The sequence below is a fragment of the Sus scrofa genome, chromosome 4 (assembly GCF_000003025.6).
Source record: "Sus scrofa isolate TJ Tabasco breed Duroc chromosome 4, Sscrofa11.1, whole genome shotgun sequence".
Lineage (NCBI taxonomy): Eukaryota > Metazoa > Chordata > Mammalia > Artiodactyla > Suidae > Sus > Sus scrofa.
The window spans coordinates 7805456-7947185 of NC_010446.5; the positions used below are offsets into that span (position 1 = coordinate 7805456).

Genomic DNA, 141730 nt, shown 5'->3' on the forward strand with positions numbered 1-141730 from the left:
GATAATCAGTCACTGATTCTGTCCTATCTTCAGTATCCAGCCCAGGGCCCAGCCTATGGCAAATATTCGTGAAATGGATCAAAGCCGAAGGGAGATCCAGCATGGAAACCCGCAGGTCCGGTACAGCACAGTGGGAGAATTTTGCTTTAACTCAGTCTCCCAATTGTGTGGATGAGAAAACCAATGTCAGAAGAAGGAAACTCTTGGAAGTCAAGTGGCTACAAAGTAGCAGAGCCAGGATTGGAACCAGGACGTCTTACCAAAAAGACTCTGTCCATGGCCCCACTGGGATCTAAGGCTGACTGGCTGAGGATTGTAGTGTCCACTCCTGCCCTGTAGCCATATTATAGATGGAAGTTATTTTAGTTATTTTATTTTATCTTTGTTTTTTAATAGTAAGAGTTTAATATGGCAGCTAGTAAGGTAGAGAGACAAAAATAACTACATTTCAGTACATCGGCAAAAATAGAAGACAAAATTTATAAAACATGTAAATTGAAGAAATACTGTAAAGTACCTAGGATAGACCTAACAAAAGATATGTAAAGATTTTTTTTTCTCACTTTTTAGGGCCGCTTCGGTGGCATGTGGAGATTCCCAGGCTAGGAGATTCCCACCAGCCTACCCCACAGCCACAGCAATGCCAGATCCAAGCTGCATCTGCGACCTACACCACAGCTCACAGCAACACCGGATCCTTAACCCACTGAGCGAGGCCAGGGATCGAACCCGAAACCTCATCATTCCTAGTCGGATTCATTTCCGCTGTACCACAACAGGAACTCCAAAGATGTGTAAAGCTTTGATGAAGAAAAATGATCAATCTTATTGACAATAATTAGAGAAGATCCAAATTAATATACAGAAATACCATGAAGATGGTTTGGAAGGCTTAATATCAAAATGGTATGAATTCTCCCCAAATAGCTTTGCCTAAGCTATTTTGCAGCCAAAATAATAATAATAATAATAACAAGCTCTTATTTTCTAGAGAAGTTTTAGGTGCACAGTAAAATTGAGAGGAAGTTACAGAGATTTCCTGTATATCCCCTGCCCCACCTCGTGTAGTGCCTCCACCGTTATCAACATCCGGATGGAAGTTATTTTAAAAGGCGGATTCCTGGCCCCTACCGCGGGTCTGCTGAACTCCACACCTGTGGGAATGGAACCTGGAAGAGCAAGTTTGGAACAAGCCTCCCGGAGTCACCCTTGGGTGCACTGAAGACCAAGGAGCAGATCCCCAGGTTCCTTGTTTGACTCCAGGAGGCAAGTGGAGGCTTAGCTAACAGCTGTTCTTCTCCTGCCTGGGGCCGGACTGAAGACCTGCCCACCTGGAGGTTGCCTACCCAGAGGCCCGCACCTGACCGAGTTACTCATCCCCTAATCATTTACCGACAACCACTGTGTCTTCAGGGCTCCGTCCTTGTCCTTCTTTTTATTATCCACCTTGTCCCCAAGTGACCTCGTCCACACCTGGTCTCCACCACCCCCTGTGAACCTGGAGACACCCCGATCCTGCACCCCAGTCCTGAAAACTCACCTGCCCGAGGCCGTGTGGCTTTCCAAAGCCAGTCACCAGAAATAAAGTGTTGAAGGCGCTCGTCGAGAGGACATTGACCCGTGAGCTGGAACCAGGCAGTCAGAGACCCCTGTCCCCTCCCCCACCCGTGGAAGGTACGTTCGGTCCAATGTTCCACAACTGCGGCTGTTTTCAAGGACACAGTCTTGAGAGAGCATGTGAGGCCATCTGGATGCGTGCGTCACCAAACCCCTTTAAGGCCTCTCCATCAACTCTTAAGAGTCTGGCGGGTGCATGCAGAGATCTACTTGTCTGCTGCCCAGAACAAACTTCGTGAGTATACGTCCTTGCTTACTAAACTTGCACCTGCCGGTCCCAAGTGGTGCCTCTTTTTTTTTATTTTTTTTATTTTTTTTGTCCTTTTAGGGCCCCACCTACCACGGCATATGGAAGTTCCCAGGCCAGGGGATTGAATCCTGCAAACCCTGCAACCTACACCGCAGCTCAAGACAATGCCCGATCCTTAACCCACTGAGCGAGGCCAGGGATGGAACTCGTGTCCTCATGGATCCTAGTCGGGTTCCTTACTGCTGAGCCACGACAGGAACTCCCAAGGGTGCCTCTTTCTTTGGTTTCGCCTTGCCCTCCATGTATGGGACTGGTTTCAGATTTCACACCAAAAGCTCCTGAGGTTGCAAAACCAACAAGCTATAAGTGACCTCACTACCCCCACCTGTCAGCCTGTCACTGCACAGTCCAAATATGGTGAAATAACTGACCATCACCTGTCCCCTGCAAAGGGTGGGCTCCCGGAGGACAAGAACTGTGTCACGGCCACCTCCTCGTCCCCAGCACTTAGCACAGTATCTGACACATAGTAGGTGCTTGATAAATTTGTGTTGAAGAGAGAGCCCTCTAGGGCCCCAGTAGGCCATATGCAGAGCCTCCAGGTGGGTTTTGCAGAAGGTCTGGTATGAGAGGCATAGCAGGGCACCCTGTTTAAATATGTGTGTGTCAGTGTCTCTATTTAGATTGTCATTGTAAAGTTTACTTTTCAGGGTCTTTCATGGAAAAATAGATATAAGTGATTCATGCCTAAGATAGGATTTCTCTTATTATCTTAGAGGCAGCAACAATGAAAACCGTGAGTTCACATACACACTAGCAATAAAGGCATAGCCTGTAGTAATTTGAGAGCTGAATTATGTAATATATATATATGTATACACACACATATAATTTTTTTTAGGGTGGCACCCTGGGCATATGGAAGTTTCCAGGCTAGGGGTCGAATCTAAGCTACAGCTGCAAGCCTACACCACAGCCACAGCAATGCCAGATCCAAGCCTCGTCCGCCACCTGCACCACAGCTCACGGCAACACCAATCCTTAACCCACTGAGGGAGGCCAGGGATTGAACCTGGATCCTTATGGATACTAGTCGGTTTTGTTACCACTGAGCCACAATGGGAACTCTGAATAATATTTCATTTTCAAATCATGTCAATATAAATAAGGATACTACTGAAAAGAATTATACCTGTCAAACCTCTCTCCCCTGGATAAGGTGAGCCACACTAATAAATAATTTTTCTAAGTGTTTTAACTTTGGATTATTCTCTATTAATATTCCGATTTAAAGGAATATCAGAAAAGAGTCATTGACAAGGCTGTATCTACTATGAATTCTCTGATATTTGCATATATTTTATTACATAATTTTCTACACTTTTTACATCATTAAAAGTTCTTTCCAGCAATAAATAACTAAATAAGTAAATTTGTGATTTTCGTCCCCTATATGTCCCCATTTCGAGCCAGGCCTTGGATGTCTCCTTGCCTCAAAGACTTTAGCCAAAGGGACAGTTGTAAGTTGGGATTCTTTGAAATTGGTTCAATCCATTTACATAAGAAAAGGAGCGGCGTGTCCTCCTGGAGGACACTAGATAGGAAAGTGGCCAAAAGGATTTCTAAGGCTGGAAGTCAGCTGGAGCCCTGGAGAAGGCTTTAGAGGGGTGAGCAGGGACCTCAAGTGTCCCTGGTATCTAGTGGATTGAATTGTGTCCCCTCCAAATTCATGCTCCCCCGGGGAACCTCAGAATGTGATCTTCTCAACATGTCTTATCTTTGTACTGTTATTAGTTATATAAATTAAGATGAGATTAAACTGGATCAGGGAGGGGCCCCTAAATCTTGGTGTTCTAAGAGGAGAAAACACACACACACACACACACACACACACACACACGGTGCCAGGTGAAGACAGAGGCAGAGAGCAAAAGGATGCCTCTAGAAGCCAAGGCCAAGGATTGCCAGAAGCCACCAGAAGCTGGGAAAGAGGCAGGAGACAGTTTCCAAAAGGAACCTCTCCTGCTGACACCTTGATTTCAGACTTCTGGCCTCCTGAACCGTGAGAAAAGAAATTTCTGCTGTTTTTGGCCATCCTGTTTGTGGTCATTTGTTTTGGCAGCCCTAGGAAATGAACACATCCAGGAAGGCTGGACCACATGACAAGGGCGTTTAGGAGCCACGGTCCTCTATGGGTTACACAGCCTAGGACAGCGAGTGGCTCTGCCTGTTCATTGCACATGCTGCTAAGTAGCAGAGTTCCCTTGTCCCCGGCCCTGCGTGCATCAGACCTCTGGATCTTTGCATTTCTTGGGGGTCAAAGAGCCCCTTCCTGGATGTTAGGGAATCTTCAGCAGCCCGGCCACACGGACAGCTATGCTGAGTTCAAGGACACAACAACCTGTAATTTAACCAGAGCTTCTGGGCTGAGTCATGTCTGCTATGCCAGGTTCATAAAGAGGACGAGGGGAAAGAAATCCGTGAGAAAGGTACACTGGAATCACACCCAGCAGGACCTTAATAGAAGTCTGGATTTCCTTCTCTAGGCAATGGGAGCCTCTGAAATTTTAAGGGTTTTCAGCTTGAGAATGACTTGGGAGAATAACTTTCCTGAAGGGGGACTTCAGGAAAATAACTCTGGCTGTGGTTGTGTATAGGTTATCAAGAGTCTGGCTGCAAGTAACAGAACCATGACCTAAAGTGGCTGAAACAAAATAATCATATTGACTCATACAAAAGAAAGGCTAGAATGTAGGCTTCAGGTATGGTGTGATCTGGGCTCTGGATTTATTTTTTTTTAAGATTTTTTTATTATAGTTGATTTATCTGGATCTACTTAACTTCAATTCGGCTTCCCTTTGGGGCACTAGATATCTTCCAGAGAAACCCAGTTAAAAATACTTTTGTGTTCATGGCCAGTTAGAAATAAAGAGAGGCCTCACTTTTAAGAACTTCTTTCCTATAAGTTCCAAGTATATTTCTATCTTGTTGATCCAAATGGAGATTAATTCTATTTATTCCCTGAGCCAAATTCTGGCAAAGAGATTAGGGTAGTCATGATTGGACAAGACTAATCGGCTGCCTTAGCTGTTGGATCTAATATGTGTGAGTAGCGTATCGTGTTTCTGCAGACTGGAATGCCTTGGGATTTTTCAGGGTTGGAAGTGGAATTAAGGGTCATGGATCCTACATTCCTCGAGATGCAAAATCTCCAGCACAGCTCTCCTTCCACATTTTTGCCCTGCAGGTGGGTACATGCTGCCTGGGGAGTCAGTTCACCGCTGGGTTGCTGACCTATAGCAGGGTGAGGGCTGCCAATTGGACTCCTCACCCAGAAAACCTGAAACCCAGGCTGGATGAACAGAGGGAATTCAAGCTGATAGGATGATGCTGACAGTTGCTGAGATGTGGAGGGGCTGGGGCCACAAATATGTAGACAACTTTTAGGACTGACTTCAGGGCTTAACAGAGAAAGCCTATGGGTGGGGAGAGGAGAGAGCCAGAGAGCCAGGATAACCAGTTTCAGTGTCAGTCTGTCCCTCCCTACATAACTTCCTTTTTCTTTGTTTTTCCTTCGGGTAGCATCGGCAGCATACATAGCAGTTCTCGGGCTAGAGGTCGAATCAGGGCAACACTGGATCCAAACCCCATCTGCAACTTATGCTGCTGCGCGGAGCAACACCGGATCCGTAACCAAGGAGAGGGATTGAATCTGCATCCTCAGGGAGGCAACATGGGTCCTTAATCCACTGAGCCACAACGGGAACTCCTATATCACTTCTTTTACCTAAGGCAAATTGGGCCAGGTCCTCACAGCCCCAAAAACTTGAAGTAAAACGCCACCCCAAACAAAGCAAGTCCCAGCAGCTCCGAGCTTCCCTTTGACAAGCAAGGCAGCTCTTTCCTGCACAATCACTCAGATGGCATCGGAACCCGTTAGGATCTTTCCACTCTGATGTGCCAAGAAAGGGGACGGGGAAAGGATGAAATCAATTTCCTTAACCATGATTGCTGAGAGCTTTGCTGCTGCTCTGAAAACACGGTGGGGGTGGGGCGGGGTGACAGCCAGCATTAAATCAATGTCAGGGCTCCTGGGGGAACTCATTGTGCAAACATGCCAGCCATGACTGCTGCCAGTTGCTCTCTCCAGGCCATGTTGGGAGATACAGTCAGGGTCAGGGTCAGGGTCAGGGTCAGGAGAAGGAATATTCTTCCACACTCCTCTCTGACACACAGCCACAGATCTGGGCTCCTGGAAACAGGCCAGGGCATCAGAAGTGCTTTCATAAAAGGGCACAACTCTAGAAAAACAGGGAGAGGGAGAGAGGCTCTCTCTGCTACCTGCTAAGGAATATATTGTGAAAAGAAGGTTAACCACCCGAGAGTGGAAAAAGATGTCTGATGTACCTCTTTCTCCATCGATAAGGTGATAATTAATGCATGTTTCACCAGAGTCACTTAATAAAAATTTCCATCTCACTGCAGAGTCATGTAGGGGAACTGCCAAGAACCCAGGGCTGAAACTGAGAGCCGACTTTGATTCTTGGCTGCAACGCAGAATAGCTGGATGATCTGGGGCCATTTGCTTGCCCAACCTGATCCTCTCTCCTACTAGGATAGAACCGTCGTCAGGACTGTAGCGTTTTCTATTCTGCAAAGTGCTTTTCCGTATACGATATCATTTGATCCTTGTAATAAACAACAAGTCTTTATTCATCCATCCAGGATCTCTTTATTGAGCATCTAGCATGTAACTGGCGGGAGATGCGCGCTGTGTAGGGAGCAGAACACAACACACTCTCTGTCCACAGCCAGCTGAATCGAATCAGAAGGCAAACGCTACCAATTACATCATCATGAAAATTGACAGGATGCTGCAGGCAGTTGTCCCTGAGGACAGCAAGGTGACCACTCTTGTACCTCAGATGACGACTGGCAGCAGGATGACGGCCAAGCCATCCCCCCTGGTGCTGAGTCTGAGAAGTTCAAGTCCAGCAGGGCCCCTTGGCTGGGAGATGCGATTGCTGCGGAGAACAGTAGTTGATGCTCCTAGGAAGCCTCGCTGCCCTCCTCGTCCCGAACACGAAAGCATTTGAGGGAATGCCAAGGGCAGCGGACACCCTGACTCACATCCCAGAGGAGCAAAGCCCACAAGATGCTTCCAGGCAGCCAGAAGGTGAGGAAGGCTCACCTCCACCCGCCTCTAGATTCGAATCGAAAACCAATGACATCAGACAAGAGGTCTCAGAATGGGTCACGAAGCACCGAACACCTTTCTCACTGAGGGCAGAAGCTCAGCCAGGCAGTAGGACCTCAGGGCAGGTTGGCAGGGCTCCTGGAAGAATTCTTGCAGATCCATGTGCTTTAAATTTTGCCCCCCTCCACCCCCGCCGCTGCTCTTGCTCTTTGCACAGCTGGATGCCTCCTTTCCTTCCCTTCTCTTGGTGAATTTTCTTTCTCCCCTGCCCCTTTTAATCACTGTCACTTCTCCTTCTCTGAATATCTCTCCTTTTCTCCCTCAAGTCCCAGGAATCTCCAATACCGCCACCCTACGCTCCAGGTCAGGCTTCCCCCAGCTGTGGGCAGGGACCTGGTATTGGAGAAGTCCATTATTGGCACAACTCACTTTTTTTCTTTTGGTCTCTCTAGGGTTGCACCCACGGCATATGGAGTTTCCCAGGCTAGGGGTTGAATTGGAGCCTCAGCTGCTAGCCACAGCCACAACCACAGCAACACGGGATCTGAGCAGCATCTGCAACCTACACCACAGCTACACCAGATCCTTAACCCACTGAGCAAGGCCAGGGACAGAACCCGCATTCTCATGGTTCCTAGTCAGGTTCGTTAACCACTAAGCCATGAAGGGACGTTCCAGCCTAACTCACTTTTAATGAGCAGTTGCTATATACTAAGTGCAGGCTTTAGGGCTGGACATATGTGAGGTCACTTAATCATGACAGCAACTTTGTGGGACGGAGAGGATTAAGCCCATTTTCACAGACGAAGAAGCCGAGGCCCAGAGCTAGTAAGGGATTCAGAAACTAGCCTACAATCACACATCTGGGGAGTGGCAGTGCAGACTGTGAATCAAGAAGTCTGGTCCAGCTGGTCCTAGTTGAAAGCGCATACTACACATCCCTCTGATGACTGGCCAAGGAGCTCTGTCCCCTTCCATTGCATAAGGCTGACCTCTCCCACTGGGACAAGCGTGGCTGGAAGTATTAGATGACCCCTAGGCCAAGCTGTGCCTCTTTCCTCGTAGCATTCCTCAGAAAAGTTGTGAAAGAGGGAAGTCCCAATAAGGCGGTAAGAGCTGTAAAACCAGATTTTTTGTTAATGCCTCTTGAATCCTGTGTACAGCACTTAGCCTCTAGGACTGGCATTCTGTCATTGAGTAAGATATCCCTACTGCCCCCACTTCCCCATTAAGGAGGAAGGGCAAAAACTCCACAGACTTGACCTCGAAAGGGGGCCGGGAGCCCAAAGCCCCGGCCCCCCCGATGATGCCTAGAGCTTGTCCTGCTCTGGATCACGTTGCAGCCTCCGCATCTGGAAGGAAGGAAAAAACCGCGGCAGGCAGGCGGGTCCGGGTAGCGGCCGGGCCTCCGGGGCCGCTCAGCCGCTCTGATCTGGGCCCCGACCAGGGCCTCACCAGCGTCGCCCCGGGCTCGCTCCTCCCCTCCCTCTTCCTAAAGCCCACCGCCAAGTCCCATGTCCTTAGAGAAGTCGGGGGCTTTGCCCAGCCGCCAGCAGGGGGATCGGCCCGTTCTCGCTATCGTGCACCCGGCTCGGGCTCTTCGGAGCTCTGCCACGTCCTCTCAGAGGGCGCCCTTCACCTCCTCCGCGGGGCTGATCCCCCGGGCCCCCGGCCCCCAGGCCGCTCTTCCCTAGCCTTGCCAGCTTGAAGGCGGCGGCTTCGGCACGAAGGGTCGCCAAACCATCTCCGCAGAGGCCCTCTCGGGGCGCGATCCGGACCCCGCGCCGCCTCCAGCGTCTCCCCAGCCGGGCCTCCGCCGAGCCGGTGTGGGTCCACGTGGCTCGGAGCTCTAGATTCGGCTCGCAGGCAGCCCCCAGCGAGCGGAAAGACGAGCGGAGTCCGGCAGGGAGCGGGGCCGGGGCGGGGGCGGGGGCGAGGGCGGCGCGGGGCCGCGAGGGGCGGGCGCTGGGCGGAGGAAGGGGCGGGCCGCGCGCAGCTGAGGCGCCCGCCCGGCTCCGGCGCGGCCCGGCTCGCGGCCCCGCGCCGCCCCTCCTCGGCCGGCCCGCCTCCCCCTCCCGTTACACCCGGGGGAAGGTGTTCCCGAGACCGCTCCCATCCTCACCCCGCCTCCCGGCTTTCCCGGCTCCAGCCTCCGCCGGCGGAGCTTCTGTGCCAGACAGTTTCGACACTTTGCAAAGACAAAGACCAGAGGGAGGAGGAAAAGGAGGACGAGGAGGAAGAGAGAGAAGGAAGGGGCGATGTGAGCTGGGGAAGGGGTGCGTGTTCGGGACACCCCCCGCTTATTCTCCCCCTCAGCCCCTCTTCCCCTCAAAGCCCCAGAAACTTCCGCGTGGCTCCCACGGCGGGCGGTGAGTGAGCGCGCGGAGCCGGGGGTGCACGGGGGGCTGCGTCCTCCGGAGTTGGGGCTCCGGCAGTTGCGTGTGTGCTCTCCCAGCGCAGGGGTGATTGTCCGGAGCCGGGACTCAAGTGGTGGGGAAGGATCCCGCAGGGTGTGACAGGAGGGTGGAAGTGGATTAAAAACCCCAGGCGCCCAGAGGGAGTCGGGCACACGTAAGGAGACCCCTTCCTTAGTGGAGGCGCCGCCGGGGTCTTTAGAAGAGGGAGGAGGTCGGGGAGGAGGGTCGGACATAGGGGTCTTCAGCCATTTCCAGAAGAGCTGCTGGGAGCCCAACGGGGAGCCTACACCGGTTCTGGGGCAGCGGTGCCCGGGGTGGCCCCAGTGACATTGCACTCGGCGCCGGGCTGGCGTCTCCCGGGTCGGCGGAAAGGTGGAGTGGCCAGTGGCGCCGCAGTGGGATGAGACCCCCACGGGGCGGCGGGGCTCCCGCCCTTTAGAGCGGAACCCAGGACTGCGGGGGCGCGCAGAGGCCGCCCAGTGATCCGGTCGAGCGGCCGCGGGATGGTATCCGATCGAGCTTCCAAATCCGCTGCGAGCAGGCGCAGATCGGGGAGGTGGCTCTAGTCCCCGGGGACACCGCCGGCCCACGTTACTCCGGATACTGTGGAGAGGTTGGGACAGCTGGACGTGGCGTGGTGGGCAGCCGAGGGGTGGGCGAAATGGAGGGTGGCGGGGGTGGTGTTGGTGGCAACTCGAAACTCTGAGTCCGCCCCAGTCCCGTTAGGCGCCGCCGCTGCCGCGAAATAATCTCACAAAAGTTCGCAACTTGTCTGCGTCTCGGGTGTGTGACCTGCGCGGGGCAGGGGCCGCTCCTGGGGCGAGCGGAGGGTCCGGGAGCAGTGCCACAGGGCAGAGCGCCCGGATGGGATAGAGCCTGATTTGGAATCGGGACAGTGGCGCAACTTTCAGCTCCTGGTTTCGCCAGGCGTGAGTGTTTGAGCTTGACCTTGCGGGAGCAAGCACGGCGGAACTTGAGATGGGGATTGAGGCTGCGCCCCAACTGGGCACAGTTGCGCCCCAACTGGGCACAGTTATGCCCCAGGGCGCCATCGCCTTATCCCTCGGCCAGGTCTCCTGGGAAAGGTATTGGGATCGTCCTGGCTCTGCTCGTCCACTGGAGATCTGAGTGTTTCCTCCCTCTAACTCGAGGGTCCCAACCAGCGCCTACCACGCGCGGGGTCTGGTGGGGCGCTGGGAGAGCGGACATGTGCGCGCTCAGAAGTGTGCGAATACCGATGGGGGCTGGGCGGGTCACTCCGTCTCTGGGGCTCTGCATGCCCTGTAGAAGGAGACAGCCTTGACCCTGAGGGCAGTGACCTCCTCGCTGCGTGGCTGCATCAGGCATCCGCCTAGGCTTTCTCATGGCCCCCCTCGGGGGACGTGTTGCCTCCTCGAGCTCATCCCCCTCGCGGGTCCCACTCCACTCGGATTTGTGCCGAGGTGATTCCTTAGGGAGACAGTGAGTACCCACCCCCGCTCTGCGGCTGTGTGTGTGTTTGTGTGTGTTGGGAGGGCCGGTACTCGCCAGCGGGAAAATAAGGTAGGCGGGGGAATGAGATTTAGCCCGGCACACAGTAGGTACGCAGGCCTTGTGAAAAGGCCTCTTTAAGGGAAGGCGCTGGCAGGGGCCCCATGTCCCTTCCCTCTATTTCTCCACGTTTACTATGAATTCGAATTCATCTACCCAGTCAAGCACCTTGGGCTTCTGCATGTGCCTGGTGCACCTACTATGTGCGAGGCACAAAGCTATGCTGTTCCTAGAAGCTGCGGGCGGAGCCGCCAGGTTTTCTTTCCCCCTGCTGCGGGAGAGCAGTCGGGAAGTTCTGAAAAGGCAAGGTGCACTGCCCCCTGCTGGCGGATCTGGAAACTGCCGCTTGGCTCTGAGGCTGCCCAGGGACGAGGGCGGTAGGGTGCCTGGGTTCCCGCGCGCTCCCTGCATCTTTTTGCACCTCTGGTTCCTACCCCCAAATGCCATGGCCCGGCCTTTATCTGAAATCCTGCAGGTAGCTGCAAAGACAGACCCGCGTTCACCATAACATGCCCGGATCTGGGCTCGAGTGCGGGCCCTTCTAGTCTCTCATCATCTCTCTCTGACTTTGGCTTCCAGACTTAATCTCTCAAAGTCTCAGTTTCCGTATTTGTAAGATGGGGTCATTACTATTGCCTTACAAAGTAAACATTATATGTAGTTGTGTGAATGTGTGTGTAAATATGTACACTTGTTCACACACTATACATAGTATGTATGTGTGCCTGTGCCTTGACTTCAAGTGTAGGGAAAGGGATTTCCTCCTACCAAAGTTTTATTTTGCTGAATATATGACAGAATAAGTAGGGGGCCCCTTCCGCCACTTTTGAACGCTCCCCCGAGCCAGGGAGCTTGCTGTGCCTGTGTTTGGCTGGGCCCACATTGCACTGGCCATCGGGGTCTATGGTTGGGAGGGAGGGCCAGGGCCCAGGCCTGAGCAGAGCCTTCGCTTCAGTCCTTGGCGGGGCAGCACCCCCCTGCAGCGCTGGGCTCAGAGAAAACCAGGAAGTGTTGCCAGAAGTGAAGGGAGAGGGATTTCTTGGGGGGTTCCAGATTCTGCTGGAAGCTCTTCTCAGCAGGGGAAGCTTCTTGTAGCAAAGCAGCCTCTTGCTGCCCTCAGGTCTGTTTCCACTTGGAAGCCCACTAACTCCCCTCCTGAAGTCAAGAGCCGCCCAGAACTTGCCTTCAGGAGCCTTTGGTGCCCCAGCTCTGGGGGGCAGGGTCCATCATCAGTGATCAGTGGGCCTGGCAGTGAGGGTCCCCGAAGGTCCTGGAGCCTCGGGGGGGGGGGCCTTTGTGCTGGTGGTGCTCTGTCTCCTCTCCACGAACAGCCCCGAGAATCTCACCTGGAGGCAAGCTGTCTGAAGTCCCCTAGGAAAGGACCTCTCTCTCTTTCTCTTTTTTTTTTTTTTTTTTTTTTTTCAATTTTGGACACCTTGGGGCGTATGGGATCAGATCCAAGCCTCAGTCTCAACCCAAGCCGAAGCGGTGGCAACGCTGGATCCTTAACCCACGGTGCCAGGCTGGGGATCGAACTTGCATCTCAGTGCTCCCAAGATGCCTCAGTCCTGTTTTGCCACAGCAGGAACTCCAGGAAAGGGCCTCCCTCAGTCTTCTGGTCAGTTGACCTTGCCTGAGTCTGTTGCTGACTCAAAGGAATTATATTTGGACAAGGCTTTGCTTTGTAGGATCTAAACCTGAACCCTCTCCCAGGTCCCCTCCCACACCACAAAAAGCAGCCAAGAGAGTGAAAAATAAAATCCGCCAGTCATCTTGTCCTTACATTGCTTCCCAGTGGGTCCACCGTGTGGATCCGCACGCACACCACACAGGCCACTGGGAGAGCTGGCCCGGTCACAAAGAATTATTCTAGAATAAGGCTTGCCTGCCCTTAGTTCCATTCTGGAACCTTATGGGATGTCCGGCACCTCCTCCTTGCAGAGTGGAGGGTCTGGGTACGCTCCTGCTCTCATTTGGTGCCAGGAGCCCAGCCTGGGACCCCAGCAAGAGCCTGTGTTCTATGCTTAATAGATGCAAACTATTGCCTTTGGGATGGATCAGCCCTGGGAACGATATCTAGTCACTTGTGATGGAGCAGGATGGAGGATAATGTGAGAAAAAGAATGGAATGTGTATATATGTACGTACATGTGTGTGACTGGGTCACTTTGCTGTACAGTAGAAAATTGACAGAACACTGTAAACCAACTAAAATAGAAAAGATAAAAATCATTTAAAAAAAAAAAAAGGAGTTCCGGTTGTGGTGCAGCGGAAATGAATCCTACTAGGAACCATGAGGTTGCAGGTTCGATCCCTGGCCTTGCTCAGTGGGTTAAGGATCCGGCTGTGGTGTAGGTCACAGATGTGGCTCGGATCCCGAGTTGCAGTGGCTGTGGTGTAGGCCAGCAGCTATAGCTCTGAATCGCCTCCCAGCCAGGGAACTCCCATGTGCCTCGGGTGTGGCCCTAAAAAGCAAAAAAAAAAAAAAAAAAAAAAAAGCTGTGTGGGTGTCACCTTGGGGCCACTAGAGCCTTTCTTTGTGAAGCCAGCACCCCCTGCCCATTTGCCTTTGCCTCCAGCTCTGTCCTGGGTACCTTCCCCACATCCCTGGTGTCATAGGCAGTCCTAGCCAACCCTGCACCCAGGGGGCTCCCACCTCATCTGGTCTCGGGGGCCCACCATCACGCGGCAATGCCGAGCCCCAGCGGTTCTCAGCATTGGCTGTGGAGACGGGGCCTGGAAGTTTCAGATTCTGGGGTGACATCAGGGGAGATACCCAGATGATGCCTGCTGCAGCCAGGAACCACAGCGGCCTCTCCAGGACCTGGTCTGTTCCCACTGTAAGAGCTGAGAAAATGGTCTTAGAAATGATTTTGTTCAACTTTCATTTTATGCAAACATCCCGAGGCCCCTTGGGAAGGTCACAGGGACCTGCAGTGACAGAGCTGATCTCGAATACTGGCTGGTCTCAAACTTTACCTAGATTAGCCCTCTGGGCTCCGCCTTCCCCAAGCCCACTCTTTTCCATACACTTAGCATCTCCGTTTCCTTAGGAGACCAATACATCCTTGGAAATGGCTGTTGTTGGTTGGATTGTGTTGATTTCCATTGAACCAACATTTATTAGGAACTTAGTGTGTTCCAGGCACCCTACAAGGTGCTGGAAATACAGAGATGGGAGGACTTGTGCTTGGTTCTTGTCCTCCCCACCCCCCATCCTGCCAGATGTCATGGTGTCGTGTGCATGAAGAGTTACTGCTGCAGTGTGGTTTGCACTAGAGCAGAAAGATGCACCGGCTGAGACAGGGTTGGGACAGTGGGAGACAGGATTCCTTTGCCTTTTGGGGAATGGGAGGGGGGGCACAGAAGGATCCATTGAGGCAACAGTCCCAGGTTAACTTGAGGAACTCTTATAGTCATCAATCAGACTGCAAGAGAGCAATGGTATTTTCCTGAATCTGCAGAACTGGTTTCTAATCAAAGTGGCGCATGCCCTGTGTGCTTGAGAAAAAGAAAGGAAAATGACAGATGGACCATAGGTCTGTTGTGCGTGGTTCCGCAGAGGTGAGGGAACTGGAGGTTGTAGGGGTTCAGTGCTTTGGACCTTGGTTCCTGCACTGTGCCCTGATCTACGGTCGAGTTCGGTTCCTGTGGCCGGTGCTCCTCAGCCAGAGCTAACTGTGCCGCCCTCCAAGGGCTCCGGGCTTCAGAGAAGCTTGTGAGAAGGCCGGTGGCTGCTTTGCTTGGGCTTTTTGAAAAAATAAAATGCGATGCGTCATCCTTAATACCGTCCTCATACACTTGCTCAGATTGAATGAGCCGATTTGGGAGAGTGCGAGGAAGTGGCAGGGCAGGCAGTGGAGGCAGCCAGGTGATCAGCATCCTGCTGCCGCAGTCCAGCTGTGTGAGTTTGGATCCTGCTGCTTGCGGTCCAGCTGTGTGCAGCCCCCTGGGCCAGATTTGAGATGCCGGTGGGTGGTTATCCCCCTGGGACACAGACCCTGGTGTAAAGGAAAGAGGTCCTGCTGAGAGGGTATTGCGAAGGGGGCGGGGCTCCCAGAGCCTCCCGGGGATCCCAGTTCTAGAGGAATCGAGAGAGTCTGGTCCTAGAGGAAGAGCTGCTGGCTGCAGATGCTGCCTCCGGACAGAACGGGTGGAAATGCAGGAGGTGACCAGAGATGGAAAGTTGTGGAAAACTCACGGAAAAGCACGCGAAACCCAAGGCTGGCTTTCCTGTTAAATGGCTTAACATTAACAGAATGGCCCGTTGGTTGGGAGATGAGCATTCTTTTCTCCTTCCTGCAGGTTGTATCAACTTTTTAAAGTTTCTTTTTCCCTGGGGCTAGACCTGGAGAGTTACCAGGAACAGGGACACCTGGGGAGGGGGTGGGGAGAGCCGCTCTGTTCCCTGAGCCTGTCTCCATTTGGTTTGCTGGTCAGCAGGGGACATGACATGTGTCCAAGTGGAAGGCACCTGGAGTGGACTCTGTAGCGGGTCAGACCTGGACAAATCAGAGAGAAGCCTCTGGTGTCAGGATATTTCCTCCAGGCGGGGAGGGGGGGATCCTGGGTCCTGATCCCGTTCCCCCTGCTCCTGCCCAGCGATCTTGGGCACACTCTTGTGGATTGCAAAAATGCATAGTCCAAAATCTGAGCATTAGGAGTTCCTGTTGTGGCTCATCGGAAACGAATCTGACTAGTATCCATGAGGACCCAGGTTCGTCCCTGGTCTCACTTAGTGGGTTAAGTATCCCTCGTGATGTAGGCTGGCGTTGCTGTGGCTGTGGTGTAGGCCAGCAGCTGCAGCTCTGATTCCACCCACCCCTAGCCTGGGAACCTCCATATGCTGCCTGTGTGCCCCTAAAAATAGCTAAGTAAATAAATAATTAAATAAAAGTTGAGAATTCAGTTTCATTTGGTAGATCTTGTGGGGACTTCAGGCCTGTGAGACAGCTTCTCAGGAGCTCTGAGGGCTTGATCCAGGAGGAGCCAGGATGTTGGAGGGGGTTTTGCGACAAAGACTAGGTAGTGGGACCATCAGAAGATTCTCTTTTTTTTTTTTGTCTTTTTGCCTTTTTTTTCTAGGGCCGTACCCGTGGCATATGGAGGTTCCCAGGCCAGGGGTCTAATCAGAGCTACAGCTGCCAGCCTACACCACAGCCACAGCAATGCCAGATCCAAGCCGCATCTGCAACCTACACCACAGCTCACGGCCATGCCGGATCCTTAACCCACTGAGCGAGGCCAGGGATCGAACCCGCAACCTCATGGTTCCTAGTCGGATTCATTTCCACTGCGCCACGACGGGAACTCCAGAAGATTACTTTTAATTAAAGAAAACCAGACGTCTCAAGTTAATGAATTTAGCACTTTTCTAGCTATGGGAAAGATGCAAGAGCCTGGGCTCACTGAAATCATTTGTTTGCTATGCACCTTAGCTGTCTAGGGCCCGTAACCCGGGCTTTCTCATCCTGAGTCCCCACAGGGTGTACCGGGGTGACCGAAGTAGCTGAGGGCTTGGGGGATGCTGCGGCAGCCCCTTTGTCTCCATGCTGGTGGGGGGTGGCTGCAGTGGCTCCATGGCTGCAACATCCTTTGTTTACTGATACAGGGCAGGTGACATTTTTCCTTCTCGCCCTGAACAGTGGGGTCTCCATTTTCTCCATTAGTAGAAGCGCTATAGATCCCCAGAGAGAGGGTGAGGCATGGGAACAGGCCTTATTGCTTACAAACTAGTTAGCATCTACTTTTATTAAATGTTTGGTGTGCGCCCAGTATAGTGGCGAGTATTTCAACTCAGATCGTCTGGTGTTGCAGTAGAAAGCGTGCACACTCAAACTGAGTGGAGCATTTAATCGAGTGTTTATGAGAGTTCCTGTTGTGGCTCAGTGGGTCACGAACCCGACACAGTGTCCCCGAGGATGTGGGTTCACTCCCTGGCCTCGCTCCGTGGGTGAAGGATCTGATGTTGCCGTGAGCTGCGGTGTAGGTCAGCTTGGATCCTGTGTTGCCTTTGCCGTGGCTGTGGTGTAGGCCGGCAGCTGCAGCTCTGATTAGACCCCCTAGTCCACGGACTTCCATGTGCCCCAGATTTGGCCTTAAAATAAACAAACAAACAAATAAATAAATAGAAGAGTGGTTACAGAGCTGGGAGCAGTATTTAGGGAAACCAGCAAGGGGTGTAGCAGGGCCTGGGCCCAGTGACCAGGCCCCACCACCCGCTTCCTGCCCCCCAGAAGAGGAAAAGGGAAGGGCGGGTGAAGGGAACCCGGAGAGCCTGGCAGTAGGAGGTGATAGAAGCCTGCGGAAGAGCCTCCCCGCCCCTGGCAGGGAGGGGCTGTCGGATACACGCTGCCCCCTTGCTCTGTCCCACCTGCCCCCCACCACCCCTCTGCCATCAGGAGCAGAGCCCTCTCTGCAGCCAGAGGCCAAGTGCTTCCTTGTTGGAGCCTCTTGAGGACAGGACAGGATGGAGCCAGGTCAGGGGCGGGCCTGGAGGGCGATCTGTGCCCCGTGCCCTCAGTGATGCTGCAGAAACCTGGAGGTTTGAGGTTTGAGGTCCTCGGAGGGGGTGAGCTGCAAACAGCAGAGAAGGCCCTGGCTTGAGGCCACACGGCCCAGGTGTTAACCTACTGTGCTCTGTCTACACCTGCAAAGTAGGTGTCAGGTATAAGATATGATTATTACTGTAAGCTCCTGAGGTTTTTTCTTTTTCTTTTTTTGGTTTTCTAGGGCCACACCCGCGGCATATGGAGGTTCCCAGGCTAGGGGTCTAATAGGAGCTATTGATGCCAGCCTACACCAGAGCCACAGCAACTCAGGATCCGAGCCGCGTCTGCAACCTACACCACAGCTCACAGCCATGCCGGATCCTTAACCCACTGAGCAAGGCCAGGGATCGAACCCGCAACGTCATGGTTCCTAGTCAGATTTGTTTCCGCTATGCAAAGGGAACTCCCATGTTAAAGGTTTTTTCCTTACACAACATCTGGGAATGTTTGGACCTTTTCTTCTGCCTCTGTGTGTGTGTGTGTGTGTGTGTGTGTGTGTGTGTGTGTGTGTGTGTGTATTTATACTCTAAGATACGTAAAAGCTATTTAATGAGGTCTGACTAGGAAACCCTTATGAGAATATAAAATACAAATGAAAAATCATTTATAATAAATCAGAGAAGTTAAAAAGAGAACATTAGTTGCAAATATTTGGCAAAATTTTATCTTTAATTTTTTTTTTTTTTTTTTTTTTTTTTTTGCTTTTTAGGGCCACACCTGTGGCATACAGAAGTTCCCAGGCTTGGGGTTAAATCAGAGCTGCAGCTGCCAACCTACACCACAGCCACAGTAACACGGGGTCTGAGCCATGTCTGCGACCTACACCGCAACTCATGGCAATGCCAGATCCTTAACCCACTGAGGGAGGCTGGAATGGAACATGCATCCTTGTGGATACTAGTCAGGTTCTTAACCTGCTGAGCCATAATGGGAACTTCCCAGAATTTTTAAAAAAGAGGTTGCAAATGACTTTTGGAAGGTCCACATTTGGGTGTGCAAAGAGAATGCTTTCTCTGAATTCCACTAGACACCTTAAAAAAAATCCACAAAAAAAGTCCACATAGGTATCATGGTAATAGATTTTGCTGCATTAAAAAAATCCATTTGAATCCATATTGAACTAACAGACCAGAGTGGCTAAAAATTCCCTTCATGCATATTTACTTAGCAGAGGGCTCTTGAGAAAAACCCAACCAAAAAAACCCAACCAAAGCAAATCTAACTGAGAGGGTAAAACGATTCCAAAATATTGTTTCATGCTCACAAAGCCTAAAGCAGCTCCACATGAAAGATGAAAATCCATCTAATTGGGCATTTACCTTTGCAGAAATAAAAGGCTCGGTGGAAAGAGAAGAAAAAAGCAACAAGAAAAACAAAAACCCTTTTTCCTCGGAAGTCTAGACTGGAGCCCAAAATAAATCCCTTGCATTTGGCCAAGTAGCGAAAGGCTGCGTTCTCCCTCCCAGCCTCAGAGATTCGCGGCTGGTTGAGAGCCAAACGCCCTCTGAAACACCCACCCAGCACCCACAGGCCTCACCCTGTTTGTACCTCAGTTCCAGCCCCCCTGTGCTCCACTGGGATTAGGGTCCTTACCTTGTTTCCCAAAAACAAGCCCTTGAGTGGCTCACCCAAGGTCATGAAACGGAGCAGGACCCTGTGAGGTTCCTGGGCACAAGCCTTCCTGTGTCCCCCTTTCCTTGTTTTGGGAAATAAGTATCAGCCTCCATGACCTTCCCTGAGTTCCAAAGGGGGTTCAGGCAGTGGCTCTTCAGGGAAGTGCGGGAAAGCAGAGACCCGAGAGGAAGCGTCGAGAAACCACAGTGCAGCTGGGGGCAGGGACCTGGTTCCTCCTCAAGGAAATACGCACGAAAATATCTTTGAATTCTGCAGATAAAAGCCTCGACAAATGAAAACCACAGAGGAAGATCACTAAACACCAGTTTTGAAGAAGAATGCAAACTTGCTTCTACCCCATCCTTATCTGCAGCCCTATTTTCCACTCCCCAAACTGCAAGACCGTCTCCTGTCCTCTTCCAAGGGGGACAGAGTCTTTAAGGCATTAGCCTGCCGTGGCCCCCTTTGCCTGGCAAAGCAATAAAAGCTACCTTTTTCTCCTTCACCCAAAACTCTGTCTCCACGTTGCTATTCAGCACCCGTGGACAGAGGCCGAGTTTCGGCAGCAGCCACCCTGTCACCCCTGCACTCGGATCTTCCCTGTGTCTGGAATTACCCTCGTGGGAAGCAGGTGGCTCCTGAGAAGGGAAGAAACCCACACTTCCGTCGCCTCGAAGCCCCCTTATGCATCTTCCTCTGCTCAGACCTTGGAGCCCCCACCATCACACTTCTACCTCGAACAGGTGAGGGAGCTGGAGGTTAGCCAGGTGACCCGGTCCACACAGGGCCGTGTGCTTAGGAAACCGCCTTGGATTTTGGTGGAGCCACCTCCCTTCATCCTGGTCCCTCAGTGAAACCTACAACGCTTATGACTCGAACCCAGCCGGAACCCAGATTGGAATTTGAACCCACAGGGTTTTTTTCATTAGAATCACTCACCCAGCGTCTGGACTTCCTGAGGTTTAGGTTCTTTGTGTCTCAGCCCAGAAGGAATTCATCAAGCGACAACGTGGCAGACAAGAAATAGGTTTATTAAGATCGGAGGCAAGTGAGCCGTTAAAAAACACTGCCCTGAGGATCGGGTGGGCTCCGTTTTTATAACCCAAGGAAAGTGGGAAAGGGAAAAAGATGCTTTTTTTCTCTTTCTTCGAGTAGACGTCAGGCTTACATCACTAGCTCCTCCTTCGTATCCGCTAAGAATATTTGATGCTGTGAGTTCGAACCAGGAGTGTCGAGGTCCTTATTCAAAGCAGCAGCAGGGTGGTAACTTAATGCTAAGATACACCGAACCATCTCAGGTTTCCGTATAAGGAGTGTCTCCTACTTTGGAAGGTCATCTTTCCTCCAAATTCCTGTCCTTGGTCGCAAGGATCATTATCTCATTGAACTTGAATGCAGGCCTCATTTATCTATGACTTAATATATCTTAGGTTCTCTAGTTAAGCAATCCTGCTTTGCTCCAAGATGTTCTGATGACTCTCCTGAGCAATTATTAACTTAAAGTGATCTCCCAAAGGTCCCTAGGTTTCCCTCTCTCTCTGTGGTCCCCGACTGGGACTTCTGCAACTACCTGTGTAACTCACCTCCTCCATCTTTATGGCCTTGCCATCTCCACCTTGCCCCCTGCTCCCTCCATCTGAGAACCGTGGCCAAGAAATCCATAAACTGCGTCTCAGCATCCTCATTAGATCCTGGAGTCAACTTGGGAGACCAAACGTTGTTATTCCTAACAGTGTAATACAGCAGGGCACAATTCAGCATAATACAACACAAGACAAGACAACGCAGCACCACACCACACCAGGTGCCAACCACACCTGACACTGACAGTTCATGCAAAGTAGGTATGGATGAACCGCAACCGGAGACAGACTTGGCCCAGAAGCAGTTTAGCAGTAGGATGCCGGAGAGGGCCGTGCCCCGGGGAGCCTTGGGAGCGGGCCAAGGCTGGGTTCTGCTGGTCCGGATCACAGTGGAACCTACAGAAAGGAGCTGTCAAGCAAAAACCCAGACAGGTCCCTAGATAATTTCCCTGGTATTTAGTTATTTTGCTGGTCAATAATTTCCTCCCGGGGGAGGGAGTCAACCAGTACATGGAGTCAAAGTCCTAGAACAATGGCATAAACAGAGTTTAGGAGAAAGGACTGAGGAGAAAAAGCCTCCAGACATCGGGGAGCAGGGATGCTTGCCTGCGCATTTTTTGGGGGGTGGGGTGTGACAAACTTTTGAACTGTCAGCGAGCAGAGAGGTTACTGTGTGTGTTCTGTGCTTGTAGGATTTCAAAGACTGCAATTTCAGTTGATGGATTTTTCTAGAAAACTCTGAGAGTTTGACTGTGGAGCCTCGTGGCAGGTGGTCTCTGGCTTCCCTGGGCCCAGGCCTGCCTTCAGTGCTTACCCTGCTGCTGGGCCAGGAGGCACGCTTTCCCTCGTCAGGGCTTTCATAGTTCCTTTAATATTAGAACCCTCGTCTTTGGGACGGCCCTGTAAAGTGGCTGCTTGTACTTTTCCCATGATCCCCTTTATCGATGTGGAAACAGATACAGAGAAGTTACACCCCTGGCTCAAAGTCACATAACTAGAAAGTGGCAGAGCCAGGATTTGCAGCTTGTTCCACCTCTGCCTGAAGCCCAAGATCCTGCTATTGCCAGGATCTCTAGATCCGGGAACCAGGGAGGGCGGGGCAGCCTCCCTGAGAGGTGCAGCTATGAAACACGTTACACCGGGCGTCTGTCCCCATGCATAGCCCAAGAGGTGTGCCATCTCATCTGATGCCCACGACAAATGGACCCAAGTTCCGTGGCATCATTTTGGGGGGAGGTTCAGGTTTTCCTCCACGCGCCGTTTGCCAAAGGCTGTGACGCCAAGCCTTTTCCCGATTCACCCTTTGGGGCTGGTTGGATGGGTTTGTTTAGCCCATGGTAATCTGGCTGGATTCTCAGATCTCTTGAGTGGATCCTGCTTTGCTGATTTGCAAGTGCTTGTCCTTTGGCGGCTTGTCTGCGTACATTGAATTCAGAGCCCCCTGGTGCCTGGGAGATTGAGGAAGGACTGTGAGCAGGAAGCTTTGGTATAAGTTTGTCATCAGGCAGGTAAACCTACCCAGACCTCTAGACAGGTGTATCTCAGGCTGTGCGCTTCAGGAAAAATGAATAAAGTTGCTCTTGGCAACATGAAAAAATTCCCTTTTAATAACATTTTCACCACAGAGAGAAGGGTTTGTGTTCTCATTACTTGAAAATGCTGTTAATCCTACCTCCTGGTGGAGAGTTTGATGAATAAAAACTGTTACTGGGGAAACATATCGTCTGCCACCAACAAGAATGTCTTGGTGGGGGATATTCCTGGTTGTTTCTGAAACCTCACCTTAGATCGCAACACTTTAGTCTTTGGGCGAAAAAGGAAATTAAAACAAAAGAAAGAGATGAGAAGAGCAAGGCCGTGCTTCGCCGGAGAGACATTTCAAGGGAAAAAGACGCCTTTCACAACAGTTTGAAGAATTGGTTCCCACAGCAGGGCGGCTTCTGTTCTTCTGTCTCTAACCTAAGATAGGGGACAAACGGAGCTCCGCAAACGTCGCGCCCAAACCACAGGATTATGCGAATTAAACTGATGTCTATACAATGTCACACATTGAACAAGGAGAACAAAATGGACTGGCCCCGGGGACGGTTTTGAATATCGAAATAACTTCTGCGTCATCAGGAACTGGCCCCCGGGATGGGGTAAGGGGGGGAGGTTTCTCCGAACATGAGCCGTGGTGTCATAAGCGGTGACCCGTTACAGAAGGGGGTGGGAGGAAGTCATGTGTTGAGGTGATCAAATGATAATAAGTTACAGAGCTTGCACATCTAAACAGCGTGAAATCAGAAGGAATTATAAAAATCCGAGCATTTTCAAAGATCCTTAGCAGTGCCCTTGATCAACCTTCCTCGCTCCAAGACTTCAGTTACTCATCAAATGAGTCCTTCCTTGATTCACTCAAGAGAAGTCCTGGCTCTGCCACTTCCTGGCTGTGTGACCTTCGGCGTGCTGCTTAACCTCTCTGAACTTTCATTCTGAGTGCCTTCTAAAGAGTGAGGCATTCTGAAGCATGCCTGCTTTACAAGTGCTGGCTGAGTACATGCTTTGATCATTGTCTTTCGCATTTAGACGCCCCTTGCTCCGCTCCCGTGAGTTAAGTTCGTCACTTTGATGCTGCCTTGTGGTTACCCCTCCTCTGCTCGAATGCTGCCAGTGATGGTCGGCTCTGTGTCCTACACCACGGCCCTCTGACCTGGATGCCTCTGTGGATTAGAAAGTTCTTCCTCACGTAGAGCTTCCAACCCAGGGGGGCTTCCTGGAGGAGGTGGTAGGCTGGGGGAATCTCCGGAGCTATCTGAATTTAAGGCTGGAAAGTTTGCTGGGTTTAAGAAGCTGTGGTGGGTCCCATCTAGTGGGAGATGATGCCCATCTGAGACTTTGGACCTGCCCTTAGAGTCATTCCCTGTATTTCACCGCTGAGACCGCTCAGACAGAATCCTGACCCGCGTGACTCCTCAGCCTGCAGAGCCTGGACGAGAAGCCAGCCTCGCGTGCGTTCAAGGCTGCCGCGGCCCGCTTTCACCCCTGGTTTTCTGCCCCCCTTGGGCAGCTCCGGGTGTCAGCAGCAGGTGTGGATCCCTGTGCCGCGTCTCCAGGTGGCCCTGCTGGCCAGGTCCCCACTAGCGCCCCCTTCGTGTTTACACCATAGCCCCCCGCCCCCAGCAGGTCCGCGCTAGTTCGGGCGACCTCGGGCATCTCTCTGTCCTCTCATCCTTCCTCCTTGTCTGCCCAGGAAAGGCCTGGACTCCTGGACTCTCTGGACCCACTTAACCTGCAAAGTAGGGTGTTTCTGTCCTGTTGGCAGCATTTTGACAGTTGAGGGGCGCATGGAAGTCGCCCCCTTGACCTGAGCCCCCCACTCCCGGGTTGGGAACAGTCCCTCCCAGCACATCCCCGAGTCTCCCTCCAGTGTCCCCCCACCTGCCACGTGGTAGAAGCTTCCTGGGCCAGGATCTGCCCTCAGACTTCCTCTCACCCCCTTGACATTATTCTGAGAATCAGATAAGAGGCCCAAAGCGTGAAGTCCCTCCTCCCCAAGCCACGTATTTCAAAGGGCTGGAAACAGGCCAGGTCGTGGTGGCACTCCGTGTCGCATTCACCGAGGAGAGATGCTGCCTGATGCCAGCGTGTCCTCCAGCCCAGGGTTTTCACCGTCCGTACAGGTGCTCTTCCCTCCCACCCTCGTTCTCTGCCTTCCTTCTCTCGATCCCACCTGCGCCTCTTTCTGCCTTCCGTCTCCCCCTCACCCACAAATCCTGTCCGAAAGAAGCTAGTTATGCCGCCTAATTAGGTCACGGCTGCCTTGAAAACCCACATGCAAATTTCACGCGTTCTCCCGGGTCTGGCAGACACAGCCGTGCCCATCAGGTGCAGGGAGGCTGCCCAGCCTGCCAGCATCTCCCACCTCCGGAGCCCAAGTCCATGCACCCAACAAGGAGGGCACCTCCTGTCCTGGAGGCCACGGGGGCGGAGGCTGGCCAGGGCAGGGGCGGGGAAGTGTCTTCCTGTCCGAGCCTCAGTTTCCCCACTTGTGCTCTGGAAGTACCACCGCCCTCTTTCTGGCTGAGAAACAGGAGATACATCAAACAGGAGGGGTGGAGGGAAGGCCTGGAGAACAGAGGGTCTTAGGAGCTGGGAGCTGGGTGGGAGCTTCTGACAGCAGCAGCAAGGAGGGGGAGAGGCGGTGCACACAGGACCCCAGGGGGTCACCCACAGCCAGAGCTGGGGTGCCTCCCCAGTCGTGGGATGGGTGGGTGGAAGGGATGCGAGAGGAACACATCAGGGCATCAGCTTGATGGGCACTAAGTGCCCTGTCTTCTTCCATTCGTGAGGGGTGATCCTTTCCTGCTGAAAGCCGTTGAGCCAGACCCGTGTTTTAGGCAAACCCATAGCTGAGGTGTGTAGAGAGTGGGAGGCGGAGCCCTGAGCATCATCGAGGGAGTCCCCGTGGAAGTTTTTGTGCTGCTCCCACATAAGAAGGGTGGGTGACCTCATCGCTTTGGGGTTTGAGAGCTGATTGTACTCAGGGGCTACAAAATTAGAAATTGAGAGCCACTTGGAGGTGTCCAGCCTGGTCCCTAGAGAACTGGGGAGCCGTGGGTGACCGCAGGGAGCACAGCCACAGGACACACCACTGTCCCTCTCATTGTGGACCTATGGGATTTTTTTTCCTTTCTCTCACTCTCTTTTTTTTTCTCCCTTTTTCTTTTTAGGGCCACACCCATGGCATATGGCTGTTCCCAGGCTAGGGGTCGAATTGCAGCTATAGCTGCCGGTCTACACCACAGCCACAGCAACACGGGACTTGAGCTACAGCTCATGGCATTGCTGGATCCTTAATCCACTGAGCGAGACCAGGGATCCAGCCCACATCCTCATGGATACTAGTTGGGTTCATAACCCACTGAGCTGCAGCGGGAACTCTGATTAGTTCTTGACCTCCTTTCCCATGGTCCTCGTGTGTGGGTCAGGAATCCAGATGAAGAAGCCATCCGCTTAAGCATGGGGTGTCTGCCACTGGCTACAGAGTGGCGTGGTTCTTACTTGCGTGCTCGAGGCCTCCTCTGCACCGTGGCCTCCTCCTGGCCAGAGCCCAAGAGTGTCCTGCTGTCCCCATCAGGGCAGAGCAGGGTCCGTGCACAGAACAGAAGCAGTGCAGTTGTTGCTGATGGAAGGGATTTGTGCTAGTCCTGATATTCACCCTGAGGAATTAGTCTAATCCCTGAGGCTCTGCTCTTGACTATGACCTTGAGCAAGTTACGTAATCTCTGCAAGTCTCCACAGTGATGAAAATGATAATAATAATAACAACAACAATAATAATGATAATAATTATGCTCACATCACAGGAGAATCTACTGGGCCTTTGGGTACAAAGGGCTAAAATTTGGCCAAGTGTTAGTAAGCATTTAAAAATGCCATCTGCTACTTTCGCCACTGCTAGTTTTACGTTGCAATTATTATGAAAGCAACTTCAGTTCTTATTCCCTTGCTTTGCAGGACAACCCTCTAAAGCATCGAAGCAGGTACTCTTTCCATTTTACCAGCGAGTAAACTAAGACTCAGAGCAGGGCTGTTTTTCTAAACTCACATAGCCAGACCTGGCTGGCCTCCTCTGCTTGGCCCACCTAGCAGCTGGCCACACGGGCTTGGAACATGACACGACCGCAGGCCTCTGAGCAGAGATTCCTGTCATTCAAAAATGCAGTAATAGTTTGCATCCAGGCCCAGGCTTAATACGGATTCAGATGATGGCTTTTTTGCTTGGAAGAGAAAAGCAATGCTTTATAAAGCGAACGGGCTGTGCTCCTCCAGGGTCTCTATTGTGCTGGAGTTGCCCTTCCAGTCCCCAGCTGTACCCCAGGAAGATGCAGCATCGGAGAACACAGCCTCTTATAAGATTTATTGGAGTCCATGGCGCAGGAGATAGGACCTTCAGGGGAGGCGTGTGCTGAGAGGGGCGGGGAAGGAATGGTGTCTGGGTCCAGAACGGGAGACGGGAGAGCTGACTTGTTTGACTGGAATTGATCCTCTTTTCAGGGCATCGGCTGGAATTGATGGGCAGTTTTCTCGACTCCAGGTCTCCTGGTTGAAGCCCAGGAGTTTGCACCACTAAAGGCCCAGTTGGTAGCTAGTGGCTTCCAGCTGGATGGAGAGAAATAAGGGGGCGAAATGGGCTGGGCTGGGCTGAGAGTAAGTCGGGTTGGTCGCAGGAGGAGCCCTCAGCCCGTGGTCCCCCTGCCTTCCTCTTGGCCCCCGGCCCTTGGGCCCGCCTCTCTGGGCCCTGGCTTCCTCCCCTGTGATCTCACAGAGTCGCCTGGGCTTTTCCGGGCCTCCCCCCAAATGGAGAGTGTAACTGATTTGTCTTCCTGTATAGCCTGTGTTCATGAACATACTTCACACTTTTTTTTGTTTGTTTTTTAGGGCCAAACCCGCGGCATATGCATATGGAGGTTCCTAGGCTAGGGGTCTAATTGGAGCTACAGCTGCTAGCCTACACCACAGCCACAGCAATGCTGGATCCTTAACCAACTGAGCTAGGCCAGGGATTGAACCTGCAACCTCATGGTTCCTAGTCGGATTCATTTCTGCTGTGGCACAATGGGAACTTCTTCACTGTGATGTCACTCTTTGCATTTTTAAGAGTTGAGCTGGGGAGTTCCTTTTGTGGGGCTCAGCAGTAACAAACCCAATTAGTATCCATGAGGACACAGGTTCGGTCCAACCCCTGGCCTCACTCAGTGGGTTAAGGATCTGGCATTGCTGGGAGCTGAGCTGTGGTGTAGGCCGGCAGCCGCAGCTCCAATTAGACCCCTAGCCTAGCTTCCTCTAACTGGCTCTGGCTTCTTTCTTCTGGGTAAACATTCCGCCCCCATCAGGAGCTCCAAATAGCATCTGTTTATTGTCAACACCAGATGCCTTTAGACAAATTGGGCACTAAATCCTGTTGACTTTACATCTAAAATAGCTCTCGAGTCTTCCACTCCCCATCATGCCCACAGCCCTGCCTGAGCCCTGGCCCTCATCAGCCCTTGATAACTAGCCCCCTGGGGCTGACTTCTTTCTAGCATGAAGGTTAATTAGGTTGTATCACTGCCAGCAGCCTAAAGAAAACATTCTGGTTACATCAGCTAGCTTTCTCTGAGTAACAAATAGCCCCCAAACTTAGTGGTTCTAACAACAAATGTTTATTACGTCTGACACTTTGGTTAGACTGGGTATTTCTTTCGGTCTGGGCAGCCTGGCTAAGGCTCCTTGATTGCCTGTTACTGCATATTATTACCTCCTTTGTCGTGGATTAATTGACCGTGTGTGGATTTTGCTGTGAATTTTTAAATACATTCATTGTATTAAAGTCAAGGGCTATTAGAGAAAAGATCATAATCAGCTTTTACTCTTAAGTTTCTATAATGATCCGTATTATAAATATCTTTCTGGACAATTAGTATAATGGAATGGGAGTTCCCCGTGTGGCTCAGTGGTGATGTACACGACTAGTATCCACAAGGATGCACATTCAATCCCTGGCCTCGCTCAGTGGGTTGGGAGTCCGGTGTTGCCCTGAGCTGTGGTGTAGGTTACAGATGGGGCTTGGGTCCAGCATTAATGTGGCTGTGGCAGAGGCTGGCAGCTGTAGCTCCGATTTGACCCGTAGCCTGGGAACTTCCATATGCCACAGGTGTGGCTCTAAAAAGAAAAAAAAAAGTTTAATGGAATGTTGGCATTGTCACTTGATATATTAGTAAAATTGAACAGTCCATAAAAAATAAGCTAGGGGCTCAGCTGGGAAGGTTCAGATGCCTCCGTCTTCTCCCCAGGTTGTTTCTGGTCCCCCAGGGGGCCAGCTCAGGTGTGTTCATGTGGCAGCAGTGATTCCCAGCCCAGCCGCACGAGTGAGGATGCTCTTGCCTCGCCACTCGTAAGCCTTTCTTTGTGTCACGTGTGTTAGTGGCTTATTGTTCAGAAGCAAGTCACATGGCCAAGTTCAGACTCCAAGGAGAGATGGACCCCACTTGGTGGTGGGAGGGGAAGCAGAGGCACAGCACAGAGGGCCTGCTCCCAGGTGACGTGAGCCAATGGGGCTGCTTCTGCCATCAGCCCTCCCCGAGGCTCAGAGGACCTTTGGAACTTGACAGAAGGGGTGTCCTGGGGTGGTCCCTTTCTGCCACCTGCCGCCTTGGTCATCCTGGGTGAGTTTGCTCACATCAGCCCTCCCAGACTCAGCAGCTCATCCGTGTTGGGGGGGTGACTGGTGTGGTCACGTTGGATCTCGTGAGAGGATGAGCTGAGAAAACCCATGGTCTGCACAGCGCAGGGCTTGGGACGCAGTAAGAACTCAGCCGAGGGTCCCGGATCACCATTCTCAGCTGAGGTCTTTCTCAGATGAGCCCTTTCCTGTCCAGCCCCAGCCTGGTTAATCTTAACCTTGATCCCACAGGTTGCACTTTCACATCTTCCTAGTTCTTTATCTTTGTCCTTAGAGATACTTTCCCCGAGGTTTTGCAAACAGCATCTCACTTGTACCTTGATGGACGAGCAGCTAAGAATATCATGCCCTCTTCACCCTCGTTGTTGGACTGAGCTGGCCGTTTCTTCCCTGGCTCTCCCAGAGGTCGCCCCCATGCTGGCACCTGTTGCCCTGCTTTCCTTATTTGTTTTCTCCACCTGGCTGAGCTCCTGGAGGGCATGGGCTATGCCCCCCTCATGCTTCCCTCTCTGGCTCTTGGCTCCAGGTACGGAACAGAATAGGGGTTTCTTTACAGAATATTTGATGCCTTACTCATCGGGTGAGTGAGTGGGAGAGTGCGTTTTAATCATCTTGTCATCTTCAGAATGTGGCGGGTGAATTAAATGTGTCAAAACTATGGCTCAGTGGTAATGAACCCCACTAGTATCCAAGAGGACACGGGTTCAATTCCTGGCATCCCTCAGTGGGTTAAGGATCCAGCACTGCTGTGAACCATGGTATAGTTGCAGATGCAACTTGGATCCTGTGTTGCTGTCACTGTGGTGTGGGCCAGCAGCTGCAGCTGTGATTAGACCCCTAGTCTGGGAACTTCCATGTGCCGAGCGTGCGGCCCTAAAAAGCAACAAATAAACAAAAACAAGCCAAAAAAACCTCCTGTCTTAACTGTTTCTCCTCTTCCCTTCCAGCTGGTACCACTTTCAGATGCAACCGTTCGGACGCAGAAATGCCGATAGGAGCAATGAGCATCTCCAGGGGCTGTGGCGAGCAGATGCTGTGACCTTGGTGACCAGGACAGCCATCTGAGGACCAGGAATGGATACCCCCTCAGCCCACTGAGGTAATGACTGACTGACTGACCCGCCGCCCTGCACCAGTGAGAGGCTGTTTTTCTGGATTCTTCCATGGATGACGTTGGGAGGGGCAGGGCGATGCTCCTGCCTCTTGGTCTCTTTGTAACTTGGCACGCTCTCCTGGGATAGTCCATCAAGAGGGAATAGCACCTTCTCCTGCAGGGAAAAATGCAGGCCTTTTAGAGTATCAAGCAACCTCTCTGTTTCTTAAAAGGAAAATCTTCTGAGCTCTCACGAAAACTGGTAAATCCTATCATGACAAGGGCCTGCCATCCCAAAGAAGGCCTGCAGTGACACTGCTGTGTCCTGGAGTGAGTGCTCAGCAGCCAACACTATGACCCACAGGACAAAGCCGGCCTGACCATGTTTTATAAATAAAGTTTTACTGGCACCCAGCCAGGCTCATCCATCAGGGTCGTCTGTATGGCCCTTGCGACAGAGAAGGTGTGGCTTCGAAGCTGAAAGTAGTTATGATCTGGTCCTTAACAGAAAAAATGTGCCAGGAGTTCCCGTTGTAGCTCAGAGGATTAAGAACCCGACTAGTATCCGCGAGGATATGGGTTCGATCCCTGGCCTTGCTCAGTGGGTTAAGGATCCGGCATTGCTGTGAGCTGAGGTGTAGGTCGCAGAAAGACGTGGTTCGGATCCCGCGTAGCTGTCACTGTGGTGCAGGCCGGCAGCTGCAGCTCTGATTTGACCCCCTAGCCTGGGAACCTCCATATGCTGCAGGTACAGCCCTAAAAAGAAGAAGAAAGAGAAAAGAAAAAATGTGCCAGTCCCCGGTGTAGAGCTGGGCTGTCTGGTTAGTGTCTCCACTCCATGTGTGGCTGTTAAATTTAGTGAATGAGAAGGAAATGAAATTAAACATTTAGTCCTGGGTGGCACTTAGCCCTTTCCAAGTGCAAGTGGCTGGTGGGGCTGGTGGGGCTGATGGCTCCCATTTTGGACCTTGCAGACTGAGAATGTTCCCATCGTGGCCTGGGCAACCTTGACCGCCCGGGGTGTCTGTCCTCACTCCTTCAGCCTCTCACTCAGAGTGGGCATAATTGTAACCCTTGAGGAAGAAGGCAGGTTGGTTGTGTGGGTGTGTGTGTGCAGGTGTGTATGTGTGTGTAGCTGTTCTGTGTCATTATTGTCAAGACGTGTTTCTACCTACCTACTCATCTATAAAAATGGAATTCCTTTTTTAAAAAATCTTTTTTTATCAGAAATTCTTATTTGGGAGGTCCCATCTTGGCTCAGTGGTTAACGAACCCTATTGGGATCCATGAGGAGGCGCGTTTGATCCCTGGCCTCACTCAGTGGGTTAAGGATCTGGTGTTGCCGTGGCATAGGCTGGCAGCGATAGCTCCTATTTGACCCCTAGACCGGGAACCTCCATATGCCAAGGGTGCAGCCCTAAAAAGAAAAAAAGAAATTCTTATTTGGTTCTCCTTTGGGTTTTGTGGGGAAGGTGGCCTTTGTGTACAGCGGTTTGATGTGGGATCTCAGTTCCCTGACCAGGGATTGAACCTGGGCCACAGAGGTCAAAGTGCTCAATCCTAACAATTAGGCCACCAGGGGACTCCCCCAAAATGGAATTACTTTTAACATTTCTTTGGGCAGCCGACCTGTGGTCTCTGCATGAGTCCATGTAGAAACTAAGGTGCTTGGGTCTTGGGATTTATTTGTTTTATGTGTGCAGATAGGGAGCTGTAAATACGAGCTTCAACCCCGCTAAGGTCACAGGCAGGCAGACACAGGATGGGGCCTCCTGTAAAGGGAAGAAGCAATGGCCACCGTGTTCCCTTGGGCTGAAGATAGGGGTTAGGGAGATAAGAAACAAGGAGAGGACAGGAAATGAGCTGAAGATAAGCTATCTTTGGGTTCTGGAGGAATGAGGAAGGATGAAGACCAAAGCTGATAGGGAAAGAGTCACAGGCTTACTTTCAAAGAACATGCTGAACACGGAAATGATGGTTGGGACCTAATCACATCTCAGAGCTGGGCACAGCCGGTTGCATACAGCAGACCTGTGGGGAGAGCCTTGGACTTGGCAGTAGTCCTGCCATCTTGAATGGGTCAGGACGGGGGCATAATAGGAGGTTGCACTTATTGATTAAGCCAGCGTGCAGGGAGGAATGACAGGATGCCCAGTGGTCAGGATGGGTTCCAAGACGGAACAGAGAAAAAGTTCTAGGTGGCCAAGAGAACCTGCAACCTCATGGTTCCTAGTTGGATTCGTTTTCGCAAAGACCCCAAGTTGTGTCTTTCCAAGCTGGGCTTCCTCACTCTTGGGTGGCCCAGGGCCAGGAAAGAACAAAGGAGAAATTCAGATGATGAAAAAAGATTGATTTGCTTCCTAGACATCTAGGTCTGAAGATGGCTTCTGCCCCTCTTCTCTTGGTTGGCTTTCAAGCTCCTCACTCTTAGAGGTGCGTGTTGGGTGCGTTGGAACAGGTATTTCTAAAACAAACCTTCAAATAATGGAGTGTAATGAAGACATTAAGTAATCAGAATTAAGAATAATAAAGGTATTCATTTTTTAATTCCAAACACATCAAGAATGATGAAAACGATGGTGGTGATTGACAGTGATAATACTGTTCATTTCTTTCCAACTTACAACATGGCAGATGCACTGTTCTGCAAGTAATAATAATGACTATTATTATAGCCTGAAATTACTGGGCATGTGCACACAATGTGCAGACCATCGTGCTAAGCCTTAAATCCGCTCTTTCTCAGTCATATGAACCCTGAGCGTTCTTTTCAATTCACAATTTTTTTCAATTATTTTGTTGTTACGTCATTGCACATTTACAGAGATGCTGAACACATAGCCAAAAAAAATCGTGGATACCTTCATCAAGGCTTCTCAAGTATTAACGTTTTGCTGTATTCCTAAAATTACAGATTTTTTTTTTTTTTGGTCTTTCTGTCCTTTCTAGGGCCGCACCCTCGGCATATGGAGGTTCCCAGGCTAGGGATGTAATCAGAGCTGTGGCCACCAGCCTATGCCACAGCCACGCCAGATCCGAGCCACATCTTTGACGTACACCACAGCTCATGGCACTTAACCCACTGAGCGAGGCCAGGGATCGAACCTGCAACCTCATGGTTCCTAGTTGGATTCGTTTTCGCTGCGCCATGACGGAAACTCCCACAGAATTCTTATATCCACAACACAACTGAATCAGAGACTTAACATTGATTTGTAGTTCAAGACATTAACTTTTTTTTTTGGCTGCACCCATGGCATATGCCTGTCTGGGAATTGAACCCGAACTTCCACTGTGATCCAAGCCCCTGCACTCGGATCCTTAACCCACTGAACCATAGTGGGAACTCTGATGTTAACTTTTTTTGGACACATTCAAGCCAGTGATTTTCCAGAATGTTCCTCAGTTTGTGTTTGTCTGATGTTGCCTTATGGTTAGATTTTGACTTGTATGCTTCTGTAGGAATCCCACAGAACTGAGGTTGGATTGTCAGGGCCTCATGCTGGGAGGCTGAGGGTCTGTCCTGGAGCTGGTGATGGTGCTTTATCATTTGGTCAAGGTGGCATGTGCCAGGTGTCTCTACCGGAAGTTACTCTTTCACCTTCGTAACCATTAAGTGTCTTAAGGGGAGCTTCTCTGAGACTTTGTATTGTAAATATCCTGTCACTCTTTAACCTATTGTCCCCTAGTTTTAGCATCTATGGACAGTTCTTGCTTGAATCACTTTATTAGCATGGATACCAAATAGTGATTTTTCTAATCTCATCATTTCTTTTTCAGGCGTTAGTTGGTTTTCTGCTGTAAAAAAGAACTTTCTTCCTTTCACCCTTCCTTTCCTCTCTCCACCCTTTCTTTTCGTGAGTGTGGACTCGTGGACTGGAATTTTACTCAGTGGGTTTGAATCTCCCGTTATCTTTTTTTTTTTTGCTGTTTAAGTCATCCCAAATGTATCCAGTGGAGGCTGACTCCTGTGTCTTTTTAACATGCCTCTTGTTTTTTGAGCATTCACTTGTTCGTGCAACACGATAGTCTAGCCTCATTTTGTGCTTTCCCCGCCCCAGCCTCGGAATCAGAATTTTCTCAAGGAACCCTGGCTCCTTTCTTGCAGGATGGTGTTTAGAAATACCGTCTGGTCTCAAGGGGTGTCCATTACTGCTGGGATAGCATTGCTCCCAGGCCCTCTGAGGAGACAGAGCTGGGCAGTGTGAAATTGCGCACGTGTGTGTGTGTGCGCGCGTGCACCATGTTTATAGATACATGCACACCCATCCATACATCCATCCGTTCACATCACATGTCATCTCCATTATCTCTAAATCAACCTCTCTGTGTGTTAAACCACCATGAGTGCACGCTGATGATGCCAGAACGTTCTTGAAATTCACGTCTGTCTAAATGATGTTGCATAATTGCTTCTCGACCTTTTGGCCAAGATCAGGTGTAAATGATGCTGCACAGCCACCCTGCCCCCACCATCAGAGCCACCACCCGTCACATCTATTAAACTGTGGATTAGGTCCTGTCCAGCCCCTTTCCTCGCTGCTCCTGCTCACAAAAGCCCAATGGCCCAAGTTCAGAGAAAGAGACAAGATTCTGAAAAGCTAATTCACTTGTGCAAAGGGGTGTCACTCGTGCACGTGGCAAGCTCGCAGAGAGGAGGGCCTGTCTGCAGGTGACATTTGATCAGGAGGCCTGGGGAGACGGTACTGTCCCAGAAACAAAAAGAGCAAAAGGTGGGAGCAAAAAGAGCTGTTGTCCCCATGGACCTGGGGTCTCTGACCCCCACAGCAGCAAGAAAGCCAAAAGGGGGGGGTGGATGTCCACCTCCCTTGCACCCCACGACCCGTGCTTGTGCCCTGGGTCACTGAAGGTGTCACGTGACATAGACCAGCAGGTGCAGCGATCCACGTGGCGCTGGGGGAATGGGCCTCTGAACGGGCTCGCCTGCGTCACGTCACTGCAGGGTTCGGGTGCGCGTGGCTGCTGTCCTTGCTTGCACAGACCTTGAGCAAGAGGAGGGTGTGATTAGGGAACTGGGCCTCTCTGGGGCGAGGGCGTTTCCTCCCTTGCAGTGAGGCTTTCCTGGGTGAGCTGCTTAAGCACAGAGGCTTAAACAAAACATATTTGTCCCCCCAGCTCCAGGCCGGATATATGCAAAATGTGCAGTCAATAAATGTTGATTTCATTCACGCATCAACAATGAGATCTCTGTTTTGTTGTTGGTTTTTTTGTGTGTTTTTTTTTTTTTGCTGTTGCTTTCTAAGGCTGTATCCACAGCATATGGAAGTTCCCAGGCTAGGGGTTGAATTGGAGCTGCACCTGCAGGTCTACCGCAGGCACAGTAACACAGGATCCGAGCTGCATCTGTGACCTGTACCAAAGCTCATGGCAATGTCAGATCCTTAACCTTCTCTGCAGGGCCAGGGATTGAACCCATCTCCTCATGGATCCTAGTCAGATTTGTGACCGCTGAACCACGACGGGAACTCTCTGAGATCTCTGTTATGTGCCAGGCAGGGGACCGACTCTGGGGAGTTCCCATCCTATAGCAAAGAGCGGGGAAGGGAGGAGACTGATGGAGCAGGAAAAAATATATATGAATGGCACTGTCGGGGGCTAGCAGGGGACCAGGGGGCAGTGTAGGTGTGGTGGTCCAGGAAGGTCACTTGGAGGAGATGTTTATGGAACCAAGTCCCACGGCTGATAAGACAGAGAGGACAAACAGTGCCGAGTGGGGGGAGCAGGGGGCTGCCAATCAAAGGCCAGGCCTGGCCGGGGACTCATTTAATCTCCGCCAGGGACTCTCTAGGGGCCTGCATCCCGGAGAGCCAGGCCTGTTTTCTCCACGGCATCCTTTCCAGGCCTGAAGAGTCCCTGGGTCTGGGCACTGTCCCTCATACCTCCAGCATTTCCTCCAAAAAGAAAAAAAAAAAAAAGTGATCAGCCGGCCCGCAGACGGACGAGAGGCCAAGGCATTTTGCATAGATCTCAGCACAGCCGGCGGTCATTAGCTGTGACAGTGGACAGCAGGGGAAAGCTGGTGGGATTCCTGTGGCCAATAACCTTTAAGAAAAGAGCACTGGTTCCAGGAACAGGGGCCTGTTTCCCCGGAAGAGAGGAGGCCTGGCGCCGGCCTCCTGAATATCTGAGAGGCTGTCAGGGGGAGGAGGATGCACTTGCCCTGGGCGGCTTAGAGGAGGGAATCCAAGAGGAATGAGTGAAAGTCATTGGTTTCAGTTCACGGGGTGCTTCTTCTTCCTTCTCATCCCCCAGCTGATTCCTGCATCGCTTCATTCCTTCAGTCATTCAGCAAACAAAAGCCTGGCACTGTGCCCAGCGCTGGAGGCAAAACAGAACAAGATAAGGGCTGTGTCCTCAGGATGTTAAGAATTTAATGGGAGAAACAGACGGATGAGCTGATCCGTGGTATACACGGATCCAGTTCCCAGTTCTGTGAGGCCTGAGGCTAGTGCACTTTGGGGAGTTCTCTTTAAGGAAAAGAATGCAACAAGTTCCCGTCATGACGCAGTGGAAATGAATCCAATGAAGAACCATGAGGTTGCAGGTTCGATCCCTGGCCTCGCTCAGTGGGTTAAGGACCCGGTGTTGCCGTGAGCTGTGGTGTAGGTCAGAGACGCAGCTTGGATCCCATGTTGCTGTGGTTGTGGTGTAGGCCGGCAGCTACGGCTCCCATTAGACCCCTAACCTGGGAACCTCCGTATGCCACAACTGCAGCCCTAAAAAGACCAAAAAAAAAAAAAAAAAAGAAGAATGCAAGGTTGGGCACTTAACATACAAACCCTAGACAAGTGGGTTGCCGCCGTGGGGCCCTGGAGCTTAAGCTTCCTTGGCGTGGCCCAGGCCCCCTCTGCGGTGGGGGAAAGTGCTTGTTGTCACTGTACCTGGAGCCACCGGGCTGGCTGGGCATGAGGGTTTGTTCCCTGCAGGAGGCTGGACAAACACTTGGCAGAAAGGCGGGCAGTGGGAATTCTGGTGTCCCTGTAGTAGGGTGGCCTTATCTTCTGGGTCGTCTGAGCTCTTGTTCTTGGACAAGTGCTGCTGGGGTTTTCTTTTTTCTTTTTTTTCCTCTAACTTTTTAAAACTCTTTCAAAAACTCACGTATGGTTGATTTACAGTGTTGTGTCAATTTCTGCTGGACAGCACAGTGACCCAGTTATACTTTCACATATTTGCTTTTTCTCATATCATCCTCCATTGTGTTCTAACCCAAGAGCCTGGACACAGGTCCCTGTGCTGTACAGTAGGACCTCATGGCTTATCCATGGTACATGTAATAGTTTGCTAGTAGCATCCATGTGGCTGCAAATGGAATTATTCCTCTTTTTTATGGCTGTGTAGTATTCCATTGTGTATATGTACCACATCTTCTTAATCCAATCATCTGTTGATGAACATTTAGGTTGCTTCCATGTCTTGGCTATTGTGAACAGTGAGTGCAGTGAGAATTGGGGTGCAAGTATGTCTTTGAATTGTAGTTTTGTCCGGATCTATGCCTAGGAGTGGGGTTTCTGGATCATATGGTAGTTCTATATTTAGTTTTCTGAGCAGTCTCCATACTGTTTTCCAGGGAGGTTGCACTAATTTACATTCCCACCAGCAGCGTAGGGAGGCTTCCTTTTCTCCACACCCTCTTTGCTGCTGGGATTTTCAAAGGCGCTTCCCTTACGGTTCTGCAGGCTGACCTTCTGAGACCTACTTCTGAGACTGTGTTTTAGGAAACTGCCTGGACTTTCAGAGTGTAAGTGTTGGTGGAGTGTCTGTGCGCACACGCAGAGGGCTGACAGGGGCCACCCACCCTTCTGAGAGCCCCCAAGACCCACAGCTTTGACCCCACCACCACTCTGAGAGCCGGCTGCTGTGATTCTCCCTGTTTTACTGATGATGGAACACAGAGAGGTTAAGTGACTTACTCACAGATGCACAGCTAATAAATAGCAAGCTGCATGCTGGAAACACCCCCAGTGGCCAGTATTGGGGAACAGCTAAAGTACAACCACGGATGGGATCTTACCTGTTTGATGAATGCGAAGAGGTCTTACTGGCACGTTGAGATGCTTTGATTAAGTGTAAAGGTGGACTACAGAGGTAGTTAGCACTATCCACAATAACTAAAAGCTAATAGTGCTCGAACCCTCTCCCAGCCTTTGTACCCTCTGGGGATGCTTCTCATGGCTCGTGTGTTCATACTTCCATTCAGTGGGCTTTAACTGAGTCCCTGTTATGTGCCTGGTGCAGGGCATATGGCTGTGACAAACTCAGACGTGCTTTCTGCTGTTATGCAGCTTTGTTGCCTTGCAGGCTTCCGGCTGTGCCTCTGTCCCTGCTTTCTCCCTCCATGTCACCCCAGATGTACCTTCCCGGGGCCCTCGTGGACCCCCAGCCCTCAGACCCAGCCCCTCCCTGCAGGGGCTTGTCCCTCAACTGGAGCATGGGTCAGGCCCTCACAGGCCTCATCCCAGGTGTCAGCAGGTGTAGCTCCTACCTTATCATCTTCCAGAAGGGTCAGGCTCCTGGCAGCTGCAGGGAGTGCCCTGCTCCCCGGACGTCCAAAGAGCCAGCCCTGATGGACATCTGGGCTGGAAGGAAGGAAGCAAGGGCCCTGGATTCCTAAGAACAAGCTTCCAGACGGTTCTCCACTTGCCAGCTGTTCTTTTTTAACCCACCGAGCTTTGTTCTCTTGATAAACGGGGCCAGTCTCATCCAGCAGGAAAGACGGACCCCTTCGGAACCTGAGCTCTCTCTGGTTCAAGGTCCCAGCAGGGGACCCGCCTGGCGGGCACCTGCGTCTGCCTCTCTCCAGCTCTTGGGCAGGAATTTTGCTTTTCTGTGACTCAGCTTCTCCTTCTGTAAGAAAGGAGAAAAATCACAGGACCCTTTGGGAGGGATGCTGAGGATTAAATGAGATAATGATTCAGGAAGCTGGGCACGGTGTCTGGCCCACAGCACGTGCCGGGTACAGTACAGCCATGTTCTTGTTATCACCGTGTTATAGCTGAGCTGCTCTGGTGGCACGTGGGTGAGCGGTGAGGGTGGCTGAGAAGGGGTCTGGCTCCAGCAAAGACCTTTCTTCCGGGCAAGGATGGACATTGCAGGGGTGGCTTCTGTGGCCGGGCCCAGAGGCCTTAACGATGCTGGAGTCACAGGAGGAGGGAAAATCCACCCAGAGCGTGGACGTCTGCTCTGTGCTTTCAGGAGCCAAGTCCCCAGCCCGAGACATCCTTAGAAGAGTGGTTTGTACTCAAGTTGGGTCCAGCCGATAAGCGTTTGGACACTTACCAATAATAACCTTTTTGTTCCCAAGGCATCCGATTGTGCCTTTCCTGCTTTCAGTGACTGTGCCCCTTCAGGCCCCGGGACAGAGTCCAGTTCCGTAGCAGGACAGCCAGGGCCATCACGACCTGGGCCCTGCCAAGATTCCTGGCCTTACTACTGCTCCCTGTGATTGCAAAATGCCTCTCAGCAACCCCCGTCAGGGAACTTTGGAAAAAACCCGAAGTTTATCCCTTGTAAGCTCTGGAGGCACATGGCATGGCTGGGGCCATGCAGGAAGGTGGTTGGGGGGGTGCAGTTGGCATACACAGAGCTGGGGTTCTGCCTTGATTGGGATCGAGGCGGCGTCCCCCGTGTTTTGCAGAATCACTCTATTGGCATATTTAAAGCAGAGGAGTGAGAATTACAGCATGGGAAGGGTAAGACGAGGCCACCCATAAGGTCAGTTGTCTAGATCCCTCAGGGCTTTCGAGAATAGGGAAGTGAATGGGTGGGGCCACCTGGCTGTTTCTCAAGTTTGTAGCTGTAGTGACGTGTTTATTCAAGAAGAACAATCATCTTTGAAATAGATGCTTAATGTGAAAAGCTTCATGTCAGCCACTTATTTTACCACCAAAAAAGCTAACTGGTGAACATTTACGCACAGATGCACAGATACAGATGTTTGGCTTTAGATGGGGACGTAGATAGGGCTGCCTGCTTTGTTCTCATTACCCTAAATAACATTCCCTCTAAATGAAGTCACTTCCCTGCGTCCATCGTCCTTCCTGCAAAACTCAACTCTAGCACCATCTCTTCGCATCCTCTGCCACCCCTCCTCCTTCCAAATGTCCCCAAACACCTCGTGCGTGTCTGACTCTCATCACACTGACCCCACTCCGGTGCCTGGCTTTGGAGCGTGTCCCTGTTCGCTGTTGGCCCGGGAGCTCCACGGAGAACAGGAGCGCGTGATGCATCTTCACGGGGCCGTACGGAGAACCCACCTGTGCCAGGTGCATCTCTGCATCTCCAGGGCCGAGAACGGGCATCTGAAAGCTGGCACAGTTTGCCCACTTGTCTCAGCCCCAGAGCCAGCCCTGGCTATTGGTGTTGGTTTGGTAAACACGAGGTCCAGCCACTTGACTGCTCTGCTGGGCTGGACGCAGGCCTGGGCCTCCTTGGGGCTTATTTCTATCTTCCCCTCCTCTGGCATCACCCTGCCTGCCCCACTTCCACGGACCTCCGCCTCCAGCTTTTGGAGAGCCGGAGGTGGGGGAGCCTGTGTCTGTGGGCTCATGGTCCTTACGGGCCGGCCACCTTCTCTGTGTTGCCCACAGCTCGGTCACCCCGGGTGCTTGCAGAACCTTTGCTGTTTATAGATCCGCACGCCTTGGCCTCTGTGAAGCAGGCACGTCCTGCCAGAATGGCCCACCGACCTCTCGGATCAGGATAATGAGGCAGAGGAAGAAGGACGTGGGAGGGAACCAAGGCCAACCTGTCTGAGAGCCACTTGGGCCAGCGTGTCCTGTGCACTGTGTCAGGGGCTGCGCAGGCGAGAGACGCCACCGGGGGCTCAAGGACCTTCACATAGACACTCAGTCTCAGCCACTGAACATACCCTCCGTGCTGGGGGATGGGCCCTCAGAAAAGGGGGAGGAAGGGAAGGTCTTTGGGGCAGGGGAGGGGGATATGCTCCTTTTAGAGGCTGAGTGTGTGGAGCTGGCTCCCTGTACTGTGAAACCAAGGCAGATGGACGGTCACTTAACCAGAACCTCTTGGAGAGCAGAGGCCCTCTCCTTCCCCACTTGAGTCCTTGGTCCCTGCGTCAAGGAGGGGCCACGTGGTGAGTGAACATCTGTCCTGAACAATTGTCAGACCGTACACCTGTCGAAGGTTCTGGCAGGTGGCGGTACCGCAGGACTTGGCGTCTCCGTTTCTGCATGTCTGTGTGTGTCTCCCCGCGCCACGCACTGAACATCTTTATGCTTTCGGCAGTTTTCTTCCTGTGAACTCTGTCCTTGTGATAAGTTCCCTGGAGAGAGATCCTGAGGATGTTTTTAGGGTTCTTGCCACCTGCTGGTAATTGTGACGTTGTCCTGGGATAAAGGGAGGAAGGCGGATGGGGACAGGAGCTGGAGGACGATTCCCGCTGGGACTGCTAGAGGGACCAGGGCCAAGGCCAGAGGCAGCAGCGGTGGGATCTTGTGATGGCCAGCGGATCTGCTCTCGGCTGGGCCCAGTGTCGCCCACCCCCGTGCACACACACACATGTAGGGAGAGGTGTGTTGGCTGTCGCAGCATCTGGGGAGTCTCCTGGCATTTTGTAGGGAAGGGCCAGGGGTGCTGCACACCTGCGGCGTGGCCAGCCCTGCCCTGGGTAGGAAGGCTGGTCTAGTCCAAATTGCCAGAGACTCTGAGGGAGATTTGGCATCAAGCAGCAAGGCAGCAGTACTAAAATTTTTGGTTTTCAAGGCCGCATTACACTCTTGACATTACTGATGGCACTGAAGAGCTTTTGTGTCTATTATCTTTTAACGTGTATCATGTGAGTTACTAAAAATTGAGAAATTCTTTTTTTTTCTGCCAGGGCCACATCTGCAGCATGAGGAAATTCCCAGGCTGGGGGTTGACTCATAGCTGCAGTTGCCAGCCTACAGCACAGCCGCAGCAACAGCAGATCCGAGCCACATCTGCGACCTACACTGCAGCTTGCAGCAAGGCCAGAGATCAGACCCTCATTCTCATGGTTTTTAACCCGCAGAGCCACAATGGGAACTCCAAGAAATTCTTTATATGTTGATCATTTTAAAATAATAATAGGGAGTTCCCATTGTGGCTCCGTGGGTTAAGGACTGGACATTGTCTCTCTGAGGATACAAGTTCGATCCCTGGCCTCCCTCAGTGGGCTAAGGATCCAGCATTGGGTCAGGCTGTGGCGTAGGTTGCAGATGCAGCTCGGATCTCGTGTGGCCCTGGCTGTGGTGTGGGCTGGAAGCTGCAGCTCCGATTTGACCCTTAGCCTGGGAACTTCCATATGCCGTGGGTGTGATGGTAAAAAGAAAAGGGGAATAAATAAAAATAACAATAAATTCATTGCATAATAACGTAAGTATAGTGAAAAATAGCTACTTTCCAAACAAAAAAGAAAAGCAGTAAACGTAGTATTGTTTTACTCATCCCCTCACCTCTGGCCTGAGAGTGAGCATGGGAAAGCAAATGATGTCTTGCTATTACTGTGAAAATGGTTTTGGTGTCATAGACCCCCTGGCAGGGCCTCAGTGACCCCTGGGAGGGGGGCGTCCCTGGAACATAATTTCTGAAGCACAAGTGCAAGGTTAAGATTATGCCTTTTGAAGCAGGCTGCCCGTGGGGGAAGCGGAGGTCAAGTGCAGGTTCACCTGCATCCAGGCGGGTGACCCTAGGCAAGATAGGTAACTTTCCCGTGCCTCACTTCCATCCTCTATAAAATGGGATAACAGTACCTGCTTCACAGGATTATTGGGAATTAAACAAGCTAATATGCATAACACTCTTGGAGAACAGTGTTGCCTGGTACATATTAAATGCTGTGTAAATTTTATATCAATAAGTACGTATCGGAGTTGCTGCCGTGGCTCAGTGGTTAACGAACCTAACAAGTATCCATGAGGACACAGGTTTCATCCCTGGCCTTGTTCAGTGGGTTAAGGATCTGGCATTCCTGTGCACTGTGGTGTAGGTCACAGATGTGGCTTGGATCCTGTGTTGCTGTGGTTGTGGTATAGGTCTGTAACTACAGCTCTGATTTGACCCCAAGCCTGGGAGCTTCCATATGCAGCAGGTGTGGCCCTAAAAAGCAAAAAAAAAAAAAAAAATGCATATGCACATACGTGCTGTAGATGTATGCATGTGTGTATACGTGTACGTATCATGCTATGTAAGTACACATACATGTGTATATGCCTCACTGTATACACACCCTGCATGTGCATATGTGTATGTACGCAGGTCATACTACATAGAGACTATATACACGTGTGTGTGTGTGTTTAGGCCAGTAGAAAACAGTTTTCAGTCACTATGGCAAAAGCCACCCATTTCACCTCGCTTGTAAGAACCTGACTCTTTAACAGAGCCATGTCTGAAGGCAGCATTTTCGTCCCGTCACCAGGGTGCAGGGCACGGAGGCGACACATTGTGCTCAGGGACTGCCTCACAGGAATGACTAGAAATGCGGGACCCAGGTGAGAGCTCGGCTGTGCCCACACTGGGGGCCACGTGTCAGCCCAGCGCGTGCTCCCCAGAGCCCCGATCCAGGGCTTGGCGACACTGCTGACGCTCCTTCTCGTGTCTCTTCTCCTCCCTTTGCCGGCGAAGTGACTGTCTTCCTTTAGCCACCTGATTGAGAACATCTGGCCGGCGGGGCAGACATCAAAGCAGGAGCCCCCCCTCGAGGGCCCCAGGGGTCCCCAGAAGCCCCAGGCTGCTCCTGATGGCTCGGGGGATGCTCGGTCAGCGGCGCGGCTCACACAGTGTTTTCCTGAAATGCTTTTTGTCCGGAAGCGCTCAGTGTGAGCTTTGCAAAGCTCAGCCTCAGCCTTTGAAAATCCACATCAGTTCCAAAAAAAAAAAAAAAAGATAAAAGGTCAGCGTGGATGATTCAGCCACAGCATTTGAACCCAAGGAGGAGGAATCCGGAGGGTCTCTTGGTAAAGCACTGGCTCCTCTTCCACCTGCTTCATTCATTCATTCGACCAATAAACACTGATGGGACCCCCTCCTAGTGCCGGGCGGGTCCAGTGAGCTGGGGCTGCTTCTGTCAGCGGATGACAATTCCTTGTGAGATGGACGTGGGTTTCTGATAAAGGACGGAGTTAACACCTCGGTTCAAGGGTTTGTAGCAGACGGGAGAAGAGAGGAGGAGAGTTGGGAGCCTGCTGGGGGCGGCGACGGGCTGGGCACGGTGAGAGCAGAAAGGTGCGCAGAGACCTGGAGGTGGTGAGGGATCCAGGTGGGCACTGGGGGGTGGGGGGGGACAGTGGTGGCCAAGCCCTGGGCGGGAGGGGTGCGCCTGGTGAATCTGACAGGCAGAGGACTCAGGCTGCCCTGCTGAGTGAGTGAGGGGCCAGCAGAGGGTCAGAGAAGAAAGGGGATGAGGACTGTAGAGGCGCTTGTTTCCAAGGGTGACCCTGTGCTGCTGCTGCCTTTTTTTTTTTTTTTTTTTTTTTTTTTTTTTTTTTGGCTTTTCAGGGCCACATCTAAGGCATATGAAGGTTCCCAGGCTCTGGACTGAATTGGAGCTATAGCTGCCAACCTACACCACAGCCACAGCAACTTGGGATCCAAGCTGCATCTGTGACCTACACCACAACTCACAGCAATGCCCGATCCTTAACCCACTGAGTGGGGCCAGGGATTGAACCTGGGTCCTTCTGGATACCTAGATGGGTTCGTTACAGCTTTGCCACAGTAGGAACTCTGACCCTGTGCTTCTTGATGGACTTGAGTGACTCCCTGTGACTAATTTCTTAAGCTTCTTCAATTAATTACTCAGCCTCGCTCCCTCTGGGAAACCACCCCAGAGCCGTGACTGGGCCTGGAGCGCCTCGTCTGGGCTCCCATGTCGGCCTCCAGCCTCGATTCCCGAACTCAGATGAAGTTAATCCACCTTCCAGATTAAGACCCGTTAGCTGGGTTTTTCAGTTTTCCATCTGCCAAGCGGGCAGCAGCTGGTCCTGGGTTTTGTGACCTCCTGCTCTTGTCCAGGAGCCCACCCCCCCAGCCCCCCAGCCTCTAAGCCCCAGGGCCTTTCTGAAATTTCCGCTCTCCTAGGACCCTTTTCATCCTGTCCCCCCAAATAGACCAGTCTCTCCTCTATCAGAAGCTGCTCAGATTGGAGTTTCTTTGTGACTGACTTAGGGATCCGGCATTGTCACTGCTATGGCTCGAGTTAGATCCATGGCCCCAGAAACTTCCACATAAGAAGGGTGCAGCCAAAAAAAAAAAAAAGAAGGATTCGTTAAAAAAAAAAAAAAAAAAAAAAAGTAGAACCTGCTCAAATTTTCTTGGTGCCCTGCCTTTCGCAGGCGCTCAGCACATTTTGCCTGGCATTTGCCGGTCACATTCCCCCGCTGGATGCTAAATTCCATAAGGCAAGGGACCCCGCCTGAGCTCTGTGTATGTCATCTTCCTGTGGCTGGAGAGGGTTGGGGATGCAGACATGCCGCTACAAGACCGGAGGACCGAGCCTTGGGTGCCTGGCTGTGCAGCGCTCCTGTGCCCACCGCCCCCCACCCCACACCCCCGCCCTCTCTGGCTACTGCCCTCCCCACGCAGTACCTGCAGCTCCCATGCATCCTTGCCTGGCCCAGCCTGTCCCTCTGCCCAGAGGGGACCTTCTCTTATTTCTTCACCTAGCGGGTCACCTGCTGGCCATTCCTAACTCACCCGAAGGGCCAGCTCCTTGGGAAACTGCCTGATGCCCCTGCCCCTTTAGTGCCAGCCCCTCCCCCATTTTGGTGGCCTTTTCTTTCTCCCACAGCAGCCTGGGAGGCTCTGAGGTGCCAGAAGGATTCCTGTAGCCCTGTCCTCAGAGCCCTCGGGGTCTAGAGTAGGAGCAGTGAACTCTTTCTGTAGAGGGCCAGAGAGAGTAAATATTTTCGTCTTTGTGGGCCAGGTCGTCTGTGTTGTGACTGCTCCGGTCTGCCCTGGCGGTGCAAAAGCAGCCACAGGCAACGCAAAAGTGAACAGGCGGAGCTGTGTTCCAGTAAAACTGCATTTAGCAAAATAGGCGGCCGGCCAGATTTGGCCTCTGGGTGGTCATTTGCTGAATCCTGGCTTGACTGAGCCTTGGCCGTGGAGGCCAGCAGCTTGACTCGCACACGGACGCACTGTTGGCTGATGCCCTGGGGACCCCCGGGGTGGGGACAGGGGCTCTCCCAGAGCTCGGGAGCACCCTTGGTGACTAAGGTGCCTGACACAGGGCTGGTCCCTGCGCCTTCCCTCCCAGCGCTGGATTCCTAGGAAGGGCCGGGCGTGGTCTCTGGGGCCCCTGGGCGTGGAACCCGGCCCCTCCTCCGAGTGCACGTTTCTGCACTGACTTTACCGGCTGAGGCTGGGTAGCACACCCTGGACGTGGCCCTGGAGGACTCAGCTCAGCCCTCCAGATGCTGCTGTCCTAGAAACGCCTTCCCCGTGGTGGCAGCCTGCAGACCGCTAAGCACCCGGCCTTAACCACAGAGCTGTGCTGGGGCCTGGGGCACCTGGAGCTTCCTGTCCACCCTTAGTCCCTGAAAGGGAGGCCCTGAGGTGTCATACCCGGCGGGAGGCAAGCTCTTCCCTTCTTGCTTCTGCGCATCCTGGGCTCTGCATGGGCCTGTTGCGTCCCGACACACATGTAGGCGGTGCCTTGTATGCTCCAAGTACACACGTTATTTAATCATCATAACCACCTATCCCGGGGGTATTGTTAGCCTGATGTTCCACAGGGCATACTGAGTCACAGAGGTTATACAGCGCGGGGGCAGAGCTGGGGTTTGAACCCAGCGATCTGACCCAGGGCCTTGGCTCATGACTTCCCATGCCATGCTCACATGCAATAGAAAGGATGCAGAGCTGGAGGGAACCAGGGTGGATCCAACTCACCCATCACCCAATCCCCTCTCTCCTGCCAGGACACAATTGCACAGAGAACTCAAGCAATCGGCTGAAGGTCACACAGCATGGGTAGTAGAGGCAAGATTTGAAGCTTGGTGATTTGATTTCTGATCCAGTGCTTTATCCATGAGCCCAGACCCCTCTGAAACCCTGTACAAAAAGAGGTGAGCCCTCTCCCCCCAGAACAATGCAACCTCTTGTCTTTGTTCAAAAGGTGCGCCTTCTCCAGGAAGTAACGGTACAGACATGCACCTTAGTTAACATGGGTGGGTTATCTGGTTCTGGAAGCAGCTAGATCTGGGCTCAAGAATCAGTACTCAGGTGGGGCTTGGGCAACGCTCCCCTCTCTGACCGTCTGACTGCTCATCTGAAGCCTCAAGGCTGCCCTTGGCTGAGTTGTTCTGAGAGCCGAGTTCCATGGTGTATCTGGCATCACAGAGTCCTTGGCCCTCAGCTAGTGTGGCCTCTGGTCCCCGCTTCCTCATTCGCTTCCCCCCCCCCCCCCCCGCACCAGGGATGTGCCAGCACCCTCCCACCCACTGCGCCTGCTGCAGAACTTGGTCCCACGATTCCTCTTTCCAGCAGCCGCCCTGCCCTCACTTGGCGGTATTGCAAGTCCAGGAAACCACGCTGGGCTATTTCCACCCCAGGGGCCGAGGCAGCTCACTTTTTTGTTCTTGCCCCGTAATTGCAGGGTTTTACAGTGGTTTTTCTGTTGCCTGAAAGTCCCAGTATTCGCTCTGTTTCTCTCTGACATGTAATCGTATCTTAGGAACCCACAGCAATTAGGCCCCTGGCCCTCAGAGGATGCTGTTTTTCTATGGAGACAGATGTCTGGATGAAAAGGAAGGCATTTGCTGGTTGTAGCGAAGTCTGTGATTAGGCAAACCCTTTAATGAAGCCTCTGCATGGATTTGCTGGCTCTGGATGGTTGGGGAACCTTACAGTCTTGATGAACTATTTTCTGGCTTCCTTCTTCTTGATCCTACAATCTGTAGGAGCCCAGACCTGGATGCTGGCTGGAGAACGGCAGAGGGCAAGGGTCTCTGGTGTCCAGGGCTGGGGCGTTGTCATGTCTGCAGAGGTGGGGGTATCCTCAGCTCAGGTGCTTGGCAGCATTCAGGCTGCCTGGGGTCCAGCCCTGCCTTCCAGGCAAGGCAACCTTTGGGGGAAACTGAAAAAAAGTGGCAAGATCCACTCGTTTGCAAAACGGTGATGTCAGCCCGAGGTGGCAGTATTGCTTGGTGGTCAAACTCTCTCCTGGGGGTACGGCCTGGGTTTGTGTGCTGGTTTTACCACTTACAGGCTGGGTGACCTTGGATAAGTTCTTAACCTCTCTGTGTTTCAGATTTTCATCTGAAAAATTGGGATGGTAATAACTAGCTCAACCCTCGTTAAAATATTTGTTGAGGGGCCATAGATGTTACGCGGGAATAACATTGACCCCAGCGCAGACCTGCAGGAGGTCCTGGGACTCCCAGCTGACTGTGTCCTTGACACTGAGGGCGAGAGGTGGCTGGCCACGCTGGCCTCCATCCACAGCAGCATGAGTCGTCTGAGTCTTTACATAACTCCCGATCCATGCCCCCTTGAGGTAGGTGCTAGTTTTAGCATCACCATTCCTGCTTTACAGAGGAGGAGAAAAAGGCACAGAGAGGTTAAGAGACTTGCCCAGGGGTGCCCAGCAACGGTTGGCAAAGACTCAGACTCAGACAACTCGGCCCCGAGTCTGTGTGTTTAACCACTCAGACCGCTTTACTGACTCTCAGTGTGGAGGGAACAACAGCTGCCACGTGCATGGTTGTCGCCATGTGACATGTGCTGGGACAGAGGCAGACACGGGCCACCCGGGCCTGTCCGTCCTTTTGCTGGTGCGGCCTGGACCTCTCTGTCTCTGCCCCTGTGGTGCTTGGAGGCCCGAGCCACCCCCCCCAGGCAGGGCTGCACCCCACTCTCCCCAGGAGGCCACGCAGCTCCCCTCTGGTCTGATCCGAAGGCGGGAGGCCCCCCAGAGCGGGCGGGGAGCCACTGAGCAAGGCGGAGGTGGGGCACAGACCCATCTGTTTGGAATTAGACAGGAACTGAGCACAGTTGGCCAGAAAGCAGTCATTTGAAGCCAAAAAACTGAGTTTGGAAACACTGGGCAAGAGTCTCAGCAGAGCCGACGCTTCTTCTGCGATTCCATCTCAGTCTTTACTCCAAGGCCTGTTTGCCCAGCACCTTCTTCACACTGGACTGGGGATGGACACCGGCGCAGGGTGGTGGGGGGCCTTTCTCTGGCCTGGGATGCTGGAAGGAGGGGGCAGTGTGCTAGGGCACACCTCGAGCCCAGGGAGGGTCCTTACTCCGGGGGGGGACAAAAGTGACAAATAGCATTAATAGTATTTATGGAGTTCCCACCGTAGCACAGTGGGTTAAGACCCAGACTGCAGTGCAGTGGGTTAAAGGATCCAGCAGCTGCGGCTCAGATTCAGTCCCTGGCTGGGGAACTTCTGTATGCGTGGGTGCGACCGTAAAAAAACTAATAATAGTGATAGTATTTCTGATGTGCTTACAGGGTGCCAGCAGCTTGGCATCTGATCTCCTGGGTCCGGATTAGGTTTGCCTTCAGTTGGTGAGTGGAACCTGGGCCCTTAGGGGTTAACTAGCAAAATGCCCATGGCTGATGAGCGACTCTGCTGGGGTGTGAACCCAGGATTCTAGATGCCAGCGCTCAGCTCGTGGGCCAGCTGGGGTGTAGCATAAACTACTCTGGGGGTCAGAGCATAAGCCTGAGTCTCATTCCTTGCTTTGTCTCGTACCAGCTGTGTGGCCTCAGGCAAGTCGGGCAACCTCTCTGAGCCTCAAACCTTCTGCTGTGGCACATAATACATGACATTGACATATGTTCCCACCAGGATAGTGCGAGCAGATCCACCCATTTCGAGCCTGTGACGGTGGTTTGAAAGGCGGAGAAGGACCTCTCAGTGCTCCTGGATGAACAGGCTTTTGGTTGGGTTGGAGAGGGGAAGGTGGGGTTGGGTGGGGCCCTAGGGAGCCTCAGAATCCAGGGACAGTGTTCCCGAGCCTTTATTCTTGGGAGGCGGGGCTGGCCTGGCTGCGTCTGCATTCTCACACACCCTCGCTGGCCTCCTCTGCTGCTTCCTAGTTTCCCTTTTCTGCTGTGGATCTAAGCCTCTGGAAATGAAATCTCAAATCCTGGGAGGCTTTCGCATTAAATACAGCCCTTGAGAGCTTGCTAGGTCAAGGTCCTGGGGACAAGCTTCAGGTGGCTGGAGAAAAAGGTGCACCATTTTCCAGGGCTTGGGGTAGGTTTGTGGGGGGTAGTTTTATTACATGCTCAGAAAAGTAGCCATGACCACTGAAGAAAGTCCTGCAAAGAGAGGAAGTGTGAAAAAGAAATCTCTCAGAACCACCCCTCCTGGAAAGTACCTATCTTAACACTTTGGAGAATTTCCTTTTGCTGTATGTTTTTCAGTTCCTGTATTGTTACATCTGTCATTCTGATCCTGGTGTTATTTCCTTTGTCTTTTAACAATTTAACAGTGTAGCAGATGTTTCGTCCTTGTTATTTTAAATTCCTCATGAGTGTTAGTGAGATGCAGACTTTTCCATGGTATGACAGCTATTTCTCATACCACGATACACTTAGTAATCTCCTTAAGGTGGATTGTGTTGGAGCTCTGTGGCATTTTGCTACGAAAAATAACAGGATGGTAGATAAAGAAGTTGTGGTTTTTATATACCATGGAATATTACTCAGCCGTAAAAAAGAACGAAATCCTGCCATTGGCAGTAATGTGGGTGAACCTAGGGGGTATTATGCTAAGTGAAAAAAGTCAGGCAGAGAAAGACAAACACTGTCTGATTTCACTTCTATGTGGAATCTAACACACAAAACAAACGAACAACCATAACAGAATAGAAACAGAGTTTTAGAGATAGACAGCAATAAATGAGTCACAGCTATGAAATATGCAATGGGGGGGGATATAGTCAGTAAGTATGTACCATCTTTTTTTTTTTTTTTTTTTTTGCCATTTCTTGGGCCGCTCCCTCGGCATGTGGAGGTTCCCAGGCTAGGGATCAAATCGGAGCTGTAGCCACTGGCCTACGCCAGAGCCACAGCAACACAGGATCTGAGCCGCATCTGCAACCTACACCACAGCTCACGGCAAGGCCGGATCCTTAACCCACTGAGCAAGGCCAGGGATCGAACCCGCAACTTCACGGTTCCTAGTCGGATTCGCCAACCACTGAGCCACGACGGGAACTCCAATTATGTACCATCTTTGCGTGGTGCAATGTTATAACTAGACGTACCGTGGTGATCGTTTTGAAATATATAGAAAAAAAATAGCCGTGCTGTACGCCAGCAACTAACATAGCGTTTGTAGGTTAGTTACACTTCAAAAACGATTCAACATACAAGCAGACTCATAAAAAAAGAGATCAGATGTGTGGTTCCCGAGGTGGGAAGGTGGGGGAGGGAGAATTGGATGGAGGAGTGAAAAAGTGCCAACTTCCAGTTGTAAGGACTGGGGTCGTAAGGTACCACGTGATAAATAAAATGAGCACTGCGGTATATTGCATAGGAAAATTGTTAAGAGACTGAATCCTAGGAGTTCTTATTATGAAATTTTTTCTATTTCTTTAATTCTGTATCTATATGAGGTGATGGATTTCCGTAAACTTACAATAAGTGCCTGATGCAAGTCAAACCATCATGCTGCACATGTTAAACTTATGCAGTGCCGCCTGTCAATTCTATCTCAGTGAGAATGAAAGACAAAAATAACTTGATGATAAACCCCTCTGTCCGCACGCTGAGCCATTTCCAGGAACAGGTTCCTGCAAGGAGGAGCCGAGCTCTCGTGGAGGCTTTTGATGCTGCACACAAATGCCCTCTTGTTGGAGACGAGTGAGCAGGGCTCCGCTGCAGGGGCTCGTGCTGCTGCTGAAAAGAGAACAGAAGCCATGTGCTCCTGCCTCAGAGGAAAGGTACCAAATGGACCAGACTTAGCATCTCTTCTTGATGATTTCAAAGGAGCTCTAGGAGTCCTGATGAGCTCCGTGAAGTTTCACCCGAAGCTGGGATGTCTAGGATCCCTCAGAAGGTGGAAGTGGCAGGACGCAGACGCTTCCGTGCTGCTGGGATGGGAGCTGCCTCCAGCAAGACGGGGTTCACTGCAGAGGATCCCCCAACACAGAGCAGCTGCCTGTGCACACACCCACCTCCCCTCGCTGCACTCTCTGAGCATCCCCCGTTCTTAATTCTCTGTCACTGGCCTCTGGACATCTGCTCTGTTATGCCTTTACTTCTTAGCTGAGTCTCTCGTGCACCTAGAACTTAAGTTCCCTTCACCCATGGTGCCCCTGCTGTAGCCCCACCGCTCGTCACATTACCTGACACGTAGCAGGTACTCAGTGAATATGTTGATTGAATGAATGAATGAATGAATGGGGGAAGATGTAAAAGCCAGCTCACTGTCCCCCGATCAAGGTTGTTTGAAGTAATAGGACTTGACTACATTGATTTATTGAATTAAGTGTGCCTGCTACATCATCTCAGACACATGCAGGGTAACCCCTCGAGGTGGCTCCGTTGTTATCCCGATGCCTGCCTCCTTGACCTTGCAACAGGAATAGCACTTCCCCATGTTGTTAAACATTGGCGAGCCAGAATTTTTCTTCCTTTAACGTATATAAGAACATTCCAGAACCTGCTCGATATACTCCTTAACACTTAGAATAGCTTGCCCGGGAATTGCTGGGGTGTAGAAGATACCCACAGGTAGCTTACTCTGGAACTGCCAGGGCGTGTCCTAGGGCGGCCCATGAGCCCACCGTCCCATCAGCAGGGCACGGGTTCCGGTATCTGCACCCGCCCCTGGCACTCAGCATCGCAGTGCCTGCTCATTTGAGCCAAGCTAATAGGTGTCAGGAATGTCTCAGCAGTTTTTATTGGCATTGCTGTGATTGCTCATGAGGCCCTGGACCGCTGCGCTTGCCCTGCCCTCAGCTTGGCCCCTCTCCCGCCCCGGACTCACTCTCTCTTCTGCGCGTCTTTCAAGATTCAGGACAGACATTTGTCCCTGCAGTGGGCTCTGGTGCCCGGCCTCTCCCCTCTGCTCCGCAGGCCGCCCTTCCAGAATAGCAGCTAAAGGCATGTTTTCAGGTCTGGAAGCTCATATGGCTGTGATCAAAGCCTGTTCCATCACCTACAGGCTGAGAAACCTCAACCAAGGGCCTTAACTAAGTCTCTGAGCCTCAGAGTCCTCACCTGCAAATGAGGGGTTAAAAATAGTACTCCCCCCCCCCAGGGTTGGAGTGGGAGTACAAAAAAAAAAAGGAAAAAGCTTAATTCTGAGCGGTGGGGATACAGACTGTCACCTGCCTCCCCCAGCCCCACTCTCTTTTCTACTTCTACTAGTTGTAATTACAGTGTAAGCCTCTGCCGCCCCCCCCAAAAAAAAATCTCCTGGGAGAGAATTTTCTTGACAATTTCCTGAGCTTATTTATGCCAAGTATTTGGCGTACAGCAGGGCTGAATTCACGGTAGCCACTGGGTTTCAGCGCCCATGCGGTCCTGCGTTGCCATCAGACCGGCTTCCACAGCCTGGAAGGAGTCGCGGGTGGAGCTGGATTTGCTGCATTTTTATATTTTCAGCTCCTGGCAGTGTTGGGTAGATAGAAAGCCCTGGAACAAATCTTGTCAGCCTCTCTGGAGGAGATTTAAGCATCAAATAGTGGGTTGGTCTAGATGCTTTTTCAAAGTCTCTTCCAGCCCTGAAATTCTGTGATCAGGAAATTACCCAGGAAAAAGTTCCCTTTGCAGGCTTCTTTCTAAGGTTTCTAAATGGGGCTTTATTACACACTGCAGGTAATTATAGAGGCTGAAGCGGCCTCAAGGAGCTCTGTGTGGCCTGGTGTCGCTGGTTGGTACATTTCAGAGGCTATCATCTTTCCGCTGACCAGGGGATCGGAATCCTGACCAGGGGATCGGAATCCTGGCAAAGGCAGGCCCTCTCTTCAGCAGGGCAGTGGGAGGTGGCCCCGGAGGACGCGTCCTCTAGCTGGCAGCCCTCCACTCTCTGCTCCAGGGGAAGCCAGCACTAGTGGTGTGTGAATAATATCAGGAAAGTCACAGAAAGCAGGAGCAAAGGAGACCTTGGGGACACCCAGTTCAGGAGGCACAACCTCTCTGTTCACAAGGACCGTGTGGGTTATATGAACAGATAAAGAGACCTGGGTAGGGCAATAGGGAGTAGTGGGGCCTGTGACAGACTAGAAAACTGATCAGTTTCTGCTCAGCCCCTGGGGTTGTTGGTTTGGGGAACATGGGCTCAGGGTTCCTGGATCTGCCCCTGCTTTACCAAAAGAAGAGCTAGAGGTCCAGGGTTTTATGTAGCTCTTTCTGATTTTTGAAAGTTAGAGCTAATTCAAAGTTTTGTCAGTCGGGGTATGGCGCAGACAAAATAGGCTTGCGAGGCTTGTGAGTTTCCATATCCTCTGATTTAGCATGACATTTGGCAGATTGGGAAACTGAGGTACAGAATGGGGGAATTTGGCAAAGTTTCCTGGGGAGGCTTTGACCTTGAGGGACATAAAGAATGGTCTGGCATCCCAGGGGGCTCCTAACCCCACCTTCTCCCAAGGCAGGACCTGAGGCCCAGAGAGGGAAGGAGGCTAGCTCTGTGTCACACAGCTGGTAATGGCAGAGTCTGGGGTAGGGCTGGGGCTTCTGGGCCCTCCTCCATGGGACTGTCCACCAACGGTACTGCCAGAAATGACCCTGGAATGGTTTTGGTAAAGAGCATGGCAGAGGGCAAGTTCTGACTTGTCGTCAGGCAGCAGGAAAAGGCTGGCCCATGAGAGGCAGCTATGCCAGGGAACTCCCCCTGTGCGGGGGATCTGTTTGTGCATGCGCTGAACTAACCCTTTCAGCTCTGAAGGTGCACAGGTCAGCCTGGGGGTGGGGGGACAAGAGGTCTGGAAAATGGAGAAGACAGTGGGGAGGAGGAAGGTGAATCATCCCCAAAAGACATCAAGGGAGGGGGGTCACTGCGCCATGGAGTGTGAGTAGGGTTGGCTGTCCAGTGAGAGGAAGCTGGATTTTGCCCAGAGGGCTTTGGATTGGCCAAGGGGCCAGTGTAGAAATGCCCACTGTGGGCTCCCTGTCTCTAAAACTCTGGGAGAGCCCAAGCTTGAAGAGAAGGCCTCAAACCCTGGACCCGAAAGGCAGGGTCTTGGCAGGCAGACCCTGCGATGTCCGGACCCCATGTCACTCCCAACAGTGCAGGACCTCGCCAGCCCCCCACCCCATCCATTCCAGCCTCGCTCATCTGCTCAGAGGCCAGGGCTTCAGAGGTCGGTCAGCGTGGTTATCCTTCAAATCCCAACATGTAGGAAATGTCTCTTTGCTGCTTGAATCACTCCGATGGGTAGTGAGGTTGAACCGTTCTTTATAGTGCAGGGGTCACCTGCATTCCTTTTGTGTTGATTTGCCTTTCATGTCCTTTCCGCATTTAAAAAAGAAAGATTACTTCAAGGCATTTGATCCCACAGAGCAGGGATTTAAAAAAAAAAAAAAAAAAAAAAAAGGCAATGTTTTTACATAAAGGGCCAGATAGTAAGTATCTTAGGCTTTGAGAACCATCCTGTTAAACTAGCTACTCACCTGTCTGCCATGGGAGCACAAAAGCAGCCCCCAGACGATAGGGAAATGAATGTGCACAACTATGTTCCAATAAAACTTTATTTACAAAAGCAGGGGCCAGCCTGTGGGCTGTGGTTTTCCAACCCTTGCCTTAGAGAAGTTTACATTTCTTATGTAGTCAGCCTTTTGCTTGATATAAACATGGAGTTTTACACTAAGCAGGGATCTTCCCCATTCTAAGGTGAAATGGGAAAAAAATAGTACAATAAAAAAATGTACCGAGAAGTGGTGTAAGCAGATGCTTCTGGACACGGCATCCTGGACGTGCCGCATTGACCTGCATCTTGTTTGGTCTTAGGTCTCCAGTAGGAGAAGAGAGGGAGGGCATTGCTGCAGGCAGAGGCAAAGTCAGAGGCAGGGAGGCTGTTGGGATCCTCGAGCAGGGTGGCTGGAGTGGGGACAGCACTGTCTCTCCCTCTGTGCTTCTCTCCTGACCTTGAATGCTGTTCTCAGAGGACCCTGGGCCCATCGTGTCTCGAGGTGCCTCTCCAGGCAACCAACCAGTCCCGGCAGCCTCAGTAGGACCCCAAGTGAGGACCCCCTACTTCCACAGAAGCCACCACCCCTTTCCCCCAGTCTGGACGCTTCCGTTGACTGAGTTGTCAGCCTAACAACTGAAGAATCACATGGAAATTTTATACTAAGCCAAAAGAGACTTTTCTGATCCTCTTTCCGAGATGACTTTATACCCCGTGCTGTGCATAAGACACAAATTTCCTATCGAAACTTTATTACTCACTGAAAACCCAAACTGGCCAAAGGAAAATAGGAAGAAGCATTCGTTTCTCTGAATTTGAAGAGGCCTGATGGCTTTGTCCTCCTTTCCTCCCAGCCTGCCCGCCCCCCACCCCCCCGGCTTGGTTAGCCTCGGGATGAGGCGTGGGACTTGGACTGTCCCTGAGCTGACTCCCAGCTGGCCTGTGACCTGGGAAAAGCCCTTCATCTTCTGCAGCTTGACGGACCCTCCTTAAGAGTGGAAATGACGGAGTTCCTGCTGTGGCACGATGGGAGCAGCAGCGTCTCTGCAGTGCCAGGACGTGGGTTTGATCCCCGGCCTGGCACAGTGGGTTAAAGATCCGGTGTTGCCGCAGCTGCGGCGTAGGTTGCAACTGGGGCTCAGGTCACTGCGGTGGCACGGGTTTCATCCCTGACCTGGAACTCCTGCATGCTGTGAGCATGGCTAAAAAAAAATCGTAGTAATGGCAACGATGATATGTCATTGTCAAGGTCTGTAGCTAAGAGGTGGAGAGGTGCTTTAGGGGAGTTTGTCCCTGTTGGCGCTGGGTCCTGGCAATCTGGATTCTGCTACTGGCTCTGCTGTCTCCTTGCTGTGTGACTTTGGACAAGTGATTTCACCTCTCTGTGCTTGCCTAAATATGGGGTGACAATAAGGCACCTAATACCCGGTTATCTGAAAGATGGAATGGCTTTATCCACATAAAGTGTTAGAAGCAGTACACACATAAGGGGTTAGTGAGTGTTCAATTGTAGGTACAGTGCCGAGCACATAGTAGGTGCTCATGAAAGACAGTCACCCCTCGGTGTTATTAGATGTTCCAGAATAACTCCCTTATGTTAATCTTTGCTCCTCTCACAGGGACTGTGGATTTCATGCATATTTACCTCCTTATGCATCATTAATGAAAGCCCCAAGCCCACATAACCTTGCTTTTCCGTCCTTAGCAAGCCTGGGCTTGATGAGAATTTTCAAAACATGTTTGTCGATCTTTTAAAACCCGAGATAAGTATTTAGTGCCCACATGTGCAAGTCTATCAGAAGGATTTAATTCAGGCGCTGGATAATAAGGCTGGAGATTTAAAGAGGGAAATGCCAAGGTTTTCCGTTCTTTGCCCTCTAGCAGCTGTGGCAACAAGCACTTCCATTTATCACCCAAAGTCCTATTTGAAAAGGTCACGGGTTATTCACGTGACTCGTGCGGCGTGGGGACGCAGGAAGGAAGAGCTGGAGGCTGGGTCCTCAGATTTCCCCTTCCTGCTCTGTCCTTCGCCAGTGATGGATTTTGCCCCACACCCCCGTGCTGCTCCCAGCCGTGGGGGCCGCCCCCAGGCGGAGGAGAACGGCTGCAGCCGGCCACGCGACACTGTCAGCGTGAAGACCTGTCACCTGTCCTCACTGTGCTCGGTTTGTGAGCCGTCTTCAATGCACCCGCTTAGAGTTGCCAGCATTCCCATTTCCCAGAGGAGGAGACTGAGGCCCCAGAGATCTCAGGGCTGGCTTCAAGTTGCCTGGCCAGCAAGCAGCAGGGCCCATAGCTGCCTTTGAAGGGCAGCAACCCCCTCTCCCCGCAACCAGAAGCCCACCCTCTCCTCCTCCTCCTCTGCTCTGCTCCCGTCCAGCAGGTTCTCCCCACCCCTCCCACCACTTGTTCATTTGCTGCGCGATGAAACCAAGAATGATGAAATATTGACCAGCCTCGTGTCTGCTGGGCACCATCACGTGAAAGCCTGGAGAGACACTTTGCAAAGTAGAGCTGGGCTTCCGAAGGCCACCAGGCTTCATTGCTGCTTTTGAAGTGGCCGACGTGAAAGGGGGTCCTGGCCTGGGAGCCGCAGGGGGTCAGGCCTGCTGCTGGTTTCCCAAGGACGAAGCTCACCCAGAGGAGGTGGCTGGGTGGGGGATCGTGACGAGCCCTCACTTTGCTGATTTGCAGGGTGACAAGCAGTGGCCTCCTGGGACCACCTCAGGCCCCACTTTCCTCTGTGACCTTGAGGCTTTCTCTTCGTGACGGTCATGGCTCAGACCGGCCTTCTGCTGGGGAGCTAGTTCCCTCCTAGTGGAGCCTGAGGCAGATATTGGGTGCATGTGGGGTACGGAGGAGCCTTCCAGAAGCCCAGGAGGTGGGGACAGAGGCTGGGCCAGGAGGTGCCTTGGACTGCAGTCAGCTTGCAGCCCGTCCCCACGGGATCCCACCTGCCTACCATCGCAGGGCTGGCTCCTCGTGGAGGGCCAGCGGGCCAGCTTCCTGCAGCCCTGGATTCCCTTGGTCCTAGTCTGGGGGCGCCGGGGCGGCAGCGGGCAGGGGGTGGTCCTGTGATCCGTGAGCAGCCAACAGACACAGTGGCTGAGGGGTGGTGGCCGGCCCCAAAAGGCTGTCTGGGCTGGGTGCCAGCAGCTTCCACCCTCTGGGGACCCGGCCCCTTCCAAGTAGCCTGACCCCAGCTGAGGAACTTAAAACCTGAAACCTGCCTTTCCAGGTGGGGTGACTCGGAGAGCCAGGGGGAGTGACCTGCTACCTCGGGAAGGGCCAGTGGCTCCTGGTTACCAACCCTGTCCCCCACGTCACTCAGGTTTCCTGCCAATCCTGCAGGCTAGCGCAGAAAAGAAAGGAGTAACGAATTTTCAGTTCTTCGTTACCTACCATGTGCCAGGGACTGTTCTGGAAGGTTTAAATGTATCATCCCATTTATCCCAGCAGCCTGCCAGGTGGGTCTTAGGAGGCCAGTGTTTGTAAGGGGAGGGCTGTGGCTCTCGAGGTAAAATACCTGTCCCCACGGCCTCACAGGTCCAGAGACACCCACATCTTCTCACAAAGCCTGTGAACTTTCTCCCCTCCGCATGGCCCCCGTGAGCTTTGGGCCGGAGAAGAGGCCTCCCTCTGCCTACAATCATCTGAGGCTCCCACCTGCCCTCGGAGTAAGGCCAAAGCTTCAGGCCTGGCTTCCTCAGGTCTGGGTTTGTCACTGTGCTTCCTATTTGGTCCCAGCCCTCCGTGTCGCCGGCCACCGCCTCCCACTGTGATATGAAGGGGACCTGGTGTTTGTTCAATACGCAAACGCTTGAGCTCCTGTGCCGGGACCCTGCGCCGTGTGTCCAGGCTGGGCTGTGCCCTTGCCGTGTTATCCTGTGGGATCCTCACGAGACCCGTGAAGTCAGTTTTTCTTTCCTTCTAATTCAGCAAAAGGAGCTCAGAGAGCTGAACTAAACTGCTCCAAGTCTTAGAGCCAGAAATTGTAGCAACAAGGATTGAACCCAAGTTGGCCTGGCCCCAGACCCTGTGCTCTTACCTCCAGACCAGGCTCTGCAGTAAATTTTCCCGGTGATGGGAATGTCCCCTTCTGTCCCCATCTAGTCTGGTCACCACTAACCGGAGGCAGCTTCGAAGTACTTAAAATGTGGCTGATGCAACCAAGGAACTGTATATTAAGCTTTATTTAATTTTAATTGAAAGGAGCCACATGTGACCAGTGGCTACGAAGAATTAAAATCTGTTGGCAGATGCTGCAGAAGACACGAGCTTCCTGGATCTGAGACAAAGACCGATTACTCACAGCATAGCAGGAAGCCTGAGCTTTGTTTGTGTCATTTATTTTCTCCCCAAGTCCCATGGCTTTGCTTTGTAGACAAAGATCCATGATCTTTTGTAAGATGTGCCAAGCAAACCAGCAAACCTATCCAACCTTTTTTTTTTTTTTTTTTTTTTTTCATGGCTGCACCCATGGCATATGGAAGTTCCCGGGCCAGGGACCGGATCCAAGCCACAGCTATGACCTACACCGAAGCTTGCAGCAGTGCCAGATCCTTAACCCCCTGAGCAGGGCCAGGTATCGAACCCACATCCTCATGGATACTAGTTGGGCTTGTGGCCCACTGAGCCACAACAGGAACTCCCTCCCTCTGCATCCTTGAAAAGGTGGTCCAGGACAGAAGCTGTGGGCTTCTACCTCTAGGGTTCATCTCATGGAGACCAGTTCTTCGTAGGAAGAGCTGCCTCTTGATAGTGACTGCTGTGCTGGGCAGTGCAACCTGGACCACCTGCAGGGCATCCTCTGGGATGTCCCGTGTGGGTGTCATCATCCCCCACCCTCCAGAGGCCTATGGAGTTGGCTGCAGCTTCCCCATTTTGCAGGTGGATAAACTGAGGCTCACTCCAGCGAGGCTCCCTGAACATTCATACCTTGGATTCTCCTTATTACCCATTATCACCTCTGCCCACAACCCCTTGAACACAAACCAACACAGACACATGGGACGTTTGTCCTTCCAGCTTCCTTTCTAAACCCCACCAGGCTCTGCAGGGATTTTTCTCCTCTGCCTGGTCATATTCTTCCCAACTTTCTAGAACCAGTGCCAGGCTCCCCTCCTCCCTGAAGCCCTCCATGTGCCGCCCTTCCTGTCTCTTCTCTGCATAGAATATCCTTTCTTTCTTCTGGACCAGCAGCTCTAGAGAACAGAGGCTTCCCGCGCCCCCCTCCCCACTCTGCCTATTTCGAGGCTTAGGGGAAAACCCATCAACTAGAAAAGACTCCAGACTAATGCAGAGCCCACCAATGCCACCCGCATGCTCCGCCCTGAGTTCCCAGTTGGCTACCCTACTTCCCATTCCGGGATCCATGGAGTATGTGAACAGGAATGACTCTCCCAGCAGGAGAAGGGAGACTTTTCCTTTTTGGCTGCCCTGCGGCACATGGACTCTGAGGGTCAGGGATCAGAACCAAGCCTAAGGCTCTACCTATGCCACAGCTACGGCATCTCTGGGTCTTTAACCCACTGCAGGGCCGGGGATCGAACCTGCATCCTGGTGCTGCAGAGACCCCGTGGGTCCTATTGCATCACAGCGGGAGCTCCACGGGAGATGTTTCGAGGTGACTCAAAGGAGAGCTTGTTGAATTATGTTGCATTTGGCAAATTCTCCCACAGAGTTAGAGAAACCCGACTTTTGCCTTCTAGGCGGGCATAAGGAAGGCATCTTCTTTCCTCCTTAAAGGGCAGGGGGCAGAGGAAAATGCCTGAGATGATCTCAGGAGACCAAGATCTAGTTCAAGTTCTGATGCCAAGTGGTTCCGTGACCCTGGTGGCTCTGTGACCCTGGGGAAGTCACACTCCTGTTCTAGGCCTCAGCTTCTCATCTGCGAGGTGGGGCTGGAGAGGGAGAAGAGAAGCCAGACCCTCTAGTGCCTCCCCTCCTTCCTTCCTGTTTATGCTGCGGCCCCGCCCCCCCCAAGCGGGTCCAGCCCGTGCCCCCTCCTGTAGGAGGTAGACCTCCAGGAGTTCCCCCTGTGGCTCACTGGGTTAAGAACCCAGCTAGTATCCCTGAGGGTGCTCCATCCCTGGCCTCACGCAGTGGGTGAAGGATCCAGCATTGCTGTGAACTGTGGTGTAGGTCTCAGACATGGCTCGGATCTGGTGTTGCCCTGGCTGTGGGGTAGGCTGGGGCTATAGTTCTGATTCAAGCCCTAGCCTGGGAACCTCCATATGCTGCAGGTGTGGCCATGAGAAGAAGAAAAAAAAGAAAAAGAACGTAGACCTCCATACTGGCCACACCGAGGGAGCACTTGGCCCAAGGCACGGGCTGAGAGAGAACCCACAGCTTGATTCGAATACAGCCTGACTCATCTCACCATCACGCCGCTCACCAGCCATGCTGATCCCTTACTGTGCCAGGTGCTGGCAGAGAACTTTCTAGCACTTCTACCTTGCAGCAGTCAAGTCCTTGCCACAACCCCAGGGTGGAGGTGGGGTTATTATGCCCATTTTGCAGAAATGGGCCTCTAGCCCAGAGCCTGACACAAACGAGGTGCTCCGAAAACATATTTTTTGGAATCCTACAGTGAAGCGTGAAGCAGTTGACAGGCAGCCAGTCAGGGTCAGGAGGCCCTGGGCTGTGCTCTTGGCTGTTGTGAACTTGCTGTGTGGATAGGTCCCTGTCTCAGGCCCAGCCAGGATCCATCATCTTAAGACAGAGGCAGTTTCATCAGCAAACTCTCAGCTGATTTCGCTTTCTCATGGCCTTTGTGCCTACACCGAGGAGCTGGGCAATATTCAGAGCCAGAGTGGACTCAGAGATCCTCTTTTTGTGAAGATACTGTTATCAACTCTGAGGTGATAGTAGTTCGCACAAATACTGTCCCCCCCCCCCCCCCAGCAAAGCACCGTTGTGTGACGGGGCTGGGCCTGCATGGGTACCAGGAGAACTTGCTCTCACCACTTTGTGGGCGGGGAGGTTTCTGACATGGAGCCACCAAGCGTAGAGTGACCTCTTTGGATTCCACGGCTACACTTGGAGGTTCCATGCCCATCTCTCTTTCCTGGTTCGTGGTCCCTTCCCCACGCCTGGCCTTGCTTAGGAAGCGCCGTGTCTGAGGATGCTTATTGAGCAGCTGGCTCTGTTAGCTGGGCACGAGGAGATCCCAGGACACGGGAACAGCCGGCCTTTCCACGCCCTCTGCCTGAAGTGCTCGGCCGGCAGTGTCGGGGAGAAGAGAGCACTGTGCCTCCTCCCAGCTGGCTGAGAATTACTGATGGTGTAATGCATAGTTCAGTGTGCGCTGACCCCCTCGGGCTCAGTTTTCTCATCTGGGAAATGGGAGCAATGCAGCGTTCTGGGAAATGTGCAGCCTCTAGGCCAGGGCGGATGACGATGATGCAATAATGGTATGACGATGGTAATATGGTGGTGATGACATCATGATGCTGTGAGGACGCGGACGTGACGTAGCGAGGGTGACGTGACCATGATGAGAGGATGGTGATGGTGGCGACTGTGTGGAGGTGCTGAGAGGATGGTGATGGGGTGACTGTGTGGAGCTGATGAGAGGATGGTGATGGTGGCGACTGTGTGGAGGTGCTGAGAGGATGGTGATGGTGGCGACTGTGTGGAGGTGATGAGAGGATGGTGATGGGGCGACTGTGTGGAGGTGATGAGAGGATGGTGATGGGGTGACTGTGTGGAGCTGATGAGAGGATGGTGATGGTGGCGACTGTGTGGAGGTGCTGAGAGGATGGTGATGGTGGCGACTGTGTGGAGGTGCTGAGAGGATGGTGATGGGGCGACTGTGTGGAGGTGATGAGAGGATGGTGATGGTGGCGACTGTGTGGAGGTGATGGGAGGATGGTGATGGTGGCGACTGTGTGGAGGTGATGGGAGGATGGTGATGGTGGCGACTGTGTGGAGGTGATGAGAGGATGGTGATGGTGGCGACTGTGTGGAGGTGCTGAGAGGATGGTGATGGTGGCGACTGTGTGGAGGTGATGAGAGGATGGTGATGGGGCGACTGTGTGGAGGTGCTGAGAGGATGGTGATGGGGCGACTGTGTGGAGGTGATGAGAGGATGGTGATGGTGGCGACTGTGTGGAGGTGATGGGAGGATGGTGATGGTGGCGACTGTGTGGAGGTGATGGGAGGATGGTGATGGTGGCGACTGTGTGGAGGTGATGGGAGGATGGTGATGGTGGCGACTGTGTGGAGGTGATGAGAGGATGGTGATGGGGTGACTGTGTGGAGCTGATGAGAGGATGGTGATGGTGGCGACTGTGTGGAGGTGCTGAGAGGATGGTGATGGTGGCGACTGTGTGGAGGTGATGAGAGGATGGTGATGGGGCGACTGTGTGGAGGTGATGAGAGGATGGTGATGGTGGCGACTGTGTGGAGGTGATGGGAGGATGGTGATGGTGGCGACTGTGTGGAGGTGATGGGAGGATGGTGATGGTGGCGACTGTGTGGAGGTGATGAGAGGATGGTGATGGTGGCGACTGTGTGGAGGTGCTGAGAGGATGGTGATGGTGGCGACTGTGTGGAGGTGATGAGAGGATGGTGATGGGGCGACTGTGTGGAGGTGATGAGAGGATGGTGATGGGGCGACTGTGTGGAGGTGATGGGAGGATGGTGATGGTGGCGACTGTGTGGAGGTGATGGGAGGATGGTGATGGTGGCGACTGTGGAGGTGATGAGAGGATGGTGATGGGGCGACTGTGTGGAGGTGATGAGAGGATGGTGATGGTGGCGACTGTGTGGAGGTGATGGGAGGATGGTGATGGGGTGACTGTGTGGAGGTGCTGAGAGGATGGTGATGGGGCGACTGTGTGGAGGTGCTGAGAGGATGGTGATGGGGCGACTGTGTGGAGGTGATGAGAGGATGGTGATGGTGGCGACTGTGTGGAGGTGATGGGAGGATGGTGATGGTGGCGACTGTGTGGAGGTGATGAGAGGATGGTGATGGTGGCGACTGTGTGGAGGTGCTGAGAGGATGGTGATGGTGGCGACTGTGTGGAGGTGATGAGAGGATGGTGATGGGGCGACTGTGTGGAGGTGATGAGAGGATGGTGATGGTGGCGACTGTGTGGAGGTGATGGGAGGATGGTGATGGGGTGACTGTGTGGAGGTGCTGAGAGGATGGTGATGGGGCGACTGTGTGGAGGTGCTGAGAGGATGGTGATGGGGCGACTGTGTGGAGGTGATGAGAGGATGGTGATGGTGGCGACTGTGTGGAGGTGATGGGAGGATGGTGATGGGGTGACTGTGTGGAGGTGCTGAGAGGATGGTGATGGGGCGACTGTGTGGAGGTGCTGAGAGGATGGTGATGGGGCGACTGTGTGGAGGTGATGAGAGGATGGTGATGGTGGCGACTGTGTGGAGGTGATGGGAGGATGGTGATGGTGGCGACTGTGTGGAGGTGATGAGAGGATGGTGATGGGGCGACTGTGTGGAGGTGATGAGAGGATGGTGATGGGGCGACTGTGTGGAGGTGCTGAGAGGATGGTGATGGGGCGACTGTGTGGAGGTGATGAGAGGATGGTGATGGTGGCGACTGTGTGGAGGTGATGGAGGATGGTGATGGTGGCGACTGTGTGGAGGTGATGGGAGGATGGTGATGGTGGCGACTGTGTGGAGGTGATGGGAGGATGGTGATGGTGGCGACTGTGTGGAGGTGATGGGAGGATGGTGATGGTGGCGACTGTGTGGAGGTGATGGGAGGATGGTGATGGGGTGACTGTGTGGAGGTGCTGAGAGGATGGTGATGGGGCGACTGTGTGGAGGTGCTGAGAGGATGGTGATGGGGCGACTGTGTGGAGGTGATGAGAGGATGGTGATGGTGGCGACTGTGTGGAGGTGATGGGAGGATGGTGATGGTGGCGACTGTGTGGAGGTGATGAGAGGATGGTGATGGGGCGACTGTGTGGAGGTGATGAGAGGATGGTGATGGGGCGACTGTGTGGAGGTGATGAGAGGATGGTGATGGGGCGACTGTGTGGAGGTGATGAGAGGATGGTGATGGTGGCGACTGTGTGGAGGTGATGGGAGGATGGTGATGGTGGCGACTGTGTGGAGGTGATGAGAGGATGGTGATGGGGCGACTGTGTGGAGGTGATGAGAGGATGGTGATGGGGCGACTGTGTGGAGGTGATGAGAGGATGGTGATGGTGGCGACTGTGTGGAGGTGATGGGAGGATGGTGATGGTGGTGACTGTGTGGAGGTGATGGGAGGATGGTGATGGTGGCGACTGTGTGGAGGTGATGGGAGGATGGTGATGGTGGCGACTGTGTGGAGGTGATGGGAGGATGGTGATGGTGGCGACTGTGTGGAGGTGATGGGAGGATGGTGATGGTGGCGACTGTGGAGGTGATGAGAGGATGGTGATGGGGCGACTGTGTGGAGGTGATGAGAGGATGGTGATGGTGGCGACTGTGTGGAGGTGCTGAGAGGATGGTGATGGGGCGACTGTGTGGAGGTGATGGGAGGATGGTGATGGGGTGACTGTGTGGAGGTGCTGAGAGGATGGTGATGGGGCGACTGTGTGGAGGTGCTGATGACGTGCTGACGATGGTGACGGTGACATCGTGATGACGGCAGGGGGGTGTCGATGAGAGGGTGATGACCCGATGCTGACGACAGGATCACCGTGGGGAAGGTACGATGATATTGACATGATACTGACGACGTGACGGGCAATGGTCGTGGGAAGATACAGTGGTGATGACGACCGCGTGATGAGGACGGGATGGTGGTGATGACAGTTTCGCCTGTGGGGAGCACTTAACTCCTTGCTAATTTGTTGACCTTAATCTTCTCAGCAAGGAGGTAGGCACTCTCCGTATTCCTACTTGACAGATGAGGAAACTGAGGAAGTGACTCATAGGCAGAAGTGACAGAGCTGGCAGGCTGGCTTCACAGCCCGTGCCCCTTGCCACTGGGTCTCTGGCCTGAGGCTCCCCCCATGTTGACTCTGGGCCCCCTCCCCCGCGGCTTCCCTACATGGGGTGGGAGAGAGGGTGAAAGCACTACGTGCTGCTTGTTCTGGAAACTCATTACTTCTAATTAAACTATTTTTCGATGTGTAAAAATTCCACCTTTCGTGTTGTTTCCATGGAGAGTCAGAGGCAGGCTGGGCCCACCTTGGGCTCCCCCCCTGCTGGCCGGGGTGGCCGCTATGTGATACTAACGTCCCCGTTCCTCCCCAGGCCTCTGAGTCATTCATTATTGACGGTCTGGGAGCTCAGGTCCCAGACGGGCGGGGTGCCCTCAGATGAAGGGGAGGGAGAGAGGCCCTGGAGGACTTGTCGGAGGGAAGCATTTGACACATCTCAAGGGGACAAGAGCTGAGGCTGCATGTGACCAAAACTGCTGCAGGCCCGCAAGCTTATTTATGATAATAATAATAATACACGGGGTGTTGGCATTGTTGCTTAGGAGGGCCTCCCTGCATGCGGCCTTTAGGCATTTAGGGAAAACCTTCCCTAATCCTCAGGTTCAAGACCTCCCTCCCTCCCAAAATGCGGAGCTGTTTGTTTGCTGTTTAGAACATTCCAGAGTCCGAACCCCCCCCCCCGCATGTGATCTGGGACTTGTCACCGGTTCATTGCAGGTGCCGCCTGCTCAGGTCTGTCCCCTGTCCCTGGCCCATAGAGAAGGAGTCCTCGTGACAGAGGGGCTTCCAGCCCTGCTCCTTACCCGCCTCCACCCCCACCCCCGCCGAGCTGTCCCTGAGGAGCTTCCTGCTCCCGCCCACGGAGGCCGGGAGGGTAACGTGTGTGGGGCACCTTAACTCAGTGTGGGGCGTGTGGCAGTCTCGGGGGCAGAGCACGCCCTCCTCTGCCTTCTGTCTCGAGCAGGAAGCGGTCTTAGACAGCAGGCAGCACACAGCGCTTGCTTTCATTTACAGTTTGGCTCAGGACGCCTCCAGCTCAGATCCCCTGACTCCCCCAGGCCTCTGTAGGGGACTCCTGTTCCCTCCCCCATCGTGGCTGTCACTTCACATCTGCGCTGGGTATTTACTCAGCTGAGCAGGGTCCAGGCCCTCTCCTTAGATCTTCACGCCCTCGGTAAGTCTAGATATTTTTTCTGTTTTTCAGATGAAGCAACTGAGGCTCAGAGAGGTTAAGGAACTTCTTCGGGGTCACACAGCCAGTAAGCGGCAGAGCTGGGTTTGGATGCAGGATCTGCTTTCAATCACTTGTTCACTGTGCCTTGAAACGATTGATTGTCCTCTTCCACCCCAGTGCGGGAGGCCTGTGACTTGGTTATTGTTGTATTTCTGCCTGTGCCTCCTCCAGCATTCAGGATGCGGCGGGCTCTCCACATAAACGGGGTGTCGAGGAGGCAGTCCTTTCTCATCCCACGTGGTCAGGCAGTGTTCTGTTCTGGGAATGGGAAGCCCCTGCCAGTCACTGGGAAGTTCTGGTTAACCAAGTCTTGCTCCGTTTTGCCACATTCGAATGCATCAGCAAGTCGCCAACGCATGCAAATACGAAATGCGTTCTACCCCCGTTATTATTATTATTACTTTTTAGGGCCTCGCCTGTGGCATATGGGGCATATGGAAGTTCCCAGGCTAGGGGCTGAATCAGAGCTACAGCTGCCAGAGCTATAGCTGCCAGCCTATGTCACAGCCACAGCAACGTGGGATCCAAGCCCCATCTGCGACCTACGCCACAGTCACAGTAACGCTGGATCCTTAACCCACTGAGCGAGGCCAGGGATTGAACCCATGTCCTCATGGATACTAGTCAGGTTCGTTTCTACTGCACCACAATGGGAACTCCCTACCCCCACTATAGAGATCAGGTGTTCACCCGCAGACTCTATCGATGGCCTGTTTCGAAGATGGATGTGTCTTTCTTTGTGATTCCAAAAGCAGGAGCCTTGACTTCATGCCGGGAAGGAGGGCAGGACAGGATGGAAGTGGGTCCCCGGTGCCTTCACCCGCATCCAGGTGGACACCCACTAGGTGCTAACTCTCTGCCAGCCTTCCCTGCATCCTCACGGAGGCTCTGCCACGTCCACCTTCTCCTGGTCCTGCTGCTTCTTCCTTGCCTTCTTCTCAGCTCCTCTTTCTCGTCTCTGAAACCTGCTCTCTTCTTTTTCAGATTTCCTAGAACCCGTTTTGAAAAACGTTTGAGAATGAACAAGGCCCAAATTAACTACCTGTTTGGGCTCCCAGGTCCCCAGAGAGAACCTGGAGTTGGGGGTAGGAATGGGTGTGACATTCAGAGACCACCAGCATGGACAGTGGGTGTGGGCTGTTAAAGGCCTTGATTTTCAAACCGCCCTGAAGGCGATGAGGGGGTGTAGCCGCTGGGCCCAGGGTCCCTAACCTCGTGTCAACCGGAAAAGCTCAGTTTCAGTAACTAGTTTCTGCCTGGGTGAGATTTCAGTTGAAAGAAAATGTGAAAACCACCCTTTAATGGCCGATATCTTGGTCCAGTTGGTTCTCGGTCTGGTTCTGTCTCATCACACTGTGTGGACTTTGCCAAGCCTTTCCTCTTCACGGGGCCTCAGTTTGCCTACCTGTACAGTGGGTTATGACCCAAGTCCGGCTAAAGCTGCCCCTCGGCTGTGGATTCTTAGCTGGAGCCTTTGTTGAAGCTCATGCAGATTCCTGGGTTGGCAGGAAAGAAAGAGCCTTGGGGGCAGAGGACTGTGAAGGGGTGGCATTTGGTAAAAATAAGCTCTCCCTCTGTGCATACCCTGGTCAGGACAAGCCCAGAGGCAGATACACATGTGGGTCGAGGAATGACCTCCGTGGCTGACAGAGACCATCCCAGCAGACAGCGAGGCCAGTCCTAGGCTCCAGGATCTCTGGGAACCAGACCCGTGGGCCTCACAGTGGGGCCAGGTACCTCCCCTCGTGCTGTGCATCCCGCCTCAGCCACAGAGGAACCCAGCAGGCAGGACTCGGTCCTTCTTGCCACAGCTCCAAACGCTGCACGGGTACACAGTGCGGTTTTGTAGTATTTTGGGTTTTGCTGTTGTTGCAAAAGCTAAAGGAAACCTGTAGGCTGGGCTCTGACTTCCTCTCCCAGAGGCTGGCTGAGGCTGCTCGGCCGGGGACACACAGAGCTCAGCGAGGAGAGGAAGCCTCGAGACACAAGGTCCAAAGATCAGAGGGCACCTGCTCGGAGCTGGGTGCTGTGGGCGGCCGCCCAGGGGCAGGACCGATGGAGGCTGTCGTTGAAATCATTCCCTTGACTATGGGAGGGCACTGAGGCCCGGAAACGACCAAGAGCCCCTACCTTTCCCGATGCAGCTGCCAGCATGAACCTCTGCCCGCTGAGCTTGGAGCACGGTTTCATTCCGCTGTCTGTTTACACATAGTCGTTGAGAGCCTCATACTGTTCCCAGCAGGGGGCTCATAGCAGTGGAGGGACGCAGATGAAGCTGCTGCCCTCCTGGTGGGGGGCAGCCAGACAGCCAGACAAAGAAGGAATTCACTATACAATGGAGGGACAATTGTGATTAAGGCTGTGAAGGAAAACGCAGCTGAGCAAAGGGACAGGGACAGGGACAGGGCTAGAGAAGCTGCTTAGGGAGATCAGGGAAGGCCTCTCTAGGGCAGGCACCTGAGCAGAAGTGTAAATGCAAAGAGGGAGCAAGCCATGTGGGTTCCAGCATAGGCACATTCTAGGTAGAGGGAATTGTACGTGCAAAGGCCCTGGGGCAGGGCATGGACTTATTATACCTTTGTGTTCTTAGATTCTGATTCTCTGTGTTGGCCTCCCCACCTTCCCAGCCACACAGCTCCTCACCATCCCATTGTTCCCTCCATCTGTAACCCCCAGGTGTCTAGGGTGTGACAGGGCATGGAGGTTGGAGAGTAAGAAAAATCAAACAGGATTGAATGGGGCAGAAGGAAGGTGCGTCTCAAACAGGAAATGACTTGTCTCGTTCCTTCATCCTCCTTGTGCAGTTCATTCTTGGGTGACAGTTGAAATAGTTTCACATTCTTACTTGGCATTTACTCTCAAAATGCGTGTTTAAACCAAGACTGTGAGTTTCCAGTGCACTGTAAAGCACTATTGTGGGCCCATCTTTCCAAGCAGGACAGGAGTCTGGGTTCTAAAACCACAGAAACAGAGCCAGAAATTGGGTTGGCACCGCACCGTGGACCCCAGGCTGAGCAGAGGCTCCTGTACGCCGAGTCTGGGGTGGGGCGGGGGCATGGCCACTAGCAGGCTGTGATCCTGGGCAGACCTGTTCTATCTGGGGCTCAGTTTATCCTGGCATCTGCCTTGGTCCTAATGTTTGTTAACCTCCTGCTGGAACTGCTCCTGGGCCAGGTGTGCAGGAAGGGACACGCTTTGGGATGGAGGGACCCCAGCTTCTCATCTCGGGGCCATGACTTCCTCTTTTACAACCTTGGGCAACTCACATCCTCTCTGCGAACCTCTGTTTCAGCACCTGGAAAAGAAACAGCAAGGTGCCATCCTCGCTCGGATCCTCTGTGATCCTGCAATGCCAGGAGCCTTCGCCTCCAAGGCAGGCAGCAGCCAGGCCCAGGACAGAGCCTTCTGGCAGCTTCCCTTTGATTCTGCAGACGTGGGGCTCTCAGCAACGGTGCCCAGCGAGGGGAGCGTGACCTTGGCCGTCTTGCCTCAGGCATTTGGATAAGAGTTTCAAATAGTTCTCACCTCCCCGATCTGAGACCCAGGGCTGCAGAGCCAGAAACTCATTTCCGGCAGCAGAAGAATTTTTCTCTTTCCTTGGGGCCCAGAAGGACTTATTAAGTCTTCCATGAACAGACTTTCATTCAGCTGGAAAAATAATAATCAAAAAGCAGTTCTGCCTGGTTAGTGTGAGTTCCTTGAAAGTTTCGCCGAAGAAAGGGTCAAAAAAGCTCCTGCACCATGAGGCTCAGAGCTTAGCCCTCCCTACTTCCTCCCCAAGGAGCAGGCAGCCTGGTGGTCGACCAGCAAGCCCATCGGCATCATGGGGCTACCCACCTGTCCGTCTGTCCATTAACAGATGGACTGGGCCGGGAGGGGCCAGGGCCAAGGGCATAGCATCGGAGACATAGAACTATAGAAAACCGTCTGTGCTCTCAAGGGCAGTTCAGACTCAACCTGACCATTTCCTCGATGTTTTTTTTTTTTCTTTTTACAGCCGCACCTATGACATATGGAAGTTCCCAGGCCAGAGGTCGAATCAGAGCTGCAGCTGAGGTCTGTGCCACAGCCACGACCACATCGGACCCGAGGCGCATCTGTGACCTCCATCCACCACAGCTTGCGGCCACGCTGGATCCTTAACCCACTGAGAGAGGCCAGGGATTGGACCCACATCCTCGAGGAGACCAAGTCGGTTCCTTAACCCGCTGAGCCGCAACGGGAACTCCCACTTCCTCCATTTGGTCCGACTGAGTGTTTGCGGCTGAGCTCACTCTCAAGGTCACAAAAATGTAAACATTCGGAAATGTTTGCCTCTGTGTTGTCTGTTTTGCACAGTGCCTGCCCCCAGTTCTCTTGGCTTAACGCGTTCTGTGTTTACTTATAAGAGCTAATGTCTCTCTCAGTCAAGTCCCATTTGGTCCATTCCATCCAAACCGTCTCGTCTCATATGAATTTGGAGAAAAGGGGAGGAGAGGGGCCCTGGGAGGTTCCCAGGAAGGTGATGCTGGAGACGTGAGGTTGACCAGCTGGGAGGGGACAGGAGACAGAAAGCTCCTCCATCCACAAGGACATCCGGTTGATAACAAAATCCTTTGTATAAAATAGAGCAATAGAACAGCAGGGGCGTAAGGCTGGGATTTGGTTTTATTCTGCTCACAAGCTAATAAGCTAGTCTGTTAGTGTTTTAGGGATGCTGGCGGAAGGCAGGAGACTCCTGGGTCAGAGATGAGAGGCTTTCGTAAAGTGGGAGAGGCGCCACTCCTGGAGCCTGAGCTCAGATGAACTCTTCGGAAGTTTAGGGAGGATGGCAGCTCAGTCAATACTTTTCAGAGGCTGAGCTCAGGAACGAAAAGGGAGTGACGGTTCTGGGGACCAATACCGGGGCACGGCTTATCAGAAAGCACTTACTAAGTCTGCGGATCTCCCTGTACCATGGGGAGGAGCTGAGCATCCAGGCATCTTTGGGGGCCTCATGAGTCTAAGCTGGATCTGAAGGTCCTGCACTTAGGATTTGCGTTAATAAGAGGAGGCCAGCTCATCCCAGGTTTGAGATGATTTCTCTTCTTTACTGAGAACCAAACCATTTGATACGCAGCTCTTGTTCTCCCCACACACAGACTCTCAGGTAGCATATTCACCTGCAGTCTCTGCCCTGATGGAGGGTTGGCCATTCATTGGGAGCAGAAAGGAGGAGGTGAGAGGGTCAGGATCCCAGAGAGCAAAAGAAGAGAGCCAGGAAAAAATAAAAAATAAAAAATAAAAAAAAGGAGGCCCTGGTGGCTCAGTGGGTTAAGGATCCAGCCTTGTCACCGCTGTGGCGTCAGTTTGATCCCTGGCCCGGGAATGTCTGTGTGCTGCCCCCCTGCCGCCGCCGCCCAAAAAAAGGAATAGAAGGAGAGAAGACAGCTAGGGCTGCCCCCTTCAGATTTTGTCCAGGTGGATGAAAAAACATTCATCAATAGTCCATCTAAGAAAGAAATGGAAAAAAAAATTTTTCCAGCCGCACTCTTGGCACGTGGAAGTTCCCCAGGCCAGGGGTCAAACCCTCACCACAACATCCAGCCCAGCTGCTGCAATGACCATGCCAGATCCTTAACCCGCAATGCCACAAAAGAACTCCCCAAAATGGAAAATTGTATTCCAGCCAACCTGGGGATTACAGCCCAGGAGATAGTCTTTCAGAAAACTCTGTGGACTGTTCTGCCTGTTGGTGGTCCAGACGTGTAAGGTCTTTGGTTCTTTTTTTTTTTTTTTTTTTTCCTTTTTAGGGCCAAATCCACTGTGTATGGAAGTTCCCAGGCTGGGGGTCAAATTGGAGCTGTAGCCACCGGCCTACACCAGAGCCACAGCAACGCCAGATCCGAGCCGTGTCTGTGACCTACACCACAGCTCACGGCAGTGCCGGATCCTCAACCCACTGAGCGAGGCCAGGGATTGAACCTGCAACCTCATGAATAATAGTCAAATTTGTTTCCGCTGCACCACAACGGGAATTCCCAAAATGTGTAAGTTTCATGCATCAAATGACATATTATGGACAGTTTACACAATGCGGATGTATGCTTAAGAACAGCGTCGTGTGTCACCGTGAGCCCTTTCAAGATTAAGAAGGAAGATTTTCTCCTAAGGAGGTCTGGTTAATGCACATGCACAATACACACTTAGAATGGAAGCGGGAGGCCCCTATAGTGAAGGAAAATTTCCTGGTCTTGTCATAAATTACAAATTCCTTTTCACCGTCCCTGACTCCTGCTCTGTGCTGCACATCTGGAGAGACCTGTCATTACCCAAGCCCCTGTGGTCCCCGTGTCGGCCCAGGACACTCAAAGATGAGCATTTTCATCGTCCTGTCTACAGGTGAGGAAGGCGTGGTGAGGTCACCCCGCTGGCCACCTAGGAGGGCTGGCACTCTTGAGATGGAGACCCTGCCTGGTGCCAGGTGTGCTCCGCCAGACCCAGAGACCCGCCTGGACTTGCCACCCTGGCCGGCCTCTGAGACCCCGGGACAGCAGCCAGCCTCTTCAAAGCCCGCCTCTCACCAGGCGTTTCAGGAGAAGATGAAAGGAGGCCTGTGAGTTTTAAAGCAAAATTAGGCAGAACAAGAGGCTTTGAAAGTGCTGTGTCCCCAAGTGGGAGGCCCTTTGATGGGCGGCAGAGGACAAATGGTGCCGTCTCCTGCCCGAGGCACTCCCCCAACCCCCCAGAGCTGGGGCAGAACAGCTCTGTCCCCAGGGCACCCCTGGCCACAGAGCGTGGGCATTCACCATTCTGGGGGTGTGCACAGCTCACTCTTTCTCCCTCCTGCTCTACTTAAGCTTCTTCATTGCTTAGAGGGTGAGTAGCTGCTGTGAGTGTGAACACCTTGGGGGGGTGGGAGGGCTGAGTGGGGGACACAAGGCCTCAGCTCGCATGGATGCCCCTGCTGGAGAGGTGAAGGGCTCCAGCCAGGACCCGCCGGTGGGACAGACACTTAGGCTCAGAGCTGGGACCCTGCAGCTCTACTGCTTGCATCTCTTTTTAGCGTCACTCTTACAAAATGCACAGCCTTGCGCCAAGTGCTTAGCCTCTCTGAGCCTCCATTTTCTCTTCTGTGAAATGGGCATATTCATAGAGTCACTGAGCCAGCAACTCTTAGACCAGAACTTAGAGCTGCAGTTAGTTCCAAGTCAGGGCACAGAATATGTCTTCTCTTAGTAGGATGAGTTCAGAGGAGGAATCAGAGAGGCGACTGGCCCACGTGGAGGCCAGACCTCGTTGCTGGCTCATCCCGTTCCTTTGGGACTCCTAAGGCACGCGTTCTTAACTGGTTTGATTTTGCATAGGTGTGGCACAGTGCGGTCAGGTGACTCGTCCAAGGTCACACAGCTAGTCAGGCTTTGGAACTGTAGCCCCCGTCCTCTTTCCAGCCCTTCCCGTCTGCAAAGCTCTTTAGAACCAGGGGCACGGAGTTCTCACTGTGGTTCATTGGGGTTAAGAACCTGACTAGGATCCATGGGGATGCAGGTCCGATCCCTGGCCTCGCTCATTGGGTTAAGGATCTGGTGTTGCCGTGAGCTGTGGTGTAGGTTGCAGATGTGGCTCAGATTCAACCCCTATCCTGGGAACTTCCATATGCTGCAGGTGCGGCCCTAAAAAAGTGGAAAAAAACAAAAAGCAAAAAACAAAACAAAGTAGAAAAGAACCCGGGGCAGACCTCGGAGGCGGAGGTTCATAGTTCTGAATCCTCTTTCCCTTGTCATGAGTTCGGTACCACCCCAGTCAGGGAAAGCCCTCTTCTCTGGGGGCCAGTGTCGGCCTGGATGTGCATACGCAGTGGGACGCCTTAAATTCCTGACCGTATTACATGCTTTGAATGGTGTGTGGATGTCTTTGGGCTCTGAACTGAGCACCCCTCGGTCTACACACTCAAGAAGATTTGTGGATTTAAATTCCTTTTGTGCAGCTCAGAATATGAAAATATATCCAGCTCCTTCTCACATGACCCTAATCCTGGTTAATCATGTTTCTCGGGGCGCATCTCCAAACTGCCTGTTCTGAGGCACCACACGTGCTTCCGGAAGCGGGGCTCTCCCCTCCAGCCCCCTGGCAAAGGAGCAGGCAGGAGGTCCCAGGGTTTGCAGGCGCTCGAGAGGGTTCTTTCAGCCTGCCCGCACTTTTGGGGTGTCGAGGAAATGGGCATACAGTCAAGTCAGCACTGGAAGAGGTAGGGAAACTGAGGACCCCCCAAAAATGGGCTTCCCAAGGCACCAGGATGGCGGTGGGGCTGCTCTCCGGACTCCAGGGGGCGCTGTGTGCACCCCCTACCCCCAGTCCGGACTCCATGTACCGATTGTATGGCTACCATCTGCAGCTCGGAAACCATCACTGGCTCCCCGCCGCCTCCATCCCAAAGTCCTCGTTCCTAAAGACGTCCATGACTATAGGGTGCCCCCCACCCCGAGCCACTCCAAAGGGCACCCTCTTTTCCATGACTGTGCCAACTGCCCCCATCACCGCTGCCTCTGCCATGTGCTTTCCAGGTGCTGCCTGGTTTACCCCACTCTCTCTGCTTTCCTCCATCAGTGCCAGAGGCCTCCTCCTCCACAGAGCCTTCCCTCTCCCTTCAGTTGTCACCACCCTGCCACTTCTGAATCATGGGGGCCCTTGGGGTCCCTCCTTGGCGATGCTGGTCCTTCGTGAGCATGGAGGATAGCCAGGCTGGCTTTAGAGACTCGGCCAGGTGAGCATTGGAGCGCAGGCATGGGAATCAGCTCCAGCCCTCCCTAACCCTGTGACCTTGAGAAAGGTACCCAAGTCCATGGCCTCGGCTCCCCCATCTGTAAAATGGAGGTGACAATACCACCTCCCCCACTGGACCAGCCACTGTCTCTTTCACACCCTGGCTGATCCTATGAGGCTGCCCAGCCTTGGGAAAGCCTAGCCTCTCAGAGCCCAGCTCCCTCCCCTGCAGAGCAGAGCAAAGGGTACCTGCCCCAGAGGTCAACTGGGCGCTTTGCCAGGTGTCCAGCACGAAAACCTTAGGTATTGACACAGCTGGCGGGGCAGACTGGGTGGATAAATTGGCTGTTGTGGCTGCCAGTCAGTCCTGAGATGGGATGAAGGAGACACTCCCAGAGGCCCCCGGGTCTGGTTAGAGATGATCTATGGGCCTCTGTCTGCTGGAAAAACAATGAGGATTCTCTCTGATGCCTGGATGTTTTAAGTTGAGCAGAAGTCAGAGAGCGGACGGGGGAGAGTGTGGGAGAATTAGGCACAGACCGGGGGTCAGGAGCCGGGTGTGTGTGTGTGTCAAGCTCATCACCCTCCAGAGCAGCCAAGGGCTACAGGGCCCTGGCCCTGTGGCTCCTCTGCCCTCCAGTGGGTGGCAGGCTGGGGGCGGAGCTTGTTAGGGCACCCCCCAGTGGAACCTAGAATATGGCGAGCCTGGAGCCTGAGTGGTGCCCACCCAGAGCCCCCATCTCATCCCTGCCATGGGCTGTCTCAAGGCATGAGGGGAACAAGATAGGTGAGTCCTGGCAGCAGTGAGAACAGGGTTGGGAAGATTCTGGAAAGAGCAGCTCCTAAGGCAGAAGGGGAGCTGGGGCTCAGGAGGATCCATTGGGCCTGAGCCGGCTCTTCCTGCAAATCCTCTGAGCTGCCAAGGCTGTTCCTAGAGCAGCTGGTTTCTCTGGGGAGGGTTGGGGTGGGGAGGCGGGGCTCCCAGGGGACCAAGCCTCCAGGGGATGCCACTTGCATTGGCCCTGGGGTTTGCACCAGGCCGGACAGATGCAGATGCTGTGCTCAGAGTGGGGGGGGGGGGGGGCAGGGCAGTCCGCCGAGAGGGTGGTTCCTAGGGGTGTGGTCTGGGGCGGGAAACACAAGGATGACGTGGTCCCTGGAGATGAAAACAGTGGGGTGTTTCTAATCCTAGGGCTAAAGAGGCAAGAGGAAGAGGGTCAGGATGTTACCAGGACCGCAGGACAGAGCCCTTGCCTGGAGAGGGCTGCTTGACAAGGGCGAGAGGTCGCCAGCTCCTGGCTGCCCCACAGGGGGGCACTAGGCAGCTGACCTCAGCCCCTTCTCTCCCTCCAGTCTCCCTTTGGCGTCTCCATGGGCCAAAGCCCAGAGGAAGCCAGCCCGTGTGAGGACCCATGGGTGCAGGCCCCAGGCCCTCCCCGGGGCCCAGAGCAGGATGTGAGAGGTGGAGGGAACATCTGGAGGGAAAGCCCAGGTGCCCGGCTCACTGCCCAAGCACCGCCCCCCCAGCCCCCGCAGGCCTGGCTGCGCACATTTGGCCCGCCCTGGCTGGCAGGGAGGGGACGGGGTGCCGCTGGCCCTGCACATTCGGCAGGGTGGGGAGGGGGTGGCGCCGCAGGAAGTGTCCTTCTTTCAGTCCTGATTTTCTTCCAACCCACCCGTGTGACAGGCAAGTGGGGATCTCCCTGAGCCTGACGGGAAACCCCACTGCTTCCAGCCCGGGGGGGGGGTCTCACGGCTCCTGCTATGTGGCCCCGGGGCTGCGAGACCTCCCCTGCCCGCCCCCCCAAGCCCGTCTTGCATCCTCCTCTCTGCTTTTCTGCTCCACTTGACTGTCTCGTCTTGGACTCGCCTGCTCTCCTGACAGGCCTTTGCGCCTGCAGCTTCCTCTGCTGGGAGGCCCTTGTCATCTCTGCCTAGTTACCAGGCCCTCCCACAGCCCTCCGGCCATGAGCATATTCTTGGGGTGCTTGCCAGCGCACCCCATTACTCTCCACTCTAGCACTGCAGGAGGCCGTCTCAGCGGGTTCTCCAGAGAGACAAAACCAAGAGAATGGATGCGCACGCAGAGTCGGAGATGAATGATGAGGAATTAGCTCGTGCAGTGATGGGGCTGGCAAATTCCTGATCTGAAAGGCTGGCCTCTAGACAGGGACAGGAGCTGATATTGCAACCTCTAATGTGACATCTGTGGGACAAGCTGATCGGCCGGAAAGTCAGGCAGGATATCCGCGTTACTTACTTACTGTCGTGGCCCGTGGGCCTCTCCATGGCTGTGGCCATCTTAGGCCTCACCTCGTCCAGGCTGGGCTTCTCTGGAATCATGTTTTCTGGAGGGGCCTGGGTCTGGCTGCAGCTGAGGCTGGTCCAGGTCCAGGCTGGGCCACAGGAGCCTGGCTGCCAATTTCCTGTGTGACTCAGAGGGTGGGGCTGGGCTGAAAACAAAACAGGGAAAGGAGGGTTTGCATCCTCTACCTGCTGGGCTCTCCCTGCCCAGCATCCTAGCTCCCCGTGGACAGGTTGTTGACCGCGGTGGGCCTCTGCTCCTGCCTCTGAAAGATGGAGATGGTACCCAGTACCAGTGCTGGGATTGTCATGGGCTCTGGCAGTTTGATCCAGTGCTGTGCTTAAAGAAGGATCTGGCAAAGAGGGAGCCCCCCATGAATGGACGGTGTCCCCTGTTAATAGGTTCATTAGTGCTTTCCCGGCCCCCTCAGGGGCAGGAATGGCCCCCATTTTCTACACGAGGGGCTTGAAGCTCAGCCAGCCAACCCTGGGTCACTCTGCAAAGGACTCTGTGCTTTTAGGACTTTCCTACAGGCCCCACCCCTGGCCGCAGGGGCCAGACTCATTCTGGACTCTCCACCTCGGCCCCTGCTGGCTCCTTCCCCATTCTGTCTCAGCCAAGGACGCCGGCCAAACTCCTTCCCCTGGGAAGCATAGAAACAGCCGCACCAGGGCAGCTGAGTGAATGGAGTGGGTTCCTTCTAAGGAGCCAAGCCTGTCCTGGAGTTGGGCTCCCCTCCTAGCGCCGGCACTTTGCTGTGTGTCACTGGATGAATCACTTCCCCTTCCTGAGCTCAGCCTCCACATCTGTTCCCTGAAGGGGGGCCCAAGAGAGGGGGCAGGGGTGTAAACTGGCACTCCCTGCTGGAAAACAGAAACCCCAGGAGGGATGTCAGTAATAAAACCCAACACTAGGGGGAGCCCTCGCTGTGTGCCTGGCACAGCTCTTCAAGCTTTACCTACTGATGCAGGTCTTTCTTGGCCCAGTCCTGTGATGTGGGCACTACCTTATCCCCACGTGATGGATGGAGCTTCACTGAGGCAGAAGCCTCAAGCAGAAGGATCTGGATTATGAATCCGGTTGTTTATGGAGTTATTGGAAAGGTGACCAGGGTCCTGCTGTTCCAGGCTGGGGTCCAGGGGCCAGGAAGCTAGAGGAAGCCAGCACGGAATCTGAGACTACCCTGCAGACTGGGGTGGAGGGCAGTAGAGGGCCTGGGTGCAAACCTCAGACCACCCTGCAGCCTCTGCCACCGCGGGAGGGAGGACAACCCTGCTTCCCTGCTGGTTATCCTTCTTTTATTGGCTGATTCTCAATTACATCCAGCCTGTGGTCAGGGGAAGCTGGGAAGTGTAGTTTCTAGACATCCAGCCCCTGCAGTACAGGGAAGAGAGCACAGAGGAAAGAATCCTCAGTCCAAGAGACACAAGATAGCATGGCAGCCCTGCCAACAGAAGTACTGGGATGCCTAAAAGCCCTCACATGCACATAGGTTAACCCTTAGAAGAGAGAATTTGGCCATGTGAATTACATGTACCTCCTACACCTCTAGCCCATTCATTGCTCTGGGACCCCTTCCCTGTAGGTTCTCAGAAGTCCTGGGCAGTAGAACAGAAAGCAAAGAAGGGCTGGTTGTCCTTTCCCTTGAGGAATGGAAGACACTGATGAAACAAGTCAGACTCATCATTTTCCTAATTCCACCACTTTGTTCTTTCATGCTTGATTTCATTTGGTCTTCTAAACAACCCTGCCAGTAGGGCAAGCCGGGGCCTCTGTTGGACTTTTTACAAATAAGGAGCCTTAGGAAGAAGGAAGGAGAATTGAAATTTATAATGTCCCTGCCCTATGCCCTGAATCCAAGCTAGTCACTTTGGTGCAAATCATGTTATCCTATGGCAGCCCTCCTTTTGGGCATTATGAGTCCAACTTTGTGGATTCTGAGGCCGAGTATTAGAGAGATTCAGGGCCTTGTCCCTGAGAACAAAACTGGGGGTGGGGACAGTTTGGATTTGAACCCAGGCATGCCTGGCTCAAATTTGTTTTTATTCCAATTAACATGGGTCCTGATCCACTAGCATGTTCTTTACTGAACCAGAGTATCTGGATAGCAACTGTTCATTGACCAGAGGGCTCCAGAGCAGTTCAGGAAACAGTCATTCTTCTTTTTTAAATTTATTTTTTATTGGTCACTTGGAGATCTTTGGGGTATTTTTTGCTTCTAGTTTTATTGAGATATAATTGACATACAGCTCTGTATAATTTCAAGATGTACAGCATAATGATTACTTACATGCATCTTGTAGTTCTGGTTCATTTAGGTCTAAGTTTAGGCTGTTTATTTGAGACTTTTCTAGTTCTGAGTTAGGCTTTTATCACTGTAAACTTCCCTCTTTGAACTGCTTTTGCTGCATCTCATAGATTTTGAATCATTGTGTTTTCATTTTCATTTGTCTCCATGTATTTTTTATTTCTTCATTGATTTCTCTTGTGATCCATTGGTTCTTTGAGTACTATATTTTTTAGCCTCCATGTGTTCATGTTTTCTGTATTTTTTTCCTTGTAGTTGATTTCTAGTCTCATAACATTGTGGTTGGAAAGATGATTTCAGTTTTCTTAAATTTACCTGTTTTGTGGCCTAATGGATGATCTATTGTGGAGAATGTTGCATGTGCACTTGAAATTCTGTGACTTTTGGATGGAATGTTATAGCTATACACAGTCCATTTGGTCTAATGTGTCATGTAAGCCCAGTTTCCTTGTTGGTTTTTCTCTTTGGATGATCTGGTCATTGATGTAAGTGGGATGCTGAAGTCTCCCACTATTTTCTATTACCATCATAATCCTTCTCTTATTTCTGTTAATATTTGCTTTGTGTATTTAGGTGCACCCATGCTGGTGCATATATATTTATATTTGCTATATCCTCTTCTTAGATTGATCCTTCGATTATTATGTAATATCCTTCTTTGTCTCTTGTTATATTCTTTGTTTTAAAGAGTATTTTGTCTGATAAAAGTATTATAAACCTTTTTACAATACTTTTCATTTCCATTTGCATGGAATATCTTTTTTTCTTACTCGATCACATTTATAGTTGTACAACGATCATCACAAGGAATACCTTTTTTCATCCCCTTACTTTCAGTCTGTGTGTGTCTTTAGATCTGAGATGAGTCTCTTGCAGACAGCATGTATATTTTTAATTTTTCCTGTTCAACTTCAGCGATTTCCACTCCTCTGTCTTCCAGCTTGCTGATCCTTTCCTTTACATCATCTTCTAATCTACTATTGATTTCATTTTCAGTCGTTGTATTCTTTATCTCTATTTGGTTCTTCTTTATATTTTCTCTTTAGTAAAAAACTGTAACTTCTCACTTTGTGCCTCCAGTCTTCTCTCAGGTCCTTTGAACATCTTTATAATCATTACCATGAATCTTTTATCACATGGATTTTGCTTTTCTCCACTTCACTTAGTTCTTCTTCCAGGGTTTTTTATTATCCTTTGTTTAGAACATATTCCTCTGTTGCCTCATTTTGCCTAATGTACTATTTTTATTTCTACGTATTTGGTGGGTTGGTTGTGTTTCCCTACCTTAGAAAAGTGGTCATTTGTAGGAGACATGTTATGTATCCCAGCAGCACAGTCCTCTCTGGTCACCACAGCTTTATATTCTAGGGGTGCCCCCTATGAAGAGTCCGTGGGTCTTTCTGTTATGGTGAGTTGATTACTTTGGGTTCTCTGGTAGATGTGGCTGCCCCCAGTCTTGTCGGTTGCCTGGCCATGCCTTGTGCAGAGGTTACCAGCCACTGGTTGGAGTGGTTGAGTAATGAGATACCTGGCTGTGAGTCCCTAGGGGCCCCTAAGGCTAGTGCTGGCCCACTGGCGGATGGAGCTGGGTTCCAGGGTAGATGGTTGCAGGGCCAGTCTTCCTGGATCTCAAGTTATCCTGCTAGTGGCCAGAGTCAGATCCTGGCATGGCTAGTTGCATGACCTGGGATGTCCCAAAGCTGAGATCAGTTAGCTGCATCCTGGAGCAGCTAGCTGAGGTGTCCACTGTGTCTTGGAGCTGGTGTTGGCCTGTCTTCTAGTGGGCTGGGCTGGGGCTCAAATGGGAAGGCAGGTATTTCCTGGGGTTGGTGTCGGCCTGCTGATGGGTTGGGCTAGAGCCCAGGGCCTACTGGGGCTAGTGTCAGCATGTTGATGGGCAGAGCTGGGTCCTGGGGTCTCTGACTGCAGGGCCCTGAGGGTCTCACAGTTGGTATATTGGCATGCTGGTGGGTAGAGCCAGTGCTCAGTAGTTCCTGGGGCTGGTGTTTGCCCACTAGTGGGTAAGACTGGTCCCAGGGCTAATGCCAGGGCACTGGTGTGCAAGGCTTGGTCTTGAGCCCTCTGGTGGGTAGGTTGGGCCCAGAGGCCACTGTGGGCTCAGGGGGTTTGTAGCAGTTGTCTTTCTGGTGGGTGGGGCTTCGTCCTTGCCCAGTTAGTTGCTTGGTCTGAGGCCTCCCAAAACTAGTGAGTCTGCCCCTCCTACTCCTCTTGCTGTGGTTCCTTCTTCTTTTTTTTTTTTTTCCATCTTTTCTAGGGCCGCACCCACGGCATATGGAGGTTCCTAAGCTAGGGGTCGAATTGGAACTGTAGCCTGTGGCCTACACCACAGCCACAGCAAGGCGGGATCCAAGTCATGTCTGCAACCTACACCATAGCTCACGGCAATGCCAGATCCTTAACCCACTGAGCGAGTCCAGGGATCGAACCTACAACCTCATGGTTCCTAGTTGGATTCGTTAACCAATGAGCCACAACAGGAACTCCTGTGGTTCCTTCTGTATGTCCTTAGTTGTAGGAGATCTTTTCTGCTCAGTCGTTGCTCCGTAAATAGCTGTCCTTTTGTTGGGCCCCTGGGAGGAGGTGAATTTAAGGTCTTCCCACTCCACCATCTTGGCCGCTTTCCCAGAATCCTTCTCCTTTGATAGAAGGTTTGGGGGGCCCTTCACCATCAGCTCTGATTTCATGCCACCATGTGCCACCCTGGACCAGCCAGGACTTTAGAGGCCAAGACGTGGTGGGATCCATTTTTCAGTGATCAGAAGGGTCACAGATGCTGTGACCCCAATAACTCATCATGTTCTCAGGACGAGTTGAGCCGGGAAGTCAGCCTCACTGTGTATCCCAGAGCTGGTGTGTGAGGACGCAGAGTGAAGGCAGATGGAGCTGGGCCTCTTCGGGGGCAGGGAGGTGGTGGCAGAGGAGAGGCTGCAGCTGTTAACCGTCCGCCTGTTGATTTGCTTCCTTCCCTCCCACCATCTGCTCGCTCAGCTGCCGGGAGGAGCTTTACCCTGGCACCGCTGGGCCTCTCTGCCGCTCCCCCTTCTCTGGATTTACCAAGCCCCTGAGATGTGCAGGATGCCACATCAGGCGCCAGGCACATGGAGAGGCAGAGGAAAGATACCGTGTCTTCCGCTTCCGGCTGTGGCTGAGGTTTTTGTCAGACCATTTACCCCACCAAGGACTCTAAGAGCTGGGTAAGGTAGAAATTTAGCTCTTTTTTTTTTTTCTTTTTCTTTTCCTTTTTCCTTTTTAGGGCCATACCCGTGGCATATGGAAGTTCCCAGGCTAGGGGTAGAATTGGAGCTGCACCTGCCAGCCTACGCCACAGCCACAGAAACACAGGATCCGAGCCTCGTCTGCAGTCTGTGCTGCACCTTGCAGCAACACTGGATCTTTAACTCACTGAGCGAGGCCAGGGATCGAACCTGTATCCTCATGGATATACCAGTTGGGTTCTCAACCCGCTGAGCCACAGTGGGAACTTGGAAATGTATCTCTTCGAAGGTATTAGAGAGCAACCAAGGCAGCCAGGACTTGAGGGACAAAGATCCTCTAGAGAAGGGAAAGGAGGCGGGTGAGCCTGATTTTCCTGCCGCCTTCCTCTGTGAGGGGTGCCCTGGCTCATAGGAGGCTCAGGAGGACAAGGGGAGAGAAGCAGCTCAGTGCTGGGTGGTCTCACAGGCCGGGAATGAAAAATAATAAGAATGGGATGAAATAAAAATGGGCTTCAGGGAGTTCCCATCCTGGCTCAGTGGTTAACAAATCCAACCAGGAACATGAGGTTGCAGGTTTGATCCCTGGCCTCGCTCGGTGGGTTAAGGATCCGGCGTTGCCGTGAGCTGTGGTGTAGGTCGCAGTCGCGGCTCGGATCTGGCGTTGCTGTGGCTCTGGTGTAGGCCGGTGGCAACAGCTCCGATTAGACCCCTAGCCTGGGAACTTCCATGTGCCACGGGTGTGGTGCTAGAAAAGATGAAAAGAACAGCAACAACAACAACAAATGGGCTTCAGGACTCCGCTAAAGTCAGCTGAAACGAAGGGGCCCAGAACCTGGAGCAACAGAAACCACAGGAAGAGTCATTTCATTCTTCAGCTCTTTTTCCTTTCAAGACATTGGCCAGGATTTGAGTTGCCTGGGACCAGAGCCTAAGGAAACAAGCTGCAAACAGCAGCTGAGAAAATGCAAAACTAGGCTGAGCTTTTGACAGTCTCACGGTGCCCGGGAGACAGAAATTGGACACGAAGCCTTGCAAGGAAGGGGGCTTTTGGTGGGCAGCCCAACCTTGAGGAGACCTAGGCCCTATAAGGAAGTCAGACCAGAAACAGCCATCATGATAACTGCGTGCAGCCCCGGTCAGCGCAGTCCCCAGCCGGAACGACGCGTGTCCCTGTGTGCCCTCTGCCTCCAGGAGCAAAAGATCCCTCCCGAATAAGGGCAGCCTCCGCCTCAGCCGCTACACCTTCAGCACATGCAGTGTCCACTGTTACCAGACAGTCCGGGAGACAGAACCGAATGACCAAAGAGAGATAAGGAAAGAAAACAGACAACAGAAATGGACCCGCACCTCGTCCAAATGTGGTCTTTAAAATAACTGTGAAGGAGTTCCCATTGTGGCACAGCAGAAACCAATCCGACTAGTATCCATGAGGTTGTGGGTTCGATCCCTGGCCTCGCTCAGTGGGTTAAGGATCCGGTGTTGCCGTGAGCTGTGGTGCAGGTCACAGATGCGGCTTGGATCTGGCGTTGCTATGGCTGTGGTGCAGGCCGGCGGCTATGGCTCTGATTTGACCCCTAGCCTGGGAATCTTCACGTGCTGCAGGTGCAGCCCTAAAAAGGACAATAAATAAATAAATAAATAACTGTGATGAAAGGCACTCCCATTGTGGTGCAGGGAAAAGAAATCCGACTAGTATCCATGAGGATGCAGTTTTGATCCCTGGCCTCGCTCGGTGGATTGGGGATCCAGCATTGTCATGTGCTGTGGTGTGTAGGTCACAGACAAAACTCGGATCCTGAGCTGCTGTGGCTGTGACATAGGCCAGCAGCTATAGCTCCGATTGGACTCCCAACCTGGGAACTTCCATATGCTGCAAGCGCAGCCCTGAAAAGCAAATAAATAAATAAAAGAAATGAAATAAAATAAAATAAAAATGAAATAACTGATAGATCATTGCTGGAAGATTGATGACACGGTACAGGTTTTCATCTGAAAACTAGAACTTATTAAAAAATTTACTCGGAAGTCCTAGAACCGAAGGACACGGTAAGTGCAATGAATTGGTATATGACTTAGGTTAAGTGCAGCAGAAGAGAGGGTGGACAAGGTATTGTCTGTCTCAGGAAGCTGGAAAGATGACAGATTTCAAACCCTAAGAAATGACAAGGAAATGATGAAGTCGAGAGCAGGTCCCGGGTGACATAGGACAATTAGCCATGTCTACAGAGGAAGCCAGAGGAGGAGGCGGAAGCCTGGAACAAAGTGCTGGCTTTGCCACCATCTTGCTGTGTGACTTTGGACAAGTCGCTCCCCTTCTCTGAACCTCTTCCCGTTTCAGGAGACAAGCGTGCTTGCTCATTTCTCCCAGGTGATATGAGGCTCCCCTGGAGGACAGTCCTGCAGCTCTTTGTGAGAAGTGCTGGCACCGCTGACAACCTGCAGTGTTTGCTCGGTCATTCTGCCAAAGGTCTAGGGCAGGAGGCTATGCAGCGAGCCCGGAGAGCATCACGGCTTCGTAAGAACTGTGCTACAGGGGCGTCACTCGACATTCGCAAACCCATCCCATTCACGCATTTGCTTTTCCAAGTATTTGAAACAATGCTTCTCGGTGGCTGGTAGTCGCTGCCATGTCCCCATTGCCAGGGGAGTTTATCTTCATGAGCGACTCTCCTTCGGGAAGTTTTTCCTTCCTGAGGTCTTGAAAGAGCACTGGTCTGTGTCTATGTTGTGCGGTCGCCTTGTCAGACTGTCACATACAGGGCTTCCGGGCCTCCCATCAGTGGCCATGAGATGGTGGCCGTGAGATGACCGCCTCTCTGCAGAAAGGACCGGGAGCTGTGTCCCCTCCCCCGCCCTCCTCTTCCTTTTTGCTTTGAGAGGCGTGGCCAGCCTCCCTCACCACGCACTTGGCACCCTGTGATCTCTGGCCCGTGGTGTCTTGGCGTGGGTTTCATGTCAGGGGGCCAGGGCCGTTGCTCGGAGTGTTGCAGCTGCCTCGCTTCATAGAGCTCAGAAAGTCTCGCGTTCCTGTCTCTTCCCTGGCGCTGGGGAAAAGGTGGAGGGCTTGCTTTTCCACTGCAGGTTTTTCTAGGGCTTTCAAAAGTGCTAAGGGATACCAGGCTGGAAGCGCCTGCTGGTCAGGGGGGTGAGAACGAGAGCGCTGGTCTTGCCAATGCAGCTGCCAGGACCTTCCAGATGGGATGGGAAGAGGGCGTCACGGCCCCCCTGCTTCTGCAGCTTAGACTTGCCCTCCGTCCCAGCTCTCACCCCACCTCCAGCATCAGTTAGACCATTAACGTCTGTGTCACAGAGCTGGGACCTGCAGGGACCCTGATTCACAGTTCTGTTTGGTCCACGTGGTTCAGCCGACATCTGTTTCAGTGAACTTGTCTCTGGCCTTGGCATCGGGATACAGTCAGTAGGAGCTTTGTGGGCCCGGCTCGTTGCAAAGACAAATGTAACGAGACGGTGTGGCTGCTCTGCTCAGACCGGCCCGTGTGTCTCCACGTCACTCAGAGAAACTCGGCCTTGATCCTGGCTTCTGCAGCCCCATGTACTCTTCAGGTCACCCACATTCACGGCTGCTCCACTCCATCCAGGGATGCCAGCCTCCTTTCTCTCAAAGGCACTGGAGCCTCGCAGGTGCTCAGGAAGCTCCCACCTTAGAATCGTTCATAGTGGATCCCCGTCACCCAGCCCAGAGCCTGGCACAACTCAGGGACCCATGAGATTGGTGGGGAGTGAATCAGATCAATGGACAGGCCTGGCCTGGTTGACAGCCCCCAAGAATGGGCAGGATCTGTGCTATCAGCCCCACTTTCCAGTTGAAGGGATGGTTCAGAGAAGGTCGGTAACTTGTTCACAGTCACACAGCAAGTGGGGCGTGCTGCCTGGTGGGAATCAGCCTCTGTGTCTGTGCTTTCCCGCTCGGCTCTCTCCTCTGAATCGGTGGTCCTCACCTTGCCCTTTGTTCACCTCTGTGTTCACACTGTGTGTGTCCCCAGTGACAGGGTGGCCGCCACGGCGAGTGGGACTGAGTTTCTGTCCTCATGGAGCTCCGAGTGTGGGGAGGAGCCAGATAAGCACACAGGGCAGCCAGCGTGGAGCTGGAATGCGGTGCAAGCAGGAGAGGCCCCTGCTCAGCCACGCAGGGTGGGATGGATTTTCCTGGATGATGGGGACAGCCTGGGCAGGACTCAGAGGCAGAGCAATTGTGACCTGTAGGTCAGTCATATTGCTACCAGTTACAGGCAGTCTGCTTTACACGATAAAGGGGCTTTATTCTCTCAGGCCACTGAAAAGTCGAGTGCAGGGTAGGCTGCAGGAGTGGCTAGACTGGGGGATTCAGCACTGTTTGCCTGGCCCCATTCAGCTCTCCCCTCTTCTGATGAGCTGGCAAGATGTCCAGTATGACCCTGGCTCGTAACCAAAGGGCAAACTGGCCAGAGCAAAAGAACAAAGATCAGGAGCTTCACTCTGGATGAATTAAGCTACCTCTCCATCCCTGGACCAGTTACTGGTCGGGGGGGGGGGGTGGGAATCCTCTGCCTGCCAAGTTCAATCAGAGCCTGTCCTTGAGGACAAGCGGGTTCATCTAACTCAGAGGACAGACCTGGGACTTGATGGAGGAGCAGGGGGCAGCTGGAAGGGACAACTCGGGACACCATTAGGTTCTCAGCACGTCAGTTTGTCGTGACAGGTAGAGTGGAGCAGGAGGCAAATGGAATGACCTTGCCTCAGCCTCACCTGGGCTGAGGAAGCTGCAGGGGCTGCAGCACCTCTGGAGCCCTGGTTCTCTCTGGAAAGCCACCGTGAAAGTCATCTGGTTTTTGAGCTGCCTCTCTTCCTCCCAAAACATAATCCATCTCCCTTCTTGGAGTTCCTGTCGTGGCGCAGTGGTTAATGGCCCTGACTAGGATCCACGAGGACACGGGTTTGATCCCTGGCCTCGCTCAGTGGGTTAAGGATCCGGCGTTGCTGTGAGCTGTGGTGTAGGTCTCAGATGCAGCCCGAATCCTGAGATGCTGTGGCTGTGGTGTAGGCTGGCAGCTGCGGCTCTGATTCAACCCCCAGCCTGGGAACTTCCATATGCCAAAGGTCCAGCTCTGAAAAAAACAAACAAAAAACCCCAAAAAAACCCCTCCCTTCTGCTATCACTTTCCTGGAAAAATTATATCCTGCTCGTTGACCATCTGCACGTTGAAGATGGGGAAGGAATTGATGAGACAAATGGAGGTGGGGTGTAGGTCCAGGTAAGGGCCAACCCAGCCATGGTCAGGTTCAGCGGATGCCCCAGCTGCCCTCGTGGAAGCCCAGCAAGTCAGCGAGATGTGGGGGCTTGTGCTATGGGCCTCTGAAGAGTCCCTGGTGGCTTTCTTGGGTTAATTCATGGCCTCTTTCTCTACATCCCTCCAACCGTGGTTAGCTGCAGGCCAGGCACCAGACAGGGTGCCCCGTCCAGGGCAGAACATCTGCCCTGTTCCTGGTGCCCCCCCCCTCCAGGGTGTGGGATCTGAGGGGGGTGGATCTAGATTCAGACCTCGCTTCCTCCTTTCCCCGTGACCTTGGGCAAGTCATTTCATGCCTTTGAATCTCCATTTCTCCTAAGGACGAGCTGAGAAACCTTGATCTAGCAGATAGTATACTTCCTCGATTATCTGAAGAACTAGATGTGAATGAACAAACGGTCACATCGGCTCTTAGTGGGTCATCCAAAAATATCTGTTCACATATTGAAAATGGAAAATGAAAGTTTAGCCATTGCTTAATGAATACGAGACACTTGGCATCAGTCCTTTCGTCTTATAACCATTCTATCCGTGGGCGTATTATTGACCCATTTTTCAGAAGGGGAAACTGAGGGCCAGGGAGGTTGAATAATGTTCTCAAAGTCAGACAACTGGTAAACCAGGACCAAACCTGGGCCAGGTGGAAGCCTGGGCCACTCCCAAAGCATTCCATTTTGGTTGTCATTGAACTTCAGCCTCCACGCAAGAGAAAGTAGCATAGGCTCAGCAATCTGTGTGCCTGGCGGTACTTGTGCCACTAACTCATTTCGCAAACGTGGGTGGTTTGCTTAGATGCCCTAGGTTCTGGGTGCAGGAAGAGTGGGCGGGCACCTCCCGTGTCATTTAGCAACCTTGCAGAACAGGCGTTCACTGCTCGGTCAGGGGACCCCTGCACACGCTGAGGCTCAAGAGGCTAAAAACATGTCCGTAGCCACCTGCCACGTTGGCTTGACCACAGAGTGGAAGATGATGCGAGGCCATGGAGAAAGAGCGATACTGTTTTATGAAAGGTAACAGTGTCCCCACTTTCTTCCTCTTTTCTGTGCAGATGCCACAGACGCCCTTCAGTGTCCTCGTCCGGCTGGCTGCTTCATTGCCACATCTCTGGTGACAGCATGGACAAGACCAGGCTCTGATTAAGATCCTTTCTGGAGGAGAGTGGCAAAAACAACTTCCCTCTGACCTGCCTCGAGGTCCTCGACCCCAGGGACCCTGGATGGTCACAAGGATTGATGACCCTTCCACCTCCTCGGATGCGGAAAAAAGTCAGCGTTATTAAGTTTGATGCAAGCCTCATCACAAGACATTATCGGCTGTTTAAGGATTGGTGACAAGCAGGCCACTCTCTTTTCTGGAAAGACTAATTATACGCCCGCGGAGCCAACCCGCCACGAGCGGTCCACGTGGCCTTTGAACATCACGGTGCCACGTCTGACACCGCCCGTGGCCATCGCCCAGCAGAAGCAGAGTTGGCCGTGGGAGGCTTTGGGGTTCCCTGGGAGTCCCTGCCTTGCCTGGTGACCGAGCTTCCCTTCCGTCTCTGGGATCCTTCTTGGGAGGTGCTCGTCCGTTAGGCGTGGGTTCCTGCATCCCATCCCTGGGGTGCCCCTGCCCCGCGCCCCGGCCGGGGAGGCAGACATGGCCCCCATGAGGAAGAAGAGCACCCTCAAGCTGCTCACGCTCCTGGTCCTCTTCATCTTCCTCACCTCCTTCTTCCTCAACTACTCGCACACCGTGGTCACCACCGCCTGGTTCCCCAAGCAGATGGTCATCGAGCTCTCCGAGAACTTCAAGAAGCTCATGAAATACCCCTACAGGCCCTGCACCTGCACCCGCTGCATCGAAGAGCAGAGGGTCTCCGCCTGGTTCGATGAGCGATTCAACCGGTCCATGCAGCCGCTGCTGACGGCCAAGAACGCGCACCTGGAGGAAGACACTTACAAGTGGTGGCTGGTGAGAGCGGGGGCTGAGGGGCGGGGCTGGCGCTGGCATGGGTGGGGGCTCCCGGTCCCATGGGTGTGCCCCGGGAGCCCTGCCAGGCGCTTTCCAGAATTCAGAATGCCAGTCCTTCATTCATTCACCCGTTCAGCATCTGTTTATTGAGGACCCGCTAGGGATGTCAGAGCCGAGGGTCTGCATTCGTTTCCTGTGTCTGCTGCAGCAGCAGACCTCAGACTTGGTGGCTTAAAGCGACAGAAATGCATTCTCTCGTGATTCTGGAGGCGGAGCTCTGAGATCAAAGCGTCAGCTGTTCGGTCCCTCCTGGGGGCTCCGAGGGAGGGTCGGGCGCTTGCCGCTCTCCCAGCTTCTGAGCATCGCCGGCAATACTTTGAATTCCTGGCCTTGCAGACGCACCCTCCCTCCAGTCTTCCTCCGCCTGCACGTGGTCTCTTCTCTGGGCCTCCCGGGGTCCCAAACGCCTCTCTGGAAAGACACCTGTCATTGACTTTAGAGCCCACCCTCTATCCAGGATGCCTTCTGCTCTGATTCCTTAATTACATCCGCAAGGACCCTTTTTCCAAGTAAAGTCACGTTCTCAGGGGTTAGGGTTTGGAGGCATCTTTTTAGAGGTCACGGTTCAACCCACTACAGGTATTGAGAAGAAAAACGACAAGATCTCTATTCTCACGGAATGATGTTCTGGCGAAGAGAGACAGACAGGAAACAAATAAATAAGACAGGCTCATAGGGAAGCGCTCCCAGGGGGACCGATGAGGTTCACTATAGGGAAAAGCTTTCAGTGGGGAACTTGGTAAGTGAGCTCACCAGGGAAGGGGCAGAACTTGAGCTGATATCCAGAGGCAGAGAGGGCACCGGCCATGGAAGGATCTGGAGAAAGTGCTGCTGGTCACAGGAATAGCAAATGCAAGAGTCCTGGGGCAGCTTGGTGTTTGGAGCTGTGAAGCCCTGTGTGGCCTTGAGCCCAGGAGGCTGCCGGGAGAGGAGTTCTGGGAGTGGGCAAGACCCAGGGGGAGGAGTCTGGGGTTCCTTCAAAGTGCAACAGGAAACCACTGTAGAATTTTACTCAGAGGAGTCCCCTGATCGCAGCCAGTTGTGTGAAAAGTCATTCTGGTTGTTGAACGCAAAGTGATTGAGGGGGAGTGAGAAATGGCCATTCACACAAGATTTATTGAGCACCTACGAGATGCCAATATAGTGACATGGAAACGACAGGCTTCCCTTTCTGGGTTGCAGGGCCGCATCAGGGCGAAGGGAAAGCAGACAATCACAAGGCAGAGCAATAGGGACGGGGACACAGGGTCCCTGGGTTTTGCTCCTGACTTTCTTTATCTAATCAAGATTGGTCCTGAGGAACCTCGTGCTGAGTCTCAGGTGGAGGTAATAATAGTCACCTCACCAGGTTTCTCTACAACACTGCAGACATTAGGTTTTAACGTTTTAATTTATTTTTGCTGCTTTAATGGGCAAGGAAGAGTGAATTTGCATCCTTTCAGCATTTGTGAAAGCTGAACATTTTCCCATGTGATGTCACCATCTTTTTTTTTTTTTTTTTTAAGGGCCACACCTGTGGCATATGGAGGTTCCCAGGCTACGGATCCAGTTGGAACTGTAGCTGCCAGCCCATACCACAGCCACAGCCATGTGGGATCCGAGCCATGCCTGTGACCTACACCACAGCTCATGGCAATGCCAGATCTCCCACCCAATGAGCGAGGCCAGGGGCTCGAACCTGTGTCCTCATGGATACTAGTCAGGTTGGTAACCTGCTGAGCCACCACCGGAGCCACTGATGCTACATCTTAACAGACTGTCCTCCAGCATCCCGATCCCAGCCCTGACCTGCAGTCCTTCTTTGCGGGTGTTTAGCCTCCGGTGGCCACGTGAAAGGGGTTCCGCAGGGTGGTGGCGGGGGGAGAGGACGGGAGGGCGGGGAGGAGGGGCCTCACACATAGAAATCAAGAGAAAGGAGCAGGCCTTCAGAGCTTCTGGATTTCTTGAAGCACATGGACCACATGTTTTGAATAAAGAATTGGGACACCGCATCCGGAAAGCACTCCTGTTCCTCCGGACGCAGCACAGAATACTGGCATCGACACCATCCCGGGGGGACTTCCTGTTGTGGCCCAGAGGGTTAAGAGCCCGACCAGTATCCATGAGGACGTGGGTTCAATCCCTGGCCTCGCTGGGTGGGTTAAGGATCCAGCGATGCTGTGAGCTGTGGTGTAGGTCGCAGACGTGGCTTGGATCCTGCGTGGCTGTGGCTGTGGCTGTGGCCTAGGCCAGCAGCTCCGATGAGACCCCTGGCTCAGGAACGTCAGCAGGAGCCTGTTAGAAATGCCGGGTCTGGGGCCCATTTCTCACACGTTAGTGGGATCCCCGGTAAGATGTGGGGTTCTCAGGTGAGCGTGTATTCGGGGGCCAGGCCCTGCCCTCGGAGATCCTGTCAGAGTCGGTGTTTCGTCCAGATGTTGTTTTTGTCTTGTGAGGAAATATACATGACATAGAATGTATCCTCTTAACTACTTACAAGCGTGCAATTCAGTGGCATTAAATGCGTCCATCACATTTAGTAACCATCACCACTGCCAACACACTACTCCACCCCCCCCAAACCCCGCGGTCCCCGTAAACAATCCTTAGCCCCTCCCACCCCTCTCAGCCCCTGGCAACCACTGGTCACCTTTCTGTCTCCATGAATCTGGCAAGTCTAGCATCTCCTGTAAGTGGATGCGTGCAGTGTGTGTGTCGTTCTGTGTCTGGCTTGTTTCACTAAGCGTTAAGTGCCTTCGAGACTCTGCCATTTGTAGCATATACTGAAATGTTCCTTTTTCATAGCTGGTGATGCTGTGTTGTGCTACGTTGTTTTATCGACTCACCCTGACACACCCTTGTGGGGTTTTGACCGTTTGGCTCTTGGCACTAGTGCTGTTCTGAACAGGGGTGAACAAAAATCTGCTCATGATCCTGATTGCAGTTCTTTTTTTGGGGGGGTATACAGAAGGCCTCAGTGGGGCGACCCACTTGTCCCATTCTTAGCACAGAGCGTCCTGCATCGAGGAAAACCCCTCCGTCCCGGGCTGGTCATCTTCCCCCGCCGGGGTGGCAGGGAGGTCCCCGCGCAGCTGATCTTGGACATCATCTTCAAGGATGAGAACCGTTTGCTCAGCAGACGCTGGATGCCTCGGTGCCTCTGGCAGAGGGCTGATTCTTGGCTCTGGCTGGCATCCAGTGGTCCCGGGGCTGCAGGAGCTGAGAGGGTGGGAGGGGGAGCAGAGGCAGGGGAGGTGGGCTGGAGGCTGCTTTACTCCTACTGGCCAGTCTCATTGCCTCAAGATGCCAGAGCTGTACCTACCACATAGTAGGTCCTTAATAAACCCTTGCAGAATGAATGAGAGATCTCTCGCCTTCCCACCTCCCTGGGGGGCCCTTGGGATCCTGGCTGGGGAGGTGTCGTCTGAGCCGCCTGCATGGCCAGGTGCCCAGCAGAAAGATGGGTACCCGGGAGGCGCCAGGTAACCGAGCCCAGCAGCAGGGCACAGCCAGGCTGACCCGAACCCTCTGTCCTCGGCCCGCAGAGGCTCCAGCGGGAGAAGCAGCCCAATAACTTGAACGACACCATCAGGGAGCTGTTCCAGGTGGTGCCTGGGAACGTGGACCCCCTGCTGGAGAAGAGGCTGGTCAGCTGCCGGCGCTGCGCCGTTGTGGGCAACTCGGGCAACCTGAAGGAGTCCTACTATGGGCCTCAGATAGACAGCCACGACTTCGTGCTGAGGTGAGCGCCAGACCCTTGGCTCAAGGTCAGGAGGTCGAAAGCCCAGTCCGGGTGTGCCGAGCCTCACCTGTTGACCCCGGACCCCTCCCTGCACCCTCGGGGCCTTGGTTTCCCCACCTGCACTGCAGGATGCAGCTGGACCAGCAGCGCCTCTCTGGATGCAGAGAGAAAACCCTCCACAGAGGTACCCGGTGGGCCGGGAGCTTGGCCTTGAGAGGCCTGGCGTGAGGGCAGAACTAACTTGAAAAACTCTTGTTTAATCTTTAAAATCCACCCTCGTTTTGCAGTTTAGGCCACAACATAACTATATATTTTTAACTAAAATATGTTTCCCCGGGAGTTCCTGTTGTGGCTCAGCAGGTTAAGAACCCAGCTGGGATCCATGAGGACACGGGTTCAATCCCTGGCCTTGCTCAGTGGGTTAAGGACCCGGCATTGCCGTGAACTGTGGTGTAGGTTGCAGACATGGCTCAGATCCCACATTGCTCTGGTTGTGGTGTAGACCGGTGGCTACAGCTCTGATTTAACCTAGCCTGGGAACCTCCATATGCTGCAGGTGCAGCCCTGAAAAGCAAGAAAATAAAAGTTTCCCAGTCACCAAAGTCAAATAGATGTTCCGGGAAGATGCCACCATGCCAGTCGCCTAACCCAGGGGCACCAGTGCCCCTGCGTGAGAAACACAGGCACCTTCTGGAATCGTCACCTGTTTCTGTGACCTCTGACCTTCTGTCTTTAGATACTCAGCCCCTGGGAGCCTCAGTGTACCTGGAGTCCAGTGGGAATGGTCTACTATGAGGGCCAAGGAGTCAGGTTCAGGGTCAGACAGGCCCCGAATTCAAGGCTGCCAGGGTAGCTCTGTGTCCTGGGATAAATTCTTTGCTCTCAGATTTCTTCAGCCATAAAAGTAGGACCATAAAATATTTACTGGACACAGTTACATTAAGGGTTAATGAGGTTCGTCCCTGGACCCGGCCAGTGCATCCTGCACAGGAGGCCAGCACTGGTGGCCATGGTTGGGCTCCGATGAGATCGCAAGTGAGAAGAAAGTCACAAAAGCCTGGGGCTGTGCCTTAATGGCCCCATTGTACAGATGAGGAAGCTGGGGCTGAATGACGGAGGGCGGACCTTTCAGAGCCAGCGCCGACCCGCAGAACCTGTGCCCCCGACGTGACGTGCGTGTATCCTTCTCCCCCCTCCCCCCCAGGATGAACAAGGCCCCCACGGAGGGGTTTGAGGCCGACGTCGGGAGCAAGACCACCCACCATTTCGTGTACCCCGAGAGCTTCCGGGAGCTGGCGCAGGAGGTCAGCATGATCCTGGTCCCCTTCAAGACCACCGACCTGGAGTGGGTGATCAGCGCCACCACCACCGGCACCATCTCCCAGTAAGTCCCCTCGGGGCGCCTGGGGGAGGGTCCTGCCTGCCCGGCTGCTCCTTGCCAAGGACGGCCTCTGAGCCTCCCGCCATGCTGTTCCCCTCACTATGGCCGAGCTCATGCTGTTCCTCTACCGAAACCACCTGCTCCTCCAAGCCTCCTCCTGGAAGGCAGAGCCCCAGCCCCCAGGCCGCCTCTGGATCTTCATGGTCCCCCTCCTCCCCTCACTCTAATGAACCCCAAGTTCCAGCCTTCCTCCTCCTCAAGACTCCCCCTGACCCTGGACCCTCCCTGGAAAGGATGCGGCAGGTGGTAGTTCTGACCCCTTCCTCGTCTCTGTGGTGATGCCAGCCCCTCGCTGCTTCTCAGACTGTCAGATGGCCTGGCTGGTGGGGGCATGGGCAGGGAGACGGGGTCGGGGGCCTCATCAGCTCGAGCATCGGGGAGCCCACGTCTTCTCATGTGTCCTGGGCACCGGGCGGCCCTCGGCTCGTGTCTCTCCCTTGACCGTAGTCCGTCTCATGACCTCTGTCCTCTAGGGAGACCTGGAGGCTTGGCCGCTATGCAGAGCCAGGCTCGCCCCTGCACCCCATTCTTGCCTGAAGAGAAGTGGCTTTGGTGTCCAGGTGGCCTAACGCCTCCTTGTGTGAGGCCCAGTTAGGAAGCCAGAGGGAATCAGGTGCAGGAAACTGGGGGGCTGGGCTCTCAGGAGGAGGGCGGCGAGAGAAACGGACTGGGGTGGGCGGGGAGCTGGACCAGGCCAGGGCTCAGCTGCCGTCTCCTCCTCCTGGTCCCACAGCTGGAGCGTGAATTGTACCCGAGTTAGGTGCCCCGGGAGGCCGGGTGCCTGGGCATCCATGCCCTCATCTTGGGGGCACATGTAACTTTGCAGGTGGAAGGGAGGTCTTTGTGAGCCTTATCAGCCAGACTCCCAGCAGCGGGGCATGGGTGCTGTGCCCCCACCCTGTGCTCCTGCTGCTGAGGGGTGCCTGGAGCCTCTTAACCTTTGAGTGGGAGAAGGCAGCATGAAACATTAGCCACGAGCGCCCTCTGGCGTCCGTGATGGGCCACTGCTGAGGAGATGGGGTCCCTCAGGATGCCTGTGCCTGCCCCCCTCGCCCCACCTGCCTCTCCAGCCCCCGCAGCTGATGTCCAGGCAGCCGCCTCCCCACACTAACCACCCTCCTTGTCCTCCCACAGCACCTACGTTCCTGTCCCCGCCAAGATCAAAGTCAAAAAGGAGAAGGTGAGACCAGACTCAAGTGCTTTGTCCTCTGAGCTCAGCCTTGGTCTCAAGGCTCCGTCTGCTGTTGGGGAGCATCATCTCGCCACGGAGAGTCCCTGGGCCCCCAGGCTGGGGGAGGTCATGGCCCCCCACTTAGAGAGTAGAGAAATGGCCCCCAGAGAGGGTCCGCAAATGGGGGCTTGTCGCCGATGCAGATCCTCAGGCCTACCCCAGATCTGCTGAATCAGAAACCCTGGGTTTGTACAAGTCCCCCGGGGATGCTGGCGCCCTTTGAGAACCTCTGCCCTGCGGCGTGAGCATCTCAAAGGCAGACCTGACCTCCTGTGTCTCCATGTCGCCACCTTCCCCAGTGGCCCTGGTATGGGGTTGGCTGAGACATAGGTAGAGGGCAGGGGGATGAACGAAGGGCCCACCACCCCAGACCTTAGCACATGCTGTCATATGTACATGGACGATCAGGTTCAGAGAGGTCAGGTAAATTGCCCAGTGACGCACAGCTAGGCTGGAGCTGAGGTCCTCCCAGTGCTGGCTGTGTGACCTTGAGCATGTTACTAAGCCTCTCTGAGCCTCAGTTTCCTTATCTGTAATGCAAGGAGAGGGAAACTTAGCACGTGGGCTTATTTTAAAGACTGGAGGTCAGTCAGGCCCAGGTCAGGCAGAACGGGTGGCTCGGTGTGTGTGTCTTCCCCTAGCGTGACAAGAGTGTCCTTGCTCCCAGCTCCTGCTGCTCCCCGGAACCTTCTCCAGCAAGTCTCACGTCCCTGGCCTCATTTTTTTTTTTTTTTTTTTTTTTGTCTTTCGTCTTCTTAGGCCCGCACCCACTGTATATGGAGGTTCCCAGGCTAGGGGTCTAATCGGAGCTGTAGCCACTGGCCTACACCAGAGTCACAGCAACGCCAGATCTGAGCCACATCTGTGACCTACACCACAGCTCATGGCAACACAGGATCCTTAACCCACTGAGTGAGGCCAGGGATCGAACCTGCGTCTTCATGGATGCTACACAGATTTGTTTCCGCTGTGCCATGATGGGCACACCCCAGCCTCATTTGATTGTTAATCAGATGTCACCTTGTCAGTGAGCCTTTTTTTCCCAGTGCTTTGTCACCTGTCTCTGCTTCATTCCTCTCCGCAGTCTCATCATTCTTTTCCAGCATCTTCTGTCCCTTCGTGATTGAGGTTACAGTCTGTCTTTGCCCCTGAGAGCGTAGCCAGCCCCACAAGCACAGGGGTGTGAGTTCCAGTCGCCGCTGTGTCCCCCGCGGCCACAACGGCGGGTGGCACCTTCCACGCGCTTGTGCCCGCGCCAGCCCTCACGCAGGGCCGTGTCCTCCCCCGCAGATCCTGATTTATCACCCGGCCTTCATCAAGTACGTCTTCGACAGGTGGCTGCAGGGCCACGGGCGCTACCCGTCCACTGGCATCCTCTCCGTGATCTTCTCCCTGCACATCTGTGACGAGGTAGGATGCCCTCCCCGCTGCCCGCCGCTCCCAGGGCACCAGGGCTGCTCATCCCAGGTTGCCAAGAGGGGTGGTGAGGAGTTGCCACTGTGGTACAATGGGATTGGAGGTGTCTGTGCAGGACGTGGCTTCGATACCCGGCCCGGCACAGTGGGTTAAAGGATCTGGCATTGCCACAGTTGCAGCGTCGTTCGCAGCTGCAGCTCGGATCTGATCCCTGGCCTGGGGACTCCATATGCTGCTGAGCGGCCTAAAAAGAAAATCAAAACAAAACAAAACAAACCAACAGAGCGTTATAAAAAGAGGGGGGCGGGCAGCAGAGCGTCTGCGGTCGGGCTGACCTCCAGCCACCCACCCCCAGGCCCCAGCACAGCCCGTCTCTTCTGGAAGCTCAGCTCCCGTCTCTGGCAGGGCTTGTGCAATGCCGACTCTGTAGCATGTTCGCCTCCTGTGTGAGCTCCCAAGGCAGAGCCGGGCCCAGTGGCTGGAAGCTGAGTTCTGGGGGTGAATAAAGGAGCAAGTTGTCATCTGCGGAGCTGTCTGGGGCCAAGGCTTCAGTTTGGACTGTGCATTAAAAATCATTTGTGGTGGGGAGTTCCCATCGTGGCTCTGCATTTAACAAATCTGCCTGGCATCCATGAGGACGCAGGTGCGATCCCTGGCCTCGCTCAGTGGGTTAAGGATCTGGCGTTGCCCTGAGCTGTGGTGTAGGTCGCAGACGTGGCTCTGACCTGCCGTGGCTGTGGCTCTGGCGCGGGCCGGCAGCTGCAGCTCCGATTTGATCCCTCGCCTGGGAACCTCCATATGCCGCAGGAGCAGCCCTAAAAAGCATCAAAGAAAGAAAGAAGCCCCCCCCTCCACTGGACAGTGAGGACCCCTGGACCAGGGCATGTCACCTAAGAGGAGAAAAGGGGCAGCATCCACCTCACTGTGGTTGTCACCCTTGACCCATTTTCCAGATGAGCAAAGTGGGGCTCAGAGGAGGGAACTGGTGCTTGCAGGGTGTAGTAGCCGGAGGCAGAGCTGGGGTTGAGGGCAGGAGGCTGGCTTTGAACCCCTGTTCCTCAAGCCTTGGGAGAGAGTTTGTACCCCCCACCCCCAGAAGGGGCCCCAGCCCCCTCAGGGCCAGCTGCACACAGGAGCCTCCCACTGTGCCTTCGGCATTGGACTTGACTTTTGCCTTAACTTGTCTCTGCTTCCCCAAAAGCCCCTGGGGGTTCGGGGCTCCTGGGGGGAGTGGGGTGGTTTCTGTGAGTCCTTGGAAGTGGTGTTTACAGACTCCGGGGATACAGGCTCCCTTTCTCAGAGGTTCCACCTGCAGCCCCTCTGTCCGGGCCTCACCTTTGCTTTGCCCCCGGCAGGTGGACTTGTATGGCTTTGGGGCGGACAGCAAAGGGAACTGGCACCACTACTGGGAGAACAACCCTTCGGCGGGGGCTTTCCGAAAGACCGGGGTGCACGACGGGGACTTCGAGTCCAACGTGACAACCATCTTGGCTTCCATCAACAAGATCCGGATCTTCAAGGGCAGATGACGCCGCGCAGGTTAAGGACAGTTGCAGCAGCTCACCTCTCGACGTCCAGCCCCGGGAACTTGGTGGCCCAGCCTCAGGGGTGTGCCCAGGTGCCCCTCGCAGCCTCTTGCACCCTGACATTTGGCAGCCTCTGCTCAGCAAGGTCGCCGAGCCCTGCCAGGGCTGCAGAGCGAGTCTCAGAACCCATCTTGGGTGGGGAGAACCCCTCGCCACCGCTGCCCTGGGCTGGGGGATGGTGGGGGGCTCGGGAGAGGTTCCATCTGGATGCCCAGAACGGTTTCCAGGGAGGATGTGCAGATGCACTCCTCTGCCGAGGGGTGCAGGGCCAACATTTTGATTCTCGCCAGGAAGTTCCTGATCGGGGGGGGGGTGGGCTCCAGGAAGGCCACGTGGGGCCCGCTCACGTGGCAGGACTACCCCCCCTCTCCTTTCTGCCCGGAGGCCACCTGTGCTGGCTCCCCACCCCACAGGTCCTCAGAGACACTAAGCATCTGGGAGGCGCCGTCCTCCCAAGCTGACGTTCCCTGGAGTCATCCAGCTTTTTTTATAACGATGGCTGAGAGCAGATTTGACCACTTCCGTGTGCCTTTGTACTTGGGAGAAATGCCTGCGTGGGCTGAAAGGAGGCAAAGCCCCACCCTGGGAAGGGACCCAGCAACGCGCTTCCCTTGCTCTGGAGCTGGCGACAGCTTTTCTAGGTTCCCGAGCCAGCGCCTGAGTCGGAGCAAAGCTCGGCGGATGCCCTGCGCCATCCCGAGGCCCATCGGCCATGGACTGTCCCTTCTTCGTTCCTCAGACTGTTTGGCTTTGGTGCCCGTCGCCTTCCAGAGCCACGCAGAGGGGCCGCCACCAGCCTGCAATTTCCCCAAGGGTCTGCGCTCTGGGCCCGATCCCCGTGGGCCACCTGCGTGGTGTCCTGGGGGTTTGCGGGGACGTCCTGGGAAGGCGACCATCAGCGGGGAAAGGTAATACCTCATCCTTCACATCCCAGCTGCTCTTTCTTCCTCGTCAGCCTTCCTGATTATTTATTGTTTTGTCTTTGAAAATTCAGCAGACACCGTCTGTCCTCTGTGGTTCAATTGCTCTCGCCTCGCCTGGTAGCTGGGGCGTGGGCGCTGGAAGCCAGTTTTGTGGGACTCTTCAGCCAGGGTGGAGGGGTACAGGGGTGTCTCAGGCTCGAGGGCTCACTGGTGGGCACAGCCTGGGGTGTCAGGCTGGTGGGTTTGCAGAATGTGCTACGCTGCCTTCTCTTCCAACCCCTCCTTTCTTCTTGCTCCTTGTGGACTTGGGTTCCGTCTCAGGCTAGAAATCTGCAAACCCAGTGGCGCCATCTTAGGGCTGGGTGGGGAGTAGAGTCGCAGACGTTAAGAGGGCAGTGATTGTCGGCTCCAGGTACTGACATTTCATTAAAAAAAATTTTTTTTTTTTCCTAAAAGGCCACTGGTATTTGAGAGGCAGGATCATATCCCAGTAGGGTATCAAGGCTGCCAGTCTGGGAAGTGTGTGTGGCGGGGCTGCCTCCACCGCCCCCTGCAGCCCTCTGGCAAGCCCTGCCCTCCCCTGCCTGGGGAGGAGGAATAACCAGAACTCACACCTGGCAGCGGGCACTCAAAAACCTCCAGAAATCACGTGCCATTTGTTTTTCCCCCGAGTCTCTCTTTGAGTATTTTTCCTGGGGAGAGGTTCCATCATTTTCATGAGATTCTCGAAGATTCAGAATCCAGAATACAAACAAAACAAAACCTTGTTCCAGCTTGAACATTCTCCCAAACTGAAGCTGCTCTGACCAATAAAAGCTCATAGATGAGGGTGAGGTCCTTCTTCCGAACATAAATCCTCAGAGGCTAGAGTTCACGGCCGTGCTGGACGGGAAGGACGCAGCGGGCATGTGTTGGTCGGCTGATTAATCCCGGGGACTCACATTGAGGACGTGGACACCGACGTGGAAGCAGTGCGGGCTGACCTTTGGAGGCCGAGTCCATTTGGGGATGACGGCTTCAGAGGGAGCACTGCTTCCTTGGGCTGGGCTGAGTCAGCTCAGGTCCCCCGAGTGGACAGGTGTCCATGGCCAAGCCGCACGCCACCTGGGCCGGCCGCCCGGTCCCCACCCACCTCTCCCTCCCTCCCACTGGATGGCCTTCCAGCCCTGGCCATCCGGCTCTCCCACTTTACAGATGAGAAAAGCAAGGCCAGAAAAGGGAAGTGACTTGCATATGTGAACCAATTGTGACAAATAGCGCAAGTCGAACAGATTTTGATGAAATGGGATGTTGTTGGTTCCCTATTTAAAGCACCTAGAGGTGGGCTTTCCCAGCCAGGCTCATCCAGCCCCTCAAAGAATCCGTGGGTGTAGGTTTCTGCCTCTGCTCGGCTTCATTCTCAGGCTGCCCACGGGGTCCTGAGGCAAGCTGGGACCTATGCCTTCTCACACCATCCTTCCAGTGGCAGAGACAACACTTTGCTGTCCCATAGCCCCAGCAGACGTCTCTTTGTGTCTCATTGGCTTCCCAGCAGCCACCTCTTAAAGAGCCCGCCGTTGTAGCCGAGGTTAATGCACTATTGCCTGAAACCAGTGGGGCCTGTGCTGGGGTAAAAGGGTGGCTGAGAGCTGGACAAGAGGGCTTCCCATGGGGATTTGAGCATCAGCTGCATGCGGGGAGGCTCTCCTAGATCCATTATATGCAGCTGGGCTTCCCAGGGCCCCTGGAGCCCAGCCCAGGCCTCTGTCTGCTCTGCAGATAGGGAGCTCTTTGGAACTGAGGTGTCCTTGTCTGCAAAAATCAGTGCTGAGCCTGAAAATCCAAAGCCTGGGCTGGGAGTTCCCTTCGTGGCTCAGCCGGTCAAGGATCTGGCTGGTATCCATGAGGGTGCGGGTTTGAGCCCTGACCTTGCTCAGTGGGATAAGGATCCCGCATTGCCACAAGTAGGTTGCAGATGTGGCTCAGATCTAGTGTTGCTATGGCTGTGGTGTCAGCCGGCAGCTGCAGCTCTGATTCAACCCCTGGCCTGGAAATTTCCATATGCCGCAGGTATAGACCTTAGGAAAAAAAAAAAAAAAAAAAAGATAAAGGCCTGGCTGATGACATCTGCCCCTGCCCCAGGAGGCTGCTTTCTCGAGCTGGAGCAAAAGCAACACTTGGCAGCCACCCCCCACCCCACCCTGAGACCGGCCCCCGCCCACCTGTTGGAGAAAGGAGGCCGGGTTTGTAGTCAGCTGGGGCAGAGAAGAAAGGACTTAAATTGACTCCCTTTGAAACCCTGGCTTCATCAGATATTGTCCAGCAAGCCACATGGGCTGGGCTTGGTGGGAGAAGCCGGATGCCAGGAAATAGGACCTGAAAGGAAGCCAGGCGAGAAGGCGCAGGCTATTCCTAGAGCGAGAGGCAGGTTCAGAGGCTTGGCGGCATCCGTGGCTCGGCTGTGGCCACGAGGGCTGGCAAGAGGCCAACCCTGCCTCCAGGCAAACTGAGCCTCGGGGTCAAAAGTGGAAGAGAATCACAGAGAATGTGTAGAACTGTGATGTTTGCTCAAACTGTCCTCTCCAAGGTCACCTGAACCCAAAGGAAAAAAAGAAACGATGAAAGAGCCCACTCCCTCCCACAACTGGTCGGAAGGGCTTTCTGCAGGGAAGCCAAAGACGGCTGACTCGGGGCACCTGCCATCAGGCCTGGGCACCTGTCCTCGCCCCTCCAAAGAGCTCGGGGTTGTCACTGTTTCTCTTGTGGGCATCGGGTTTGCACAGATCTGGCCGCTGGCCGCTGGCGGTCATCCTCTCCTGGGGTCTGGGCTAAGAAGCTGTGAGCCCTGCTCGGGGGGGGGTCCTTCCGTGACACCTCTGCAGAGGAAAGGAGAGGGGGTCAGCAGCTCCCGTTGTGGCTCAATGATAACGACCCCGACTAGTATCCACGAGGAGGCAGATTCAATCCCTGGCCCTGCTCAGTGGGTTAAGGATCCGGTGTTGCCGTGAGCTGTGGTGCAGGTTGCAAACGCAGCTCAGATCCCTCGTTGCTGTGGCTGTGCTGTAGGCTGGCAGCTACAGCTCTGATTCCACCCCTAGCCTGGGAACCTCCATATGCCGCACATGCGGTCCTAAGAAGAAAAAAAAAAAAAAGAGGGTGTTGGAGGAAGAGCAGGGCCAGGAAAGCGGCACCGCAGGGCCCTGCATTTCCTCCCAGCAGCCCGCCTGCCTCCTGCCTCGTTTCCCTCCCAGCTCATCAGAGACCCACACTCATTCTGCACTGTCCTTGTCACGAGCCCCCTCCCAGCCCCGGGAGGTAAGCATGGATAGGCGCCCGGGACATTATGATTTAAAAGAACTGCAGCCAAAGCCAAAGTTTCCTGAGCACTTTTTCCTCTTGGCGGTTGGGTTGGGTTGCGTTGGTTGGTGGTGGTGTCCTCTCTGCTCTGTCCCCCGCCTCGCTCCCGCGTTTTGCAGCCGAGCGTTCATCTGGATGCTTATTTGAATGAAATTGGCCAGGGTCTGTCTTCCTCAGCCTCTGCTCTGGGTTTTGTTTTTGTTTTTTAATTTATTGTTGAACATGTCCAATGATGCAAATCAAAGTGAATTAAAAAATTATTTTATCATTTGGATGTGTATGTTGGTTTTTCTGTAAGGGCTGTGCCTTGGGGCTGCCTTTCAGAGCTTCCCTTCGGGAGATGTTTTCAGTCTGCAGGAGGCGCTGCCTGGGTTAATGTCCGCCTCTACCAAGTGGCCAGATGGTCAGGATATGGAGAGTTTCCTCCTAAATGCAGCTTTGCCTCTCCCTGCTGTGTGACTGCGGCAAGTCACCCAACCTCTCTGAACCTCAGCTGCCTCTTCTGTCTGGTGGGCACCACAATGCAGGCCCCTCAGAGGGGGTGTGAGATCAAGAATAAACACATGTGGGAGTTCCCGCTGTGGCTCAGTGGGTTACAAATCCGACTAGGATCCATGAGGATGTGGGTTTGGTCCCTGGCCTTGCTCAGTGGGTTAAGGATCCGGTGTGGCCGTGAGCTGTGGGATAGCTTGCAGATCTGGTGTGGCTGTGGCTGTGGTGTAGGCTGGCAGCTGCAGCTCTGATTCAACCCCTAGCCTGGGAACCTCCAGATGCTGCAAGTGCAGCCCTAAAAAGCCAAAAAAAAAAAAAAAAAAAAAAGAATAAACACATCATAGGCTGGAGGAGGCACACGCTGCTGCTGGAGCATTTGCTGGATGAAATAGCCCAGCATCTATCCTTCCTGGAGGGGTGGGTGCACCCATGGATGGGTCCGAGTCTGATCCAAAGTTGACACAAATTTCCCAGTTTTTAAAAAGCTCCAGCAGTCCACTCTTGGGCACCTGTAATGTAAAGTTGGTGTAACAATACTACCTCCTCATTTGTGTGGCACTTTACAGTTTGCACCCACTGCCCTGGGCAGGATCTTGAACTCTCCTCAACAGCCCTACAGAGCTGGTGAGGGGTTATGGTGTTTCCGTATGAGGAACAGGTGCAGAAATAAAGCCATCTGAGGGCAGAGGTGAGGTTCAAGCCAAGCCTTCCCTCTCCGGGTCTGGGCTCTCTGTTCCTTGTGGTGACAACTCCTGAGTCATTCGATGAGTTTGTCTGTGATGACCTTCTGCAGGCAGCCCCTGGAGGCGGGATGGTGCAGAGATTAACACAGGTGCCCAGGAGTCGGGCTGCTTGGTTCCTGCTGCTGTGTGAGAGAGAGGAAATTACTTAACCTCTCTGTGCATCTTTCCTTATGGATAAAGCTGGGATAATGAAGTACCTCCCCTCTAAACATGCGTTGAGGATTAAATGAGGTATGCCATACCCATGCTCTCCTCTGTCGTTACCAGGCTTCCTGACCCCTCTGCTCCTTCAGAGATGCATTTTCCCCCCAGACTTGCTCCTGGTCGGTATCACATTAGAGTTGCAGTGTGGACCCGTGGCCACCAGGTGGCGATGCACAAAGCTGGACCCCACTGGGCACGCTCCGCCAGGCAGGCGCTCATCACTCCCTGGTCCCAGGCGGGAGCCCCCAGCAGGGAAAGGAATTAGTCAGGGCCCTCCACGGGGAACCCCGAGGATCTAAAGCTTTTTATTCTGGACCCCGTGATGAGGAAAGAAGGTGCTGCGCCCAGATGGCAGTGTAGGAACATCAGCGTGGCCGACAGAGGACGCGGTCCTCTCCCCAGACACTGCTGCTGGGGCTGGACAGGAGCTGCCGTGGGCTGGGAGGGGGGCAGGTCCGCAGGCTCACAAATCAGGGCAACGAGCCGGGGGTGGGGGGTCCTCCTGGAAGCCACATGCCGACCCACTTGCTGCCCCACGGAAGCCCTCAGCAAAGGGTCCTGGCTGCTATCAATCCCGAACCCCAGCCCTGGGGAAGGGGTGCTTGTCCACGACCTATTACCATGGAAAGCTGAACGTCCTGAGGCTGCCGTCAGGTCCAGGAACCGCCAGGCTTAACATCCGGTAGCGACCAACCCATTCTGAGAACTCTTTCCCCTCGTGTTTTAAAACAGGTGGACTGGGCATGTTTTAAAACAACTCTCCTGAAACTTTGTCCAAAACAGGGAGCCGTAGTTGGTGTCGATTTGTGGATTGCTGGAACATTCTTCCCTTTGTAAGTCCCCCAGGAAGGGGGCTGGGAGGATCAGGGGCTCCCCCAAGCCCCAGGAGTCAAAGCCTTGGATTCAGACACGAGCCTTCTCTGTGCAGTAGGCAGGATGATTGGATGATTCCTGATTTGCCTGCTCATGGGAGGGCGTGAAAAACTAACAGACTTCACATGTATATGTAAAATAAATATATGTATATATATTATATCCTTATGAGATATAGCTCACCAACAAATAGATCAAAGAAGAAATCAAAAAAGAAGATGTTTAGAGTGATAATAAAATTCTACATATCAAAGTTTGGGATGCAGCTATAAGCAGCATTTAGAGGTCACAGGCATAAAACCATACACCTAAATATATATATTTCATTTGATAAATATGTACCGAGGGCCACTAGGGACAGAGGATGGGCAGACGAGTTCTCTCCCATCGGAAGGTCACAGTCTTAGTGGGGGACAGGCTGGCAGCCAGACAGTGGCCACACCATGAAAAGTAGAATATTATTAATAAAACGCACGATTCCCTTTCACGTGCTGTCAAAAGGGCCAGTGCTCTGCCTCCACTAATCTTATTTAATCCTGCAACAACCCTGCCAAGAGGCAGCGTTCCTTCTAGAGGAGACTCGAACAAGGAAACCTAACTTCCAGGAAGTGAAGTGACTTGCCAGGGAGGAAGGGTATAGCCAGGAAGGACCTCAAAAGCAAGGGCCTGAGTCCCCCCCCCACCCCCCCTCCAAGAGCTTGGGGCCAGGGAACTGCCTGCTTTGCTCTGAACCAAGCAGGGTGGAGGTGAGCCCCCACGGACTGGTCCCCCTGCCCTGGGAATGCCTGGTGCAGCCAGAAGTTTCACCCTGACCTTGGCCAAGGGATCGACCAGAACAACAAGAGACAGTGGCCACCAGAGGGTGCAATGGAATCACCTTCAGCCAGATTTTCAGCACCATTGGGTTGGGACCAAAGGGGCTGGAAAACCACAAGAGAAAACACACAAGTCCAGGTCAGAAGTAGAAAGATTTGGCACCAGAGAATATTAGGTCCACACCCTCCAGAGAAGGAAGGGCGTTGAGATCTCTGCCACTCAGCCAAGAGAAGTGAGTCAAGGGGGGAAAGCCTGGATGCAGCCGGAAAAGCTCAAACCCGAGCAAATGTCAACTGGCTAAAAAGCTTTGAATGGTGTCCCATTGCAAAGCTGGCCTCAGGCCTGGAACTCTGGGCCTCAGAACTTCACTAGCTTCAGATCTCCCTCTTCTTCTTTTTGGGGGGAAGAGGGGTGGCTTTTAGGGCCATACCCGCAGCATATGGAGGTTCCCAGGCTAGGGGTCCCATCAGAGCTGTAGCCACTGGCCTATGCCACAGCCACAGCATGCCAGATCTGAGCCACATCTGCGACCTACACCACGGCTCATAGCTCAGATCTTTAACCCACTAGGCGAGGCCAGGGATCTAACCAGTGTTTTCATGGAAACTAGTCAGATTCCTTTCTGCTGAGCCACGGTGGGAACTCCCAGACTCTTACTCTTTTTCTGAGACTCATAGCTTTGTAACCTATGTGTTACAAAGCCTGATCTCTTGGAACCTTAGTTTCTTTTCTTTCTTCTTCTTTTTGCTTTTTAGGGCAGCACCCATGGCATAGGGAGGTTCCCAGGCTGGGGGTGAAATTGGAGCTGCAGCTGCTGGCCTACACCACAGCCATAGCAACTTGGGATCCAACCCTCTTCTATGACCTACACCACAGCTCATGGTGACGTCAGATCTTTAACCCCCTGAGCAAGGCCAGGAATCGAACCCACAACCTCAGGGATACTCGCTGGATTCGTTTCTACTGAGCCACAACTGGACCTCTGGAACCTTAGTTTCTCAATCTGTAAAGTGGGTATTAAATGACAGAGTAGCTATAAAGCCAAGAAGGCAGCATCCCAGCCTCTGAGTCCTTTCTGTGTGCCAGGCTTTCGTGATGCATTTTCTCACTTCGTTCTCACAAGAGGCCTAAGGGTGAGATGGCGTTGCCACCTTCGTGGAAGGTCTGGGGCTCAGAGACCTTGGTTACTTGCTGCAGCCACACACTCTGTAAGGGATCAGGAGGATTCAAGGTCAGACCTGGCTCTGTCAGGCTAGTGCTGCGGCCACCAGTAAGCCCTACCTCCCAGTGACTTACAACCGAATAACAAGGTTTGTTCCCTGCAGTGTCACAGTCTGAGGGGTTTGGCAATCTCTCCCTGTGGTGACTTGGGTCCCCTAGCTGTTTTCATCTTGTGCCAACTCCAACTTCAATCGGTGGCCTTCAAGGTCACGGGCAAAGGGAGGGGGGGTGATGACTCACTAATTCTTTTTTTTTGTCTTTTTAGGGCCGTACCCGTGCCAGATGGAGGTTCCCGGGCTAGGGGGAGAATCGGAGCTACAACTGCCGGCCTGCACCACAGCCACAGCAAAGCCAGATCTGAGCCGCGTCTGCGACCTACATCCCGATGGATCCTTATGCCACTGAGCAAGACCAGGCATTGAACCTGCATCCTCGGGTTCATTTCTGCTGAGACGGGAAGTCTGACTCACTCATTCTTAACTCTCTCTGCCTGGAGTTGACACCCATAGCTTCCGCTCAAGGTCCAGGGGCCAGAGCTACCCACGTGGTCCCAACAAGGGGCGGGAGGCTGGGAGATGTGGTGGAGCATCTGGGATTCAGAGGGGCAGTGTCTCCACCCACGTCTTTCCCTGACGTCACCCACATCAAGGAGCTGGCTGGTGAGAGGCCCCCTGGTCCTGCCCTGGTGAGACCCGAGTCTGCCTGGGCCAAGGGCTCCATGCTGTGGGCTCAGGGAATGGCAGACGGACCAGCCCAGACCCTAGGGAGGGACCCCAGCCTAGGCTCCATCAATGCCTCCTGCTATCCGAAGGGCTGCAGTGTGGACCAGGAGCTGGGTGTGTTCCTGTGCTTATTCCCTTCGCCGGGCTCCTTCTGTGCAGATCCTTCTTCCACTGCGGACTCCCCAGTGAAGGCAGGAGCAGCCCTGTGTCCGACGGGGGGATTCTTCTAGAAGCCCTGAAGGAAGGCCTTCAGGTTACACATTCCTCACAGCCAGAGCTCTGTGATGGAAGAGGAGGGAAGGTGGGGGTGGTGGGTCAGGACCAGAAACAATGAGAGAGAAAAGCTGGCTGTCAGGGTTTCATTTAAACTTAGGTTTTCTAAAGAAATCTGAGCCCATAGAATTGTTCCAGAAATAGAGCTGTGACTGCAGGCACGTCCTGGAAACCCGACTTCCTGTTGCACACACGTGGCTTCCCTTTACCAGCTGAGCTTTCCGAATAAAGACGGAAAATGCACGGGCCAGCCTCTCCAGGTCCCGGTTGCGAAAGAGTCAGGCTTCCCCGTCCGATGCACGTAGGCTCGGCGGAGGGTGGGAAGCTGGGAAAGAGCCCAGCTGATCAGGAGATGCCTCTGGGCAGATTCTTCCCAGGGCACCGGGTCCCTGGGAAACCAGGTCCCTGCCCAGGGGGCCAAGGTCCTGCCCCAGCCCTGCCCTTGCCCTCCAGCTCGGCCACCTCTCCTTGCTGGGCTGTGGCGATTGCCTCCCTTCCTGCTGTGGCACTAGCTGGCTGGATGGGGGCAGGACGAACCCTCTGGCCCTCAGGAGAGTCATCTGCTACCCTCTCCGCTTTGGCTGGAGGACACATCCCCCTTCCCTTCTGACACCCACCTTCTCCCCCCACCCTGGCCCGTCTTGCCAGGCTTCCAGAGCCTTCTGCCCTCAGAACATGCTTTTCCAAGGACCTGTGTCTTGGCCTTCCTGTCCGCCTGGTCCCCTGGGCAGCTCTCAGTCAGAGATGGGGGAGGGGGGTCCTCTTATTCTCAGGCAGTGCCCAGGACAGGGCCTGGCAGCTGGCAAGTGCTCAGTCAGTGCTGGCTGAATGGACAAAGCATCACCTTAAAGATGCTTTGACGGGGGAGGTCCCGTCATGGTGCAGTGGAAACAAATCCAACGAGGAAACGTGAGGTTGCGGGTTCCATCCCTGGCCTCGCTCCATGGGTTAAGAATCCGGTGTTGCTGTGAGCTGTGGTGTAGGTTGCACATGCGGCTCGGATCTGGCGTTGCTGCAGCTGTGGTGTAGGCCGGCAGCTGTGGCTCCGATTGGACCCCTAGCCTGGGAACCTCCATGTGCGGCGGATGCGGCCTTAAAAAGAAAAAATAAAAATAAAAAGGTGCTGGCTGGATAAATAGTCAGGTAAATGCGAGAGATGCAGCAGAAGATGAAGGCTGAGGGGGGCGTAGTGGGAAGGTGAGAGAGTTGCCCCCCACCCCGTGGCATCATTCCCAACCCGCTGGAAAGCCATAGCACCAACCTGTCCCTCCTCTGACCCCAATTCTCTAGGCTACGAATTTGAGTGGCCAGGTCAATTTGAAGTGCCTCCTGCTGATGGAGCAACCCTCTCCCGATCTGACCCTCTGTGAGCCTCAGAGCCTGGGGTCTTGGTTGGCATGGAGGGGACCTTCCCAAGGCCGAAGACTCAGGTCAGCAGTTTTGAACTGAGACATCCCCTGGAAGGACACACCTGGGGTTGGGGGGGAGTGGACCCCACAGGGGGTACTTTGTGCTGGGAGTCAGGGGTCCCCAGGAACACCAGGCCGAATTCCAAATTCCGACCTTTCCCTGGCACGTTCGCATCCACGACCATGTTTGCTGCTTGCAGAGCTGCGTAGAGCGGGAGGCAGAGGCCCCCAGCTCTGGATTCAGGGAGGTGTGGTGACTTAGCCACGGCCCCACAACACAGAGCAGGGCTGGCCTTCATTAGGCTTTGAAGGTCCCTGTGCAGATGCAACACTGGCCCGAGAAGGCGCTCGGTAGGTCCGGATGCCCAGGACCTTGCGTGGGAAGTATGTGTCATGCCAGCCTCAGGTCAGGAACTCGCCCAAAGCCAGAGCTCATAGGATTTGAACCGGCCATTTGACGCCATAGTTCAGGCCCTTACCTATCACACAGGGCTGTATTCTGCCACGTGGGGCGGCCAGACTGCAAGCTTTGGGTGTCAGAAGAACTCATAAATAGAAGGCCTTTAGGAAGAGCCAGAATGAGAAGGCACAGGAGTTTCTATTGTGACACAGCAGAAACGAATCCAACTAGCTTCCATGAAGCTGTGGGTTCGATCCCTGGTCTCGCTCAGTGGGTTAAGGATCTGATGTGGCTGTGGCTGGGGTGTGGGCTGGCAGCTGCAGCTCTGATTTGGCCTCTAGCCTGAGAACTTCCATATGCCGTGGGTGAGGCCCCAAAAAGCAAAAAAAAAAAAAAAAAAAAAAGAGAGAGAGAGAGAGAAGGCATTTCAGAACAGTGGTAGATGAAGCCTATGGACACAAAACAAGATGGTGCCCCTTCCAGACCCAATGCTCTGTGATGAACTGTGGTTGCCGTGGTTCTCTGACTCCCACCCTTCCCTGACCCTGTCCACAGGATGAAGTGCCTCCTGCTGATGGAGCAAAGACCTGACCCGGCCACATCCCTTATGTAGGCTTGGGCAAATTTCTTAATTTTGCCAAGCCTCAATGTCCTCAGCCGTAAAATGTGAAAAATGACCATGTCTCCCTTGCAGTTTGGCTAAAGATGGGAGGGCACAGTGCCTATGATTGCTTAATGCAGTGCCATAAACATCGGAAGGTTACAGAAGTCTAATGTATTTTTGACACGTATGGTGAAATGCATAGTGTAGACACTGTGCCCTTGGCTACTCTACCTATATCCCAGAGGGCTAACTCCTGCAAATGACACTTCCCAAGCTTGCTTGCCAACAACTTCTGGCTGGGTTCAGCCAATGGGAGGCACTGGTGGGGGGTTGAGGGCAGGAGGGAGGAGGAAGCTATGTCCATTGTCCCTCTGCTTCAGAGCTGCACCTGCTCCCTGGTTCCAGCCCCAGGGAGGCAGTGCCTGCCAGTGTGCCAGCTCCAGGGGACAGCCTCAGCACCTAGACCCTGGTAACAACCTCTCCCTTCTTGTCTCCCAGCCCAAGGAAGGGATGTTTCCTGCTATTGCTAACCTCTGGGTTGGCTCAAAGTCCCCTGTGAGTAGAGTTTACCAGAATCAAGAAATAAAAATACAGGAAGTCCAGGTCAATTTGCATCGCAGATGAACAGCAGTCAGGATTCCCAAATATTGCAAAGGACATACTTATATGCAAAAATATTCTTGTTTACCTGAAATGCAAATGTAACTGGCCACTGTGTATTTTATCTGGTAATCCCACATGGAAGTCTTCTCATTTCTCCCCACAGCACTGTAACGAATTCTCTGTATTAAATGCCTTCCATTAAACTTCCTGCTAAGGGTTCTTTCGTCATTGGGTCTTGCTTGATACAAGTGCGGAGTCCCCCATGATCCAATGGCACAATCTCTGGAATTCTAAAGTTACTCCCTTATCCCAGCCTCCTATTCATCTGGCTCCCCAGGAGTTCAAAGAAGAATACGGAATTCAAAACTAACATTAATTCAGCATCTCTAGATGCCAAGCACTCAAAAACTTGGCAGAGATAAAACACTTTGCTATCTTAATTGCTGGCATCAGAACACACCCCAGGGAGAAGTTTTGTTTAGCAAAATACCTTCACAAGCCACTTGGGGTGGAATCTGAAACCCTGAGGGCAGAGACTCAGACAACCAAAGAAGTGGATAATGAAATGCTTAGGAAAATCTTTTTTGCCTCTGGGAGAGCAGGAAAGGGCAGTTCTAGTGGTTCTATTATAGTAGAGCAAAGCGCCCCCAAACCCAGTAATGGCAAACCACAATTTTTTTCCTTTTTTCTTTCTTTCTTGCTTGCTTGCTTGCTTACTTTTTAAGGCTGCACCTTTGGCATATGGAGGTTCCCATGCTAAGGGTCAAATTGGAGCTATAGCTACCAGCCTACACCACAGCCACAGCAGTGCCAGATCCGAGCCAGGTCTTGTGATCTACACCAAAGCTCACAGCAACACTGGATGCTTAACCCGCTGAGCAAGGCCAGGGATTGAACCCGCAACCTAATGGTTCCTAGTTGGATTCGTTTTCGCGGTGCCACGATGGGGACTCCCCACAATGTTTTTTCTTTTTTAAGGGCCCCACATTGCGTATTGCAAGTTCCCAGGCTAGGGGTCGAATCAGAGCTACAGCAGCCCACTTACACCACAGCCACAGCAACAAGAAGATCCAAGCCGCATCTGCAGCCTACACCACAGTTCATAGTAATGCTGGATCCTTAACCCACTGAGTGAGGCCAGGGATTTAACTGCATCCTCATGGATATTAGTCAGGCTTGTTACCCCTGAGCCGCAATGGGAATTTCCAGCAAATCACAGTTTTATTCTTCTCCTGAGTTCTGGGGTGGGACGCTGGGACTGAGTGCAGTAATATGGCATCTTTCCCGGGAAGACTTGGCTGAAGGGGAGGTCACAACCACAGGTAGCCAGAAACACTGACAGGCGTCCGCACTTTCCGGCTTGGTGGCTGGTGCAGCCTCAGCTGGGGCTGATGACCAAAGCCAGCATCACGGCGTCTCCATGTGGTCCTCTTTGGTGGCCTCAGGGGACATGGTCCCCTCCCAAGTCAGCGCAGGTTGCCAGAAGCAAGCATCCCAGCAGACAAGGAAGAAACTGCATTGCCTGCTCTGACCTGGACTCAGAAATCATGGGACGCCACCTCCCCCTCGTTGTATTGGGATCAAGCTGATGACTGTGGCATCTTTTGTTTACCGATATGGTGGGCTATGTTTTATTTCTCAGGGGAGCAGGCTTTACTTGCATATGACACCCCCACCCCCACCCCACATCTGCTAGGACCTCCTAGTTCCCAGGATGCTCTGTACCTGGCCTCACAGATGGGGGCAGGGGGAGCAGGAAGAATGCTGCAGGGGGTTTGCCTAAGGGACCGATGTAAGGAAGGGAGTCCCTTCTGCCATGTGCTATGGCGATGAAGGCAGTCAGGTGGGCACCCTCACTTCAGGAACTGAGTTGGTTCCCCTGGATGCCCAGGAGGAGGAGGAATATGACAGGTGCGATGAAGGAAGGAGACGCAGTGGGCCGATGGGGAGTAAGCGGGGGAACCAACTCAGATGGAGCGGCCCTAAGTGATGGGATCTGGGCCAAGAGCCTAAAGGGAGAGGGGGAGACTGGTTCTCAGGCGACTGGGGAAGAGTGTTCTAGACAGAAAAGGAAGAAGGGCAAATCCCGGAAGTGGGCCTGATGTATTCAAGGAAGCGGAAGTGGGCTGGCAGGGATCATTGGGCTGAGGGTAGAGAGGTGGGCGGTCCCTGGAGGCCTGGGCCCGGAGCTTGAGCTTAATGTGCTGGTGGAAGCGGCTGGAGCCTTTCAAGCCAGGAGCGCCGGAATCCGAGCTGTGTTTTTCTGAGATCTTATCCTCCTTCTTCCAAAGGGCAAGGAGACCTTTGTGGGCGTTATCTGAGAGTTCCAATCCTCACACTAGCTCTGGGGAGGCGAGGGCAGGGACGCTTTTGTGCCCAGGAGCAAACAGAGGGTCAGGAGCTGGACTAATTTCTCCAGGTTACTCATGACCTTGACCTGGCCTCATCCAAAGCCAAGGCCCAGAGATGAGCCCTGGTTGAGGATAGAAGCCAGACCCTCATCAGGGTCCAAGGTGAGGGTGTGACCTGGCAGCACGAGGGCCCTCCCTCCACCCCAGGACACAGCTGCCCCTTGTCACCCCAAGGGAAGGCTCCCCCCGGCCCTGGACAGCTGGCCCGAAGGATGGAAATTCTGGGATGCCTGTACTTGTGGGCCAGTGGGAAGTTTGGTGACCCTGCTCAGTGCAGAGAGAGTGAAACCCACTGTGCTCTCTGAATAACGGCCCCTCCCCGAAGCTGACCCCGGAACCTGGGAACAGGTTACCTTACCTGGCGAGAGGGATTTTGCAAATGTGATTAAGTTAAGGGTCTTGAAATGAGTAGATCATCCTGCATTGGCTCGCTGCACTTAATATAGTCGCAAAGGTCCTTATGAGAGGGCGACCAGAGCGGCAGAGTCCCAGACGGAGGTGTCACAGCAGAGGGATGTGGGGCCCTCAGCCGAGGGACAGCAGGCAAGAAGGTGCACAGTGGAAGCTGGAAAGAGAAACAGCCTGGTGGGTGTTGATTCTTGGAGTTCCCTGGGGACTCAGCGATTAGGACCCGGTGTTGTCACTGCTGTGGTGCGGCTTCGGTCCCCGGCCCAGGAACTTCTGCATGCCCTGGGTGCAGCCAAAAGAAAGCAAAGGCTTCTCTCCTTGTGCTTCCAGAAGGGACACGGTTCCAGTTTGGACTCCTGACCCCCAGAACTATAAGGTAAGCAGTTCATGTGGCTTTAAGCCCCTAAGTTTGTGGCATTTTTTTTGCAGTAGCCACAGGAAACTCATATGGTCACCCTCTTACACCCATCAACTGAGACTATGCCCTGGGGACTTGGAAAGATTCCAGAACTTCTCTTTGTTTTTTATTTATTTCTCTTTTTTCAGGGTCGTGCCTGTGGCATATGGAAGTTCTCAGGCTAGGGATCAAATTGGAGCTGCAGCTGAGGCCTACGCCACAGCCACAGCCACTCCGGATCCAGATCCAAGCTGTGTCTGTGACCTACACCGCAGCTCACGGCAATGCCGGATCATTAACCCACTGAGCAGGGCCAGGGATCGAACCCGCATCCTCATGGATACTAGCCAGGTTCTTAACATGCTGAGCCACAATGGCAACTCCTAGAACTTCTTTTTTGTTGTTACTGTTTGCTTCTCAGAATGGTCACTTTTCGTCCCCCCCTTCTGTTTCTCTACAAATATTATTCACAAGAACTTTGAAGGCAAGAAGACATGAGGGCTCACTTTGGGGGCGCCAGAGAGAGTTACCAGGAGTTCCCGTCGTGGCACAGTGGAAATGAATCCAACTAGGAACCATGAGGTTGCGGGTTCGATCCCTAGCCTGGCTCAGTGGGTTAAGGATTCGGCGTTGCCGTGAGCTGTGGTGTAGGCCGGTAGTTGAAGCTCTGATTAGACTCCTAGCCTGAAAACCTCCTTATGCTGCGGGTGCGGCCCTAAAAAGCAAAAAAAAAAAAAAAAAGAGTTTGCCAGTGTCCCCAGCTTGGAGCCAGGTGGGGTGGCAGCCGAGGCCCTGGGTCCAGTGGGAAGGGAGAGAGCTGAGTGCCTGAGATCCCTGGGTGGGCAGAGAGCAGGGAAAGCCAGGTTCCCTATGGGGGAGCCTCAAGGGGTCAGAGGAAGCAGGGCTCAAGGGCCAACTTCCCTGGAAAACACTCCACAATGGGGTGAACGGGCCACTCCAGGGGCCTTTTCCGGCTGGCTTGTGAGGCCTCCCCAAACAGGCCCAGCCTTTGATCCTTGGCTACCTTGGCAGAAAGGGTGGCTTGGGCCTCCCCAAGGCGGCCGAGCAGCTGGCAGGCCTGGAAAGCAGGGATTGGCTCATCAGTAAGGCTCTTGTTTGTCTGGCTTGGCCTTTCGGTGACTTAGCACCCTTGGCCTATTTCTGGGCGTTGGCGCGCTCAGCATTTAATAAAATGTAATGAGTAACCAGGACCCAAGGCTCCAGACCTGCCTTTTATAAACACAGCTCCGTGGCTCCAGCTTCCCCGGGGACTTTGGGCTGGGGGCACATCTGACATTGGGTTGGGGACATGCGGCCTCCCCTGGGGACGGGGCCCTGAGCCCTGAGCCTCCCGTCGCGAGTTCTGAGCCCCACTCCTCTTCCCCACTGTGGGCCACCCAGCCTCTCAAGCCTCCGTGCCCGCCTCCGCGAGGGATGTGCCTTTGTCCACCCCACAGGCGCTGCTTAACCGTGAACTCTCCCACCCGTGCTGAGGAGCATGTGATGGGACAGAGGGCAACCGAGGCGGACTTGCGAGACCCTCATAAGAACCCTGTGGGTGAAGGAGCCCCTTCTCTCATCCCCGATGTCATCCGAAGTCTTGTGTTTGTCCTCAGGGCCCCCGTGACCAGGCCCTTGGAGAGGGGCCTGTCCAGCGGCTGAGGGGCACAGGTGGGGTGGACCTGGCACAGAGGGGCCATCCCGATGGTGTCGGGCAGGCTATGTGGGCCAGGCCACAGAGGTCTGAGACCAAGAGCCATGTATGGGCTTCTGGCTGTGTCCTCAAGCAGGTGACTCAGGGTTCCAGAGCCTCAGCGTCCTCAGGTCTCAGGGAGTGTCAGAGTTCCCGTCATGGCTCAGCAGTAATGAACCTGATTAGTATCCATGAGGACGTGGGTTCGATCCCAGGCCTTGCTCAGTGGGTTAAGGATCCAGTATTGCCATGAGCTGTGGTGTAGGTCACAGATGTGGCTTGGGGTGGGTGCGTTACTGAGTAATTTCTATATAACAGACAACTCTGCCGTGTCTTTAAATACACGGTTTCTATTCTTTTTTTTTTTTTTTTTTTTTTTTTTAATGAGACTTGCAACACTTATTTCAGTTTCTAGAGAGTTTCGGTTTCTCTTTTTAATTTATTTTTTTTTATTTTAATTTTTATTTGTTTGCTTTTTAGGGCCGCACCTGTAGCACATGGAGGTTCCCAGGCTACGGGTGGAATCAGAGCTGTAGCTGTTGGCCTACACCACAGCCACAGCAACTCGGGGTCTGAGCCACATCTGCAACCTACACCACAGCTCGTGGCAATGCCAGATCGTTAACCCACTGATCGAGGCCAGGGATTGAACCTATATCCTCCTGGATACTAGTCAGGTTAGTTAACCACCTAGCCACAACGGGAACTCCTTAATTTTTTTTTTTAATTTTTTGCCACACTGGCGGTATGTGGAAGTTCCCCAGGGCCAGGGATGGAACCTGCAGTGCACGGCAGCAACCAGAACCACAGTGGTGAAAAAGCAGGAGCCTTAACCTGTTAGGCCATCAGAGAAATTTCTGTTTCTTTTAATTCTTAAGTATATCTTTCTTGGAGATGCCAACTATTGAAAAGACTTCCTCTCTGTTATTCTGCATCTGAGTTTTTTTGTTTGTTTGTTTTGTTTTTTTAGGGCTGCACCCATGGCATTTGGAGGTTCCCAGGCTAGGGGTCGAATCAGAGCTACAGCTGCTGGTCTACACCACAGCCACAGCAACGCCAGATCAGAGCCATGTCTGTGACCTACACCACAGCTCACAGTAACGCCGGATCCTTAACCTGCTGAGCAAAGCCAGGAATTGAACCCACAACTTCATGGGTCCTAGTCAGATTCTTTTCCACTACACCACGATAGGAACTCCTGCATCTCGGTATTTAACTCAATACTCAATCATTTTGTTTTTATTCAAGACATTTATTCATTTATCCAGCATGTGTTACTAAGTCTCTTCCTGTCAGCCAGAACTAAAGATAATATGACAAGAAAAACTTTTTTAAAAATAAAAATTGGTACCAAAACAGACATACAGACCAATGGATCAGAATAGAGAACCCAGAAACAAACCCAGACACCTATGGTCAATTAATCTTCGACAAAGGACGCAAGAACATAAAATGGGGAAAAGTCTTTCCAGCAAGTACTGCTGGGAAACCTGGACAGCAGCATGCAAAGCAATGAAACTAGAACACACCCTCACACCATGCACAAAAATAAACTCAGAATGGCTGAAAGACTTCAATATAAGACAAACCACTATCAAATTCCTGGAAGAGAACACAGGCAAAACATTCTCTGACATCAGCCTTACAAATGTTTTCTCAGGTCAGTCTCCCAAGGCAACAGACATAAAAGCAAAAATAAACTAATGGGACCTAACCAAACTGACAAGCTTTTGCACAGCAAAGGAAACCAAAAAGAAAATAAAAAGCCAACTTACGGAATGGGAGAAAATAGTTTCAAATGATGCAACTGACAAGGGCTTAATATCTAAAATATACAAACAACTTATACAACTCAACGGCAAAAAAGCCAACAACGCAACGGAAAAATGGGCAAAAGACCTGAATAGACATTTCTCCAAAGAAGATACAGAGGGCCAACAAGCACATGAAAAAAAAGCTCAACATCACTGATTATTAGAGAAATGCAAATCAAAACTACCATGAGATACTACCTCATACCAATCAGAATGGCCATCATTAATAAGTCCACAAATAACAAATGCTGGAGAGGGTGTGGAGAAAAGGGAACCCTCCTACACTGTTGGTGGGAAGGTAAGCTGGTGCAACCACTATGGAGAACAGTATGGAGGTACCTTAGAAATCTATACATAGAACTTCCATATGACCCAGCAGTCCCACTCTTGGGCATATATCCGGGCAAAACTTGCCTTAAAAAAGACACATGCACCCAAATGTTCATTGCAGCTCTATTCACAATAGCCGAGACATGGACACAACCCAAGTGTCCATTGACAGATGATTGGATTCGGAAGATGTGGTATATATACACAATGGGATACTGCTCAGCCATAAAAAAAGAACAAAATAATGCCATTTGCAGCAACATGGATGGAACTAGAGACTTTCATCCTGAGTAAAGTAAGGCAGAAAGAGCAATACCATATGATACCACATATCTGGAATCTAATATGGGGCACAAAGGAACCTTTCCACAGAAAAGAAACTCATGGACTTGGTGAATGCACTTGTGGTTGCCAAGGAGGAGGGGGAGGGAGCGGGGTGGAATGGGAGCTTGGGGTTAATAGATGCAGAGTATTGCTTTTGGAATGGACTAACAATGAGATCCTGCTGTGTAGCACTGGGAACTATGTCTAGTCACTTACGATGGAGCATGACAATGTGAGGAAAAAGAATGTATACATGTATGTGTAACTGGGTCACCGTGCTGGACAGTAGAAAAAAAACAGTGTCTTGGGGAAATAAAAAAATTGTCTCTTCTATCACAAAGCCTAGAGGTGAGACAGATAAATATTAAATTATTATACAAATGGTTCTTAGTTTTCTCCCATTAAACCAGGAGCCTGTGAAGGCTGGGATTAAGTTTGTCCTCTTGGGACAGACAGCGTGCCAAAGTTCGTAAGATCCTAAAAGCCGATTGTTGGGAGTTCCTGTTGTGGCTCAGCGGAAATGAATCTATCATCCATGAGGACACAGGTTCAATCCCTGGTCTTGCTCGGTGGGTTAAGGATCTGGTGTTGCCATGAGCTGCGGTGTAGGTTTTGCAGACGCGGCTCAGATCTGGCATTGTTGTGCCTGTGGTTGTGGCGGCTACAGCTCCAATTAGCCCCCTAGCCTGGGAACCTCCAGTATGCTGTGGGTGCAGCCCTAAAAGACAGAAAAAAAAAAAAAAAAAAAAAGTGCTGATTGTTAAAGAGGCAGGAATCTTGTCAAGCAATTAAACTGTTGGTAGCTTGAAATGGATGATGGTGGGCGTGTTTACACCACAGCATCTGGCAAAGGCCACACATCAGGGCTTTTTCCTTCTTTTGTGGAATGTGGTTTACCAGCCCAGCCTCTTCCTCCCTGAGCCAGGGGCCTGCACACACGAAGAACTCAGGAAATATTTATTCAGACCAAGGAACACTCATAAAGCCATCTCCTTGAAAGCGGCACAGGCTTGTGCCCATTTTTCAGAAGAAGAAACTGAGCTCTAAGGGGCTTAGGGGTTTGCTCAGGGTCGTACAGCTTGTAGGTGATGAAGCCGGACTTCAGGCTCGGGGCTCTGGCTCCCACTCTGCTCTCAGCCTCCTGGCTGCACCGCCAGGTCTTCTGGGGAAAGAGGACCGGCTATACCATAGGAAGGAGCAGGGAAGGGGCCTGTGGCTCAGACACCAGGGCTGAAATTCCAGAAATGGTTCTCTAAGCTCAAGGAATGAGATAGTAATTGTGCCACATCACACGCATACGGGGGAGGAGGAAGCTGGAGACACCGCATTGTGAGGTCGGATGTGGGGGTTTGAAAGTGGAGGCGGAGAACGCTTTTGCCTGTTGTTGAACAGTTTTGTTTCCAAAAATATAAACGTCCACCTGAAGGGCCTGGAATCCTTCCCAGGAAGGCATGTTTCAAGCCCTGGCGAGGTCAGCGGACAACCCCCAGGCTGATGGCTTCAATGTGCAGGTGTTGGCGGAGCTCGCAGACAGACCTGTCTCTTTTTATTAGAAGAGGGGCTTCGTGAGGGCTCCGTGTCACTGGGCCAGCCACAGCCCTCGCCGCCGCCCTGTGGCCTGAGCGACTCCCTAACGCCCACCTGATTAGCACTGACCACAGAGTCAACACTTGGGAACCATGAGGAATAAAGGAGACAGTGTTTCTCTGATGTGGGTTAAACAAATAACACCTGCCTTTACTAACCTAGGGAAAAAATGATGAAATTAAATAAAAATAAACTAGGAGTTCCCTGGTGGCCTAGCATGGAAGGATCTGGTGGTGTCCCTGCTGCGGCTCGGGTCATTGCTATGGTGCAGAATTGATCCCTGGCCCAGGAACTTCCCTGTGCCATGGGCATAGCCAAAATAAAAATGAAAGCAAAAATGGAAAAAAAAAGTAACATAAAATTAAAAAAAAATTTTTTTGGGGGGGGACACTCCTGTGGCATATGGAAGTTCTCAGGCCAGGGTCAAATCAGGGCTGCCGCTGCAGGCCTGCGTCACAGTCTCAGCAAAGCTGGATCTGCAGCTTGTAGCAGTGCCAGATCCTTAACCCCCTGAGTGAGGCCAGGATTGAACTCAAATCCTTATGAACACTATGTCGGGTTCTTAACCCACTGAGCCACAGTGAGATCTCCAAAAGTAACCTAAAATTGATATAAAGTTATTTTGGAACAACTTTGTAAGAATAATTATAAGGAAGAAAATAAAACCTATGTACCTATGCTGCAGCCACAGAATTAAACATGTTTAGCATTCTAGTGTGTTCGTTTAAAAATGTGTGTGTGTGTTTGCATCCTTATTGAATCACACGGGATGTATATGTTTATATTTTCTCTCCATTTTTTTTTTTTTTCGGCTGTGCCTGTGGCATGGGGAAGTTCCTGGACCAGGGATTGAACCCGTGCTGCAGCAGTGACCCAGGCTGCTGCAGTGACAACACTTGATCCTTAACCCACTGAATCACAGGGGAACTTCCGTATTTTCTCATTTTCACATAATCGTTTGTCAGCAAAAGTTTCTCATGCTATTAAAGTCCTATACAATTTTCATTTTACAGTCTACGTACTGTGATACGGAATTAACAAAAAGTAACTGATCCCCTAATTTTTTTTTTTGGCTAAGCCCACAGATTTCGGAAGTTCCCAGGCCAGGGATTGAACCTATGCCACAGCAGCGACCTAAGATGCTGTAGTGACAATGTCAGGTCCTTAGCCTGCTGTGCCACAAGGGAACTCCCTGATCCCCTAATCTGACTTTTGTATTTTTTTTCTCTTTTTATTCTTATACCTAACACAATAATGGTGATGTTTCTTTATAAATTATTGTTCAGATATCTGCTTTGTCTTCTTTCCCTTTTGATTGTGATTCTCTAGAAGTAGAATTAGTGGTACAGGGTAAGAAGTTTTCAAAGTAATACATAAACCTAAATTGAGGGAGTTCCTGTTGTGGCTCAGCCAATTAAGGACCCAACTAGTATCCATGAGGATGCAGGTTTGACCCCTGGCCCTGCTCAATGGGTTAAGGATCTGGTGTTGGTGTGGCTGTGACATAGGCCGGCCACTACAGCTCCGATTCAACCCCTAGCCTGGGAGCTTCCATAAGCTGCAGGTGCAGGCCTAAAAAGCAAACAAAAACATGAACAAAAACAAAAACAAACTCAATGGACTTCTAGCAAATTTGTTCCAGGACCTTCGAGAGAGCACGAGTACTAGCATTTTGAACTGCAGGAATGTGGTAGGTCACCAGTGGTGCTCCTTTGATTGTTGGGGCGGTTGTGGGGGGGGGGGAGCTGTTTTCCTTCTGTTCACTGGCCACATCTCCTTTCTGCTCTGTGCTCAGGGAGCCGAGCGTGTGGGCCTCCAGCAGAGCTCAGGAGAGGGACCCGGAGGCCTGTCCTGCCCAAGGCCATGCACAGCTGCTCTCAGCCCTGGGCTGCCCGCTCTCCCTGGGGCTGAGCAGAGCAGCAGAACCAGAACTCTGCCTGGCACTGTGGGCAACGCGGATTCCAGGAGAAGACTGGCACAGAGTGAGGATTTCTGGGAAAAGCCACAGCCCACCTGGCTGGCGCCCGAGGCCGACTTGGCACCCTAAGGCCTCCGCTCCTCAGTGGGAGGCCAGGACTGGGGGGGGCGTGCAGGGCAGAGGTGGGGGGTGGGCCTGGCTGGCTCCCCGACCTGCCTCCCAGCTCCCTTGGCTCCTGGCGTGGTCACCACCACGCCACTGTTCTCCTTCCTCCCCAGGGAAGGAGGGAGACAGAGGCCGAAAATAAAGTGAAAGAGGAAAGAGGGTTTCCTGTCTCTGGGTCTGGATTAGGATGGAACTAAGATCCTCTTAGATTCCTTCTCAGAAGCGCCGCTAACACAGGCAACCGGTGGGTCTTGGGATCACAGACGTGAGGTTACCCAGTGTGCTTTGTTTCACGGGAGCAGCCAAGAGCTGGGGTTCTGAAGCCAAAGTTCCAACCCCCACTGGCCACTTAGTACCCAGGTGATGGTCCCTTCACCCCCCAGCCTCCGGGGGCTAAATGACGTAGCAACACAGCATGCGGAGCTCAGGGGAAGGTCAGGGGGCCTTCCAGACGTGTGAGTGTTCTTTGTGAGATGCTCTTTCCTCTCGCTGCTCTAGAGATCGCTGTCCGTTTGCTAGTGGGTGCCTCCACACTATACGAACTTGGGATCTTACAGTTCTGGGGGTCAGGAGTCCTAGGTGGGACTCATTGAGCTAAAATTCAGGGGTCAGCAGAGCTGTGATCCCTCTGGAGGCCCCAGGGGAAATTTTGTTTCCTTGTCTTTTCCAGCTTCCAGAGTCAGCCTGCATTTCTTGGCTCATGCCCTCCCTCCCCCATTTTCTTTTCTTTTTTTTTTTTTTTTTTTCACTTTTTAGGGCCTCACCTGCCACATATAAAAGTTCTCAGGCTAGGAGTTGAATCAGAGCTGCAGCCGCCAGCCTATGCCACAGTCATGGCAATGCCAGGTCCCAGCTGTATCTGTGACCCGCACCGCAGCTTGCAGCAACACTGGATCCTTAACCCACCGAGCAAGGCCAGGGATCAAACAGCCATCCTTATGGAGACTCTGTCAGGTTCTTAACCTGCTGAGCCACAAGAGGAGCTCCTTTCCTCCATTTTCAAAATCAGAAATCGCCTCATTCAGAGACAGGTGCTTCCATCATCATATCTCCTTTTCTGACCCTTTTACCTCCTTCCTCCTTTTTTAAGGACCTGTGTGATAACCTGAGTCCCACCTGGACAAACCAGCACACGCTACCTATCTTATGAACTAATTCTTAACTTTGTCCCATATGCAAATTACCTTTTGCCACAAAAATAAGATATTCCCAGACTCCGGGGGTTGGGACGTGAACACCTTTAGGGGCCATTAGTCTGCCTGTCACACAATTCTATTTTCACATATACTTACTGAATACTCATTCTTTGCCATGTGTGGTATCTCATTCTGAACTGAACAAGATTTAGGACTATGGTCTCAAGGATCTCACAGGCTAGTACAGATGACAAACAAGTAAACAAATAAGAAACTTCGAGAGTTTTCGATGGAAGGATGTAATTCTAGGAGTTCCCGCTGTGGCACAACAGGACTGGGAGTGTCTCTGCAGCACCAGGACTCAGGTTTGATCTCCACCCAGTACAGTGGTTTAAAAGGCTCTGGTGTTGCTACCGCTGCAGTGTAGGTTACACCTGCACCTTGGATCTGATTCCTGGCCCAGGAACTCTATATGCCACAGGGTGGCCCAAAATGAAAAAAAAAAAGAGAGAGAGAGAGATGTAATTTTATACAGAGAATGGAATGACAAACAAGAAGAAAAAGAAACTTGGGGGAAAAATAAATCCCAGAAGAGCAACAGGATAAACAGAAACTTAAGAGGGAAAAGATGCCACTTAGAGGCCATGTCAAGAAATTGACTATAATTCCAAGTTGGAGCTTGTAGCTACTTATATGTCATGGGTGTTGGTTGAGTCAGGGCTGAAGAAACTTTGAGACATAAGCCTGAGGAGGAAAGAAAAACCCAGATCATAGAGGGCCCTACATCACAAAGGCCTGGACTTTATTGAGTAGATAATGGAGAGGAGAAAGGTTGAGACTCGGTGACATGGTTAGGTTTCTAGTTTACAACAAGACGGTGGATTATAGAGGGTATTGCTGTAAAGGGGGGACCAGCTCATCCACTGCCCCCCTCCTGTCCATCCCGCATGCAATCGGTCCATCCATTCTTTAATCCATCACCCATCAACTCCCCATTCACCCATCTTTAGTTCATTCATAAATACATCATACCTACATTCAACTATCTGTCCATTCTTTACCATCCATCCATACAACTAGTCATCCTCCATCTGCCCATTAAACAACTTATCTATCCGTTCTTTTATTCATCATCCATTTACCCCTCCATCCATCCCTCCATCCATCCATCCTCCCCTCCACCCAGCTGCGGTTCCTCTGCTCATCTATCTATTCAAGAAACAGTTAGCCAGTACTTATGACTCTGCTTGGTCCTCTGACCAGAAAGCGAAACACAAGTACATCGTCTACGTCTCGAATAGCTCAGCTTCTAGAAGCATTGACAGATGAATAAAAGCCTATTGCAAAATGTGTGTTAAATATCAAGATAGCAAAAACAGCCAGACCGTGAGATCAGGGAAGACTTCCTGGAAGAGGAAATGCTTAAACTGAGTATTTAAAGTTGAGTAGGAGTTAAAAAAAAGCAAAACAGGAAAAGTAGGAAAAGCATTGCAAGTAAAAAGAACACTTAAAAGTCTGAACACATATGACAGGTTTTGAAACACCTCAAGGGATTCATAACAAGACCCCAAATTACACAGGTGGTGGGAATTATTGTCCCAGTGCCCAGTAGAATGTCAGCTCCACAAGGGCAAAGACTTTGCCTTGTTTTGGCACACAGTAAGTTCGCTATGAATATTTGTTGAGTGAATGATGAATGAGTAATAACAAAAAGGGAGTCTACACCCTTGTGTATGTGCCTAATATTTTTTATATCCACCAGCAGGTTGTTGCATCTAGGGCTAGTGATACTTCAATATTAACTTTTTTTTTTTTTGTCATTTTGGGGCCGTACCCATATGGAGGTTCCCAGGCTAGGGGTCCAATTGGAGCTGAAGCTGCCAGCCTACACCACAGCAATGCCAGATCCAAGCCTCGTCTGCCAACTACACCACAGTTCACGGCAATGCTGCATCCTTAACCCAGGGAGTGGGGCCAGGGATCAAACCCACATCCTCATGGATACTCGTGTGGCTTGTTAACCACTGAGCCACAACGGGAACTCCTTAGTATTAAATGTGATACAACTTGCAGTCTATTTTAGCCTCCTAGTTCTTGCATTTGCTTTGAATCCCCTGGGTGTTTACATGGACTCAGGGTTCACCATTAATCAGTTTGCGGAATTTCTCCATCTCAGCATCCAGTATTTGATTTATTGCTCGGGTGACAAGAATTCAGATCAACTGGCTTTTATCTTGTTTTCTTCTTTTTTCCCAAAAAGAACTCACGAACCCTCTGGTTTCTTGACTGCAAATATCTGCCTATTGCCTTCATACACGAAAGTCAGCTCGGCTGGATTTTACGTGTTGGAGCCCTGCTTCCTTCCTTCAAAATGTCATCGCCATTGCCTCTGGCAGTTAAAACTGCTGGAGAAAAGTCAGAAGTCAGCCTGGCTTTATCCTCCCTGACACGTGATTGCTTTTTCTACCTGAACGTCTCCAAGTTCTTATCCTTAGCGGTGAAGTTCCGTAACTACATCTTGGCATTGGTTATTTTGCAGACATTTTTCCCCCTGGGACTTTGCCCATTGAATCTGCATATTTATTTCAGGAACATTTCTCTCTAATACATATGTGAATAATTTTTCTTCTATTTTTCTGGTTTCTTTCTCAGAAACCCTAGTTATAACTAGGTTGGATAGCTTCCCTTTGTTTTCCTCGTTTCTCCATCTTCTATTTTTACCTTATTTTTCACATTATTGGAGCATTAGAAAATCAAGAAACAAGTTATTGTTATTTTTGTTGCCTTTGCTGTAGTTGTTAGCAAGATGGCTGCTATGCCGTGGACCCATCCAAACTGATGGTTGGCCATAAGTTGGGTTAAACATGAGCCTTTCTCTGGGCCAGTAGGAATCCAGCCAATGTTATGATTTCTGTAAATGTATCATGACTCATAAGGCTCCACCCATAAGAGCGGGGCTCCCTCCCCGGGCCACCCTCCTGGTCCCAGGTCCCAAGCCAGGAGCAGAACTCAGGCGGAGAGTGCACTGGCATCCACGGATGTGTGGCCAGCAGGGGGTCCATAACTGGTGGGTGCTGGCACCGTGCTTGGCTCCTCCAGCCACGATCTCATTGAAGGATTCCAGCAAACTCCTTGGGGTTTCCATCTTTATCCCCTGGCTTAAAGGATGAGGGAATGGAACGGGGCAGATGATGGGTGGTGGAGGACAGCTGACAGTCCCTCCTGCAGAGTCATAAAGGCCCATGGGGAGTTCCTGTCGTGGCTCAGTGGTTAACGAAACCGACTAGGAAACATGAGGCTGAGGGTTCGATCCCTGGCCTTGCTCAGTGGGTTAAGGATCTGGCGTTGCCGTGAGCTGTGGTGTAGGTTGCAGACACCAGCTCAGGCTCAGATCCTGCGTTGCTGTGGCTCTGGCGTGGGCCAGCAGCTATGGCTCCGTTTTGACTCCTAGCCTGGGAACCTCCATATGCCACGAGAGCAGCCCAAGAAATGGCAAAAAGACAAAAAATAAAAATAAAAAATAAAGGCCCGTGGAACCAGGGAAATAGCCAGAGCAGAGAATCCGCACATAATGGCCACCAATTTTGCAAAACTGGAAAAGAAAGCACAGATGGGTCTTTACGCAAAGATTAGGGCAGGGGGTCGGGAGCCAGAGAAGGGCAGGCAGGGCACGCCAGAAAGGAGCGAGTACCTGGGACAAGACAGGTGACTTTCATGAGTCCCTGGGGTGAGAGGGAGGAGGAGCAAAGAATATTCAAAGAGCCAGAGCAGGGGTTCCCCTGTGGCTCAGCCATTAAGAACCCGATTAGTGGAGTCCCGTTGTGGCTCAGCAGCAACAAATCTGATTAGTATCCATGAAGAAGCAGGTTCGATCCCTGGCCTCGCTCAGGGGGTTAGGCATCCGGTGTTGCCATGAGCTGTGGTGCAGGTGCAGACGCAGCTCGGATCTGGGGTTGTTGTGACTGTGGCGTAGGCTGCACCTCAGATTTGACACCTAGCTTTGGAACCTCCATACGTAGCAGGTGTGGCCCCAAAAAGACCAAAAAAAAAAAAAAAAAGCCAGAGCAGAGCCAGCGAGAGACATCTAATGTCTTAGGCTGAGTTTCCCAAGAATTGGACCCTAACGCAAGGGTCTGCCTGTTGGTAGCTTGGTAGCTTAGTATCTTACTGGAAATATCTCAGAGAGCACTCAGGGGGGGAAAGTGAGACAAACACTGATACCAGATGCATCCATGTGCAGGTCACGGCTGTGGGTCCCTGGGGCTCGTCCTGAAGGGGTTCTCTGGGAGACCGCAGGGAGCCTGACCCAGCGCCGTCTCATCAAGGGGTGAAAACTGCTGATTACAGCCACCAGCTCCCATTGTTGATCGTGTTAGCTCCTGGACCTCTTGGGCTCCTCCGGGCACAGGCTGAGGCTGCCCTGGCTCTGGGGGACACTGCAGTTCTGGGGAAAGAAGCAATGGGCCTCCGAGAGAGCAGGCCTGGGACATGGGTGGCATCAGCCTCAGGCAGGGGTGCACAGGGTCTCCCTGGGATGTTGTTGCAGGTCGGCGGGACCATGTGCATCTCAACCGATTGTGCGGGATCCTGCCCCAGCCAGGCCACCTCTTCCACTTCTGACCATCTCAGGGGCAGTGGGAAGAGAAACTCCCCTTAATGCGCTCCCCACCTGTTGCGGGTTTTCTGGAATGTTCTTTTTCAGCTGGACGGAGGCAGCCATAAAACCAGCTGCCACCTCCACCGCGTCCCACCCATGCAATTCAAACCGGGTGAAACTGTGTTTCCTGCCATTGCAAATATGTGCATTTCTCTTGCCTTTTTATGATTCTAGACATAATACTCTCACATTATGTAAAGTCTAAAGAATACAAAAATGTGGAAAGAAAGTACGCCGGAAACCCCAACCCAGACAGAAACATTGCTAACGTTTTTGTAATTTAATTTTCAGATTCTTTTTGCTACACACATTTTTAGGTGATTGAAATTATAGTTTTATATATACAGTTATCTTATCCTGCTTTTTAATCTAGCATATCCTGAGTTTTAATTTCCTTGTTCAACAAATATGTGCAAACATGCCTTTTATAATGGTTATGGTTCCAGCCTACGGTTTATCTTTATCATCCCTGTTCAGTACATAATAGCTGGGCATTGAGATTGTATCAAAGCTTGCATTGCAACAAAGGCTTTGATGATTAACATTGTACCCAGAATTATTTTTGCAGCTCCGGTTATTTTCTTAGGATGCTACCCCTCCTATGGACTTTCAAGATATGAGACTATTATGATAGAGTAACCAATGAACCTGGAAGAAGGCAGGGAAAGAAGGAAGCCAGAAGTGCATGTCAGAGTCTACCAGAAAACTACTTAAGAGCCAGGGGAATGACACACTGATCTATTTAAGTTTTCGTTTGTTTGTTTGTTTGTTTTAAAGTAATTAATATTGTTAGTGACAAAGCACCCCAACGGAATGGAGAAAATATTTGTGCTGATTGACAATTTCGCATAGTCTCTTTTTTAAAAAAATATTTTCTTGGAGTTCCCGTCATGGCTCAGTGGTAAATGAATCCGACTAGGAACCATGAAGTTGCAGGTTCGATCCCTGGCCTTGCTCAGTGGGTTGAGGATCCGGCATTGCCGTGAGCTCTGGTGGGGGCCGCAGATGCGGCTCCGATCCTGCGTTGCAGTGGCTCTGGCGTAGGCCGGTGGCTACAGCTCCGATTTGACCCCTAGCCTGGGAATCTCCATATGCTGCGGGAGCGGCCCAAAGAAATAGCAAAAAAAGACCAAAAAAAAAAAAAAAAAAAAAGTGGTAACCAAAATAGAGTAGGTGTGGTTTTACTAGTAACAGACAAAACAGCTGTAAGTGAAAACTGCCACATGAATCTAAGGAGGAGGTTATATAATGATAAATGGGTCAATTCCCCGGGAAGATATGACAACTATAAATGTTTATGCCCCAAACATCAGAGCTCCTAAATATGTGAGGAAAACTCTGATAGAATTGATAGCAGAAGAGACAACACCCCCAAAATAGCAGAAGATTTCAAAGAAGCCTCCATGGAAGAACTAAGGTTTGAGCTGAGACTGAAAATGCCAGAGAAGAATCTCTGAGCGAAAAGACTGAGTTAGTACTGATGTCGCATAGTATGCATAACGGGCAATGGTCTAAGTTCTACCTGCAAAAATTCCTTAGATCATCCACGGCTTCAGAAGGAAGTGTACTGCTTTCCCATTAGACCAAGGAGGAAAGAGAGAGCCAGAGATGCTCAGTCCCATGTCGCAGGCCGCGCTGCTAAGGGGCGGGAGAACTGAGGCTCCAACCCCAGCAGAGCCCACCCCGTAACCACTGCTCTGGACCACCTGCATGGTGGGCAGAGGAAGGGACAGAGGCAGGGCCACGGAGGCCTAAACATCCCCAGTGGGTGAGGAGCTAGAAGTGAGGGGTGCAAAGGGCCCAGGGAGGCAAAGGGCCAGGCCGGAGCAGAGAGGGCCTTGCCAGGCACGACCTTTAGGCTGAGGTCCATGAAGAGCCCTGGAGGCATAAAGCAGAGGTCCCTCCTGCTTCAGAAGGAAGGAGACACTGGCAGCCACAGGAGAAGGGTCCAGCCTGCACTGTGAGATCTCCTGGGGGAGGCAGACCTGTCCACCCCTGAGGGAGCTCTTCCCCACTCCACGGCTGAAGGGAGCCCGCACAGGCGAGGTTTCCAGAGGTCAAGCCAGGGGGTGCACTGGAACTTGAACTCAGACGGACATTCTTTCCTCTGGACCTTGGGAGGAGTTTTTGGTAAACAGAAAGTGATGGAGGCATAAAGCACTGCCATCGCCTCGTTCAGGAGAGGAGGCCAGAGAAGCGGAAGTTAGAGTCTGCGCATGTCTGCTGGGTACCCACTCTGAACCGGGTCAAGGCTCTTGCCAGGTGCTGAGGACTGGAGATGAAGGAGAAGCTGACCTCCGGGAGCTCGCAGTCTCAGGGAGATTCAGAATCAACTGGAAACCACGGGCTCTTTGAGAGGCTCAGCCCATCAGCCCCAGAGCTCTCATGGAAACGGGAGGGAGCAGGGAGGGAGGGGCCTTTCTGTGGACCACACACACCTGCAACCACGATTTTGCTCCCTTCGAACCCCTAAGTCACAAGTGGGTGGCCCCCATCATCATCAGCTACCACAACTCAAGCAATCGGCGTTAACCCTCCAGGCTGCAGGGGGACCCCAGACCCCAATTGCCCAACTCATCTTTCTCATGTGTTTTTCTGTACATGAAGGCAGCTCAAGTAACTTAAAACTCGCTTTTGTTCCATCCAGCATAACCTTCCTCCTTTGAGTACTGGCCACAAGTACAAACCAACCGCCATCTGCATGTGTTTTATCAGCTGTTATGAGTCAGAACTGTCAACCAAAATGTGAAAGAAAGAAATGGCCAAAGGAGCATCCACAGCCTTCAGTTCCCCGGGAAAATACAACTGTACATATTTATGCACCAAACATCAGAGCTCCTAAATGCACGAATTATAAGTGCATATAAATATATAAATATAAATACACGTTTACGGTGGTGTAAACAGCACCAAATGTGCAGAGAACACACTCAGCCGTGGGCACCCGGGGAGCTGGGCTCAGTGCCGGGAGCACGGACGATGCTGAATATCAGGGAACAGAGTCAGAGAAAAGGCTAGAGGTGCAGAGCCAGGAAAGGGAGGCAACCGGGAGCTCCAGGGTCTCAGCCTCCTCGGCTCATGAGGGTCTGGGTTAGTTTTCTGCGGCTGCCCCAACAAATCACCACAAACTCAGGACCCGAAGGCAACAGCGATGTATGGTCTTCCAGTTCTGCTGGTCAGAAGGCGAAAGTCAAGATGCCGGCAGGGCTGTGTTTCTTCTGGAGACTCCGAGGGGGAATCTGATCCTTGCCTTTCCCACCTTCTAGGTTCCACCCACGCTTCTTGGCCCCTGGCCCCGCATGACCTCACCTCCCGCTCCGGGTCCGTGGTCCCATCAGCTCCTTCTAGCTCTGACTCTGCTCCTCCTGCCTCCCTCTCTTGAGGAACCTTGCAATCATATTGGTCCATTTAAAGATCCTTTCTTTTTTTTTTTTTTTTTTTCGTCTTTTTGTTATTTCTTTGGGCCGCTCCCGCAGCATATGGAGGTTCCCAGGCTAGGGGTTGAATCGGAGCTGTAGCTACTGGCCTACGCCAGAGCCACAGAAACGTGGGATCCGAGCCGCGTCTGCAACCTACACAACAGCTCACGGCAACGCCGGATCGTTAACCCACAGAACAAGGGCAGGGACCGAACCCGCAACCTCATGGTTCCTAGTCGGATTCGTTAACCACTGCGCCACGACGGGAACTCCCATTTAAAGATCCTTAGTCACATCTGCAAAGCCCCTTTTTCCAGGCATTAGGGATAGGGACGTGTTTGGGAGGGGATGCAGAGGCTGGCGTGAGGTAGGGCTGCCCAGCGCGATGCCAGCGATCGTGGCCACACCAAAATCATGGGCCTCCTGCCAAGGACCATTCGGCACGCTCTCCAGGAATGCCTGCTCATCCTTAAACCCATGGCAATGATGACCGGGTCTTTGTTACTGTGTTCATTTTACACCCAGAGCCCAAGGACCCCGGCTCCGAGAGCTTGGAGACACTGCCTGAAAACATCCATTTAACCAATGGTCAAGGGCAGAAACTCAGCTTTAAAAGACTTTAAACTCCATGCAGTAACTCACTCAAGTTTGAGGTTGCTTTATTTTTTCTTTTCTGTCTTGTTTTCCATGAAATTCAAGGCTGGGTGGGTAAAGAAAGGAATCTGATAAACTTGCTCAGGTCTGGAACGTTTCCCAGAGTCCTGGGGGCAGACAACCAAACTGTACAGACACGCCCTCTCGGCCAGAAAGTTCTTTTCAACAGCCATCCCAGCCTGCTCAGTTCCTGTTTGTACCACTGGGAAGGGACTGCCTCCAGGTTGGAGGGGAGGGAGGAATAAAACTCCTGGACTTCACCCCTTACAGCCCTGAGCCGGGCATGCAGGAGATGCCTGCAGAGTAGAGAGAGGTTAAGCAACCTGCCTGAAGTCACACAGCGGGGAAGAGGTGGGGGGGTCCCAGGACGCAAAGTCGGTTCTGCCAGACATGGAGCCCCGAGACCAGCCCTGAAAGGGATGCTAGGCACAGAGGCAGCCTTGGAATCAAGGGTCATGAGCCAAAGGCCACTCCTCAGGGAGGGGGACGCCCTCATTCCTTTCCCGACCCTGAGAGTGTCTCTCCTTCCCCTCTGCCTGCAGTGGCCGGAAGTTCCAAGCAGAATCACCAGCTCTGGGGACCCAGCGAACTGCCCAGGGAACCTTGGCGTGGGAGCAAAACAGGAGTGTCTGGGAGTTTCCATTGTGGCTCAGCTGTAACAAACCCGACTAGTATCCATGAGGACTTGGGTTCGATCCCTGGCCTCACTCAGTGAGTTAAGGATCCAGCATTGCTGAGAGCTGTGGTGTAGGTCACAGATGAGGTTCAGATCTGGTATTGCTGTGACTGTGGTGTAGGCCGGCAGCTGCAGCTCTGATTCAGCCCCTACCCTGGGAACCTCCATGTGCCGTGGGTGCGGCTAAACATACACACACACACACACACACACACACACACACAATGTGGGGGAAGAGTTCTTTGGTGATCTAGGGGTTAAAGAATCCAGGGTGTTACCGCTGTGGCACAGGTTCCATCCCTGGCCCAGGAACTTCCCCATGTTCAGGCTGATAGAAAAGTCATGGGCAGAGTCACACTTCCTTTTTTCGAGGCAGCCGAGGCCTGGCTTGAGCTCGGGATCTGCAGGTGTGTGCCCGAGAGGCAGGGCCTTGTCTCCAGCCTAGTGGGGAATACGCAGCATGCCAGAGGGCTCAGGGTCCCACCAGACACAGGGGGCTCCCGGGCGCCTCAAACAAAACCCAGCTCCTCCCATGGGCCCCGGGGGCCTGGCCTCCTCCCACCTGCTCCGCACCCGGCCTCCCTTCACCTCCTCCATCCAAGGAGCCAGGCGCTTTCCCGCCTCCGGTCCCACACGCGGATCCCCGGCCTGGAAGGCTCTGCCGCCTCGACTCCCTTCCTCTCACCCTCCAAGTCTTGGCTTCAGTGTCTCCTTTCCATAGAAACGTTCCACGAATCACGTCGACAGAGTCGGTTTCCCCCCAGCCCCCGTGACTTCTCGCTCTAGTCCTTTTCCTGCCTTCAGAGCAAGTGTCACAGTGACACAGGGCACTTGGGCGCGTGTTCACTGGGTGATTGTGTTCTGCCCCCAGCAGACTGGAAGCTCGCCCGGGGCAGGGATTGCGTCTTTCCTATTCACCAATTCACACCCAGTGGGTAGTTTCTGGCACATAGTAGGAGTCTATAAACAATTATTAAATGGATGAGAGAGAGCAAGACAGCTTCTTTCCTTTCTTGCTCTGCCAAACCTGGGCTGGGCTTCTAGGAACCGGGAATCCAGATTTTTTTTATGGCTGCCTCTGTGATATATGGAAGTTCCCAGGCCAGGGCTCGAATCAGAGCTGCAGCTGCAGGCCTACATCACCAAATCCAAGCCACGTCTGCGACCTACACCACAGCTCATGGCAAAACCAGATCCTTAACCCACTGAGCAAGGCCCGGGATTGAACCTGCCTCCTCATGGACACTATTAGTTGGGTTCTTAACCTGCTGAGCCACAACAGGAACTCTGGGAATCCAGATGTAAAAGGTTTTTCTTTTTTTTTTTGTCTTTTCCAGGGCCGCTCCCATGGCATATGGAGGTTCCCCGGCTAGGGGTTGAATCAGAGCTGTAGCCACAGGCCTACACCACAGCAACAGCAACTTGGGGTCTGAGCTGCATCTGTGACCTACACCACAGCTCATGGCAATGCCAGATCCTTAACCCACTGAGTGAGGCCAGGGATCAAACCCTCGACCTCATGGTTCCTAGTTGGATTTGTTAACCACTGAGCCATGGTGGGAACTCCTGTTTTGTTTTGTTTTTTGGTGGTACCCACAGCATGGGGAAGTTCTCAGGCCCTGGGGATGAACCTGTACTGCCATAGTGACAACAGAGGATCCATAACCACTTGGCCACCAGGGAGCTCCCCATATTTAAAATGTAAAGACCCCATGAGGTGGTGGAGAAATTCAGGTTCACTCCTTAACCTCCAAACCACAGATACTGGGGAGGTCCTGGGTAACTGTCAGTGTCTGACTAGGTCCCCTGTTCAGATTCCAAATTCACTTCAAGATGAGCCCAGAAGCAACCCCTAGCCTGGGGGTGGGGGGGTCCAGGGGGACAGAGAGGCATTGGGCTGCTTTCATTGCCATCACTGGACGCTTATATTGCTGCATAAACCTGGACGCATAGATACATTTTTGAGTTAGTGTTTTCATTTCCTTGGCATTAAATACCCAGGAGTGGAAATGGATCATACGGTTGTTCCATTATTAACTTTTGGAGGACCCCTCCTCCTGTTTTCCACGGTGGCTGCACCAGCTTACACGCCCACCAAGAGAGCACGAGCCTTCTCTTTTCTCCACATCCTCGCCAGCACTTCTCTCGTCTGTTTCACGGTAGCCATTACAACAGGTGTGAGGCAGAATCTCATGGTGGCTTCGATTTGCTTTTCCTGCTACTTAGTGATGCTGGGCATCTTTTCACGTACCTGTTGGCCATCGGCATGTCTTCTTTCGAAAAAAAATCGTCTGCTCATTTTTAAATACGGTTTTTATATCAGATTGACATAAATTATTTCTTAATAGTCATTAAGGACCTATTCTATGCTTAGTCTGTGCCAAGGAAGAATGATTAATTGGACAGCCAGGCCTTCTCTTTAGCCAGGACGCTCCTATAGATGGTTCAATTCTTTAAGGATTGGCCCTGATAACTCTCTTGTTTATGTAGTTGAATAAGACAAAGTCCTCGATGTACAGCCAAGTGGAAAGAAATCAGTAGATACACGGATAACCATTTATCGGAAGAGAGGAGATAAGGTTCATTGGAGAGGTTCAAGGTTTGGCAGGAGACCAGGGAAGGGAAGAGGAATTCAGAGGGTGGATTTTTGGAAGGTCCCTGGTGGTGAGGGTTCATTCCAGGTGGACTTTGGCAGGGCATGAGCTGGCTGCAAGGGGTGAGGGTGGGAGAGGAGCATGAAATAAACGATGCAGCCTTCAGAGTGATTCAGGTTCAATGGGTGCAGAGCCATCTAGGATTTGGAAGATCAACTGGGAGTTATTTTCTCCTCCTGGTTTACCAGCTCTTTTTAGCCACAAGTCAGAGAAAGCCATGGAAGGCTTGGAGCAGGCCAATGGATGTGCCCCAAGGTGCCGTGAAGAGGGCCGTTTGCAGAGTTCCCATCATAGCACAGCGGAAACGAATCTGACTAGTAACCATGAGAACGCAGGTTCAATCCCTGGCCTTCCTCAGTGGGTTAAGGATCTGGCATTGTCATGAGCTGTGGTGTAGGTCGCAGATGAGGCTCAGATCCTTTGTGGCTGTGGCTGTGGTGTAGGCTGGCAGCTGCAGCTCTGATTCAACCCCTAGCCTGTAAAATTCCATATGCTGCAGGTACGGCCCTAAAAAGAAAAAAAAAAAAAAAGAGGGCCCTTTGGAGGACGGGCCAGAGCTGGCAGAACAGCCAGGGAAGGGGAAAGAAGATCGACTCAGAAGACGAGGCATAGCAGGATGGGCCGGGATACGACCTCTGATTGGATGAGGAGGAAGGAGGCAGGGAATGTGGGGGAGACTGGTGGGTCTCAGTAGCTGGTCATCGAGGAGAGCTCGGGGCAAAGCCAGCACATCCAAGGGGCTCCTCAGCTTGCCTCCTCACCAAATTGCCCGATGACTTTGCCCCCCGTGCTGGCAGAACAGGCCAGGGGGAGATGACGGCTAAGAGAGAGCCAGCACCTGGGGCCACAGCTCAGGTCGCACAGGTGATTAGAGGCAGAACCAGGACAAGACTTCAGGCCCCTTTCGCCTACATCAGCTGCATTTATCCTCTGACCAGTGGCCTACAGCCGGTCCAAGCAGTCAAACGCTGGGTAGGAGACCTGAACCTGTAGCCCAAACCCACTGGCACGGTAACCTCACGGGGCTCAAACAAAAGCTCAGGAAACTCGATCCCTGGCCTGGGGACTTCCATGTGTTGCAGGTAAGGCCCTAAAAATAAAAATAAAAAAGAGTGGGTTCTTTTAGGCTGTTTTTCTAAATATTCTCTCTACTAGAGAGAGAGAGAGAGAGAGAGGGAGAGGCTCTCTTGGGGATGTGACGGCTCAAGTAAGAAACTTTTCCAAGCAACACAAATCAACATTTATGGAAGAAATGATTTCTTCTGTTGGTGGAGGACAGGCTGCTCACTTACTGAGCCAGTTGCTTCCCCCAAAGGAGTCCTCAGCCCCACTCCACAGCTCTAAACTCCAAGCATTCCTAACTGGGCCCCTGTGACCGGCACACCAGCCCAAAGCTGGCTTTGCCAGAGGAAGAGCCACATGGCAGTGACACAGTCCCCCACCCCAGCCTGGAGAGGGACCCTCTTCGGGTCAGGAACAAGTCTGTTCCTCTTTGCACCTCGAAGTCATTCTCACCGCCTGACCAATGGTATCTGCTCCATAGGCGAGAAATATCTGAGTCAGAGGCCCCAGGTACGTGACTTTGAGTTTCTTTCTCATGCAGGTCTTGGTGGGGAAGAACTAGACCCATTCTACAGGAGTCAAAACTGAGGCCAGGAAGGAGATGTTTCCTGAAATCAGATTATAACACCAGGTGAGACGTAACATTCAATACACTATAAAGACGAAAAGAGGAGTTCCCACTGTGGCTCAGTGGTAATCAACCCTACTGGTATCCATGAGGATGCAGATTTGATCCCAGGCCTCGCTCAGTGGGTTAAGGATCTGGCGTTGCCGTGAGCTGTGGTGTAGGTGGCAGATGCAGCTTGGATCCCGAGTTGCTGTGCCTGTGGCGTAGGCCAGCAGCTACAGCTCAGATTCGACTCCTAGCCTGGGAACTCCTATACGCCACAAGTGCAGGCCTAAAATAAATAAATAAATAAATTTTATTTTATTTCATTACATTGGGCCAGGATAATATAAAACTTTTATTACTAAGAAAGGAACGGAAAATGGATCTTGGGTAAGCCGCATCATGGTCCCTGCCACAAAAAGATTATTCCCTTTTTTTCTGGAATAGACTTTTATCTTCTCTGGCTAAATACAATGCGAATTCGCTGTGTAACAATTTTTAAAAATCCAGTTAAGAAAGGTTTTTCAAAGAGAAGGAAGGCACTCACCTTTCTTATTGCGCGCCATTCGCCCGGCGGGCATTTCATGTTCTCTCGTTTCGCCCTCACGGTAATCTTGCGGGGCAGGAAAATCACCCCCCCTTTGCAAAAGGAGGGGTTCTGGGTGCAGAAGGATGACACAAATTCCCTGGAGTCTCACTGTCACCAAGGGGCAGAGCCAGGACTGGAATCCAGGAGTGGGCGATGACCGATTCCGTGCTGCAATCTCGGAGGCCACTTTCAGGAGGGGCTGCAAAAAGTAGAACACAGCTCATGCGTGAGTTTAGAACTAGATTTGAAAAATAGAACACAACTCATGCATCCTAGATTTGAAAGGGGTTGCAGTCCCTAACCAGATCACTGGGATGAAAGCAGGAAAGTGAATCTGGCCCCTCTTTATTTATTTATTTATTTATTATTTACTTTGCTTTTTAGAGCCGCACCGTGGCATATGGAGGTTCCCAGGCTAGGGGAATCAGAGCTACCGCTGCTGGCCTACAGCCACAGCCACAGCAACTCGGGATCCAAGTCGTGTCTGTGACCTACACCACAGCTCAAGGCAATGCTGGATCCTTAACCCACGGAGCGAGGCCAGGGGTTGAACCGGCGTCCTCGTGGATTCTGCTTAGGTTCGTTACCTCTGAGCCACACTGGGATCTTCCCAGACTGTCCTTAATGTTCACATCTCTAATGGGCCTTCTCCAAGGCGCAGGGCTTATGACACCAACCGCTAGGATGTATTCAGTTCCTGGCAACGTGAATCGTTCTTTTTTTGTTGTTGTTGTTCCTTTGGTTCCTTTTCATGCAAACATCTAGACAGAAACAAGGAGGTCAAAAATGAAAAACACATTTTCATTTGTTTTTCCCATTTCTTGAGTCTAATTCCAAAAGACTGAGAAGGAGGAGATCAGAGTCTTGGATAAACACGGGCTCCTCTCGGATTTTTATTGACATGAATTTATGAGGGAAGGATGGACGGAGACCTGCAGGATAATATTATTCCAGCCAAGATGCTGTCTGCTGCCTGCTGGGTGGAAGAACATGAGCATCAGGGGTGTTTTCCTTGAAGCCCTTTCAACACCAGATGGGACAGAAACGAGCACACAAGGGAGAGATTGCCCTTCTCCTCCAACCAGCATTAACCTGGGGTTCAAGTCTGGTTGGTCTCTCTGTCCTTCTGGAGACAGAGTTTTGTCCCTGAAATGAAAGCTTTGCTCAGGGAAATCAGAACTCCCCCCAGTGGAGGGTTATTTTCATGGTGGGTCCTGGTTTGCTCCCTGTAAATTCCAATCAGGGACTCTCCCTGCCCTCTGCAAACCCAGGGAACAAGCCAGAGCCTTCTCCCTGGCAAGGGCTGTGAAATAGCCTACACTTGCCTGCCTGGGAGACTGGCAGGGAGTTGGCCAGAACTGGGGGGGGCGCCCCAGCATCACTCCCCACCAGCTGTGGGAATTCTCCCTGATCCCTCAACTTTTCCAGCTCTGTTTCCTCATCTGGAAAATGGCTACAACGAGGTTGGGTCTTTGCTTTTTTTCTCCTTGTCCTTCAAGAGTCAGGGAAGTTATGTGACTCATCTCTGGCCCACATAACG

The 141730-nt window shown here is 52.7% G+C and overlaps 1 protein-coding gene across 9 annotated transcripts; it reads left to right on the top strand.

Moving 5' to 3' along the window:
* ST3GAL1 (ST3 beta-galactoside alpha-2,3-sialyltransferase 1) lies at window positions 9037–105598 on the top strand. 9 transcript variants are annotated; one of them, XM_013996463.2, is made up of 9 exons: window positions 9143–9433; window positions 29913–30064; window positions 46981–47127; window positions 90708–91612; window positions 95197–95393; window positions 96598–96777; window positions 97969–98014; window positions 99356–99475; window positions 100837–105598. In XM_013996463.2, exons 4-9 carry the CDS (start codon window positions 91298–91300, stop codon window positions 101008–101010), a joined length of 1032 nt encoding a protein of 343 aa, XP_013851917.1. In that variant the 5' UTR covers window positions 9143–9433; window positions 29913–30064; window positions 46981–47127; window positions 90708–91297; the 3' UTR covers window positions 101011–105598.

Bases quoted from the DNA above. Each gene is read 5' to 3' on its own strand.
- ST3GAL1 (XM_005662836.3), top strand. From the start codon at position 91,298: ATGGCCCCCATGAGGAAGAAGAGCACCCTCAAGCTGCTCACGCTCCTG. The intron at 96,778-97,968 runs GTAAGTCCCCTC...GTCCTCCCACAG, and splicing joins ACCACCGGCACCATCTCCCA to CACCTACGTTCCTGTCCCCG. The intron at 98,015-99,355 runs GTGAGACCAGAC...CCTCCCCCGCAG, and splicing joins TCAAAGTCAAAAAGGAGAAG to ATCCTGATTTATCACCCGGC.